This window comes from Eschscholzia californica, unplaced genomic scaffold (assembly GCF_041429995.1).
Source record: "Eschscholzia californica isolate CP2 unplaced genomic scaffold, dmEscCali1.0.p SCAF_2, whole genome shotgun sequence".
NCBI lineage: Eukaryota > Viridiplantae > Streptophyta > Magnoliopsida > Ranunculales > Papaveraceae > Eschscholzia > Eschscholzia californica.
In genome coordinates, this window is record NW_028238309.1 from 55,148,604 (window position 1) to 55,265,663 (window position 117,060).

At 35.8% G+C, this 117,060-nt stretch overlaps 11 protein-coding genes, 1 long non-coding RNA gene and 1 pseudogene across 17 annotated transcripts; 4 read left to right on the forward strand and 9 right to left on the reverse strand.

Annotated features, from left to right (window-relative positions):
- The first annotated feature begins 7,885 nt into the window (after nucleotides 1-7,885).
- LOC147559168 (cyclin-dependent kinase-activating kinase assembly factor-related / CDK-activating kinase assembly factor-like protein) lies at nucleotides 7,886-14,910 on the forward strand. The gene is made up of 6 exons (XM_086660996.1): nucleotides 7,886-8,067; nucleotides 11,986-12,154; nucleotides 12,725-12,798; nucleotides 12,878-12,981; nucleotides 13,780-13,848; nucleotides 14,403-14,910. Exons 2-6 carry the CDS (start codon nucleotides 12,087-12,089, stop codon nucleotides 14,658-14,660), a joined length of 573 nt encoding a protein of 190 aa, XP_086517122.1. The 5' UTR covers nucleotides 7,886-8,067; nucleotides 11,986-12,086; the 3' UTR covers nucleotides 14,661-14,910.
- Nucleotides 10,335-11,171, reverse strand: LOC147559169 (uncharacterized). Its single transcript, XM_086659151.1, has one exon. The coding sequence runs from the start codon at nucleotides 11,169-11,171 to the stop codon at nucleotides 10,335-10,337; it is 837 nt and encodes a 278-aa protein (XP_086515277.1).
- Nucleotides 14,911-16,646: 1,736 nt separating the features above from the next.
- LOC147559170 (uncharacterized) lies at nucleotides 16,647-17,710 on the forward strand. The gene has a single exon (XM_086657754.1). The coding sequence runs from the start codon at nucleotides 16,910-16,912 to the stop codon at nucleotides 17,351-17,353; it is 444 nt and encodes a 147-aa protein (XP_086513880.1). The 5' UTR covers nucleotides 16,647-16,909; the 3' UTR covers nucleotides 17,354-17,710.
- Nucleotides 17,711-24,578: 6,868 nt separating this feature from the next.
- Nucleotides 24,579-26,952, forward strand: LOC147559171 (C-8 sterol isomerase). Its single transcript, XM_086660997.1, has 3 exons — nucleotides 24,579-26,172; nucleotides 26,308-26,457; nucleotides 26,556-26,952. The coding sequence occupies exons 1-3, from the start codon at nucleotides 25,543-25,545 to the stop codon at nucleotides 26,847-26,849; spliced, it is 1,074 nt and encodes a 357-aa protein (XP_086517123.1). The 5' UTR covers nucleotides 24,579-25,542; the 3' UTR covers nucleotides 26,850-26,952.
- Nucleotides 26,953-27,777: 825 nt separating this feature from the next.
- Nucleotides 27,778-31,031, reverse strand: LOC147559172 (flocculation FLO11-like protein). Of its 2 annotated transcripts, XR_015234510.1 has the most exons (3): nucleotides 28,809-31,031; nucleotides 28,148-28,706; nucleotides 27,778-28,103 (listed from the first exon to the last, which is right to left on the reverse strand). XR_015234510.1 is itself a non-coding variant. In XM_086660998.1 (2 exons), exon 1 carries the CDS (start codon nucleotides 30,412-30,414, stop codon nucleotides 29,785-29,787), a length of 630 nt encoding a protein of 209 aa, XP_086517124.1. In that variant the 5' UTR covers nucleotides 30,415-30,562; the 3' UTR covers nucleotides 28,440-28,706; nucleotides 28,809-29,784. The 2 variants fall into 2 exon arrangements, 1 of the variants encoding a protein (XP_086517124.1); XM_086660998.1 differs by lacking the exon at nucleotides 27,778-28,103 and having other exon boundaries at nucleotides 28,440-28,706; nucleotides 28,809-30,562.
- An 8,039-nt stretch (nucleotides 31,032-39,070) lies between these two features.
- On the reverse strand, nucleotides 39,071-42,105 carry LOC147559173 (Pentatricopeptide repeat (PPR) superfamily protein). Of its 2 annotated transcripts, none has more exons than XM_086661000.1 (2): nucleotides 41,259-42,105; nucleotides 39,071-40,988 (listed from the first exon to the last, which is right to left on the reverse strand). In XM_086661000.1, exons 1-2 carry the CDS (start codon nucleotides 41,858-41,860, stop codon nucleotides 39,392-39,394), a joined length of 2,199 nt encoding a protein of 732 aa, XP_086517126.1. In that variant the 5' UTR covers nucleotides 41,861-42,105; the 3' UTR covers nucleotides 39,071-39,391. The 2 variants fall into 2 exon arrangements, with proteins under 2 accessions (XP_086517126.1, XP_086517127.1); XM_086661001.1 differs by having other exon boundaries at nucleotides 39,298-40,988; nucleotides 41,254-41,882.
- A 1,586-nt stretch (nucleotides 42,106-43,691) lies between these two features.
- Nucleotides 43,692-52,836, reverse strand: EDR1 (Protein kinase superfamily protein). The gene is made up of 13 exons (XM_086660999.1): nucleotides 51,896-52,836; nucleotides 49,918-50,340; nucleotides 49,494-49,597; nucleotides 48,149-49,332; nucleotides 47,816-47,856; nucleotides 46,796-46,864; nucleotides 46,611-46,711; nucleotides 45,982-46,060; nucleotides 45,758-45,856; nucleotides 44,948-45,016; nucleotides 44,759-44,808; nucleotides 44,216-44,392; nucleotides 43,692-44,090 (listed from the first exon to the last, which is right to left on the reverse strand). Exons 1-13 carry the CDS (start codon nucleotides 52,310-52,312, stop codon nucleotides 43,955-43,957), a joined length of 2,949 nt encoding a protein of 982 aa, XP_086517125.1. The 5' UTR covers nucleotides 52,313-52,836; the 3' UTR covers nucleotides 43,692-43,954.
- A 12,329-nt stretch (nucleotides 52,837-65,165) lies between these two features.
- LOC147559175 (uncharacterized) lies at nucleotides 65,166-65,969 on the forward strand (annotated as a pseudogene).
- Nucleotides 65,970-68,109: 2,140 nt separating this feature from the next.
- Nucleotides 68,110-72,613, reverse strand: LOC147559176 (uncharacterized). Its single transcript, XM_086661005.1, has 5 exons — nucleotides 72,109-72,613; nucleotides 70,552-70,933; nucleotides 69,744-70,315; nucleotides 69,585-69,651; nucleotides 68,110-68,808 (listed from the first exon to the last, which is right to left on the reverse strand). The coding sequence occupies exons 2-5, from the start codon at nucleotides 70,916-70,918 to the stop codon at nucleotides 68,549-68,551; spliced, it is 1,266 nt and encodes a 421-aa protein (XP_086517131.1). The 5' UTR covers nucleotides 70,919-70,933; nucleotides 72,109-72,613; the 3' UTR covers nucleotides 68,110-68,548.
- A 1,984-nt stretch (nucleotides 72,614-74,597) lies between these two features.
- Nucleotides 74,598-77,071, reverse strand: LOC147559177 (Pre-rRNA-processing protein TSR2, conserved region). Its single transcript, XM_086661006.1, has 4 exons — nucleotides 76,646-77,071; nucleotides 76,384-76,475; nucleotides 75,691-75,805; nucleotides 74,598-74,899 (listed from the first exon to the last, which is right to left on the reverse strand). The coding sequence occupies exons 1-3, from the start codon at nucleotides 76,851-76,853 to the stop codon at nucleotides 75,728-75,730; spliced, it is 378 nt and encodes a 125-aa protein (XP_086517132.1). The 5' UTR covers nucleotides 76,854-77,071; the 3' UTR covers nucleotides 74,598-74,899; nucleotides 75,691-75,727.
- A 7,254-nt stretch (nucleotides 77,072-84,325) lies between these two features.
- Nucleotides 84,326-85,773, reverse strand: LOC147559178 (uncharacterized). The gene is made up of 2 exons (XR_015234513.1): nucleotides 85,638-85,773; nucleotides 84,326-84,559 (listed from the first exon to the last, which is right to left on the reverse strand). It is a non-coding gene; the product is annotated as an uncharacterized LOC147559178 (long non-coding RNA).
- Nucleotides 85,774-89,178: 3,405 nt separating this feature from the next.
- On the reverse strand, nucleotides 89,179-94,303 carry LOC147559179 (uncharacterized). 4 transcript variants are annotated; one of them, XR_015234512.1, is made up of 4 exons: nucleotides 93,336-94,303; nucleotides 92,027-93,129; nucleotides 89,881-89,940; nucleotides 89,179-89,615 (listed from the first exon to the last, which is right to left on the reverse strand). XR_015234512.1 is itself a non-coding variant. In XM_086661003.1 (3 exons), exons 1-2 carry the CDS (start codon nucleotides 93,360-93,362, stop codon nucleotides 92,029-92,031), a joined length of 1,128 nt encoding a protein of 375 aa, XP_086517129.1. In that variant the 5' UTR covers nucleotides 93,363-94,179; the 3' UTR covers nucleotides 89,387-89,615; nucleotides 92,027-92,028. The 4 variants fall into 4 exon arrangements, 2 of the variants coding, with proteins under 2 accessions (XP_086517128.1, XP_086517129.1); XR_015234511.1 differs by having other exon boundaries at nucleotides 92,027-94,272; XM_086661003.1 differs by lacking the exon at nucleotides 89,881-89,940 and having other exon boundaries at nucleotides 89,387-89,615; nucleotides 93,336-94,179.
- Nucleotides 94,304-101,946: 7,643 nt separating this feature from the next.
- Nucleotides 101,947-104,456, reverse strand: LOC147559180 (uncharacterized). The gene has a single exon (XM_086661004.1). The coding sequence runs from the start codon at nucleotides 104,375-104,377 to the stop codon at nucleotides 102,260-102,262; it is 2,118 nt and encodes a 705-aa protein (XP_086517130.1). The 5' UTR covers nucleotides 104,378-104,456; the 3' UTR covers nucleotides 101,947-102,259.
- Nucleotides 104,457-117,060: the final 12,604 nt, after the last annotated feature.

A 117,060-nucleotide genomic window follows, 5' to 3' on the forward strand; every position in this document is an offset into this window, starting at 1 on the left:
AGAAGTCTGATCTCACCTCCTCAGCGAAACCTCCCACCGTATATCCGTTGAGAGGCGTTACTCTCACTCAAAACGGCAATATCCCAGATATACCTATTAAGGGGAATTACAATACCCACATTTACGATGACAACTCTGTGCATTACCGAATTAAAGAGACAGCTCATTATCGGGTAACAGCGAACCCATGACGCTATAAAATAAGCAAGCAGATGAAGACACCGATCATCTGATTCTGGGCAAACACATCGAGCATTAGCTTAATATTATCATCTGGTTATCACCAAACATACCGAATACAACCTACTTTCTTTCTCATAGAGTCTTTCTCTTTGATAGAATATCTCTCTCTCTCTCACATAATCCCGCTTCCTCCCTCTTATTCAAGTATTATCACGGTCATATATTGTACTGGACCTTAGCAAGCACCGTTTACAGAAGGTACATGATCTTATCAAGTATTGTTCAAAGGGAGCAAGACCTTGTTTGCCAAGGTACAGGTTCTTACCAAGTGCAGGATCTTTGAGGAAGCAAACATATACTTTCTTGAGAAAGTACAAGTACAGGACTTATCAAGGGTTTGTCTACTTTATAAAAGGCTCGTCTACTTTAAGGGTTCGCTTATTTTAGAGGGGGCAGACCCTTCCTACACCACCCACGTGATTATCTACAAGGGTTGCCTCATTTTATCTCTCCTAAAGGTCAAACCCTCAACGTATCACCCACGTGATTATAAGATCAGAATCGTAAAGCTTCCCATTTATTTACGATACATGCCCCTGGACAAGGCAAACCTCTCCAGGGTTGTCCCATCCACAAGGAAGACCTCACAATTATTGTCATAATCTCTCTCCAAATAAGTCAACCTATCTGTAGAGATTGAGCTCCGGCCACTCTACGAGCCGTGCCTAAACTCCGACCATTGTCCAACCAACGGTAACATTCCAAGGTTAATATCCACGTATTTATCAATTCTCTTGCAAGCTTACTGACTTGACCGTTGATGGGCCTAAAAATAGGTCTATTCCCGCAAGTATACGGGGTCAAGTTATAGTATTTATAATAAGATTGGGAAATCGTCCCAAGGAATAGGTAGGTAACTTCGGATATTGAATGCGGGTTTAACCCAATAATCAAGATGTCAATAGCTAACTTAGACTAACACACACACACACCCCTCATAAAATTGATGATTGATATATAAGCAATAAGAAAACACATGAAACTAACTAAACTATCTAAGAGAGAGGTAAGAGGATATCTAAGGTTATAAAATCCACCGCATAATTTCACTTTATAAAACAAGCACTTAATTACTTAAATCTCTTTTGTATTTACTCGGGATCCAATATAATGAACTATTTGGATTCCGGATGATATTCTAGATAAAGCAATTTTATAATTACTAATTCTAATTGTCTACCTTATAGAGATTCGGATTGCTAAACTATTATTCATCATCTAAAAAGCATACTCCATCTAACAACTTAACGAAAGTATGAAATATCTAATTATGAGGCATGAGTAATGGAAAGAAAATCCAATCCATATAGATAAACAATCAATAGACATTAAAGCACATCAAAGGATTTAATTAATCAAGAACAAGTATTATAAAGATCCAAAATGGGTTTCATTCACAACCTTAGATTGCTAAATTAACTATACATGGAATCTAGAATAACATTCATTGACATTGTAAAATAAATGAAAATACTAAGAAATTAATGGAAAGAAATCACCAAGAATGCTCAAATTTCATATCCCCATGTATCTCCAATTTGTCCAAGATTTGCTCCATTTATGCTCAAGAATGTTACTCCAAGAAATCCAAGTAATAGCTATTTTATTGCCACCCAAATAAGAAAAAGAAGGAAAAGAATGAAGAAATTAGATGTAGAAAGAAGAGATGAAAGGGGATAAAGATGATGGAAGAATATGGAAGAATATGGAAGAAAGAAGGAGATGACTATTAATTGTAGAAAGAATAGTGGTAGAGAAGAAAGTAGTAGTATTAGTAGAGAAGATAGAAAAAGAATGGGAAAAATGGATTAGGTTGAAGAAAGAAATAGGTAAGAAAAGGTATTAGAGAAGGAGTATGGAGAAATTAGAAGGTTAGAAGTAGAAAGAAAATGTAGAGAATAGATGAAGGTGGTAGAGAAAGTAGAAGAAAAGAATGGGGGATTAGGGTTAGAAGATAGAAAGAGAAGTGGCTTAGAAATTAGATAAGGAAGCCATTGAGAGGGTTTGCAAGTCTAGGTCTTAATGGAGGAGAAAAAGATTTATTTATAGGTGGGTTGATATGTAGGGTTTATTAGGGTTAAAAGGGTAGAATGGGGATAGTTGGGTTTGCTTTTGGGGCAAAGAATGATTCTTATTGGCCAAGAAATTAAAATAGGAAAGCAAGGAGGGGCAAAGTGGTAATTTCGAGTGTTAAAAACATATAAAACCCTAAAGTAATGGGTCTGCCGGCTGGGTTCAACAAGTGGGGAATTCGGATGATTCAATGTAGCCAAACCCATGCTTCTTAAACCGTGACAACTTATTGACCGTTGGATATAACTTGTTGTAGGACTATGGCTAAGATTAAAAGGTTTGTTGTGGGACTATGGGTATAACTTGTCGCGGGTTATAGCGAATCATCCTCTTTATGGTGCATTTCAACGCCTATTAGGAACAACAAACAAAGATGATCCATACTTCTTGTCGCGCCACGTCGTCCACTCTTATCCCACTAACCAGAAAAGCTACCGAAAGTGTCCCACCAGTCAACAATCTTTGACTCTATATTTGACTTCACATAATTCCCTCGTCCGGACTCCGAATTGACTTCCGTTTTCTCCTATGGCCTCGTCTTGGACTTTACTTTTGACCCGTGCACTAATCTTGATCCACTTTCCCAGAATACCCTTGAATCCAAATGACCAAAATACCCTCCGTGTATCTAATTCTCGTTTTTAACCATTTTCGCACCTAACTCCGAAAAGCACACTTAATCAAGAAAACCAACCATTTTATTATAATAAAGACTCGAAACCGACTAACTTGGCTAAATTAAACGACTTAAATGGGACATTTTCATGACCCATCAACCGTCGGAGCCCCCTTAGGCTGACACCATCCCGGTGTCCCAGGGATATAACAGTCACGAGTGTTCTTGTTTATTTTCACAGGTTAAGCCCAAAGACGTCGTCGATGCCCGTAAACAAATGTTAACAGGTGAGCCTTGCAAACACCTTGCATAGCCTTGTAAACACCTTGCAGAGCCTTGCAAACACCTTGCAGAGCCTTGCAAAGTCTTTGCAGAGTCACCAACAACTACATAAACATAATTCATCAAAAAATGAAGACAATAGTAAGTGAAAACAAAATGAAAAGTAATTCCTGAATTAAGTTGACAAGTATTCTTGATAGAAAGTAAAACATAACAAAAATTTATTCAAACATCAAGTTTACAAGTCTTCTTGTTGTGACCACGTGTATGGCACACACTACACTTTATCGACCTCTTCCACTTTGATCCACTGTTTGGTATCCTCTTTTGCCTTGACCTTCCAGGTTTCTTCTTCTCAGTTGGTGGTAAAATAATAGGTTCGTCGGGATGATGACAGGGAAGGTCATAATCAACAACAGGTTCAATAACCTTCTCATATGACAAACGATAATGAGAAGCATGATAGAATTCACTAATGAAGTCATATGTAGGGGTGGGAATCGGTTCGGACGGGCGGGAAACGGACACTAAGTCAACCGGTCCGGGCAGAACGGACATAAGTCTTAAGTGTCCATTCAGACATCCGGACAAAACGGGCGGGCATTTCGGATTTGTCTCTAACAAAGTGTCCGTCCGTGACCGTTTTGATAGTCGGGCAAACCGGGTATCGGTCGGTCGGGCACCGGTTACTAATGAACAAATAAAAAAAAATTATCCGAAATTAAAAATATTTAGTAACTAAATACAACTATCTAAACTCCCACTTTACAATTCCAAAAAGTATATGAAATACAAAATTAAAAGATAATCATTGAAATTTCTCATGGATTACGATCGGTTGTATTCTTCTTCACATGGATTACGATCGGTGCATTGTGGGTTCTACGGTGTATTGTGGGTTCGAGGGTTACTGATGAGATATTGAGATTTTCGAGGAGAAAAAGACTAGAGAAGTAGAGAGGTGAAGATAAGATTAAGAAAAGTGAATTTTAGGGTTATATATTTTTACTCTTGAAATCTAACGGTTGTAGCTAATCCTACAAATCTAAAGGCTTAAAATCAATCATATAGGCGGGCGGGTATAACGGGTAGGATAAACGAACGAGTATGGACGGATTCTGTCGGGCGGACAATATAAGTGGGCGGATTCGGTCGGACCACCGGGTAAGGACCTATGCCCGCGTCCGTCCGCTTAAGATCTTTCGGTCAGGCGGGTACGGACCGATTCGGGGAATGGACGGTCACGGACGCTTCGGACTCGGGCGGTCGTGGGCGGATTCCGGGTTTCCGGACCAAAATCCCACCCCTAGTGTTGATATCTACTTGCGGGCCCCCATGTATGGCCTAACTCCCACTTCTTCCCTCTTGCTATCACCATTGACCCTTTTGTGAGCTTCCACTTTCCATCACCAAAGTGACTGTGGTACCCTTCATCATCTAATACTCCGGTAGAGATTAGGTTATATCGAAGATCTGGTATATGCCTCACATTCTTAAGAATCAATGTACTTCCTGTGCTCGTCTCAATTTTCACTTCTCTAATTCCTACGATTTTTGAGAAACCTAAGTTTCCCATCCTGACTTTCCCAATGTCACCAGTTCTGTAAGAGTTAAAGAAATCCTTACATGGAATAGCATGATACGAAGCACCTGAGTCAACCAACCATGTTGTTTCTGGTTCTGACTCAGTCATACTTAAGCAAGTGTCTCCACAACTTGAGAGTATGATAATGTCATCACCTGAGGCAACTGCCGCAACATTATCTTATTTTTCATCATCCTTTTTATTTTCCTTCTTTGGTTTCCTGCAATCACTCTTGTAATGACCCATTTTTCCACAACCAAAACATCTAACTTCTTTCTTTGGTTTTGATCTTCCCCTTGACTTATCACGGTTATGAGGTTTTCTACTTTTACCTCTCCCCCGTCTTTCTGTAACAAGTGCCTCTGAATGAGACTCGTCTGACGATGATTTCCTTCTTGTTTCTTCATTCAACAAACTACCTGTTACGTAATTCATACGCATTATGCCATCAGGAGCAGAATTGCTAAGAGACACCACCAATGTCTCCCAACTATCTGGTAAAGAATTTAGAAGAAGTAAGGCCTGCAACTCATTATCCAAAACTAACTTCATTGCAGAAAGCTGATTTACTAGACTTTTCATCTCATTCAAGTGTTGAGCAATTGAGGTTCCTTCTTTATATTGTAATTTTCCTAGCTTTCTGAACAAGTAAGCCTTTTTGGCAGCTGTCTTCTGATCATACAATTATTCTAATTTCCTCCATAGACTAAAAGCGGAAGTCTCCGTCGATACATGATGAAAAACACTGGGTTCTACCCATTATCGAATAAATCCAACAACCTTACAATCTAATACCTTCTAGTCTTCTTCATCCATTTTCATCGGTTTTGTACCGTGATTTTCGATGGGTGCAGCTAGGTCTTTGCAGTATAACAAATCTTCCATTTTTGCTTTCCACATCAAGTAGTTTTCTCCATCTAAACTAATCATGCGATTAGTATTCACTTCCATATTTCTGAACAATAAATCCAACCTAAGCTCTGGTACCACTTGTTAGGAAAAATAACCTAATTAACTTGTTCAGGAATATGAAGATAAACGATGTGAATGTAAAAGCAGAGACACCAAGATTATTTAACGTGGCAAAAAACCCCTCCAAACTAGAAGGTAAAAAACCACGGGACCTAGTCCAGAAATCTTCCACTATAATTAAATAATGGGTTACACAACTCTTCACCAAACCTATGGTGGATAAACTGAACAAAGAAACAAAGAAATAAAATCTCTTACTCCTTAGGATTTGAACAAATCCTAGATTACTAAAGGTTGAAGAAGATAACCACAAACTAAATTGCTTCACAAGATTAATAATCTTCTTTTCTTCAAACCAATATTCTACTCTTTCAATCTCTCTTGAAAGAACCGCTTCAGAAATCTCTCTTTCTCTGACTTCCCTTTCATTCCCTTTTATAATGATAAATAGGGAGGTTTACCAATAGAAATAGGAATTCCTTTTTAGGCTTGAAAAAAATAGAAGTTTCTATTTTTTCCCCAAACAAGGAATAAGGGGAATCCTATTCCAACTAGGAGTCCTTTATTATAAGGAGGGACCCCAACAGATCTGTTGTAATATCGCCAGCTTGTTTGACAATATAATTTAGTAATTTTATTCTGGAATAATTGTTTTTCTCAAGCAACAAGATTATATTAATCGGCTGAAAAACTAGAATAAAATTATATCAAATAATGTCAAAAATTCAATCGTCTGTTCATTTACTATTGGAAATGAAATTTAAAAAAAAAATCATAATGAAAATTTTGAAGTGAAATGTGACAACCTTTTCTTAGAGATATATTTTTTCAGTTCGATTAGGTGTGTTTGATTACTGTAGGGAGAAATTAAAATATGGGGTAGACATTTCTTAGAGATTTTTTCTTTTCTTGAGAAATATATTCGTATTCCTCTTATTTGGGTTTGGGGTACAAAAAATTCATAAGGTGAGAAAACTAGATCTTTCCCCAAACACACCCTTCTTTTGATATCATCGGCATAGAGTCGTTGGATGGCGATTCACGTTGAAGTTCTTTCTCTTCTAATCATTTTCTCTCTCCTCTCTCCCATTCTCTCTATATATATATATATATATACATACATATATATATCTCTCCATTCTTCTCTCTCTTTCTCCATTCCTCTATGTCTTTTCTCTTTAAGTTCTGACGAAGGATCAAGAGGAGAACGAAGGCCTCTTCCTTCATCTAGTTTTTAGGACGAGCTTTACCTATATTTGGAGTACAAATCTAGATTAAGTAGTGTCTAGCTCTACCAGATGAAGCTGACCTCTATTTCGCCGGTAGGGGCGGTCCTAGTTGGGGGCACGTGCCTCCACACCAAAGGTGGGTTTCGACAAGAGACCTAATAGGCTTTCAGTGTAGTAAACTCGATAACCAACCCTCGATTCTTTTTTGAGAAATGTAAAATACACTCACCATTTTTGTTAGATATCACATCTTCTTTGACATGAACAAAAATTATCTTTGATTTAGTGTATATAACAAATTGGACTGTCAATTTCTGCAAATCGGGTTTGCAAATAACTCAGAAACTCAATTTGCGAAATGCAAACTCAATATGACATGTTGATCTTGCAAACTTCTTTTTGCATAATGCAAAATCGGTTTTCGGAACACAAACTTAGTTTGAAGTATAAGAAGAACCAGACGGAGAGTACGAATCCGAAGAAAAAAAAAGAATTCGTCAAAGAAGAAGAAAGAAATTGTAGAATTTCTTGAGAGACAAAGGTGTTTTTGTAACCAAAAGAACGCAAAATAACCTAGTCACAATATAAATCCATTTTTGTTGATAGTGTTGACATAAATTCTAAAAATTCTAAAGGTTCCAGGTTCGATGGTGAAATCCATGGTTATTAAATTTGGGTTATTAAAGGTATAAATAATGTAATAAGTTTGTCGGGATTTAGGTCTTCTTCATGTTATTGGATTTTAGGCCTCTTTCATTATTGGTTTAACCTAGGCAGTTATCGTGTTTATCTCATCTTCATGATGTATCAATGCCTTGTAACGACTAACGCAGACCATAGTCGATTTCTCAAAAAAAAAATATAAATCCATTTTCTAAAATTTTATTGGCGCTCCAAAAATCTAGTCTGCTAGTAGTCACAAAGAAATAAATGCCTTTTATTGGTGCTCTCCAAATTTACTTCCTAAGAAAGAAAAAGTAGAGGGGAAAGAGTTGGAAGAAGAGAAAAGGAGAACGAAAACTGCCCCTTCTTCCATGTCCCCATCCCACCTTCCAATATACTCCTAGGTATTTTTCATTTTTCTTAGTCGATAATAATTGTTAACTTAGCTTGGGAGTTTATGGTAAGCTTTGTTCACAGATTTACTTCTACTATTTATCATTGATTGAACTGTTATTTGTTTCATTCATGATTCATCTCTATAGCTTCAGTTTGTGGGAATTGATTGTATTTAACAAACCCAGTAATTGGATTAATGGGTATTGAATCTTGTTGAAAAATATCTAGGTTTGTGTTTTCTTTTGCTTGTTTCTGTACTGGTTTGTCTCTGCTCATTACTTGTTTGTGAAAATGTCCCAGCGATGTGGTTGTGGTTCACCAAAAATTTGAGTCATTTTTTAAGGCTTAGAAGGGTTTTAGATGAGTATTGGTGTGAGAATTTCAAATATTGTGATGGTTTATGTGATAATATTAGTGAATGAGTTGATTGCTTAAAATCCCCCTTCTACCCATTATACATGTTAATGTTGTAAAAGTTTGATTCTCTGTATCCTTTCTTGAGGGATTCAGAGTGATTTATATTGATTAAACTTTTGGTAGTTACAAGACTTAGTCAATTGTATAGATTACATAAACAAAACAATAATTCAAAATTCAAAAATAACAATCGTTGGACTAGTTTAACTGATTCCTAATTTGTTGGATCTGATATCTCTAACAGCCCCCCTCAAGCTAAACGACCAGATCTTTAAGTGAAAGCTTGGAGCATAGGAATTTGTGTCGTGCCTTAACTAATCCCTTGGTGAAAATATCCGCAATTTGGTCTTTAGTTGAAACAAATTCAATACGTAAAGACCCCCGATTTACTCGCTCTCGTACAAAATGATAATCTAGATCAATGTGTTTCGTGCGAGAGTGAAGTATTGGATTATGAGCCATGTATGTGGCACTAATGTTGTCACAGTAAATCGTCGGCGGAAATTTTAGAAAAACTCCAACATCTTTAAGTAAATGTTGAATCCATACAATTTCTGCAGTAGCAAATGCCATTGCCCGATACTCGGCCTCAGTGCTACTTCTTGAAACTGTTGGCTGCTTTTTAGAAGTCCATGAAATTATATGATTTCCTAAGAAAACACAACTGCTCGACACAGATCTTCTAGTGTCCGGGTCGCCGGCCCAATCAGCATCTGAATAACCATTAATATGACTTTCCAAACCATTCAACTGAAAACCAGAGTTTGAGGAATAAAATAAGCCTCTTCCAAGAGTTCCTTTCAAGTACCGTAAGATTCGTTTGACTGCACTAAAATGTATATTGGTCGGAGATTGCATAAATTGGCAAACCTGATTTACCGAATAGGTGATATCAGGCCGTGTTAGACAAATATTGCAATGCTCCAACAAGGGACCAATAGAGTGTAACATCGGTAAATGGTTCTCCATCATTTTGGGACATTTTCTTTCCGCATGAACTCGGTGTCGATACTGGTTTGGATAACGATAAATCACTTTTATTTATCAAGTCCAAGGTGTACCTTGATTGAGTAATAAAAAGACCAGATTCTGTCCTCTTCAATTCCATACCAAGAAAATTGTGTACATCGCCCAAATTCGTCATTGAGAACTCCAGATTCAACCTTGAGATTATCGAAGATAAAATGTTGGAATCTGAGCCGGTAATAAGTATATCGTCCACATACAATAGCAAGATCTTGATCGAAGTAGGAGTTTGATAGATGAATAGAAACCCAATTCTTGGAGATATGATGTAAATCGAGTAAACCAAGCACGAGGAGCTTATTTAAGCCCATAAATTGCTTTATGTAAACGATAAACATGAGTCGGAAAAATTTTATCCACAAAACCAACTGGTTGCTGCATATAAACTTCGGTATCAAGAAAACCATGCAAGAACGCATTTTTGACGTCTAGTTGTTTAATTTGCCAACCTGATGAAATTGCAATACTCAAAATGATGCGGATTGTGACTGGTTTGACAACCGGAGAGAAGGTTTCGTCATAATCCAGTCCATGTTTCTGAGAATAACCTTTTGCCACTAAACGTGCTTTAAAACGATCTACACTCCCATCACTCTTTGTTTTAACTCTATATACCCATTTGTTGCCGATCAAATTCATTCCATTCTTCATAGGAACTAAAGACCATGTCTTGTTTCTCAAGAGAGCATTAAACTCATCTCTCATTGCTGCCAACCACTTAGGATGTTTGTTGGCCTCTGTAAAACAGCTTGGTTCCATTGGCAAAGGTGGAACAGTCGAGAGAAAAGCAGTGGAAATATTGTGGTTAGATGCAAGCAAAGAAGTAATAACCTTAGGTTAGTTGAGAAACCGACAATAAATTTTTGGATATAGTAGGCACATGAAACACATTCTTTAACATAATTGATGAAGAGGGAGAACCAAGTTTTACATCACCAATGTTTGTCACTGGAAGAAGGGTACCATTACCAATTGAGACTTGATCACGGCCATGATATGGACCTCGGTTAATCATATTCGAAGCATCGTTTGTCATGTGGTTAGAGGCTCCCGAGTCGGCATAGTAATTTGGATCAGCCGAGATCTCACTTGGTTGGTACGCAGCGAAAGATTGAGGGACATCATTTGGTTGGTAAGAATGATCATCTCGATGATAGCAATAGTAGGCTGTGTGCCCTGGACGCCCACAGATTTGACAAATAACTTGCTGATTTGGGCTGCCAAGAATGGAGTTCTGGTTCGGTGAAGAGCGATTATGATATGTACCTGACTGGTTTTGATAGATTGGACGACCTCTTCCTCGGCCTCTTGAGTCAGTACGTCCTCCTCGGTATCCACTTCTCGGCACATAAGGTTGACGAGATTGAGGTTTTTGGTTTGAGTACTTAGATTGAATGGGTTGAGTTGATTTTGCCACTAAGGCAGCAGAAACAGATGCATTGGAGAGGGATTGTTGTTGGTTGATTTTCATTTCTTGTGTATAGAGGAAGGGTTGTAATTGACTAAAGGAGGGAAGATTTTCTCTAGTCTCTATGGCAGTAACAAAAGCTGAATACTCATTACCTAGACCTCTAAGGGTATGTAAAACTAGCTCTATATCCGGAACAGGAGCATGAGACGCAGAAATGGCATCGGAAATTTCTTGTATCTTACCAATATATTCAGCCATTGATAAGTTGTTCTTCTGAATGGTTTGAAGCTGGAGTATGAGTTGGGATTTCCTAGCAGTATTCTGAGCACTAAAAGTATCTTGTAAGTAGGTAAACAAGTCTTTAGAAGTTTGGAAGTCTGGAGTCTGGCATAAGATCGATGGAGAGAGGGTGGTGTGAAGCCAACTTATCAAAGTTTGATCTATCCTAGTCCACTGTAGAAAGGCCGGATTAGGGACGTCGAGATCAGTTTCTGGATTACGAATCAAAGAGGGAGTGGAGTAGAAGATGGTTCAACATAGCTAAACAAATCCTGAGATTTCATGATGGGTACAACCTGCTTTTTCCAAGTAAGGAAATTAGTATTATCAAGCTTTATTGAAACTAATGGAACTAGATTTGTGAGGCTAGGGTAGTGGTAGGGTGTTGTGGTGGAGGTGGAGGTGGAGGTGGAGGAGGAGGAGGAGTTAGATACTGAAGCCATTGAAGTCAGTGACGAGAAAGAGAGTTCGAAGTCAAGAAGAAAAACCTAAGCTCGTGATACCATGTAAAAGTTTGATTCTCTGTATCCTTTCTTGAGGGATTCAGAGTGATTTATATTGATTAAACTTTTGGTAGTTACAAGACTTAGTCAATTGTATAGATTACATAAACAAAACAATAATTCAAAATTCAAAAATAACAATCGTTGGACTAGTTTAACTGATTCCTAATTTGTTGGATCTGATATCTCTAACAAATGTAACCTGTATGTTAAAGATTTTTTTTTATATAGATGAGTTAGTTATTCTGAAATTTTCATGGAATCCTGAGGGTCAATGGCATGAGCTGCAGGTACCTGACAGCTATATAAAGCCGATAAAACGACCTTGATGGTGTTTTAATTCAATATTACCATTCTAACTCCGTCCACTGTGATCTACACGGAGGAAGCAATGGTGGTGGTATCCGGGACTAATTCATATGCCAAGGAGATTGCTATTCGGAAGCGAATTGGGAACATGTAACCTCTCTCTCTCTTTCTCTCTCTCACACACACACACGCTCGCGCGCACACAAACACGCTCGCGCGCACACAAACACACACACACACTAGCACCCATTGAATGATGACTTAGCTATTTGATACTAAGATAAACCTAAGATAAGAGACATTAACAAAACCCCGAATGCTCAGGATATACTGAAATGTGTGAAATCGTCCGAAAGACCAAAATTTACATTGTACTTGTCATCGAAGTGACGAAGTCATTTTGCCCGAGCATCAGAAACAAGGACCCATGTCTCGGCATATGTTGTGAATCATCGTATATGGTATTTAAAGATCTATGGCTCATTTATGGTTTGGCAACAATCAGACATTGTGATTTAAAGACAATCATAATAACCTTTTTTTCGTTCGTGTATTAATAATGACATTATCTTGGTAAGCATGATATGATCATTCGATGGCTTATTGGCTTGTAGTACTTTTCTGACTATATTAGCTTAGGGCATATAAAGATATAATCATGTAATAGGATAGTCATTAATATTTGTAGAGTTTATAATTATTGATCTTTGCACATTATAGATTCAATAAGAGAGAAGAGGATTTTCCTTCCCTAAGAGAATACAACGATTATTTGGAAGAGGTGGAGGACATGAGTAAGTCTTTAAGCTTCATCATTTTGGAATGTGAAAACCAAACAGCTCTAAGTTTTGACATATGGGTCACTATGTACAGCATTCAACTTGATTGAGGGTAACGATGTAGCTGCTATTGAAGCAAAAATTTCTATGTACCAGAAAGAAAACGCTGAACAAATAGTCAATGCTCAAGCTCGTAAGGTATGTTAAAGAATCAATGTTACCTGTCAAGTAATTCTTTTCGAGGGTCATCTTAGGTGTCACGTCATTGGTTTTATCCGTCGTTATGGTAATTTCTGTTGTCTCTATTGTTAGCATCTTGCGATTCAAAATTTATGCTACTTTTGCCTTAGGCCAATGAGTACTTTTACGTCCACTCACTTTACGGGTGATTGAAAGTTTGAAACTACAGATCACAGATGTCAAGCAGCCGTTAGGTGTTATACACTATATACAATTACCCATGAAGCTGTTCTTCTGACTTAGGGTGTGGTTTGTTTTTCAGCTGATCTAAGTTCGAATCTGAATCATATTTACGTATTACTTAGTGTCATAAGAGTTTTTCTCTCTAGTAAAATAAGACCTTAAAACAATTTTTCTTCTGAAATTCACACTTATTTTTTAGCTGAAAACACATGGCATTGCAGAAGGAAACTACTTCTAGTATCTAACTCTATCAGTCGATTACAGAGGTAAAAGCTCACAAAACAACTAATTTTACCAAAACTACACAGTTTCATATCTCGGATTAGTAAAAATACAAACACCATATGAATGTGTCAAATTACATCTCACTTTCTTAAACTTTTACTGTAATATATGTTTCGCATCGTCATTCTTGGCGGTATTTCAGAAAAACGAGCTCAATAGAAGTAAAGCTTTTTAGAGGCTTGGCTCCGCATTTGACAACATAGTGATATTATCAAATTATTAGTGTTTTTAAGAAGTTGTGAAACTGGTCTTTATTCTGAATACTCAGATATCAGATGTCATGTTTAGGCAGAAGAACTAGCAGCAGCTCTAGCAGCAAGTAAGGGAGTTGTCCCTCAGGCTGAAGTAACTGATGCGGTAAGATAATATATTATTCTTTGAGTCCAAACTACGCTCCTTCTCATGGATTTATTTTACAGTCTTATCATAGCTCTCATTTCTACGTAACATAAAATTCTATTAAGGATAATCTTTAGATCATTTTGCTGATACTCACGACTTGTTTCTTGTCTATGTGCTTAAATTATATACCCGAATCCTGATAAAGTTGTCCAAGTTCCATCCTTGTTCTTTTCTAGTTCTTTTTTGTACTTAAAATTGGCTCTCCGTCTTAGTGATTGCACCACAGATAACTTTATGTGCTACAAGAATACTTCACCTATAATACTCATTTTTTAGTAATTATTCTAGAAATCCCGTACTTCTTAATATGTCTCAAGGTCAAAACTCGATAGCATCATCAGAAAAAGTTCTGCGTCAATCTGCTTACATGGTTCAAGTCTTTCAAAATTAGAATCCGAATCCTGTTTCTTATCCAAATCAAATTATTACATATTTCTACATGTATGTTTCCAACCGTTATTATGTAATATATATTTATTAGTTCATTAACGAATGGAATTTGGTAATAGGCTATGAACCAGAATTTTCAAGGAGTTGGTGGACAAGGGCAGTATGTGCCAGCAGTAGCTGGGGGTGTAATTGGACAACCAAGACCAACAGGAGCAGCACCACAACCAATTCCATTAGGTATGGGTTTTGATATGAATATTGATGGTGAGGAAATGATGAAGCTCAGAGCAGAGAGAGGCGGAAGGGCAGGAGGATGGACTGCGGAACTCAGCAAGAAAAGAGCAAAAGAAGAAGCCTTTGGTAGCATTTGGATTTGATTTCTTTTTATAACACAAACTGCTACTCGAGTTGCGAACCCATTTCAAGAACTATGAGTCCTCCGAACAATTTTTTTTTTTTTTGCAGAGGACGGTTGACTTCGCAACATTGATACCCTTATCGGATGTAAACATTATTTAGATAATTCATGAACTCCTATTTTACTGAACATCTGAAAGTTTGTGCTTTAATGTTAACACTCTATATTGTATTCATGCAGAAATATACGAGTAAATCAAGTTCCCCTTCTGTTTTCATGTTTAGTTTTAGATATTTTCTTTACTCTACACTTGTTTTACACTCAATTTGAACCTCATAATAGAGAATATTCAAATAGACAATATTTGGTTTTTTCAAGTCATCATGATCTTGCTAGGTCATGAAACATCTTGTCTTGGTAACACCTTTTTTCCGCCACACTTGTTATATATGTTGATTGATATGTGTAGTCAGCATTAGATTAAACACTTGATAACTACCCTAAGGCCTAGGCCCATGATAACCTCATGAATAAATCACCATTATTAATGACTGCTTAGACAGCTTCATAGGGTATTTCCTGCAAAAATATCTTCATACCCGTATGTGAGAATGGGTCTCACAAGGACTACCTGTAGTCCTACAAAACTTCAACCAACAATAGGGCCAAACAAGTGTAGGCAGAGACCTAACTGTGCATAGGCGAAATCAGCCATTGCTCGCCTACTTTACTGTATCGTTTACGTGGATAATAGGACAAGAGTAATTGACAAATTCCCTTCATACTATGTTTTTCTCCTTTGTATTATTTAGATGCGATGAAGTAGAACGTATGGTGAAAATTCAGGTATCATCATTTCGGCAGGACCAATCCTGGTCTGCCCACAATTTTGTATCCTTGGGACTTATTCGCCATGCGACTAAGTTATGTATTTCACAGTCATAGCAAGCCCTCGAAAACGTATTGCAGTTTCAACGTAAGATTGACGGAAAATTTAAGATAAAACTATTTAATTGGCCTTCGTGTACATCGAAATAAATTACAGAGCATAGAAAATGCATATTAAGGTCCGAAATTATTTTTTCCTTTGTTACTCTGACATATGGTAAAGTCGCCACTGAATTTAATTGATACTTCATGACTTGACCACCCCCAAATAAAAAATCATAATTCCATCGAGTAGAGTTATATTAATTGTGATGGAGAATTCAATGCGATAGATGAGAGTCCTTTGTTGAAACGTGGCATGCCGAGGTAGTGCCCCATGTGAAAGACTTGTCAATACAAAATCTGTACATTAAATTTTGAGAACAGACTGTGTCAGTCGCTGTAAGATGTGAACCTTCATGTAACGATGTATAACAACTCTATTAAAGCTTGTGTAATATTGATCTGACGGTGTTACACATTTAATGGGGTTTGTGGTATTGGACATATAATCACTATCAAGTTTTCCTTCAATTTTATATCTAAAAATCAAACAACTCCCATGTGCTAAATCATTGAATTCTCTTCACATTGGATATATAGTCAAAATACATTAAGAACACTAAAATTAAAAACAAATTTAAAAAGAACAAGATGACCAAATATACTCTAAAAACCCAATTTATAATTATTACCCTCAATTCAATCAAACAATCTAGTGGGGTTGAAGAAATAAAGTAGAAAAAGATAGGTAAGGACTAGTGCTAGAAGTGAAGCCAATAGCAAGCAAGATCATTTTAGGATCCAACCATTTAAAGCAAACTAACTGAAAGTAACTGTAAATCTACAAACCTATCTTTTCAGTTTGATACACAAGTTTGAAGAATACAAGTGATATACAAAAATCTTCCTCAAAACCCCACCAAATAATCTAGTTTTGTTTTCCATTGAATTCATAAAGAAATGAAAATCCTGTGGGACCAACCCTAACCTCTCCCTTCCTCCCCCCTTAAACCAACCAACCAACCACTTTGTTGAGAACATGGAGGAAATAATGGCATATATCCATCTATAGGTCTCTCTCTTTCTACATATTAGCTATCAAACAACACCAAATACTATTTGTATTAGAGAATAACATCACAAATCCATCTAACCCATGTGAGGAAACAATAAAAGAAAAAACTTAATTCCCTCAACTGTGACTATAATCAATTCAAGAAATAGAAAAAAAAATACCCTCCCACCTTTCCAATAATCACTTTGTTTCACAGATCTATCCACACTACTTGGCTTTGAGCTTTAAATACCCTCTGACAGAGAGAGTGGGAGAGAGAAAGAATGGAAATTGAATCAGCAAAGTGTGAGTGTTGTGGGTTGAAAGAAGATTGTACCCAAGACTATATAAATGAAGTGAAAGGGAAATTTGAAGGTAAATGGTTATGTGGTTTATGTGCTGAAGCTGTTAGAGATGAAGTCATTAGATCATCATCATCATCATCATCTGGAGGAAAGAAGAAACAACAATCTTCTTGTATCCTAATGGATGATGCTATGAAAGCTCATATGTCATTTTGTCGAAAATTCAAGTCGAATCCTGCAATTCGAGTATCGGATGGGATGAGACAGATGCTTATTAGAAGAAGGTCAGGGGAATTATCAACATCTTCTTCTCCTAATACTACTCCTACTACTACTACTACTACTACTTCAAAGAAGTATATGAGATCTGCAAGTAGTACTTCTCAAGTAAGCAGAGATGGATCATCTTTCCCACTTTACTAGCTAGTTATTAATGATATAATTTGGATCTAATAACTTTTTACTAGTTTTTCTTTTCTTGATTTGAAATAATTTTCAACAACCCTTTAATGTCATGGATGGTTACTTCCTTCCCTTATTTTGTATAGATGATCCATGTCTTAATAGAGGTGAGGTTATAATTTGTGTTTCAACTCATTAAATTTTAGTCCTTTATGATGGACTTGTGTTTTCTTTCTTTCTTTCTCATTCTTGATATCAAGAGGTATCCTCTTACTTTTATTAGATTTAACTTTCTTGGTTGCTTGAAATTTATGAACAAGTACCCAAGTAAATGAAAGAATAAATCCTTGACCAATTGTCTACCAGGATGGAAGTCAACTAAATTGTCCTTAATTTAGGCAAGGGCTACCTAAGGCAGTTTAAATTTTTTTATTTTTTTTTTTGTTGAAAGAAGGCAGTTTCAATTAGTACATGATTTTCTATATAGAGGTATCCCCTCTACTCTTCTGTAGTGGCTTCCCGAATTCACTACATGGCCAATAATATAGTGTGGCAAAACTCGCCAAAACATCTATTTACTATGTAATATGGTTACCTGATATCAGAATTCTCGAAGGTGATCGTATCCAAATGTAAGAATATATGCAATGCACACCTTTCAATTTCTGACCAAAATGAAATATTAAATTATTCCGAAAAGAAAATCACTATGATTACTTGAAATTTTATTTTGAATATTACTTAAAACATTAGTGCCCCAATGACCCAATCTACTATATTAACTTTAGAGTACCAATTAACATTTAATTATTGAAGATACATGCTCTAGCTAGGTAATGTTAAATTAGCTTATGAGTAAGACTATGATAAAACACTAGGCAAAAGAACCACTTGGGATTGATCGGAAATTAAGTTGATTTGATTGAGATTTTGCTTAGGAATGTTTGATGGCCCATTTTGATTTTCAAAACCCTTGAGAATCAAGAAAAGATCTTCACTTTAGCATAAAATACAAGTGAGAAAAGAGTCAGTGGCACCCTCCACTTGGTGAGTACTAAACCACCATTATGAGCTTCCATCATAATTCTTCTGTGTAGATTAAGCATTATCTAACATAATGTACTACTCTAATTTTTATCTCCTGATAGAATACCAACCATTGGATCATTCCAAAATAACCACCCCCCCCCCCTCAAGAAGTATTCACTCATGTCCTTCCTACTACTTTTTTTTCGTCTGAGAGGGCCGACCGTCACCTGCCGCTGCCCACATGAAGAAGAAGATGATGAAATACAATCATTTATTCGACCCGCACTCTCTCGGGCGGATTTGATGATGGATTTTCTTCACTTTCATTTTCTCTTTCACTTCTCTCTCTCCCTTTCGTGTTTCTCTTTTCTTTCGCTTCTCTCTCAATCCCTCACTCACTTTTCACTCGCTTTTCTCTCTCATTCAATTTTCTCTTTTTTACTTCTCTTTCATCTGACACTCTCTCTCTAAATTTTTTTTTCTCCCTTTAACTTATCTCTTTTACCTCTCATGTTTTAATTTTTATCTTTCTCTATGCTTGAGAGTTTTTGGGGTTGGTTCGATCCGAGTGTTAGGTTAATCCCACATTGGTTGTGGAATGGGCAGGGGTGTTTTACTAAGTGTGTGAGGAGCCTTACCTCTTGAGCTAAGCCTTACTTAAAGATCAAGAATTTCCACAACACAGTAGAACAAGAAACAGGAAAATCATTAAAGTGCATTCGTACTGACAATGGCGGAGAATACATCGGGTCGTTTGAAGAGTATTGCAAAACCCATGGTATTCGACATGAACAGACAATTCCCGAAATTCCACAACAAAATGGTGTTGCAGAGTGCATGAATCGCACTATTGTGGAGAGGGTTAGATGTATGCTCTCAGAAGCTAAGCTGCCTAAAAGTTTCTGGGGTGAGGCAATGCGTACTGCATGTTATCTGATCAATTTATCACCTTCAGCACCGTTAGATGGAGATGTAACTGAGAGAGTGCGGGTCGGGGAAGAAGTCAGTTATGAACACCTAAGGATGTTTTGTTGCAAGGGTTTTGTGCATATACCTAAAGATCAAAGAACAAAGTTTGATGATAAAGCCAACCAATGCATCTTTTCAGGGTATGCAGATGAGAAATTCGGATACAGATTATGGGATTCCGTCGATAAGAAGATTATTAGAAGTAGAGATGTGGTCTTTCTTGAAGATCAAATTATTGAGGACTTCGGGAAAATTGAGGAGCATTAGAATCATAGTGCTGATCTCATTGATATAGATCCACCTATCTCTTTTAAAGTTATGCATGATAACAGGTGATGAACAAAATCATGAAGATGATGCTCATGAAAATGTTCCTATGGGTGATGATGTTAAGCAGGGAATGAAAGTTCAACATGAACCCCAGTTGAATTCAGAAGATCGACTAGAGAGAAAGCACAATCTACGAAGTATTCTCCACACGAATATGTGATGGTTACAGATGGTGGAGAATCACAGTGCTATGAAGAAGCCCTAGATATGTACACAAAAAGGAGTGCTTGAAAGCTATGCAAGATGAGATTGAATCCTTGCATAAGAACAAGACTTTTAAGTTGGTTTAAAAGCCTAAGAATAAGAAAAATCTTAAAAATAAGTGGGTGTTCAAAATCAAGACCGAAGAAAGAAATTCACAACCACGGTACAAGGCACGCCTAGTGGTGAAAGGATTTGAGCAGAAGAAGGGTTTTAATTTTGATGAGATTTTCTCCCCGGTAGTGAAGATGTCCTCTATACGGTTAGTATTGGGATTGGCAGCAAGTATGAACCTAGAAATTGAGCAACTAGATGTCAAGACTATTTTAATTCATGGTGACTTGGAGGAATATGTGTATATGGGACAACCAACAGGGTTTGAAGTTAAAGGTAAGGAACACTTGGTCTGTAAGTTAGAGAAGAGTTTATATGGGCTTAAAGAAGCACCAAGACAGTGGTACAAAAAGTTGAAATTCTTAATGAAGGATCAAGGGTATCACAAGACGGCTTCAGATCATTGTGTTTACGTCCATAAATTTCCTGATGGAGATTTGATTATACTTCTTCTTTATGTTGATGATATGTTAATTGTTGGTCAGAATACTAACAAAATTATAAAGAAAGAACTAAACAAGTATTTCAATATGAAAGACTTGGGTCCACCAAAACAAATTCTTGCCATGCATGTCTCTCGTGATAGGAAAGCTGGAAAACTTTGGCTATCACAAGAAAGATACATTGAGAAGGTTCTAGAGAGGTTTCATATGGACAAGACAAAACCAGTGAGTTGTCCATTAGCCAGTTACTTCAAGTTGACTCGTGATCAGTGTCCATCAACTAGAAGTGAGAAAGAAGAAATGAAGAAAATTTCTTATGCTTCAGTTGTAGGAAGCTTGATGTATGCAATGGTTTGTACAAGATTGGATATTGCATTTGCAGTTGGAGTAGTAAGCAGATTTCTTGCTAATCCAGGCAAAGAGCATTGGTTAGCAGTGAAGTGGATTCTAAAGTATCTTAGAGGTACGTCTAAGGCTCGTATATGTTTTGATAATGATAAGCCAGTATTAGTCGGTTACACAGATGCAGACATGGCAGGAGATGTAGACTCCAAAAAGTCCACATCAGGTTACCTATTTACGTTTCCAGGGGGAGCAGTGTCATTGCAATCTAAATTACAAAAGTGTGTAGCCCTATGTACTATATATTGCCATTACAGAATGTTGCAATGAGATGTTATGGATGAAGAGGTTGTTACAAGAACTTGGTATGAAACAGGATAATTATGTTATTCATTGCTACAGTCAAAGTGTCATCCACCTCAGTAAAAATTCTAGTTTCCATTCTAAATCTAAGCATATAAATGTGAGATACCAGTGGATCCAAGATGTTCTTGAAGAAAAGTTGTTGAAGATCGAGAAAATTCATACTGACGACAATGGTTCGGATATGATGACAAAATCATTACCCAAAGGCAAGCATGAGCTATGTAGCAGTGTTGCAGGTTTTGGGGGTGGTAGGTCCCTCTTCATAAGTCCGGAGGGGGAGTTTGTTGGGATCCCTCCTTATAACTAAAGGACTCCTAATTGAAATAGGATTTCCCTTATTCCTTATTTCAGAAAAAAAAATAGAAATTTCTATTTCAAGCCTAAAAAAGAATTCTTATTTCTATTGGTAAACCTCCCTATTTATCATTATAAAATGGAATGAAAGGGAAGAGATTATTCAGACTTCCAAAACAAAGAGAAGTCAGAGAAAGAGACATTTCTGAAGTGGTTCTTTCAAGAGAGATTGAAAGAGAAGAATATTGGTTTGAAGAAAAGAAGATTATTAATCTTGTGACGCAATTTAGTTTGTGGTTATCTTCTTCAGCCTTTCGTAATCTAGGATTTGTTCAAATCCTAAGGAGTAAGAGATTTCTATCTCTTTGTTTCTTTATTCAGTTTATCCACCATAGTTTTGGTGAAGAGTTGTTATCTAAGAGTGTTTTTACACATCTTGAAGAGTTGGTTAATCCCCTATTGCTTTAGAGAAGAATTGTGTAACCCATTATTTAATTATAGTGGAAGATTTCTGAACTAGGTCAAGTGGTTTTTTTACCTTCTATTTTGGAGGGGTTTTTTGCCACGGTAAATAATCTTGGTGTCTCTGTTATTACATTCATGTTTTTTATCTTCATATTCCTGAACAAGTTAATTAGGTTATTTTTTCGAACAAGTGATATCAGAGCTGAGGTTAGATTTATCGTTCAGAAATATGGAAGGAAAACGGTAGTGTGCTTTACACATGATTCAAGTGAATTCGTGTTTTTAAACCAATATTTCCTTCTTCAAATGGTGTTAGTTTTCAACTCATTTTGCTCCTCCCTCTTGAAATAACATGGTCTTGGCTCACTAAACCAGTTCAAACAAGGATTTTTGAGTTTAAGGTCCAAAAATAGGGGGGTAATTAATCATATATCCACTCCTAAATCAATAAATAAAATAAAACCAAAATAAATCGAAAATGTAAAATAAGTCCAAAAATTCACTATTTGGAGGGCCCCATGCATCAATCCTTTAACTTTCTCTCATTTTTGCCCTTTCATAGATATTTTTTAACCATTGGTAAACCAAAGGTTTCTGATGGTTGAGTTAATACAATTGTTCTTTCCATAAATTTTATGAAAGAATATTTATGGTGGACATTTAATGTTAATCTTTATTTCCAAAACTTATATTTTTCTAAAGTAACCTACCAAATCAATGGATATTTACCTAAAATTAGTTTCTCTCTCCCAAAAATGAGTTTCTCTTTCTGTAATTATATGTTCTTTGAGTTCAAGAAAATATATTATTTCCAAAACTGATATTTGTCTAAATTAACCTACCAATTCAATGGATATTTACCTAAAACGAGATGCTCTCTTCCAAAAACGATTTTCTCTCTCTGTAACTCTATGTTCTTTGAACTTCAAGAAAGTATGAATTTGTGATTTGCTTTTTATTTCTACCTCGATCCAATTAGACATCTACAAATTCGTTTGTGAGGTTAAAAAACAAAATATTTTGCTAGCATCTTACTGATTCTTCTAGCATATTTTACATTCTACTAGCATCTGATAATTGAATTTGATAAAGTAGTTTAAAAAGTAAATACTATTTCGTTAACATCTTATTGATTCTAATAGCAATTTTTACATTCTATTAGCATCTGTTGAATGAATATGAATACAGTAGTTTAAAAAGCAAGAATATTTTCCTAGCATCTTATGAATTTGTTACAGTAGGTTAACAAATACTTTTTCTAAAGTAACCTACCAAATCAATGGATATTTACCTAAAATTAGTTTCTCTCTCCCAAAAATGAGTTTCTCTTTCTGTAACTATATGTTCTTTGAGTTCAAGAAAATATATTATTTCCAAAACTGATATTTGTCTAAATTAACTTACCAATTCAATGGATCTCTCCCAAAAACGATTTTCTCTCTCCCAAAAACGATTTTCTCTCTCTGTAACTCTATGTTCTTTGAATTTCAAGAAAGTATGAATTTGTGATTTGCTTTTTATTTCTACCTCGATCCAATTAGACATCTACAAATTCGTTTGTGAGGTTAAAAAGCAAACTATTTTGCTAGCATCTTACTGATTCTACTAGCGTATTTTACATTCTACTAGCATCTGCTGAATGAATTTGATAAAGTAGTTTAAAAAGCAAATACTATTTCGCTAACATCTTATTGATTCTAATAGCAATTTTTACATTCTATTAGCATCTGTTGAATGAATATGAATATAGTAGTTTAAAAAGCAAGAATATTTTGCTAGTATCTTATGAATTTGTTACAGTAGGTTAACAAATACTTTTTAGTTATTTAAAATATATTATGTGAAATTGTTTTTGTTACATTTTCAGTATTTTACTAGCATTTTCTTGATTCTGTTACCATCTGATATGAATTTGTTACAATAGGTCGATTCTAATAAAATTCTATGCTGGTAGAATATTATCGAGTCCAACAACATTTTTAACATTTTATTTTAACGTTTGTTTTTTCTTACTCTTCACTACTGTAGATGATGAATGAAACCAGCAATCGATTCTCTCTCTCTCCCACTCGATGCTTTTGCCTCTTTCACTCGGTTTAATTTGGCATCGATGATGAATGAAATCAAAACCTAGTTCGTATATTAGAAAATGACGATGCTCTCTCTCTCTCTCTCTTCGGTTTGATTTTGACCAATTCTAATATAAATATAAAACAAAGTATTCTGCTAAACGAAAAAGGCAACTATTTTTCCGGAAGGAAAGTTTATTTTTAAGGAAATCATTTAATGAATCTCTAAATATTATGGTATATTTTATTTTAGGTTATTTTTTTTTAACTTAGGATAGGTTAGGTAGTAAAAGAGAATGAGAGGATAGACATGTAATTTACTTTGAGTGGATTTATTTTCTATTTCAGATTATCTTTGGTCTCTAGACTCATTGATCATGCGATTTTGGACTTAAAACACATCCCCCGTTCAAACAAAGAACACGAAAGATTGAGATCTATAGGAAAAAATGGAGGAAGATGTTAGGAGTGGAAAAGAAGTGAAACTGGTTGGGCTCAGTTTTGTTCGAAATGGTATAGCCTTTTCATTAGGTCAACAGGTGCTTGTTATGGAATTCGGGTGGTTACAGTACACAACTTTTCGGAAGTAACTTGGGTGCTACTAGAATCGTTCGCTTATAGCAGCGCCTTCCGAAATATTGTAAGAATATGACTGCTATGGATTTTCTTTAATAAATAACCGTTCAGGAATAAATTGATATCCTGTAAAATATTAGAAGAAGCGAATAAAGATTTTAGGTATATCATCAAGATTTTGGGAGTAAATAACATAGAATCGAAAATCATCTAATGTCTTTCATTGAACCATAACACAATCACTTAGTGATACATACATAATGTCCTTAAACAACAATTCCACTTACAAATCTATGGAAATCTCAATCGAAATTTCTACAACTTCCTGGGATCTTGTTGCTTAGCCAAGTCTACTGTCTATTGCAATAACTTTCTTAGATTCAAAATTTGACTCTGTGATGGTAGATATGCTCATTCTGTTAGCCCTATTTTCGTTGTTTAACACATGATCAGAACCCAAGAACAATTCACAAAATTTCAGCAATAACAAGGGAAATATCAAATATGAGTTATGAAACAATTCTATGTACAAACCAAAATCGATGCATTCACTTTCTTAGATGAAACGCAAGTCACACACTACATACGACACTTTTTATTATTTTTCATTTTGATTATCTTCAGACATGAAGATTATAATTGTATACAAATTACAATAGTCAAAATGGATCTTCAGATCCTGGACTACGTCGTTTCTTCGATTCTTGCTCCATGATTTCACATTACGCAATTAAGAATTTGTCCTTAAATCCTAAAAAACAAAGCCATAGTAATCTCCAAATTGAACTATTTAGGTATTGGTTCATGACCATGTGAAAAAGTCTCTCACAACTTGCCTCCCACCCATAGAATTTAAAATTTCACTGTACCAATTCTACTATGTGACCGTTGGTTTATTTGAATTCAAAACCCTAGATTCTCTCTCTCTCCTCAGAATAAATGTTTCTCCAAGAAAGATAGACTCTAACCAAAGAAACAAGAAAGAGAAGAAAAAGGTAAACTGCCTGTAGTCATGAAAACTTCATCAGCCTTACTATCATCATCTTCATCAAAATCAAGCACCACCACCATGGATGATAGATCTGAAAATCGTGATAGCTGTTACTTCCCAGGATGTCGAAAAGATACAAAATGTAATTGTGAGATCTGTTTAGCAAGTATCAATGCTACCCTTGATCTAATGTCAATGAGTGTTCAGAAAAGTTCATTAACAAAGTTATCTGCTTCAAAACCTATCATCAAAACCCCTATTTCTTTCAATCAATCTATTTTATCAACACCCAAACAGGGTATTCAACAGATTATGGAATCCCCACCTCTCAAATCCACAGCAAAATCAATTCCTTTGGAAAAACCAACCAACAAGAAAAGGAAACATTCTTGGGTTATGGGGGTTTATATTTGGAGATTAATTGTTGGATTTTGTTTGATTTTTGTTGCTGATTCTGGGTTTTCTTGGATGATTTCTGAGCTTTTTCGACCTAGTTTGTCGCCTCAAGCCGTGAGTAATATTGGGAAACAATCTTGGGTTGTTCATGATTTGAATGATAGATTAGGGTTTCTGCAGAAAAAACTTGATGAAATTGTCAAAGGGAAGGTTTCAATCTGCAATTCCAATTACTCTTTATGGGAATTGAACAAGGTATTAGCATTATTCTCTGCAAAGTTTCAATTTTTCTCTCCAATTCTAATATTTTTATAAGCAAATTGAATCATAAAATAGGAAAATAAGAAATCAAATTCTAATTATTTTGATATGAGAAAAAAATTGTTGCAGGAAAGCCCACTGGTAGTTTCAAGATGTAAACTTTATACATCAATGGCTGAAGAAGTAAGTGTTTGGGGATGGCCTTTACAAACTGCTGGATTACTTGCCACTGGATTTTCTTCTCAATCACTCACCATTTTATCTGGAAGAATAACAGAGGTAAGTTAAAATTTAAGATTTTTCTTTTAAAATTCCCACAATTACAACTCTAATTTTTTCCTGATTACCCATTTTCTTGTTCTTCTTTTTTAAACCAGTGGCCTAATGGGAAGGTGGGATTTTCGATTCGAAATGGGAATACTAGTTCATGGGTACTTGGGAAAATGAGTGCATCAGCTGTACAATTAGATCCAAATACTTGGGTTCTTGAATACAAACAAAGCTCAATGTTAGAGAATTCAAGATTGATTTGGACAGCAATGGAGTTCTTGAAAATCAAAATGTCTAGAGTTGTTGGGAAGATTAAGAAGAATATTTTGATCTTGATTGAACTCATTCAGCAATACAGTGATGATTATATAGATGAAGATAGTTTTGTTAGACCAACTTAAATGTAAAATATTTCAATCTCATTTCTTGTGAGAATTTCCCATTCACAGACCTTTCTTCTTTTTTGTGTTTTGGGTTACATGAAATTAGACAACTTTATCTCAACTTGGTTTTTTTTTTTTGTTGAAAGTATCTCAACCTGGTTTGTCTTGCTATTTTTGGTCGTTCTTTGCTTAATATCTTTACAGGGAGGGGATAGAGTTGGGTGGTGTTTTTATTTTCTTGACATTGATTACATCAATATGGAAGAAACACATAAATCAGAAATAAGACATTGCGTCCTCGAAGGTTAGAAGTAGGTTGTGGTCTGAACGCACTCTTCTCCGATGTGGGACTATTCTCACACTCATCCTCACGTGATGTGTAGAGCACGTATAACTTTAAACTTATAACGCAGCCTAGCCCCGATATAATTTTGGGAAGAATTCATGTCTCCGTCATGGTTGCCAGCAAAAAGCCATTGCAGGCTGTAGTTTCTTTTCCCATATTTCTCTCTTCTCCTCTAACCAACACCACCTTTTATGTTGTTCCGCTCCCTCTCCTCCCGCTCTTTCCCTCCTCCCTCTTTATCGAAGATGAAAGTTCCCTCCCCTTGAATCCCAATCTAGTTTAGGAGATCTCCATGAACCAGTATGCTTACGATTTTTAGTGTAAGACTGAAAGATAGAAAAGATACGTGGTGTTGGAATAAAAGGACGACAAAAGAGGAAGTGAAGTAGTGGTAGTTAGAAGTGCGGACGAAAATGAGTGGCCCCCCATAAGAAATTATATTGCTTCCAAAATTTTGACAAACCTTATAATTTTCCTTCAAATTTTGTGTCTCCCAAAGTTTAACTACATCTATAGTTTTTCTTCACAATTTTATACACTCCAAAATTTTCTTGTTTTCCCAAATGGGGGCAGTTGTTGGCTCAGGTGAACAAACAAAAGTTTTAAAGTCTTAAGATTGTCTGTTCTCATAATTCAAGGTACAAGTTCCAAAACTTAACCAGCTCTTGTATCCAAAAACCTAAATCGGAATTTTGTACCATGCAATGAAGTCAATGAACCCAATAAAATCAAAACTATGGTGAAGATCCCCCTATCTCCAAGTGTGGTGGGGATCAACCTGCAGGCTCAACCAAAATTTAAACTCAAACAGCCCGAAACCCAAAGCTCTCTTTCATGTTTCCATTTGCATGGTATCACTCAACCGAGGTTCATCCAACCGACCCCCACCTCTTTCATATTCCTGTAACACTATTGTGCAGGACCATCTAACTGGACCACTTAACGTCGTAACACTATTGTGCTGGACCACCTAACATCCTCTCGCAATCTTCAAACAGAACAACACCCCGTGCAAATTCAAACACTAGTGAGGCCAGTTCCTGTGATGCAACTCTTCCTGCACCAACTTATTCATCGTAAAGCCATCTCAATGTCTACGTACCAAAGATGGCTTGACGATGAAGATATCATGCCGTCTTCTCTATCAGGAACCCATGTAAAACCAAGGAACAAACTGTCGGACTTACAGAATCAAAAGCCACACTTCATAGCCAGACACAGCAAGTACATAACATGGTAATACATTTTGGGCAAGAAACAAATTGAAGAAACATGAACTACTCATTACTAACATTAAGCTTAAACTATTGAAACTACTTGAATTCAAGTTCAACTGAGTAGTACTACTACTACATATAAACTACTTCGACAAAACAAAAGCATAGTTTGGGAGACCATACATCTAATTACTTGCACAAAGTAACTAGTTTATGTTCTCTAACAAAAAACAAGTAAACTAAAATAACCTACTAGAACGAAGGAAACATTCTCCTGAGTAATCTTCTTTCATTGAACTCGCTGGATCAGCACTGTTTCACATATACAAACACATAAATATATTAACAAAGCTCCATCAATGGTTTCCGATTAAAAATAATAATAATTCGGAAAGAAAGAGCAGAAGATGTTACCTGGAGAATAACATAGCTTGAGTAGTGATCTACCAATTCGAAATAACCTGAGAGACAAGTGGACTCTATACTACTAATTCAAATGAAAAACACAACTGATGGGGTTCAAAAGACGAGGAAATGGAAGGTTGGAAGAGACAGATGATTTACCTAAAGATCCCCCCTCCCCACTTTCCCTTTTAAAAAACAAAAAAGGGGGAAGGGGAAGAGAGAGCCTTACAAGATAAGCCAAAAGAGAAGAAGATAATGGTATAGATGAAAAGAAATTGGAACTAAGTAGGTAATCCTGGATTAACTAGGGCAAAGAAGTATAACTGTATGACTTGAGGCTGAAAAGTCAGAAAAGATTAGAACTTGAAGAAAGAAGAGAAAATTTGTAAAACCTAAACTTTATCCTAGAGTATTCACATGTTACATGAAACTATCATAATCTAGACACTGAAACTACACAGAGAAGTGTTAACATCAAGAGGAAGTCCAGTCCTCGCAGGGACGATTACCAAGGTTTTGATGATTTACCAAAGGCAGTCTTCATCAATACAATACTACCCACTTCATAAGTTCATCAACAATGCCTTAATTCAGATCTTAAAACCAATTCAAACACTTCAATTTACCCATCATTTCACTTCATTTCGTCGAGCAGATAGAATTAGCAAAACCCATATCAGAAATCCCCCAATAATTTAACCATTATAATAATCATACTATTGTCAAAAGGAAGGACTACTAGTTAAAACCCAACCCACCAAAATTCAATCCCACTGTTGGCACCAAATCTGAACCTATAATCCAATTTCAGTCCTCTATGTTCTTTTACTACCACCATTACTGTAAACTTGAAGCTTAAAAAGACCACACACTACATATTATTGACTACAAGCTAAGTTATTCTATCAATTTACAGAATTCATCACTAACCCAGAGTTTCTAAAGGAAGAAGCTTTATTTACAGGAGAAGAAACCTCCTAATTACTCATTCATCATTGGTATCTAAATTTAGGATCCTTTTCAGATCCTTGGTAGCAGAGTCGATATTGAGAAACAAATTGTTAGCTGATTTTGATGATTCTCTAGTAGGGGAAGGTGGAGCTGATTTAGCTAATTGATGAATTAAAATCTCAGAAGGTGGAGAAGGTAATTCAAATGAAACACTACGTTTTTGCCTGAGTGAGAATTTAGGTAAAGGTACAGAACTTGGTGGAGGTGAGTTAGAATAAGCAGGACCTGCCCAAAGCTCAGATGAGTAAGAAAAATCATCACTAAAAGATCTATCTTTAATGGAGTTTATAGGAATTGGACTGCTATTTCCACTGTTTTTAGGGTATTCATATTCATCTTCCTTGAAACTAGGTTTAACAGATTGAACTGATTTGGGGGAAATTGAAACTCCTCCATTTTTACATGAAGGAGGAGGACTATCAAAGGAATTGAATGGAGTTGGTAATATACCTGATCCGGAATGAAAAGTTCTGCAATTTATCTGCCTAAACCCTCTTGAGGAGGAAGAAGAAGGAGAACCAAACCTATCTGAATCATGATGAGATCTTCTTTTGCTGTAATACTGGTGTTGATGGTGATGTTGAGCAACAACAAGCGTCTCCATTTCTCAAATGAAAAAGTTCAGATCCAGGATTTAAAACAGTAAAGTTCCTTCCTTTTCACAAAAATCTCCTTCACTTCTTATGATCTGAAGCTTATTGAGCCTAGAAACTCAACTGAAATGTCACTAAAACTGTAAAACCTAGATTAGAAAGACAAGATCCAAAGAGGATGATGGATTCAAATCTCTATCAAAGAAGAAAACCCTAATTGATAGTTTCGCCGTCGACTGAAAGGAGAGTAAGAACTCAAAAAAGAATCACCAAAATGATGAGGAAAACCAGGAGAATCAGTTGGTAAAGATAAATGTTGAAGGCTTATTTTCAAGAGAAGAGAATCTGTGTTTACTCCGACAACCCTAATTTTCTGTTGATTTCTCTCTCACAACACACTCGCCATGAAAGCTAGAAAAGCGAGCTTTGAACGTGAAATCCGGATCTGAAACGACTCATAATCGAATTTAAATATTGAAATGAAGTTCGTGCTTCCTGGTGAGGTGTAAAGATAAACTTGATAAGCTTGAAATTACGAATTCGTCCTACTAATTTTTGTAAATTACAGCTTCTGGACACAACACGCCGAGTGTGTATGTAAAATCTTTAATAGACATAAAGTCGAAATAAGGTCCACTACGCTTGCGGATGGGGCACATAAAGTATAGTCGTGTATCAGTCGGGGAATCTCAATATCTACAATCTTAATTATTATTTTTTATTTTATTTTCAGAAATAGAATATGATCTACGTTATACTACAAAGAATTTTTAGGTTTATAGTCTAAAAAACGGGTCCTAATAGTAGATATAATCCTCTCTAATCCTATAAAGGGTTTTAAAACCAAAAAAATAATATAAATGGATATCTAGTCCATTTGGTCTCATCTAGAGAGTAAACACAAATCTCTAGAATAAATATTATTTCATAATCCCTAATCTAACCTTTCCATATTTTATAACTAATTTATATTCGAAATCTATGCATATCTTTTTCGATATTTATGTCCCATATTTCTCTCCAATCATGTTTCTATTCAAAGTAAGGATATCTTCATTATTATCTCTCATATTTCTCTCCAATCATGTTTCTATTCAAAGTAAGGATATCTTCATTATTAGCTCTCATATTTCTCTCCAATCATGTTTCTATTCAAAGTAAGGATATCTTCATTATTTTTAGTAACGGAAACTCTTTATTTGATCTCTCTAAAACCGATTTAGTTGACAAACCTCCATTAAACTCAGAAAATCTTCTTCTTCTACATTATATTGCTGTCCAAATTCATCATTATCAGGTTTAATACTTTCGAAATCTTTATAAACACCATTGTTAATATCTAATATTTCTTCTAATAACTAAAACCCTAATTATTCCGCTCTATTATAAAACGTATCAGATTTATGCTACATATCTATAGATCTGTTTACTAATTCATTAATTTCGAATGTATGATGTTTATTTTCTCTCTCTAAAATTTTCATAACTGTTTAAGATCTTTATGTTTATTCCTTATTCAATGATTCCTTCAAAGTTAGTATGTTATGTTTGCATCCAGTGATAATATCATATTTCTTTAGATCTATGTTTAATCTTCTGTTGTTTCTGATATTTCGTGAGATCAGATTATCAATTATCAATCGAATGTTTGATGTTTATTTTCTTTCTCTCTCTTAAAATTTCATTTATGTTTTTGATCTTGATGTTTAATCCTTCAACTAGAGTTTGACATTATTGCAATCAATCATCATAGCAGATATCTTTAGATTTGTAGTTTAAGCTTAATGATATTCTCATTTTTTTTGTTCAGATCTGGTTTTCAATCCATACGGATTTATGAAACATTTGTTCTTTCGTACGGTTACTCATAACATAATTTACAGTACATGTACTGTATCGTAAATTACCACAATCTATAGTAAATTATGGGTAATTTACAGAACATTACCCGTGCTTTAACACCAAAACAATACTCATTTCATTAGTAAAAATACTTCGCTTTACTATCAAATCTCGTGTACTTTGCAATAAAGTATATATAATTTGCGTATATCTTCATGTTCTTACCATTATGTATATAATTTACGTACAAGTGCTCATAAATTATGTATTATTTATTTACCATTACGTGTACTTTTCACCAAAAACAGTAGCCTTGATAAGTTTGCCAAACTACTCAAAACCTTTAAATGTTGCCAAAATTTGACAAACATTATATATAATTTACGAAATTGTACATGTAGTTTATAATACAATATATGATTTTTTTTTCTTTAATGTATGTGTATTTATGTGTGTAGATTTGATATACCAGATGAAATTTCAAAGAGAATCATCAAATCAAAGTGAGCCAACGAAACTAATGGAGAGTACATGGACGGGCACCATTTTTTAACCAAAGAAAATTTTGTACTTTTTTTTTTGTAACAGAATGTAAAGGAATTATATGTAATGTAAAAGAAATTATGTGTAATTTATTGAACAAGACCCACATACATTTGATAAATTATGTTGTATATTTGACAAATGATGGTTTCCTCGTCATAAATAATACATAATTTACGTATTTGTTTCATAATTTGTATTCTATGTGTATTTATGTATGAGTAAAAACGAAAACATATGTTGCTTTAATGTTCTCAGAAAAATATACTATTTCCAAAACTGAAAGTTAAGTGAGAGAAAATGATATTTATATGTTTTGTATATTAACCCCCAAATCACGCTAAATTGACCCTAGAAAATATACTATTTCCAAATCTGAAAGTTAAGTGAGAGAAAATTGATTTGAATCGAAAAAAATTTACATGGTAAGAGAGAGAAAATTGATTTGGTTACGATTTTTGTTTTGAATTGATTTTGGAAATAGATTTGCTTTCCAAAACGGTTAGAATATAGATAAGAATCAATTTCGGATTTATAGTTAGTTGCTTTAAATCCCCTAAATCACGCCCACATTAGAAACATTCCAAATTCACCCTGGAAAATTAAAAATCCCGTGATTTTTGTAGGAGGGACATGGACGGTAGTTCTCTCATAAAGAATGGGTTATTATGTCCATAATGTAAAAGGACTAAATATCCATGTTTTGGGAAGATTGGATCATAAACCTTTTTTGAATATTATTTTGGTCTATATACCCACGGACCCTACTACAAATGAAAGAAGCTCAAAACCCAACAACATAAAAAAGATACATAAAGCCCCATCAAATTCATTATTATTTATTTTTGTAGAGTTAAACCAAAATTTTCATTCTCTGTAGGAACTAAATTTAATATATTTTACATGGATTTGAGAGTTTTGACTCCTTTGAGTACAAAATGAGACTTACAAAAGTAAATTACATACGAAACTTGTAAAAGTAAATTACAACATGAAGCTTAAAGGAGTACAACTTCGCAACAATAAAATGAAAAGACCCTAATGGTCACAAAATGAAAAAATCCTAAAGATCACAGATGAGAGGACCATCAAGGTCTTAAACTTTATTATATTGTTTTTGTGAATATGTCAGGAATCAAATATTTACATTCTTATTCCTATACAAACCAAACACCTAATTAGGAATATGTCAGGAATCAAATTCCCATTCCTGGTCAGACCAAACATCAAACTACAGTAATCTGATTCTCAGGAATCACGTTACGGGAATGTGATTTCCAGGAATCACATTCTATTTTCGCGCGCCAAACATTACCTAATGGTCACAAAATGGAAAAATCCTAAAGATCACAAATGAGAGGATCATCAAGGTCTTAAACTTTATTATACTTTTTATTATACTTAAATATATGTAAGAGCGATGAACCACATAGGTCATAGAGGTTGTTCACTTATGTTATCGTCTTGATTTAAATAAATTGTTGTCATCTTGAGATGTTGTCCAATTGTCTTTTTGGTGTTCGTTCTTTTTTTCATCATTGTTTTGTAATGTTAAAGTCACTATTAATATTCTCTTTCTCAATAATCTCCTATTTGAGATTTACTCCCAAATCTGATTTAGACTCCTCTTTTGATTTGATAATCCATAATGGCTAGTTTGAACAAAAGAAGTTAATACCATAATGAAACAACTTCATCATCCCTCTACTCCATATTTTTTCACTCCAAATTGCTGATTAAAGAAATAAAAACTAACACAGTTGACATCTCCTTGGAAAAGGAAATCCGGCAAAGAAAATCCTCCCTTTACCGGAGAAACTTAGATCTCCGAAGAGAAGAACAATTTGAACAAATTTATTATCTATATCTTTAATCCAAGTTCAACAACCATAGATTCCACTCTGTAGGAATCGAACCTATGACCTTCAAATCTTTTTAAAATTTATGTCAATACTTTCGACCACTTGGGCAATCAAGTGTTGACCTAAAATCTTAATTACCAAAAGTTGCATTTTTCAATCTACGACATTCTAGTTTTATACTATGGGATACTTATTGGCTCCCATAAAAGTTTATTTTTTAATTGTTTTACCACTAAGTAGAAATATTACACTTCACTCAAATCTGTGTTAAATATCTTAAATATTTTACATTATCTTAAACAGTAAAAATTGAGATCCGGTTGCAGCGGCACACGATTAACTGAAAATGTTTAACGAATTTTGACAGATTTTAGACATTAAGATTTTAAAAATGGCGTGCCCTAATCAGCCCGATAATCTCAAGAGGCATAAATTACAATGCATGTCTGGGATGACCCTGTTTGGGACTACGCACGCGGTCACCCGAGCTGATACCTACTAGTAAATAGAGATGAGATAGCAATGAAAGAGTAACTTGGTAAAAAATGTGGCGACTTTACGACAAAGAATGGGAGAGAAAAAGAATAAACTATTTCATTGAAGTTCTATAGTCCGTTTCAAGTGTATTGTTCGTAAACGTACTAAGATAGGCATTAGGAATCCATGATTGGACATCAAAAAAGTGAGTTTTATGAGTGGTTTATGTCCACCCTCTATTTTATGGGAGGGCCCTTCGCCGGAACCCTTGCTTGAATGTGCAGTGATAAAAACCGAAAAGAAAGGGCAACCACAGCTGCAGATCCTACTCTGGAGACAGAAAACCCCACATTTATAGCAGGTCGGATTCCAGAATTGAATAGATCGACGGATAAGAATATTTGTCCATCTGTAATGGAAATTACATTGGTAGGAATATAAGCCGAGGAAATAAGTCTTTTGAATATTCCTTGAGTTCAAGGAGACATTATCAATCATGTAAAAGTCTAAAATCGAACAAAGATAGAAAAGCCGGCTACCGGAATCGAACCGATGACCATCACATTACAAATGCGAGGCTCTAACCTCTGAACTAAGCGGGTTTGGCTTCTTCCTATACCTATGAATTCCATTGGACCCATAAATGAAACATTGGAAGAATCTTTTGGGTCTTCCAACATTATAGGTTGATTGTTTCGCTCCTATATCTTCCAAAAGGGAAAAAGGTCTCTGAGTCGGTGGATCCTTCTTGTTCATGTTTAGTCCCCTTCGTTTCAGAAATTTTTTCTATTTCTACATCTGTTTCTTCCTCACTTCCCCCCTTTCTTCCGTTTCTGAGGTTTCTTTCCTTCTTTCTCGAGAAGAGATGGGAAACATGCTCAATATCATTTGATTGAATAGTTGATTCAGCTCCTTTTTGTTTGGAGAAACCCTCCACTTCAATTGGTCTTTTTTCACGAAAAGCAGACATGAGATAACAAATCCAGTGTTTCACTAAGATTTCGAATAACTGCCCCGAATTCAAGTTGAGAAGCGACCTAATACATATGAATAGCATATGTAACGAAAATTTGTCTGAGTTTTTGAGAACCATTTGGACCGAGTAGTGATTCAAATGGTTCTCAAAAGGCCAAACGTATCCGATTAGAATTCACTGATACCTCCTTCTCGGTTCCTTCTTCCATAGCCCGAGCTCGGAGAAGGAAGAGATAAGAGGGCCCTATGGAGAATGTGGTCAGAAATCCATAATAGAGTCCGACCACAACGACCGAATTGGTTAAAATTTTAATTATAAAAAAGATGAAGAATAAAACGGAATCCTTCTTTCGTTATCATCTCTCCCCTCTCCCTCTCTCCTATCTCTTTAAAATTGTCTATATTCCTACGATTTTATAATGCAATAAACTTAAGATATTTGAAAGCAAACAACATTGTATTTTCAAGCTAAATTGAAATTTCTCGGGTTTGGTCGGATTTCTTTGATCAAGTTAATTACAAATAGTTGGGTTTTTTTAGAAGGGTGTGGTTTAAGGATATTTTTGTGTTTCCCATGTTTAGAAACACTGTACCTAGGACTTTTTTTCCCAAAAACATCGACCTAAACTTTTCATAGAAATTAAAAATACGACCAATTCTACTTATAATATAACTAGGTACAAAAGAAAAAAAAAAGATGGAGTTGAGTAGAGGAAAGAGAAAGTGAAAATGAAAATGATGATGAGAGAGAATATGTAGTTGAGTGAGAAAGGAGAGAGGATCAACAAAGGAAAAAGAATTGAAAAAAAATATATATAATTTTTTTTTTGTTGAAGTGGAGATATGGATGGAGTAGCTAGAAAGATCAAAGACGACGTTGTGATTAATGATAAGATAAAAAATGTTACTTGAAAAATAACACTAATGGAGCTTAAACAGAATCATAAAAAGGAAAAATCATTTGGATATTTCTCATAAATTAAGACCGCAGTCGAATTCTCAAAAAAAAAAAAGTAATTAAGGGACCAGGCATGAAACCGATTACAAATTAGGGGGTTTGAAATAACCCTAATTAGTAATGAGGGTGTAAGCCTAATCTCCCCAAAAATATCCAAAAGAAAAGGATATTTTGGTAATTTGAGATGAAGATATTTATGAGGAAGAAAAGGCAAAGGGCATGATAGACCTTTATTTCTTCATGAATAAAGACAAAAGATAAGGCCTTCTTCTTCACTCTGAGTTTCTGACACTATTGGCGTGGGTTTTTCATTTACCATCATGTATTTGCCTTACACGTGTAAGTTTCTGAACTGTTTGAGGCTTTCAACTACGAATATTGGTCCCGTAGCGTAACGGCTAGATTATTAGGGTTACGGTTCTGGTATTGATATTCCCGGACACAGAACCAAACTATCTGGTTCCAGTTTAAAGCTAGTATTTTTTCTTGAAAAGCCCGACTACGATCTACAATATTCGTACAAGGCATTGACACTTCATGAAGATGATAAACACGATAACTGTCTAAATTCAACTATTAATGAAAGAGGTCTAAAACTCAAAATGTTTCGTTCGTTATTTCAACGTAGGGCTATCTAGTTTACACTTAACCGATCCAAGAGTCACATAGTGGATAGGAGGGGTAGATTAAACGGTCAATGATCTGGGGTGATTAAGATTTGGGCGTATAACCAACAATTAAGTGTACCTCCTGGGGAATAAACACAAAAATATTTGTTCACTGCATATATATACACCAAACGAATTCCGTCAACAAATATGTACTAACAACACTTTTACAACATTCGTCGCAAAAATATTAAAGTTGTAAGCAGTCATTTAGTTCATTTGAAGTTCATATTACATACTCAAAGTTCGATAGGTTTTCAGAAACCAGATGTACCACCCAACATTTGAAAAGTAACGTTGTTTTATCCTGGGAGACAAACAGTAGATCTGTTGATACAGGTAACAGGGTGCTAATTTCCTCAAAGTTCTAATCTCTCTCTCATCTTTTCTTCTTTTAAGTTTTTTTTAGTTTATTAATTGTTGTTGATGTTTCATAATGCAAGAATTCTAAAATTATCCACTATAGCTTTCATTTTGCGTGATTATGCAGGAAATACAATTGTCGAGAATCAGTTTTGTTTTTCATTAGAATTTCGAGAGAAATAGACTTATCCTTCATCAAAATAGTAGATATACCAGAAAATTGAACGACATGGCCAAATCGGCATCTCTCCCGTACTATTAGAGGGTGACTCAATCAATGTTATCAAGTTCATAAATAAATAAAAATTTATAAATTAAATATTACAACCTATTAACAGGACATTTTATTGCTTCAAAAAGAAAAAGAGACCCATAATATTAAAACTTTGTCTTTCTTAAATTTGAAGTTATAAAATTCTAATATTTAGTTATATAAATGATTATGGTCACTTGGATGATGGATTCCTCACTTTATTACATTCATCAAATCCCTAACTTTAATGGGATTATTTGTTGTCGTCAGAATCATTTCTTTTTCTTTTCTTGACTTGCTTTACTTAAATTTATAAAATCATTGATTCTATAACTTAACCTAATGTCAACAGTTGGTAGCCCAAGTGGTTCCAAGGTGTTAACATAAATTCCAGAAATCCCTGGAGGTCTCAGGTTCGAATCCCAGAGAAGGTGGAATCTTTGGTTATTTGATTTGAGATTATTAGGGTGTAAATAATGTAGTTGGGCTTTAGGCCATTGTCATGTTGGGCTATAGGCCCGGTTCTTGTTTCAGTTTGAGTTGGCAGTTATTGAGCATATCACATCTTTGATGTATCAATGCCAAATGTAACGACATACGTTGATCGTAGTCGACTTCCAAAAAAAAATAAAATAAGTTAACCTAATGTGTTTAATGATTAGTTTATCAAATGAAAAACATAACAAGTATTTTACATAGGGGATAAGCGGCTATCACAATCGATTCTCAAATATCTTAGTTTTGATTTGTTTAAACAATATAACATTGAGACTATTCTCCTGACATATTCTGGCCGAATTCGCCCAGAGTATGTGTCTGGTCATGATCTAGAGACAAAGTACCTCTCAAATCATGAATGAACACATATACCAGTCAGGCCGCGATGTGCCCCTACATCATCACATTTCCTAAACAACTATGACACAGGTGGTCATCAAGCTTTTCCTCTCAGATGATGAACTTTCAAGTAGTTGTTGTCATAAACTGATATATCAAGTCACTAATAATTTTTTGTCGTTCGAATCTTACTATTTCATAAATAAAAAGTCACCAATAATCTTTACAAGAGCAGGTACCATCTTTATAATGGTGAAATCTAGTCCTATCTCTCACAACTATCTCAATTTCAAACACCTTAGAAACCAACTTAATAAAATTATGGCAATCCTCACAAACCCTAAGATTCTTCACAATTCTAATAAATGACCCTTTCCTTGTATTTAAGAGACCATAACATAAAGCCAATTTCTCACTATGCCAAAGAACTACTTCTTTCTTTTCTTCTTCTTCTAAATCAACCAACACACTTCCTGTTGAATTTGGAGCATAACCCACTAATTTTAACTTGCTTACAACCTCATCTAACTTCTCATAAATTTCATTAACTTGTTTATGAGTCCTATCAAACATAAGAAATTCATGAATCTCACCATTCAACTCTATCCTACTATATCCTTTTTCTTTGGAAATCCCTTGATTTTTCATGAACTTTCTTACCTCTCCAACATCTTCCCATCTCCTTGCCTTCGCATAAATATTTGATAATAGAACATGGGCCCCATCGTGATCCCGGTCCAACTCGAAAAGCCTTTTGGCAGCAAACTCGCCCAATTCGATCTCATTGTGTACTCTACAAGCTGATAACAAAGCTCCCCATACAATAACATTAGGAGGAAATGGCATTGACTCGATAAGTTCGACGGCTTCTCTGAGGAGATTGGCACGACCGAAGAGATCAACCATGCAACCATAATGCTCTTGTTTGGGTGCAATCTTGTATTCATTCATCATCGAGGCAAATGTTTTACGACCCATATCAACTAATCCTGCATGACTACATGCATATAAAACACCTACAAATGTGATGGCGTTTGGTTCTATTTTTTCAAGTTTCATCTGATTAAAAAACCCTAATGCATTTTCAACATCTCCATGCATCGCAAATCCATTGATCATGCTTGTCCAAGAGATCACATTTCTTCTAGTCATTCTAGCAAAGACAGTTCTAGCTTCATCTAAGCTTCCACATTTTGCATACATGTCGATAAGAGCATTGTTTACAGACATAACATCGGCAAACCCATGGTTTTTAATGAAGATATGAACCCATTTGGCTTGATCTAATGCACCGAGTTGGGAACAAGCCGAGATAACACTCAACATTGTGACTTGATCAGGTTTTAGACCAGAGACTTGCATTTCTTTGAACAACTTAAGAGCTTCCTGAGGCCAATCACTCTCTGCATAACCGGAAATCATAGCACTCCAACAAACCAAGTCTTTTTCAACAATTTGATTGAAAATTGATCTAGCAGCTTCAATCTTCCCAAGCTTCGAATATCCAGTGATCATGGTGGTTGAGGCAATTAAGTTCTTCGGTCTCATCTTATCGTACAAATGCTGAGCCAAATCCAATGACCCGCAGTTTAAATACATAGTGAGAAGAGTACTGAGCAAATGAGAGTCCATTGAAATATTATTTTCAATAATGTAGTCATGGATCGCTTTGCCAGGGCCTAATTTTCCAACTCGACTGCAGGCTGAAACAATTGTAGCTAAAACAACTCGATCAGGTTCCACGTCCGATCTCCTCATCTCCTCAAACATTGACAGGGCTTCATCGTAAAGTTCACTTTGGTAATAACTGTTCATACAAGTAAAAAAAACCATTAGTTCGTAGTTTTCTGGCCCAGGGTAGGCATCTGGTTTGGGCACGGTAACATTGTTGTAGATGTTATTAAACTTTCATTCATTCAAATTGAATTGAAATTGAAAACATAAGACCAGTGCCAATTTTTCGAACAGTCACAAAACAGTATCAAAATTGACTCCAATTAAGCCCTTCTGAATATACAAAACACAGGAAAATGTCCAAGAGCATTAACTATGAATTGATTTAAAGCTAATACCTTACCCATCGATCATAACGCTCCAAGTTACCAAATCTCTGTGAAGCATTTTATCAAACAGTTGTCGTGATTCAAAAATACGTCCACAAGCAGAATAAACTCTAACTAAACCCGTTTGAATAAATGGGTCAAAATCAAAACCCAATTTTGATGAAAGTCCATGAATCTCCATTCCTTCTTTCAATGCAGAAACCCTAGCAGAAGCTTTTAGAAGAGAAGGAAAGCTAAATCTGTCAACTACAATTCCAATTCTTCTCATCTTTTGATAAACAAAAAATGTTTTTTCTGGTTCTAGACTTCTTGAAAACTCCTTTAAAGCTCGATTACAGATATGGGTATCAGGTTCTGGTATTTGATTGAAAACAGAGAGAGCATAATCGAGGCTGGAAGAGAGAGAAAAAGAGGAGATGAGGAGTTTGAGGAGGAGAGAGGTGGAGTTGTCAAGACCAGTTCGGAGGATTTGAGTGTGGATTTGTTTGAGTTGGCGAAGATTTTTTGCGGAGGTGAAGGCGGAGAAGAGGTGGTTCTGGTGGCGGTGGTGGTAAATCGTGGGTGGTGGGTTTTGGCGGGAAGGGAGTGTTAGAAGGGTTTGGTTCAAAGACGCCATTGGATCACTCTACCCGGGAAACAAAATGTTCGTTTAAAAGAGGGCGTTCGTTAGAAGGGACAAGGGGTGGGAAACAGACCGGATGGTAGTCCGCGGTCACTTACTCTTCCGGTCCGGGCGGACTCAATTTGTCCGTTCAGATATCGGGAGAAATCGGGCGGCACTTGACAAAGTTTAGTTGTCCGTTGCCTGTCTGTACCCGCCTAAATTGCCAGACAATTCAGTTACTAGACCCGTTAGACTCGGGCATAATGTTTATTTTAGTTTTGTTTGAGTGCTAATAAAAGATACACATTAAGATTCCACCCCAGCAAAGTCCATGAACGTAGCCCAACCAAGAGTGGTCTATCCCTCAACTCTTTTATAAGAAACCCCATAGTCCAAAGTTGTAAGCTCTTTGAAATGAAAGAGATACATAGCTTTATAAATAAGAAACGTGGTCTTTATATGCAAATACGTGTAAGTGTGTAGTGTAATGCTAATTATATTGATTAATTATAACTATTCATATAGGATTAAAATGTCTAAGTAAGGCGAAAATATCAATTGGGCGGTATTATCGGTCGGACTCGGACAGAAGGGCGGTTAGAGCCTTTTTTCCGTGCCCACCCGATTAAATTTGGCGGTCCAGATGGATAGTGTCTGTCTCAGACACAGAGCGCCCATGGACACATCGGGCTCGGCCCGTTCGTGGGTGAACCCGGGCTAGCGGGCCTTATTTTCCCTAGAATGGACACCCTTCCTCTTCCACCAATGTGAATTCCACCAATGTGAAATTGCTTTACATATTTTGCATTACAAAAATTCTAAATAGTTGCTCTAAATTAGCATCACATGCACCAAACTTTAGCTACTCAAAACAAAATCAAGGAGAATTCTTAAAATCTTTGAAATTTTGGACGATTTTTGTTAATGAATGTCGATAAGCCCTAATCATTTAAAATTATCCAATTTTCATCCCTTTATACACCCTAATATTCGATATAGGGGTTTTGACTGATAAGATCGTGGAAGAAACTGATGTAGCAAAAATAAAGGAAAAAAATGGTAAAAACTGCCAAAATCCTAGTTGTCAATTTTTGAATCACCCGAAATCCAGACTATATATATAAAATAGTATTCCGCTCAAGACCTATCGCTTATGCTAGGGGTTGACCACTTTTATGGTCAAGTTCTATCATTTAGGGCCTTCAATACGGTCTTTTTATACTATTTTGTTTGACTCTTTTCGTTACTTTTTTGTTTTTCTAAGATCGTACAATTTCATTTCTTTAAAGTTTATTTAGAATACTATACATAAAAGGTTCTAAATCTTTAATGAACTTTCTGATATGCTCGTCATTGACAAACTTGCCAAAAAAAGATTCAGATTATCTTTTTAGTTCAGAGAAAAATCAATTTATTCAAACTGAATAGACCAACTAGTCCAATTCATTTTAGGAAACAAGAAATTAGTCGAATACTCAGTTTTACATTTGTTTTTAAGTTAAAAAGATAAGTTATACTTTATTTTTTCAACAAAAAAAAAAGTTATCCTTAATTTAGTTAAAAACCCAAAATAAGTATTTTGTTCTGTTAAAACCCCCAAATACTTGTATTTTGCTTAGTTAAAAACGACCTATTGTAAGTTGTTGCAGGCCTTTTGCAAGTTTGTAAAAACCTCCTGCAGGCTATTGCAAATTCCAGAAAAATCTAGAGAACTGAAAACTAGAAAAACGATTGAGTGATACTTCTTCACCAAAACAAAAATTTATACGAAGTTTAAACCAAAATTCCTGAAATAAAAAATCTCTTCTCCATGCAACTCAGCCTTCCCCGTTATACAATGCTATAACAAATACACCTTCACATTATATAACCTTCATTCACTTTCCCAGAATTTCAATCGAAAAATTTGCACTCAAAACACAACCTTGCACTTTTTAGTAAAACCACAGGTTCATGATAACTTAACTTTTCTATATATTATCCCCACAATTTCGTTTTTCAGGGACTAGTTCTGGTTTGGTATAAACTCCTATACAAAATCATCATTTTTGTTCTTTGTCAAAACGCATTCAACGCCTTAATTGCGAAATTTATTTTTATTACTTCTCAAGGTGTTGAATGCACCGGTATCTCTTGGTGCAGATGTAGGTTTTGCTGATCTTGACTTGAAGGGATTACAAGCTGCTGTAGGGGCTCCAGAGCAACTGCGAGCTGAGCAAAGGATGGGCGTAAATTCTGATCACTGCAAAATAATAGACCCAACAGTATTACTTGGAGTTACTGACGTATAAGATTTGTGAAGTCGTGACAACTTTTTGTTCTTCATTTGGAGATAAAGAAAAGACAGATTAAAGATTATCGACTTACGTTTGCCAGCATTCCCAGATTATCCTTGCAACCAAAGGATCAAGTTCTTTTGGTATTTCGAGCCTACGATTCTGAAAACCTACAGCACCCACCACCTGCATTGGATTCATTCCACTCCAAGGCATTCTTAGTGTTGCTAGCTCCCATAAAATGACCCCAAAGCTATAAACGTCACACCTGCAAGTAATATCAGATTACTATTTTAAGCTCTCAGAGTTGTCATAATTCCAAGTTGTCAATGTACTCAAAAAGAAGTTTGGTTAATTTTTCCTTATTGCCGGAATCTGACTTAAATGGACCGCAAACCAGTCTGAGGCGGCCACTTTAACGAGTCAGCCGCACGAGTCAGGAATTCAAAATGAAAAAGAAAGCGAAGAGTCTAAATCTAGCTTGAGCGACCTCAGATTTCACATCTGAGTTCAGAAAAGAACAACCACTACCGAAGTGTCCATACAGATAACAAGCTCATGAGAAAGTCACAAAAATATAGTAATTCCACTTCCACCAGCAACAACGATAAAGACTAAGAGTTCAGTGACTTACTTTTCATTAGATTGTTCGTTTCGCAGAACTTCTGGAGCCATCCACTCGGGCTGTAAAAAAATCCAAAAAAATAGTAAAGTCAGAACAAGATAGAACATAGATTTCAGACTAATGGTCACGACTTCAATGTAGCTTTAGATCTCTGTGAAAACATAAACCAAGAGCTTCAGCTAAATTTGTACTTCTTACCGTTCCAGCAGTAGATTTGGATGACAAAAAGGTATTATGCTTCAAGCGTGATAACCCAAAATCACAGACCTGCATAGTTTGAAATTAGAGTTAGTACATGCTGCAGTTGCGGAGTATGGGAGATCACTGGTTTGCAAAAGCTTCCATTAGGGTGATAAGCGAAATAACATCTCTAAACAGCCAACAGCAAATGTTTTAACTTGTTCTCTCAAGAGTCGAGAGTAAAGAATACAGAAGAATGGATGTTTTTTTAATGATATCGTGGGAGTTGCTGATGATATCACAAATTCATCAAACAATCATTAGAAAATTGCATTATTGAGTTTCTAACAGTTATTTATGCTGGATTCTATCATTGCCCTTATGTAATCTTTCTCTTTTTTGTTGGCCTTCGGGTTTTCTATCTCTTCCTTTCTTCAACTAAATCAAATTATTCCAAAAAAAAAACAGTTATTTATGCTCTAATATAAGTTTCCTCATGGATCTTTTTTTTTTGAGAAAAGTTACCTCGTGAATCTTAGACATGCCATATAAATTTAGGATAAGTAATCAGTCATTCAACCATGTCAGATGCAGAAACATAAAACAAAATAAAAAGGGAATAAAAATGTGTGCATAAGTGAAGAACTTAGAAGCAACAGCCAACATGTACAGGTATGGGTGTAAAAGATGACGTGTACACTAGCCTGTACTAACTTCTGCTTGTTTATTTCCAACAAATGTCGTACTTTACTAACAAGTTTCGTGAAATAATCTGAGAAGAAAAACTTATTTTGTCTAGGGCTAGTAGTGGAAATTCAAGTTTCACACCTTAACATTCCAATTGTTATCAACTAATAGATTAGGTGACTTCAGATCACGGTGAACAACAGTCGGCTTGCTAGTATGTAAGCAATTCATACCCTTTGCCTGCAGGAAAGAGGAGACATGTATGTCAGACAGAAGAGGTGGATATCCAAAGCAGAGCACCGAAAGAAACAGAAATCTACATAAGCACATAAGTATAAGAGGTAGGTACAGAGTTGATTCCTCACCACATCAAGAGCCATCTTTATCCTTTGCTTCTCATCAATTTGACAATTAGGACGATGGAGAAGCCTGTATAAGCTCCCTCTGAAAAAAAGTAGTGGTTATATTAATTATTAAAATCACAATTCGTGGAAAAGTCAAAAGCCCAAAAAGCAATTAAAGTCATCTGCAGATTTTTCAACCAGTGTTCTTGATTTAATTTGTTCTCATGGATGTTTTGCGTTGAATCTCGAAACAGTATGATAAGAAAATTATTGTTTATGATGTTATCCTAGCCAACAAAGTGCCTCAGCAATATAATAACAGCTCAAACTCTCACATGAACGACCTTTGTGTTCAAGGATTATCTCATATGGAAAATGTCTACCAATTTACTACAAAGACTACCATTTCAAAAATAAAGTCTGCGAAACTTTCAACCTTGTAAATCTGTTATCCTGATATCGCTTATCATGTGGTGAAGCAGCGGTTCCTTGTATCTTAACTTTCGAGGTTGAATTCCCAAAAATATGGATATTCTTAGTTTCACAGAAATACCAATTTCACGTTTTAACCTAATAGAAAGTAAAGAAAATAAAAGAAGAAGCGAACAATAGTCTACACTGCAAAAGAATGAGAACTAGGACCTGTATACCTTGGAAGAAACTCAGTGACGATAGACAGGTTGGGGGGACGAGTTACAGCACCCAAGAAACGAACAACATTTGGATGACGCAACCTACGCATTATTCGAACCTGACATTTAACAACAAACAAAATGATGCTTAAGCAACGAAACAACTGCAGAACAGAATTAGAAGTGGAATAATTTTCACTTACTTCACTTCGGAATTCATCCAAAGCATCACCTGAGAAATCCTGGTCTAGGAACTTTTTAACAGCTACCTCCTAGAATTTAAAGATCCACCAAACAACATCAGAACAGTTATTTACCAGTCAGAAGTTTTTCTTTCATTTTAAAATGAATTCAAATAAAGTTTGTTTTGTTGCTATTATCGGTAGAATAACTATTTCATTTCACCGTAACATTTTTTTGACATTGGACTCCAAGAGTCATAACATTACATGGCATTGATACATCATGAATATACTATGGAATACATCATGAATTGAATGACCACTATAACCGCCATCATTAAGACATCTTGGGCCCTAATGACATGGGATAAGACATCCTTAATTACATGGGATAAATATTGATGATAAACTGCTTCCGCCGAGATACAATCCCAGGACCTCATGGGCTTAACAGGGGTGTCTAGTCAGTGCGCCAAAGCGTGGTGGACATTTCAACATGACATTAATAGTTGATTTGACTAACCTTTATGTATACTCCAAAAAAAATGTCAATACCTGTCTCAACCCAAACTTTACTTGGGGCAACATATTGCAATCGTAAGAAATAAAATTGATTTACCTTATTTAATCAATCTTGAATCTTCTCATGGGGTTAACGAAATGCTTCCGAACTTTTAGAGTATATTGTAATTTGTATATAAATAAATGACGTGTAATTTTCTACAATCACATATTCACATCTACATTCTTTTACGGTTGTTTAACCAGATGGGACTAAATTCTTTTTTGGTAGACCAGGATTATGACATGCTTTTATACGTCCTTTAGTTTTACCAAATTTCTAACAGATTCCACAATATTTCCGTCCTTCACACAAAATTTCCATGATTTTTTAGTTACTTGCACACTTACTGCAAATTTTCCATGATTACAGTTCCCAAGTGTACGGAAATTTATATCCAAACCAAAAATTGATACCTTGCTAGGGCCTAGGAAGTAATTCAATCGCCAGATAATAACTTTAAAAAGATCAGAGCTTACCCTGCCATTCCAATCGGCATGATATACCTCTCCATATGAGCCTATTCACAGAAACCGGAAGAAGTTAATCATCTAAGACTTGATACAAATATTGTGTCAAGAAATAACTCCTTTAAAAACTATAATATAGTAACTACCGTTCTTATCCTAAGAACAAAAAAAAAAAAGACAAAGCCTTATCCATAGTTGTAGCTGAAGGCTTATACCCCGTTAATGAGCAGCAAATCGAAGTTGAGGGTAAAAGTAAGAAAAGGTTCTTCCAGGTTGCAGAAAAAAAATCTTGAACAAGCGAGCAGTTTTTGACAAACAAGAAAAACATTCTATCTGTATTACCTAGTCCAATCCTCTCCGCAATATCAAGGTCTTCCCATGGGATTTCCCATTCAGCCACATCTTCTAGCATTGGATCTAGCGTATTTAGACCAGCATCAAATGGTGATGTTGAATCCTCCAGATGCCCTTTAGCGTTCATAAATCTGTCGAGAGTGCTCTTCCTTCGGTCATTCCTGCCCATAATATTCTTTCCGCGTTCCTTTTCATCACCTTCAATGTTGTTCTGGAAAACCTTTCCATCTCTACGACAATTTTCTTTAGGATTCACGTTATGAGACTGAGCCAATATGTGAGGACCATCTATCTTATTACTATCTTTGTCAGAAGGCAACCTACTGTCTTTCATCAATGGAAATACTGATTGTCCATCACCGAAGGAATGCTCTTTTCCATCACTTGTGCTGGCAGGATAAGAAGTATCATAGGCATCAACGGCATTCCCATTGGGAACTCGAGGATATACTTTTCTTGAAGTGGCAGTGCTTGGTGAAGCTAAAGATGATGGATTATAGTCTTTAGCTTCTCTGTTTCTAAGGATATGTCCCTCCGCAAACTCATACTGCTTGGTCTGAGGGACCTCATTCAGAGTAGGTCGATTTTTCCACATCAACGGCAAAGGAGATCTTCCAGGAACTAAAGCATCATTATCTTTGTGCTTTTGAAAATCATTAACATTTTTCTCTGTTGACCTGCTTTGCATGTAAGTGTTGGTAGATTTCCTCATATGAAGCGGGTTCAAATCTGCAAAGAGGCTGTTAGAGTCCTCAACCGTAGTCACGGGAGATTGACTCACATTAAGGTAATCCTTCACACTTCCACCAGGACCCCAATTTGTTCCCTTATACTGAGAAGAAGTTCCAACTGCTGAAGATGAAATTGAACTGTCACCAACGCTAATAGGCGGCAATGCATTACTAGAACTAGAGGAAGAGGGCCCTAAATCTATCCTTCCAGTACCAGACATTCTAGCATACGGACTGTTGTCAACAACAAAGTTCCCATTACCATCTTTATATTTGGCATTTATATTTTCACGTCGCGAGAGATCAAACTCCGAATCATTCACTGAGCTGAGGGATTTATTTAATCGTGGATTATAAGCATTGAAGGAAGCATCATTTATGCTGAGAATGTCAGCCGGTATAAGCGTCCCAGGTTCTGCCATGAGATCAACCAAGAATTCCCTAAAGTAGAAAGAGTAAATTAATTCCACAAAATAAAGACGAGTAACTCCTTAGATGGAGTATGCACTCAGAAAAATATAACTTCATGGACTATAGAGTTGGAAACAATAAAATATTGGAAATCAGTCATCCGCTGCAAGAACAAGTGTGTCATGTCTTACCCTTCATTGCCCAACTTTATTATGTTCACCGCAGCATCGTCAATACCAGTATAATGGCTTCCTTTAACTAGTCTACAAGGTACTCCAACTGCATCAGCTAATACCTGTATTAAGGGTGAACACAAGAAGATCAAGTACTAGCGAGTATCAGAAGGGAGAATATAGAAAAAAGCATGGATCACATAATCTCTGGTTCTTTGGCGCTCGGACCACATCAACACAAAGAACCATAAGATCTGCGTGTTAACGCAATTTAAATAAAATATATGGTCCATTTTAGGATATACCTAATCTGGTAGTTTATAAGTAACCAATTTGACTTAATATTAAGTACTTGTCCTGATGACTAAATCATCTTGCAAATATAGTTCTGAATGGATGTTACATGGACCATATTCGTAGATGACGAGATAAATTTACTCACTTTGAAAAGAAGAGCACGATGACGAGATAGACCGATATTGAGGGACCCAATAGGAAATATGTTTGTATGAAGATCTGAACGTAACTCAGTAGTTTTATCTCTCCACCTAGCCAGTATGATAGTAGCATCCGCTACAGACCCACCCATGTGCTCTGTAACAACGTCAGCAAGCCTTTGCACCAGAAGAGCAACATCAGTAGTGGGGCAACCTAATGCTATACAGTGTGCAACTTGATCCAACTCCTGAAGGGCGCGATCAATTGCTCGATTAACAACAACAACTTCAAAGCCGGGATCCTTAAGGTTGGTTTGCACATCTGTGAGTGAAGGCATTTTCCCTTGGCTTGCAGAACCCACAGCGAGATCATATATGTCATAGAAACCATTGACCACTTTGTCCTCATAATCGAGAACATTATAATCCTGGCAAGGCAATCAGCCCAACAGAAGCAAACCCATCATGAAAGAATGAAGGCAGAAATTGATAGAGCATATTCTTTGCTAGCAAGACTAAACAGCAATGCAGTCAAAAGGCATAGATTTACCCTCTTGGGGAAACCAACAGATGCTTAAATGCTATGGGCTAGGCGCGTGGAGTTTGCATCTTATGTCTATAAAGTAGAATAAAACAAAACTGATTTAGGAATTGTCAACAAAAATACTAGAGGTAAAGAAAATGAAGTTTTTGTTTACCAGGGTTCTACACATGCTTAGAGAAAAGCCTTCTGAGAACTAAATGTGTTTGTTTAAGAGAAAATTTGGATTTTCAGCAAAAGGAGACCAAAGACACGATAAATAGAAGAAATATCATGTTTCTATTGTTTGTATAGAAGTGAGACAACAATGGAAACAGGGGTGTCTGGTTATTCATTTTTTTGTTTTAAACATAAGTGTCAGGTTAATGTTATTCATGAATACATTACCAGCCTGAGAGAGATTGTTTCCAGAAAGACCAGGAGAAACAAAAAATAAAAACGAAAAAAGCTATATAAAAATGGGAAGGAAAAAAATCAGAGGGAAGTTAAAATAACAGAAAATCGATATCTGGAAAGCTTAAAGCGGCCAAGTAGGAAAAGACTATATTTGAAAACCCTTATGAAACTGATATGGACAAATTTTTATGTCATACAACTCCATAATAGTACTAAGTATCACTGCAGTAGAGATTAGTAAATGCAAACTTTCTAGTTGCTACATTTGTATTTCCGGTATGTATTACCAAATGATTTATTTATCTCTCTGACTGTATTTCATGACAGGAACGTCGTCATTTAGCACCACTTGGAAACATTTTCATCAATATCATTTTTTATCAAAAAAAAAGTTGATGCTACTCTAGATGACCTTAATCCTTCATAACACTCTCGCATCGCTTATAAAATTCTCCGTCAACTCACAACCATAGGCAAAATAACAAAAACTTTTCTTATTACCAACTCTATCGTACCTAATCTTCCAACTGAAACTAAGTATGAAACCAAGTTAATCCGCTACAAATACCCAAAAGCACTAACAAGTGCTCCAGTTTCTAAAATTTCTATTTCCCCATGAACACCATAAAAATGACCTGTCTCAGTATTAAAATTAAATTCTTTTTCATTTCACTCAAAATATCAGTCTAATTAGTTCTTTTCTTTTTCTTATATCAGTATAACTAGACTCATTAATGAGCCTAGACTCCAATTTTCTGTCAATCAGTCATTTCAGTAAGCAAAATTTATCAACTTGGATGAACTAATTCTGGATAAATGAGCATTTTCGTTATTGGGATGAAAACATTTAGCCCAATCAAGGTCGAATTTAGAGTAAATTTCATAAATTATAAACTTGATTTGAAGCGGAATAGCAAAGTAAATTGTTAAATTGCCCCTTAAAACCTAATAAGACCTCATAGTCTATATCAAAATCATGAACAGTTGAAACTAACAGAAAGTGGAGAAGAATAATTCATTCAAGAACCTAAATTCAGTAAACTCACCCAATACCGTCGCGACAAAGATTCAGCAGCAGAATCTTCCGCTATACGTGAATCATCCAGTTGACGTCCTAAACTCAATAAAGTCGCTTCACGGATCTGATCATTATCACGATCGTCTCGAGAGTTCGAGTTTGAAGCGCTAATAGCTAGGGCTAACTGAACTTGAAATTCTTCCTCGGATGAAAAGTAATCGGACCGAGCAGTGGTAACGGCAGCAGAATCAGAAGTTGAAGAGACAATTGCCGGAGTTGAAGATGAGGTTGCGGGACTGATCGGAGATGGAGCTGAAGTTGTACGGTGGTGGTGTTGATCTGACTCAATAGAAGGAGAAGATGATGATGAAGAAGAAGATATTTCGTTGGAGCGATTAGGATCGTGATTACTACCGAAGTGAAGTTTCTTGAAAATGTTTTTCATGGTTGGAAAAATATTCCCATCAATTTTCTCTCTCTACTTTCTTATTGGCTTCTTCTCTCCCTCTCTCTCTCTCTCTATATCTATCTTCTTCATTACTTCTTTTAGAAGTCAGTCTAGAGACTCGAGAAGAAGACTAGAAGAGGAGGGAAATTGATAGTTGGAGTACTATTCATGTTAGGTGGTGTTTGTTTTCTACTTCGACTACTCACTCAAATGAATGAAAAATTAGGTTTACAAAAAAAAAAAGAAACATTTAAATTGGAAAGAGTCAATTCAATCTTATAGGTGAGACCGTGAGACGAGGGTATTATGACCTATTTCTACCAGACACGAATAATTTCATCAAATGCGTAATCTCAATTTTTGAAGATGATGAATTTGGGAGGTATTATCTTGGTCATTTAAGAGGGTTTTGAAAATAAATTCGAAAGATATATTCTTACAAAAAAAAAAATATCTTCCTCTCTTATTAAATAGAACTCATATATAGTTTTGAAGAAAAACAAACAATACATCAGCGTGTTAGATATCTTTAAAATCTATTTTCAATTATAAATACACAATCTAAGCACATTATTGGAGCATGACAGAGAGAATTAACGATTGATCCCCGCGCAATGGTTTGGGAGGAAATGAAGGACGCAGTTTTGAAAGGCTTAGAAGATCTTAAGAACAACACCCTTTGCAAGGAAATTGAGGTAGAAATAGAGAAGATTGTCAAGGATGTGAAAGGCATATCCTACCATTGGAGTAGAGAGGATAAATGGGCTAAATTTCGTTCTTTCTTAGATCCTATTGTTGCTTGGGAAGCTCTGATAGCAAAATGGTGTTGTTTTCTAAGGCCAGCAAAAGCCTATTCTGTAAGCTCAAACCCAAGCTAAACTTAATTTTTTTACATTTCTTTCTTTTGTAGTAATTCAAGTTGTTCAAACGGATAACCTTTTTTTGTTGAAAGATTCAAAAGAATAACCTAAGCATAGTTTTGATGCTTAGGTTATTCTTTTGAATCTTTCAATGTTTTAATTCAGATATTGCTAATGCGATTTTTAGTACTAACTTGCAGGGCCACAAAGATGATGAAGCGAAATGGCCTTTAACTAAATCGGGCAACTACACCATCAGTTCAATGTATTATCATTTAAGAACTACAGGTAATCACAATAATACTGATAGGGTGGATTGGAATTTCATATGGCATATCAATACAACTCCGAGAATCAAATTATTCCTGTGGAAATGCTGTACTAATAGCTTTTACCCGTTCGAGGTAAAATCGGTAAACTTATAGGCCAAAATTATTCTTGTCCTTACTGTGCTGAAACGGAATCTCATTCTCATGCTTTACTACATTGTCCATTTGTTAGAACGATATGGTTTTACTATAATATCAGAACAGATGCAGTTACAGATGTCAAAAAATGGATACTATCGTGGAAAGACTTAGACGAAGAAATGTCAAGCTTATATGCTAAAATTATATGGTTCCTTTGGAAAACGAGATGTGAGAAATGCTTCTCAAACCAGACTCCTACTCCAATGAACATAATCGCACGAATCAAAGCCACACCCACAAAAACTATGAAAGCTATAACAACAACTATGAATAAGAAAAAACAAAGAGATAAAGCGAAATTAATGTAGATGCTTCTTTCACTATCTTTTCAGAATCTGCAGGTATAGGTTGTATTATTCATGACGATAAAGAGAAATTCATTATGGCACTCTCAAAGCTATGCAATGGGCTATAGATTTAAAATTTCAGCACATCCACATTGAAAGCGACAATATGAACGTGATCAACCACATCCTGAATAGCAAAAACCAGGTGCAATGGCAGTCAAGAGAGCACATAGATGAGACCTCAGATCTCAAAAGCTCGCTCGCCGGCATCAAATTCTCTTTCACACCAAGACAAATCAACAAACAGGCAAATGCTCTTGCCAAATGGAGTCGGAAGAACAATCGTAGACGTATTTGGACTGATGTTTTACAGTTACAGAGCATTTTTTAGCTCTTTGTGTTTCCTTCAACAAAAAAAACTAAGCATAGTTTCATTAACAAAAGAAAATTGCTTACCCAGAGTAAACAATCTTTTTTCAACAACTCTACCGTATTTAACATTGGTAATTTTGTAGGATCGGGCCCTCCTACTTGTTGATAATGTGCGACGTCAGTGAACCAAAATGACACGAGCACGTCCCGATAATATACGGATGAAACAAAATTTCAGCAACATCTCTTCTATAAATTGGATCGATCGTACTTGTAAATTTTGTCACAAGAAACAACCACTATCTAGACATACAATATAAACAGGACGATGTCCAAAAAAAATATAAAACGACGGAAGCTATTAAGGTGTCTTGCAAGTGCAGACATTTAATACATATAATAATACTAGGTGCTAAATACATACATGTTCGAGTTTGGTTTGTCTAAAATTACATAATTTGGAAAACTAAAATAATCAATAAGCAAATAACAAAAAAAACTACGTGACTTCTAAAACTTCGTTAGAAAAGATCACCTGTTGAAATTTTTCAAGACAAAACTTCACACAAAAATGGAAGATAATTATCTTAGAAATTGTATAAGTATTCATATATTGAGAGAGAATTGGCTGAAAAAATTGATTCTGATTTTCGATAATCATTAATGTTTGTTCTTTCAAAGATTGTAGTACAAATCAAATAAAATAGGTTTTTGTTGTTTAATTAATCATAAGGAAGAATCATTATGATGGTCCGTGAGCAATTTTTATGTTTTCGAGTATTTTGCATATTTTTTAGTATTTCTTATATCTTTTGTTCAAGTGGTCACTCTTTTTATTTTTTATCCGTATTCAAGTTGTTTTCTTATACATAGTGAATTTGATTTAAATAAACACAATCACCCATACAAATGTTGGTTCGATTTTGCTTATTCTTATACGATGATCTTAATTTAGTCAGTTATTTTCCTTTCTAATTTTACTCTTCTAAATTTTGGTTTATTATATTTTACAAAACATGTTATCGAGACAGGTACCGAATTAGACAGGTACCGAATTAGACACATACCATAATTTCGTACATGTAGATATAAGACAAAGGAGAAAACTACAATGCATCTCAATCTCACCAGGTATTAGTTTCTTTTCAGAACGAATTTAAAATTTAAGCAGAAAACTATTAGAAATAACCCCAAGTTTTAGTTTTGCAAGTAGTTGATGCATCCTTACTAAAACATAAATTCATAGTAATTTTTTTACACAAAAAATCAGCTAACTTTAAGTTAGAGGCCAGCCCCTCCGATGCTAAAATCCTGATTCCGCCTCTAGATTTTGGTGGAAATATTAGTCAACACGTAAATGAAAATATTTACATTAGTGTGAAAATTTTACAAATCCATAGAAATGATAGATATACGATGCAATTGTAATATAACAAGATTATTAAACTATAATGAAACATAAAAATGATGTATATAACGAATTAACATAATCTATTTGTTTGAGTGGGTATTAACAATTACACAGTTACGTCTGTGGGTAAATTAATAACTTTTTGACAATAAAACAAACAAGATAACATGCTTACTGAAAATAGTTAACAAACTCTGCTAGTTTGAGAATGTATTGTCACTACACAGTTACATCATGGTGTTACTAAGATAAAGTCAATTTAGCCTGTTAAGTCAGGGTAAGTCATTCAAATAGATATCTATTATAATAAAACAGACGGTCTGTTACATAAGGGATAAGTCTGGTCGTCCGTTTCTCTATCAATCTATGTTATTTAGTTTTCTATGTTAATCTTTCACAAGTGAATAAATCATTTTTTTTGAAGGGTCGACTGTTTGATTAATACATAAAATTCAGTATATATAACTTTTTTTATTGATATTGTGTATTCTCCATAAGTTTACTGAAATTTTTTAATTTTAAATATAATTGTGATAAATGATAAATCTCTCTCTCTCTCCCTCTCTTTGTACATGTATCTCTTTCTCTATCAATCTATGTTATTTCTTTTTTCTATGTTAATCTTTTGCAAGTGAAAAAATCATTTATTTGAAGTCTTGTTTTCAATCTTTATGTATCGTTTCTCCTAGATTTGAAGAGCATATCTTTTGAATAGTTAATTGTTATTCTTTTTCCTGATTTTACGATTTGAATTTACTATTTTACTTTTCAATTTTTTTGAGATGAGTAAGTTGTTGGTAGTGTTATGATATTTTAACTAGACTTTACAAATGCGTAATTAGTTGGTAGTGTTATGATATTTTAACTAGACTTTACAAATTATGTAAACCAGAAGGTACCCACCCATCTATCTTTATAGTGATTCTTTAATGAGATTTTCTTTGTTATAAATTTTTTCTTCATTTTCTTCTTTAAATATCATTAAAATATAACTTTTCATCGATTCTTTGAACAACTCGAATAACCTCTTGTAAAAGTAAAATCAATTCTTACCTCACTAGATAACTTGTAAACTTCTGTGAAATTTTGTCCTGTTTTTAACATCAATTATCGATTTTAGACACTTTTGGTTTAAAAACTATTAACTTATATTAAATCTTTTGTTCCAGATTTTCGCGTTCGTTAATGTTCTTTTTGTTTCTTATTGTTTGTAAATGGTAATATACTTCGTTTTCGTGTTTATCGGTCCAAAAGTATTAACTTTTTGTTATCTGTCAGACGTAAACGTTCGGGCCCTAGGCGCACGGGTTATAACTAGTATATAAACATTAGGTAATCCATCTTTTTCTCCAATTCAATCTTCCGAGATCTCTCTGATCATAGTAGTTTCTGAAGAAGATGGAACTAGAACGAAGTTCAACGCCGTACCTCCCCGAAGATATCATAATTACCATCTTAACAATGTTCCTAGTCAAATCCATCCACGGATTTAAGTCAGTTTCTAAGGTCTGGTGCTCTCTCATCTCTAACCCTTATTTTGTTAAACTTCACTTAATCATGCTATTGAACAAGACAAATTTATGCTCATTATCACCCACCGTTACAGATTATAGACCATAGATTATAATTCATTAGCATCTAATTTATATATTCAAACACATGATTACTCGTCCATCTCTCTACTACCAAAATTTATGTTTTTGGGTTCTTGTAATGGTTTAGTTTCATTTTTTGGTAATAAAATTTACCTTTGTAATGTTGTTTAACTTGTATACTATATTATCGTCTTGTTTCTTTCAACAATGAATGATAATATCCTTCTGAAATTTTTTCAGAGATAAACAGTTAATATTTTAACTAAAATTCCTTAAATGAAAAACAGAAGGTTAGTACTCTGTTTTTTAAATTTCAGATACAAAAAATAAAATAAGAAAGAGGATAAAGAACAAAAATTATATTAGTTAGAACCGAGGCGAGTGATCTCTTTCCTTAAGACAATAATTCGCCCTGTTTATTGTACCAACAGTATAGGCGATTTGTCTCCCAGGATACAACGGATTACCTTTTCGGATCGGAGGTACTTGGATCTGAAAACTCTTTCGAACGTCAGTAAGTATTGAAAACTCTTGAATGCCTTAAACTCTCTTAATTCGAAGTGAATCTTGAAGTCTGGTTTCATGGCTTATTTTAAGGTGAGAGGTGACTGTTTGTTAACAGTCACATTTGGAAGGAAAAGTCACAACCCTCACATTTGGGGGGAAAAGTCACAACCTTCTTGAAGAAAGGAGGTACTGATCCACGGGTTTAATCTGGTCCGTCGGATTGCCTTTGGTATTTAAATAAAAATAAAGTGCAAAGTGCGTGCGGGCACCTCTAAAGCGCCCAATGCGCCCTAAACGCCCATTCGCCGACGCGCGTGCGCGACGCAAATCGTTGGACCTTTATTTCATTCATACTATAGTATGGGAGAGCAGCTTATTATAAACCCTACATATTCCTTTAACTTACCCGATATGGGACTTTCCTTAAATATTTCACATATTTCCATATTTAAACCAAAACTTCGAAAATTAATATCTTATTCATACGGAATCGGTTTTGAGCAAACCAAAGCTTGAAATTCAAGCCCTCGACGAGATGAACGCAACGGTACATTATTTGAATTGTTTCGACAAAGGGAACCTTCTCAAAAGGGCAAAAAACGCTCCTGCTGGAAAGTCGATTCCAACATGGAACCCATCTACTGATGAATTGAAATCACTACCCAAGACGCCATATTTAAATGAAAATAAAGAGGAGAAATTGAAATATATAAAAACTACTATAAGTTGGTTCGGTTTCGGTTATGATTGCAAGCTAGATGATTACAAGATTTTGGGAATTGTAAGACGGGTCGACAATGGTTTTAGCTATGTCATGCTTTATTCTTTACGCTCTAATTCGTGGAAAGTCCTGGCCAATATTCCTTACAAAATCATTGGTGAAAACCTGGTGTCCTTATTAATGGAGCTCTTCATTGGAAAACATCAGCCCATTTTGTCGGGAGATGGAGTATAGATACCTATAATGCTATACTTTGTTTTAATTAGTAGATGAGACATTCATGGAAGTGTCTATACCAAAACAATTGAGTGAGAAATTCTCGAATAGAGGCGTAAATATTGGTGTTTTAGGTGATTGTCTTTGTATATTTGATACTACTTTGAAGGTTCATACTCAAGTATGGGTAATGAAGGAGCATGGGGTGAGTGAGTCTTGGTGATGTAGTATTGGCTAAAGATTATATGGATATAATGTTGTACCATCAAAATCTATAACGAAGCCGATAAAGTGTTTCAAAAATGGTGATGTAGTATTGGCGAAAGATTATATGGATATACCCATAATTTTATATGATCCAAAACAGAAAAAAGCTCCGGTAAACTAAGGGCAATCTCAGACCCGTTTTGAAGCAGTGGCCTGTGTTAGTAGTTTAGTTTCGCTAAATTCTGGAATTTTTTTGAAGCAAGAATTAAACAATGTGACCCAATGGAAGCTATGAAGAAACTTACCGAGATAAATCTACAAAGACCTATGTAATTCTTTTTCCTTACTCTTGTATTGCTTTTGTTCGGGCATATCTTATGCCCAAAATTAAGTGTGTCATCTCACATTTTACCTAACACCAAAAAAATGAATTTATGTAATAAAGATTAGTTTTCTTTCCCACAAGTTAAAAGTAGTTTTTAATCAATCATTTTTGTACGTGTCAAACTGTGGTTAAATCTAAAAACAAAGAAACAAGGAAAAATAAAAGAAACACAACAAAGGTCATCAGAGAACATAACTTGGTGGATGATGGAAACTAAGTGGAACAATCAACAAATGAAAAGAACTCTAGCCCTAGAAGGCGTCGACAACATAAACTATGGTCTAAAACCCAACTATATTATTTATACCCTAATAATTCCAAATTCAATAACCCAAAGATTCTGCCTCCTGAGGTCGAACCCGAGGCCTCTAGGGGCTTTTGGAGTATATGTCAACACTTTAATCACTTGGGCAACCAAGTGTTGACGGTTTATTGGCTTTTCAATCTAGGGTGATATAACTCAATCTAGGGTTAGCAAGTAATACTCTCTAGTAAAATCGTGCTTTCAGAGAGAAATCGTGGTTTAAGAGAAAGAGGGAAATCGTGGTTTTGAGAGAGAGAAAGAGGGATTTTTTTAAAAAATAAGAATTATTAATTCTTTTGACCAACAAAGTTAATTTGGTCTTTTCACTGAAACAAAAAATTACACAATTGCCACAGGGAACTGAAGCCTATAAAACTTTAATGAATCTTTTTTAACCAAAGCAAAATTTTTTATAAGGAATTTTGACCAAATTTTCTTTTAAATATTGTGTTTTTAACCAAACAAAATATAACATGTAGAAATAGAATTAAACGCGACTAACACGATTAAAATTTCTCATACGAAACAAATTTGGGTTAGTAGGGTGTTTGATTTTTGCACTTACTAAGTGATTTTAACTAATACGTGCGGGCGGACAATTTTAGTCCGTTTGGTTTTCACTTAGTTAGTGAATATCACTTATAAGTAGGGTCAAAGTAAGTGGAAAAAAGTAACCTCTAGCTTGGAGCTTATTTTTTTGCACTTACTTTCTAAGTGACTAAGTGCTAAAATAGACAAATAAGACTTAACACAAGATTTAAAATTACAAATGCCTAAAATCCTATATAGCTAAATTTTAGACAAAATCGTATGATGCGAAAGTAGGGGGAATCTCGTAGAAGTGAATTTTAGAGAGTCAAAAAGAGACTTTTTTTTTTGTTGAACCAGAGTCAAAAAGAGACTTTTTTTTTTGTTGAACCAGAGTCAAAAAGAGACTTTTTTTTTGTTGAACCAGAGTCAAAAAGAGACTTAGTAAGAGAAAAAGAAATTATGGACACTGAAACATTTAAACAAAAGGCATGCCTATTAATAACCTAAAATCCTAAAGCTTTAATCATTACGGGAAATTTAGCGATACCCTCCCCACAAAACATTCTAAAGAGACAACACTTTTCAGAGAGAGAAAATTTTCAAAGGTAAGGTCCATAAGTTTTTCTTATTATTCATTGTTTATGGAGTTTATTGTTTGATGGTTATTTGTTTGTATTCAGTGTAATTTTGTTTACACTAAATAAATTATGTCATTGGTTAATATAATATTGTTTTTGCCATTTGTTACACATTCTTCATGCCTTTTCATTGGTTAATATACAAATAAATTTGGTTCACAAAAAAATAATACGTTTTTTTGCTATTCGTTCTTGTTGGAGTGTTATACTTTTTTACATTATTAGATGACTAATGCAATCTTTTATGGCACAAAAAAAGTTCATTACAAACTTTAGTAAACAAAATATATGCTTCCGCCGTTAATAGTTTAGTGTAATCCATCTCAAACTTGTTTATTAACTATTAGTTATATGCAAGGATAACCTAAACAATTCATATTTTTATAGCGCTTATAAGTGATGAAAAACAAACGACATTACACTTATAAGTGATAGAAAACAAACGACATTGCATTTATTAAGTGATAACCTACAAGATCATCACCAAAATCCCGGCGAATCGCCTCATCAGTTTGGTTCATAAAAAATAATACGTTTTTTTGCTATACCGCCCCATCAGTCTGCTTAACACCACCTACAAGATCATCACCAAAATCCTGGCGAACCGCCTCAAAAGGACTCTTCCTGATATCATATCGCCTTTCCATCAGCTTATGTCTTGGGGAGACAAATTACAGATAATATCATCATTAGTCAGGAATTGTCTCACTACTTCAATACTACTCGTGGTTCTAAAAGTTTCCTTGGTCTCAAATTGGACATGTCTAAAGCTTTTGACCGGATTGAGTGGCCTTACCTTGAGAGAATCATGTCTCACCTAGGTTTTGATAGCCACTGGATTCATCTTCTCCACTCTTGTATTACCACTTCTTCCATGGCGGTTCTCATTAATGGTCGTCCTGGCTCACCTTAAATATTACGAGAGGCATTCGTCAGGGGGACCCCCTATCTCCTTTCCTTTTCACCTTATAGCCATGGAAGGCCTTAGTAGACTCCTTGAAAACAATGACCATCCGAACCAATTTATAGGCTTCTCGATCCCTAAGTCAAACCTTACTATCGAACATCTCCTTTTTGCGGAAGACTGTATCATATTTGGTCAGAACTCTTTAGATAACATGACCAACCTGAAAAATATCCTCGACTCTTTCAATACGGCGTCCGTTCAGACTATCAATTACACTAAATCGACCATATTTTTTCTAAGAACACTCATCCGAAGTTTAAAAGAATGATTATCCGAAATCTGAAAGTGCACCAATCCTCTTCCCTTGACAAGTATCTCGGCACTCGCCTCTTCATTGAAGTCAATAAAAAACAAGTCTTCTCTTCCCTGGTTGTGCAAATCCAAAACAAACTCTCCAAGTGGCAGACTAACCTTCTTTCCCAAGCTGGTTGCTCCGTTGTTATATCAACAATAGCAGCGACCGTTCCTCGATACCAAATGCAATGCTTCGTCATCCCGAAAGGCATAAGTAACCGCATTGAGGTCCTTCAATGGTCTTTCTGGTGGGGAAAATCCAAACCCATACACACCATCAATTGGTCCACCATCTGCCTCCCCCGTTGTCTAGGCGGACTCGGTTTCAGACTTCTCTCTCTTGATGATCAAGTCTTCCTCAGTAAACTTGTTTGGAGGACGCTTAAAAACCCTGACACTCCTTGGGCTCGTATCCTCAAAGCTAAATATTTTCTCAAGGATGTCAAACCCAACTCAGCTAAACCTAACCACTCTTGGCTTTGGAAGTCTTTTGTTAAACACTTTGACTTGGTCTTCAGCCTGATTTTTTGGGATGCTAATAAAGGTACCAATATTGATATTTGGTCTGACTACTGGATCCCGAATCACCCCCTCCCATTGCTAACGATAGGAACTGCCCTTATACCATCATGGCTCAACTTATAAATAACAACATGTGGAATATGAATGTTATATCTCAATACTTTAATATTGATATATGTAATGTTATCCTTAGTATCAATCTGCAGGAACTCTAGGGAGATTCAATGAGATGGACCCTGACCAATTCAGGCAATTTCACAGTACGATCTATGTATCAATACTTGAGAACTCATAACTACTCATATGAAACGATCAATTGGAAATTTATATGGGGTATTAACACTACTCTTATAATCAAACTATTCTTATGGAAATGTTGCACTAATAGCCTACCAGTCCGAGACAAAATCGGAAAATATATCGGTGATATCTATAACTGTACTTACTGTGATCAGACCGAAACTACTTTGCATGTTTTACTTCACTGCTACTATGCTCGCTCTATCTGGTTCCACTTTAATATTGGGACAGAGAACATTACCAATCCAATAGAATGGATCGTTCAATGGAAGGATATGGAAACGGAAAAGGTAACTTTGCTTGCAAAAATCTTATGGTTTATATGGAAAGCTAGATGTGACAAATCTTTCTCCTCGAAGGATCAATCTCCAATGCAGATTATAAATAGAATCTCGGGAACCATGACAAGCTCTGCCACAAAAACATCCCCTACAGGCACCAACAACAAAATCATGTGGATACCACATGAAGCCCCATACATCGAAATCAATGTCGATGCTTCCTTCACAACCTTAGATCCAACATGCATCGGATGCATCATGTACGATGACCAGGTAGTTTTCATACCAACGCTAGCAGACACCACCAGAGGCCAAAATGCAGAAAAATGTGACTGTCAGGCTATTTTATGGGCCCTTCAGTGGGCCGCGGATATCAAAATTCGACATATTCACATTGAAAGTGACAACCAGAACTTAATCCGATTCCTTCACAATAATACCTCGTCGATTCAATGGCAATCAGAGAAACATATGGACAACATCTCCAGGATCCACAACGAGTTCGACAGAGTCCAATCTTCTCCTACATCCCGAGGCTCAATAACGAGAAAGCAGACAAAAAGAGGACGAACCGTTGCAAACGCACCTGGCACTCCTTTTAGGACCTTCCTTTTGTTCACGTTTCCTATTCCTTCTTGCTTGTTTTGTTCAATTTTTTTGTTGAGAGATTAAGTGATAACACTTGGTAAGTGAACTTATAAGTGTTAAAAATCAACACTTATAAGTATCTTGTGAACATCATCGAACACTGCTCTTTCTCTAGTATTCAACTTATTTTACTCTCTTCAACTTGTCACTGTCTTCAAAACACAACATGAAATTCTCGCCATGGAATTCACAAACCTCTCGCTCTATCAGATTAGAGGTGAGATAATGAAGAGTAAAGATAACCGTAGGTACTAAAGGGAACCTGTCTTATTAGCAAAAGATGGACATATTGTTTAGAGTAATGGTCCCACCAAAAGAACCAAATTGAAAAAAGAAAGTGTTGTGAAGGTGCTCCATATTTCTTTAGAAGGATCCCGGCACCTTCCTCTATTGTTTTTCATGGACAAGTAATTTTGTCCAATTTTTTTCTTTGTTGGAAATTGGTCCAATTTCTTGTACATCACAAAGATTACTTAATCCTACAAGAGTGATATATTCTCGTTTCAACAAAAAAAAAAAAGAGTGATATATACTCCAACAAACTTGAAGTTTGTGGGTAAAAAATGTTAACATCTGAGTCTACATGGCGGATAGAAATGAAAATCAAACACGACCGAAGATCCACGATTACTATTTTCATTATGTCAGGCTGGACAAATCTTTTTGTATAATAGGATTTTTGGGCAGTCTCGGGTCGACTACCAAATGACAATTTTATCCAAACTCATCTAAGTGATTATAGACGCGTATTACCCACCTCAGACTTTGGGCGTCCGTTGGCTTGTACGTACTGGAGCAAACGTGATGCGTCCATGGGTTTGTACAAACTAGAACCAACACGATGGTTGATTGTAGACGGGTACTACCCACCTCAGACTTCTGACGTCCATGGGCTTATACCGATGAGAGGGAACGTGATAGGTATCAGTCCAGGCTTTACTAGGGCCCGGGCCCCTGTAAGTGTCAGCATCTCTCTAATCTCTATAGACTATAGGTATCAATCAAACGAAGCTTGTCTCTCTGCAATTTTGTACCTCTCTAATTCCCAAACTGTCCTTCCCGTTTTCTTCTCTTCTTCTTTTTAAATGGTCACATCTTCTCTTCTGCTTCAAACCAGATAAAATCTAGCCAAGATTTATGGTAGATTCCTCTTAATCTTCTCTTTAATTTTTCAAAGAGAACAATTTTTTTTGGATAGATTTTCAGATAATTCAGTTATTAGAAAGGTTCGAATTACTTAAAGATTCGTTTTTTTATCTTCTTCTTCTTTTGAAGAGGAACAAGAAAAGGTAATTAAAGGGATAAGCCAACCAATCGTTTTTGGTTTGATTCTATCGTTACATAAACCATTAATCCTATCTGGGTTTTGATTCTTATTCGAAGTTTGATCATTTTATCTATTCGGGTATCTTCAATTTTTCTTCAAATCAGAAAATTTTTGATCTCTTTTTTTTTTACCCTCAAGCAAAAAACCATGAAGGTTCATCCAATCTCAAGAAGAAGAAATATCACCTTTAATTACAACATCAATTCAAGTCTTACAGAATCACAGAGATTAATGGGTAGACAGAAAAAACTTCATCGTCTTCCTCATATATTTGCTAGGGTATTAGAACTCCCTTTTCAATCTGATGCAGATGTTTTGGTTGAAGAAACCCCTAATTGTTTTCGATTCATTGTAATCACAGATGAATTTGTGGATAATGATGTTAGAGCATATTCAATTGAGATTCATCCTGGTATTACAAAGATTGTAATTGGGGAAAACAACAACAATAATAATGTTATTCAATTGTCTTTGAGTGATCTTGAGCTTGATTTATGGAGGTTTAGACTTCCTCCATCAACAAGACCTGAACTTGCTAGTGCTGTTTATGTTAATGGTGAACTTATTGTAACAGTTCCTAAAATTTTGAATATCTTCTAAGAATTCAAATGAAGAAGAAGAAGAGGAAGAAGCTTGAGGAGATGGAAATGGTGGGAATCTTAAGAGAGGTAGATTGGGGTTCTTTATCTTCTTGTACAGTAATTATCATCTTTATAAATTGGCAGGTTCATTAGGGATCTTGTTTAATGAAATGAAACCTCTGTTTTTATCATCTAGTATTGAAAAAATATCTGATAATTGCAGTTGATTACATTGATTCTAATTTTTTAGTTCTTTTTGCCTATTGATGGGTTTTGAATCAAATTAGGGCATCAATTTGACTATTTATTTTAGAAGGTTTAGATCATTTTGATGGAGTTCTTCATTGATTTTGTTTTATTTGTTTTCAGCATAAAGAGAGATGGAGAGAAATAGGGATTAAAGTTTGTATGCAAGAAAACCATAGATTTGATATTTGATAAGAAAGGAGTAACTCTATTGATTTATATCTATGAAGTCTATTCCCATGCTAGTGCTAATATAGGTTTAAGTTGTAAACCTATATTCATATATTGCTCTTTGCTCACAGTTCTACCAAAAGGGCTTATAGGTTAGCTCAATTAATTGACATTCGGCAATTTAATCGTGTTATCACGGGCTAGGTCGCTTCTTACACTCTTACCCGTTCCAAAAAGATGATTCTATTGATACAACTTTTCAGTATTCCTTTTTGTATCTGATGCTCCTATCGTCCTATACTCCGTATTCAAAGAGGACACTGAAATACCCTTCTTAGATGTTCCGAGTCACTTCAATAGGTATAATGTGAAATTGTGTATGTACAACTAGTGTGGACTTGCACACGATTGTGATATGACCATAAAGTACTACTTTAGGTTGATGGATTTTTCGTATAATGTAACAATAGTTGGTGCACAAGTAAGAAATTCATAAGTAGTAGCATTTTTACTAATATACGCTTAACTTGCATATTTCGCCAAGTTCTAAGTTTTTTTTGCTACATAATTCTTCAGATAATAGATTATTTGTTCTTATGGAAAGAGACTAGATTATTTGATGAATTATTGTTCTCTTGTTCAAATATATGTTAATGGTTAAAATAATATGTGGTGTTTTTCTTTTATAATCTCATGCATGAAGCATGATCTTTAAGTTTTTGACAGCATATCTTTCACACAAGGATTCTCATAGGACCAACATTCATGGGGAATAATGGCAGCCCTACTGATATTTTTTACATCTTTTGTGTAAATAAAAAGTGTTCTTCAATCAATGACGAAATAAAATATTTCAATCCCATCCAATTGATCCTATGTTGGTTTAAATTTCAATAAAACGTGCTCCGTTCCCAACCTGCTCATTGCTCAGCTCTTCAAGTACACGCCCCTCCCCAACACCAAAATCCAAATGGTATGGGAACGGAAATACATATGACCGTCGAGGGAACACATCTCAAATTTGGTAGTAATAGCAAACATGCGGCCTCAAATATGAGTCTCACCAACCCGAAACAAATCTCGTTTTCTTTCTCGAGAAAGTGGCATCTTGTCTCTCTTCCTCTAATACAAATTCTAGAGAGAAGAAACTAACGAACCTGATTAAGCAGAACAGTTTGGTGTGACAAAAGTTATTAATAAAGTTCGTATTCATGGACCTTGTAAAAGTAGTATTTTCCATTACTTTATAGGATGGTTTGGTCAAGAAAACTTTCAATCTAGTCATCTCAAACAAATGAGTGGTTGAAACCTGCTTCTCATGATGCAATGATGCCCCATTTACAAAGTGATAGATGTAACACTTGGTAAGCATAATCCTGAAAGGATGTTGACGAGAAGAACCACTCACACCTTGGAGATGGGATCCCCAAAAGTTAATAGGGAGGGAACATTTTCTTCCCCACTAAAAATGACTACAACTTTGGAAATGAACAGTCCAGATCGAGGTACCGATTGTCTTTGGGTGCTCGGATATGGACATTTCGTGTCGGATAATGTCAAAGTTCAAATCTTTTTTATCGGGGAATGTTGCGTCTCTTGAGAGAAAACCTAATTATAACGTAAAAGAAGTCATAGATGTTGCGTAATCGGGGCATCTAGCCCATCTCCGCATGTGCACATATGAGAGGTACCTCGTCTAAAGGGTTGGTTTAGAATCATTCCTCCTCAACCCACCACCTACACCACTCATGTAGCAGGTGTAAAAATCATATATATGAGAGAGCACAACATTTCACAAATATAAGAATATAAGGCGTGCCACCTACAAAAACTGTAAGAATTAAGATAACCATGTTTTATCGATCCAAAAATAGCAATGCACAAAAGTATACTGATTCGCAAACTTGTAAGCACCCATCCAAAAACAAACCAAACCGAACTCAACATGTCAACTATCAATAATCAAAATTCTCATTTCGACATATTTTTTGTTTCATATATAAAGTATGGCTTCAAAAGCGTCAAAAGAACTAATCAACAATGACCAAAAAGGTATAAAATAAAATAAAACTGGATAGTAACCTCCTTGAACTTGGCTGTATAAAAAGAGAACCTATGTATTCTAGACACTAGTTTTCGCAGCAATCTTAAATGTATGAGCACTTCATGCAGTTCTCGCAGAAGCTCTGCAGACATATGCAACAAGCAATGCAAAATGTTTCAATATTAGTGTTCGATATGCACATAAAGGATAACTTACTGAAATTTCTCTTAAAACTCTTCTGGATCCTTTGGCAGCTTTATCCATATCATCCAAGTTTCAGAACCTCGTCATTTTTCTCGTTCACTCTGGTCTGTTCAGTTCACTGAGACAATTGTTGCCATCATTTTCTTACGTCGAAGATATTTCGCTTATTAAATTAAACCTCTCAGTGACGAGCTGTTGATACAAATCTAGGAGACGCTCTTTTTGTGGGTTAAGCTTTCCCTCTACAAGTTTGTATTCATCATCTTCCGAGTTTTTCAACTCATCGAGAACCTTTTCAATCTTGTCCTCAAGTTTTGCTATCCTGTTATGGGGTTCAGAAGTAAAAGTTGAACGTCGCCGAGATTTTTTCTGCATACCGTTCGACTCATCACGTCTCGTGCAACCTGTAGAGGTTTGGTTGTTAGATACTTTCAGAACCAAGCAAGGTTCAGTTGTTTCAAAGTTTACATTCATCGTGTTTTCTGCTCTTAAAATTTGTGAAACGAAAATGCATTTTTGACGAATTTCCACAAAAACAAAGTATTTACACATTTGTCGTATTTATGGTCAGTCGACCAACATCATTTCACAAAATACTAAAAGCATGATAAATAAAAAAAAATTGTAGTAACATATGAGCTTATGCAGTTGGTCACGGGACTAAGAACTGGCTCGGTCTAGGTCAATATTACCAAATACTCTACCCCCTGCATATAGCGTACTGGATCTCTAGTAATCCGAATATCGCCTACCAAATATTTGACCCTAAATCACTCAATTTTTCCATAAAAATCTACTGAATCTACTAGTTGAGTAGCTCAGTTAACTAGGTGATTTTTTAGTTAACTAGTTACAACTTGAAGTTTTATGGATACGGAATATTTGAGAATAAAAGTGTACGGATTCTATAAGAATGTTAGGAAATATAATGTAGGAAAATAGTCCAAATCTCCACCCTAAATATAGAGTAAAAGTGTACAGAAGCATTCATATTCCATTTCCAGGTAACACTAGTGTTCGGGTCAAGCCTCAAGCTGGCTGAGTAACTCATGAGACACGGCTGTAAACTCAGTTCAACATCTATATATTTCTTTAAAAAATTATATTCCAGATCCAATAATTTATTTTATGGTATATACTATTTCCTAATAACAGGATACGGTGAAGAAAACAAACTTACCAGCAGAAACTTCGGAGATTTTATCTTCCACCTTCAGTATCTTGCCAAGAAAAGTTCCATCTTTAAGCTGCAGTAAATATCATATGAAGCGTTTAGGAAACTAAAAATTGCAAAAGGATGACTTGGACCAGAAATATAACGGCGCCTAATTATTTTTACCTTCTCCAACGAAGAATTAATACGATCCATCAAGCTCTTTGCTCTTTCTTTTTGTGAACCATCCAAGATGCATGCCCCTAAATTTAGAATCATCTCAATATCATCTTTAGAATCAAGAGATTTACAGGTCTGAAATAGCTTTTCTATATGAGGAATAAGATCTCTTCTAGAATCACAACGTCGACAGTAATATTCAGCATCTAGACCACTACTTCCTCCTGTTGTCCCAGCGGTGCAAGATCGGACAGCGCAGTCCAAGTGAGCAACATGTCCGCATACAAAATCAGAGTTCTCACTTGACCTCGCTTGACATCTAATAAAAGTATATCCTCCATAAGAATCGTCAATAGGCTTGCAACACAAGATACAACAACAATCACGACAGAAACTACTTTCACTACAGCAGATATCACAATCCATGACTGGCAATTGGTAGCTCCTTGCTTGTAGAACACTGCAATCCTCATTTTCAATCTTACAATTCCTAGTCTCAGTCTTCAATTCAGATTCAGAACGAACGGGTATATCTTTCTTAGGATGAATCTTAGATCCAGTAGTCTCGTGACTCTCATCTAGATATCCAATAACAGAAGTTAATTACTAGGCAAAACAGAAACAAGTTATTGCATTAAACTCGACTAGAGAAGATAATCGGACACTTGACTAAGTAAAAACGAAAGAAAAAGGGTCTACAAAAAAAAATTACCAATAAAATGGAAAATAAATCAAACAAAAAGACCCAAAGTTGAATTTGAAGAATGTTTTGAGTTTATAAGGAAACAAAAGAACAGTGGTAAATAAACCAGACCTTTTGGTGAAGAGAGATGACTTTTTGCAGGTATCAACCAACTGAAAGAAGCAAAGAAGGCATCAACATCAGTACCAGGGAATTCCTCCATAATATATTTCCGCACTGCGACCTTGCTTCGAAAAACATACTTCGCCTGTGATTTCTTTTGTAGACGATTAGGAGGATATAGATATCTATCTTGCATATAGCCAGTACTGTTTACCCTCGTTCCAACCTTCCATAACCAGTTATCACCATGATTGGGCCAATTTATCGGAGCATAAGGCAAGCCTTCACCTGATTCACAAAGTCCTACCGGATGCAAAACCAGATCATTTACGTTCTCCGGGGGATCAAACACCATCATTTGGCTTTCTGAGTCCATCAATACACAGGGGATCTGTAACAAGCACACTTGTTAATTTCAACAAAAGACCAAAGCCACAAGGCACATAACATGTACATAATTTTCGGTATACCCACTTAGTTTTCAACCGAAAAAAAGTACAGTTATATAGCCGTGTTCAAGTCTTATAATTTGGACGATAAAATTAATAACCCAGCTTGCGACTGCTAGAAATGAAATCAACAATTGTACTCCTTTACATGGTTCTAACCAATAGTAGACTCTATTCTCCATCCTCTGAATCTTAGACCCGCACCTTCTAGCTCATTCTTATAGAATAACACGCTTACTAATCGAATAAGCTCCACTACATGACTCCTCCCGATATTCACATCATTGTACGCTGTAATTTGTATCCCATTGTTCACTTAAACATCAATTATAATCGGCATGGATCAAGCATCTATGTAATTGTGATGCCACAAGCCTTAGCAGTTGTAGATATTGTCCCCGCTTTGACCACCTCACACAGGTACAGGGTTTTGTTCTTCGCGAGGGCTCCACGAGCACCCTGAACAGGCCTCGACACTTACTAAGCTTGAGGGTACACTTATAGGCCAGGCTCCGGACATTCTCGTGAACGATGTGAGACTATCACGATCCCCCCACCCTCAACGAAGAGCCGTCCTCGGCTCTGATACCTCTTGTGACTCCCCAAGCCTTAGTAGTTGTCGATACTTTCCTCACTTAGACCACCTCACACAGGTATGGGGTTTTGTTCTTGGGGAAGGACTCAGCACTTACTAAGCTCGATATTCAACCCAATTCTACTTGTGGTCTCTCTATAAAGACTAAAAAAATTTTTGGATTATAGTTGTGCTACTCCCATGGGCGGGCATGAGCAGGTTGCTCAAGTTGCGGGTAAGTCATGTTTGCCCTATTTTGTATCTAGGTTCCATTGGTAGCCCATAGAACCCAATGAAACTGTACAAAATTCACTCATGTTTCTACAAATTCACTCCTTGGATTCATTGGGTTGTCTAAAAATACCATCTTGAAAGTATTTAACTAGTTAGACAGGAAGGGAGAATTGAGAGAAAATGGTTATAGCAAAAAATACAAGTAATTATGAAATAATAATACTAAATTTTCACATTCACTTATTGAACATTTAGACAGTTTCTTTGTGTAGAATAAGAGTAATTAGAGAAAAAAAAAAGATATATTACCAGTACTGATTCGTTCTTCCGAAATGAAAGATTAGGGAAATGGAAAAAGAAAGATGAAGTCCGGTGGATACGACAATGAATTCGAATGAAGTTAGCATGGCCCTGTATAAACCCTAATTATTTTGAACTTATTTCTAATGATTTGGAAGAACATAGACTCATAAGGATCATGACCCCCCCCCCCCCCCCTGTCCTGACCAACTCACTCCTTTTGACCCCCAATATTTCGACCCATAACAAATTTGGCCCCCAAACTAACCATTCTGTCAAATTATTTAACCTATTATTTTGCCTTTCTTTTTTTACCCTTTTATTTGTTTCGTATTTTATTTCTGTAGAAAGGAGAGCGAAATGACGGAGAACATAGGTCCCCCTCCTATTCTTTAAAATCAACTCTCATCCTTCTTGTAACGAAGGAAGAGATCCATTCTCTTCCCCACCCCCGCGCCTCACTCCCTCACATTTTGTTTTCTTCTCTAATCCCCTCCCTTTAAACCCTCGAACCAAGGTAGCTTTACGAATCTTCATGTGAGATTTATCTACAAAATGCTCAGACACTAATATCTATGTCAAACCTTTCAAATTGTGACATAGAAAGAGAATTGTAGAGGCCTACTAACCCTCTTTGTCAAGGAGTTTGTTTTCATATCTGATAGGTAAGGAAAAAACGAAAAAAAAAAGGAGGGTTAAATGAGACAAATAGAGAAAATAAAAAACAAAGGGTACAATACGAGATATTAAAGTTAAACTGGTATTTAAACAAGAAAGAATAATGTTAACGGACAAAGAGAAAATTAAAAGGAAAGGTTAAACAAGAAAGAATAATGTTAACTGATAGATTGATTACCACGAACTCCAAATAGAATATGATTACTAGAAATCGCTGATGCTAGAAAATGGTAAATCATGTTCATTGCCAAAATAATCTCTTTGATATACTAAGTCAAAAATTTAATTTTAGTTTAACTGTACGTGGTTTAGCAGTTTTTTTACGACAATAATTGTGTGCAGAGGAAAAGGTAAGTTTGTTCTATTTCTTTAATTTCGATATTTTTGAAGGATACTGTGTTCAGAGATCGTGGAAATTTATCATGTTACATTGATTTTTAGGGTTAATCTTTCTTTGGGCCCGTATGTGTAACTCATTTCTTTCTTGTTTCCACCAATTTGACCCGTTTAGCTTCCAAACTAGCCATTCTAAGCTATTATAGTTAATTTCTTTTTTCTTTATTACTTTCCATTTTACCCTTCCCAAGGATCAAAAAGTAATTGTTACGACGAAGAACAAACAACCAAGAAAAACAGTAAAGAAAATAAAGGTGGGTGATTTGGGGAAATAAGAAAAGTATTCGGGGTGCAAAGACTTTCTAAAATATTAGTCAACTTTAATTGACTCATTTTGTATTATTGTTAGGGGGAAACCATCTCCTTCTCTCTCTTTAAACATCTAACCGCTTTCCGGCAAAAAATCACCGGAAAAACGACACTGGTTCTTTCTTTCTTTAAACATCTAACCGTTTTCCGACGAAAAAGTTGCTAGAAAAAGACATTGGTTTGAAGTTCTCCCACAACCAGTCAACATTAACTGGTTTGAGAAAACTCCAAACCAGTGACTGGTTGGGGATTCCACCCACTAGTTCATACTCCCAAACCTGGACTAGTTTGGGGATCCCCCAAATCATTAGCCGGGAAATCAGCTTTCCAAAAAGAGAGTGAACAGGGAGGAGTAGAGAGAAGAGGGAGGAGTAGAGAGAGAAATGGAGAGAGAGAAATGGAGTAGAGATAAGAAAGATAAACGTATGTTGTAGTTTTATTGGAAAGAGAGAAGAAGAAGAAAAGGAAAAAATGGTGGTGGCCGAATTAGAGGTGGTGACTGGAATTAGTGGTGGTAGCCGGAGTAAGTGATAAGAGACAAGGTAGAAGATGACTTGTTTTCCTTTAAAATTTTGCACACCGGAAAATTCGTCAAAATTCACATCTTTCTTTTAAAATTTTCTATCCCGGATAATTTTTTTATTTCCCCAAATCACTCACCAAAATAAATAATCACACAGAACACAAAAGACTTTCGTGGTTCGGTTCATTGAACCAAAATGACGACCAATGGCGCGATGATTTTCACTATGAATGGAGAACAAGTTACAAAGGTATGTCTAGAGTTTTAGTTTATATGTCTCACTGGAAACACTAATTCCACCGTCTCACAACCTCTTTTTCTAATTCCAAAAGATACTTGGGTACCCATTATAAATAGAAGCCCTACCTTGCAGTCAACGGACATAAGCTATGCTTCGGCAGGCCTGAAGCTCAGCCCTACAGATAAGCCAAACGGGTCCCCCAAAAATTTCTGAAAACGGTTTTACGGGTCGCAAACTGGATTAGATATCGACCCATATTCAAGACACTTTCAACAGTAACTGGTTGAATTATATCTTGATTGCAGTTGAATTAAGATAACTTGTATTGTCCATGAAATTTAAAGCAATATCTAAAGATTAGAAAACTCTTCTTCAGGAAACTTTATATTAATAAAATTACAAGAAATCACTGAATCATATATATATGTTTACACAAAATTACAGTTATGTAAATTTGGATGGCTTTACAAAAACAACACAAACCACACAGAAGAACAAACTGTATGCCTTCGGTTTTCCATTTCGCACATGGTCAACTGACTTATTAAAACTCGACATCGGGTGGTTCAAAATCATAATCTACTACAGAGGATGCATCGACAAAAAAAAAAAGAGGATGCATCGACAAGGCCTCGTTTTCCCTCAATGATTACCTGATATTAAGCAAAGAAAACAAATCAATTTCATATTCCATGTATTTCTTTATTGTTGAAAGCAAAGAAAACAAATCAATTTCATATTCCATGCTAATAAGATGAAATGATCATTTCTTTCTTTGAGTTTGTCAGAGTAAACCAATGACTTTAACATCGGCACAAGGTGTTAGATACAATGAGTAGATAATGGGCCAGTGCAAGGATACAACCAGACACATCCACACACACATACGTTTTGTACATGCATATACGTATATATGTGTAGATATTTGCTTGTGTTAGTTATACTTTTGGATCAACATACACAAAATGACGTATGCCGTACCCACTACAGTGACTGCTAGTATCTGCAAGTATCTGCAAGAGTATCCAAGTTACTAACATGAGCAGCATTCGAGTACTTACACGGCAAAATACTAAAAAGGGTGATTCATCTCACATAGGAATGAAGTATGATTGAACAAAACATCTTTTCTTTAAGTTGGTCTAGCAGTTTTGTTACGAAGAAAGGACGAATAAGTTCAAGTTGGAGATCTGAAAAAGCTTTGTTCTTATGAAGAACGATGGTGATTACTGAGTCTATATTTGAATTTATAATGATAGCAAATGGATAATCAAGGGCTAGAGATTGTAGACCATTATTGACTATAGAAATGAAAAATGTGTCATGATATATTGCTTCTACTTTCGTAAATGAAAAATGTTTTATATTCCTTCGGCAAAATCTTCATTACAAGTGAGTCGTGACTTTCGTTTCTTTAGTGTCACAATAAAAAAGAATAGCTAACCTGTCTGTGTCGAGTCACAACTTCTGCCTCTACTAATTTATTTCCTTAGTTTTTCAACTGACTCATAGTTTCCTTGTAAACATTCTTCATAAATGATCATCAATTCTTCTGCTACCTACAAATAAATAGAACATTGTATGATTTAGAGCAATATAGGCTTAACTTACTACAGATCGGTTTGATATCAATATGTGAGACATCACAAAACTAATTTTCCCCAAATAAGAACCTCAAGAGATGAATTAGCTGTTTTTCAAAGATTGAATTGAGATAGTTAAACAGCCGGTAGCTTTAATAGCTCGAACTTGTTTATGTGTTTTATTAATTCGAATCTAATGGGTGCTCTTATTATACTTTATAGACATTAGGTTGGTAAACGCAATTTGGATTTCTCGTGCCCCTTACGGAATCCATACTGCACCTTTTGATCAATATATTACCAATTTCTATGAAAAATCAATTGGATTGAGATCAAATTTTCAGATCACATGCTTAGTTAGGTACAATAAAGGGGAAGAAATTCAATGTTTTTGTAATCAATCCCACATCGGTGGTGAGACAGAGTGTGGTGCTCCTCTTAAGAGATTAAGCACTATTCCGCATTTTAAAACGTGATGCTCAGAAGAGCCAAAAGCGGAAAATTACACTAGCGGCCTGGAAGGCTGGTTTTGAAAGGCTTAAAGAAGATTATACCTCTTCAATGCTGCCATCGTCAATTTCGGTATTGAAAGAAAGCAGCATTCTCTCATCAAGCATGTGTTCAAGATCATCCTCATGTAATGGAACTAAAACCACAAAAAAAATCAGGAAAAATTGTTGATTACAAATTTCATTTTATAAGATTAGGCAAAAAAAAAGAAACTTTCAAAACTAGAAAAATCAAATTAATCCCCAATATCATAAGGTAAAATTAGGGCAAAAATTCGATTACATCATCGTTTAATAATAATAATACCTTTGGATTGGGAGAACCAAGAGAAAATATCGGTGGCTAATTGCTTTGATTTCTGAATTGAATCTTTCCCACCCCACTCGTTTTTAATGGCGAGTTGAAGAGCAGTCCATCTAACTAGAAGAAGAGAAATACCTTCAATGAATATAGATAATGATTCAGGTCTCATTTGCTGAGAAGTTACATGGCGTCCATTATAATTGGATTCCATGAAGCTTCTCTGCTACTTTCTCTCTCTCTAGAATTTCCTCCTATCTCTCTTGATTTTGACTCTTCGCCGAGTTTCTAGAGAGAGAAAGTGGAATTTAGAGAGAGAGAGAGAAAGAAAGATAAGATGGAAAGGGAAAAGGTCAGCAGAGGATGAAGGGGAGAAAAAAAGAGAGAGAAATTGTTATAAGTAGTCGGAGAGGGAATGAATGGCGCCAAATGGGAGGATCAAATTTAAACGAGGCTCCAACTTTGTCTCTTTGTGTGGATATGAATTGGATATGAGAATCCCCCGGACTTGCCTGAATCCCGATCAGGCTGATCTGGCTGGACAAGATTTAGAGAGAGAAAGTTTAATTTCTGACCCGAAGTCGAAAGAAAGGTGAACGTTCAATCAGAGTTCATACAAATTTACCTAACTACCCTCTTATCCTTATAAATTGAATAGCAAAGTTATGTAGGTTTCTAAGGGGTTTTAAATATGTAATCGGCTAACCTCTATGCCTTTAAATATGTAATCCTTTAACCTCTATGCCTCGAGTGCTCGACCAACTCTACACCAAACAAAAAAACGGTAAAACATAACCTAAACGGGCGGGCTCAAATTTTCGCTAGAGGGTGAAACAGTTTCGATGCACTTAAGCTCCTTCGACATTAAACCATATTTAGGGCATTGATCGATGTTTTTCACGCAAAAAATTAAATATCGTAAAGGCCACGGCTTTGGGGAATAAAGAAAATTCTCCGGGGAATAAAGACTAAGGGAGCATATTTACTTTTAACCCAAAAATTTACAAAGTTGTATCTTGCCCCCTAATCTTCATCTTCATCTTCCATTAAGTTTATCTTCTTCTTCTTCTTCTTCTCTCTAAAAACCCTAATCCAAGAAACTCAATAATAGTACTACAAATCAAAATTCCTAATAAATTAAGAGAAGAAGATTGAGGAATTAGGGTTACAAATTGAGTTTTAGAAGTAATATTCATACACCTTCAAAAATCTAATTAGTTTGAAACCTACAAAGTGATGTTATATCAAAATTGGGTGAGTTGATTGACAATGATTTAGTATCCATTCCAACACGAATTTGATGGAAGAAGAACCCCGTTGGTCTCTAAATTCCTCAATCTTCTTCTCTTGATTTATTCGGGATTCTGATTTGTAGTACTACTATTAGGTTTCTTGGATTAGGGTTACAAATTGAGATTTAGAAGAAATATTCATACACCTTCAAAAATCCAATTAGTTTGAAACCTACAAAGTGATGTTATATCAAAATTGGGTGAGTTGATTGACAATGATTTAGTATCCATTCCAACACGAATTTGATGGAGGAAGAACCCCGTTGGTCTTTAAATTCCTCAATCTTCTTCTCTTGATTTATTCGGGATTCTGATTTGTAGTACTACTATTAGGTTTCTTGGATTAGGGTTTTTAGAGAGAAGAAGAAGATAAACTTAGTGAAAGATGAAGATTAGGGGGGCAAGATACAACTTTGTAAATTTTCGGTCTAAAATGTAAATATGCTCCTTTAGTCTTTATTCCCCAGAGAATTTTCTTTATTCCCCAAAGCCGCGACCATCGTAAAAGCTCTTTGAATAACATGCATCAACGCCCATGGCTTCAAAATACATAATAGTGAATGCCCTATAGCGGTTACAAGTAATTTTATTACACCTCTAACGTTTGTGTCTTCATATCAATCGATATAAATAAGGGTTCTCTATTAGTTCCTACCAGAAAACTAATATAAAGAGTTTGGAGAAAAAGTAAAAAATACTTTTTCGTATAAAATGTCGAGGTTGGGGAGTGATAGAGTTATGGAGATTTTGTACTTTGTTGTCTTTGCAACACTTTTTATTAGTGGGGGAGTGGCAACGAAAGAAGTTGACGACGTATCTACTCCAGCACTAGCACCATTTCCATCACAATGTAGAATTAGTCCAGGGAGCGCTGGAACGTTAGCAGGACATTTGCTAGCAAAATCTTTGCCAGATAAAAACGAACCTCAAGATGTCGAAGCTTGTCAAGAAATAGTATTGGCTGGAAAATTTTGTTTGGAGGCAACAATTTCTCATTTTAACCTCCGGAAGTATATTGATATCTCTCGTCAATGGACAACGAATGCGTGGGAACGTTGCCAATCGATCTCTTTGAGTCCAATAGCTAGCGAACAATATTAGTTTCTTGATCGCTTTTAAGATGATTTAATGTATGTCAATATAGGCCGAGTATTTGCTTTTTTGTCTTAATTGGTTAAACCACCGCATACAAATAATGCTGACATTTCTTTTAAAATAGTGTGAATTTGTCCTTTCTAAATGCCTTTTCTCCAAAATTTTAAATTTATTTTTTGTCAAATATATGCTTACATATATCAAATATAAGGGGCTTTAACAGATTGAGCGAAAATGAGATCTTAAATATAAATAATAATTTCTAAATACGTAAATACGATCAAATATATGTAAATAATAGGAGTGACAAAAATTGTCAACAGAGTAATAAGAAGAATGAGAAATGGAATTTATGTAATTTTCTTTGAACCAAACCCACATTTTATCATATTGGTTCATCCTACCAATGGTTTTCCTTAATATGGCCTAATGATGTAAATGCATGGGCCAGAACTTCAATGGAGGTAAAGTTAATTTCTCATATTGAGAATTTATGAATTGAAAAAATATGAAACAATCTTGAAATAAGTTGTCTAAATGTAAAATAAGCTTGAATTCTTAACTACATTCAACTAGTACACTTGAGCAGGAGGCTAGGCGTACTAAAGCGAGTCTAACGTGCGAGTCACAACGGTTGTGACACGGCTCTTGATGGGTCGTGTCTAGTTCAGCGAGCAGGGCCGTCCTAGTTTGCAACAACCCTCAAGGCAAGACGTTATAAGCGGCCGGGATATGCTCGTTAATGCCCCATGTGTCTTTGTGTATTCGCTATGAATTGATGAGAAAGGATACACTCTGAAAATAGAAAGAGCTATACTCGTACACGAAAGGATTAGAAAATTTACTTTATTTATGTGTACTGAAACATATAGTCGAACACAATAAACATTTATGCGAGTTTATCTAGTTAGATGCAATAGAGACACATTGTTTCCAGGTATTTTCTGCCCATTCAAGCAAGGATGCTTTATCTTTAGGCTCTTCAAGATTGATAGAAGCATCCCAACAAAACTTAGTTTTCTCGACAAGTTCATCGCACGCCTCAACATCGGAGATGAAGTCTTTACTGGGCAATGTTTTTGTTATCATATGTCCTGCCAAATTTCCAGCAGTTGATGGACTAGTTATACATTTATCTGGAAATGGTGCTTCCTCAGGTATTTCATCTAGTAATTCTTTTCTAGCCATTCCAGGTGAAATCGAAATCATGGAGTAGACAATAAAACACAATACGACGAGTAATCCATTGCCCAACCTCGCCATTTGTTCTTTAGATATGTATATTTTGTACTTTCAATTTTTTTTCTTTTGCAGTAGATACCAGAAATATCATTCTTACTTATAGAACTACGGTTCGGAAAATTTCTTTTCAGTTACACATTATTTTTGTTTCCGCTCCGTCGATTTAATTGAGAAGTAACGAAAGATACAGTTAGATAATATTAAAAAAGAAAATTAATTCAAGAATTAACTACTAATTAATGTTTCTTAAATAACTACTAATTGGTATCCACCAACATTAATGTTTTAATTGCAAATATTGTTACAACAAAATTACAACACTTGTTACTAAATTTATTTTTATCACGAACATGATTTCTACTAATTTTTGTTTGATGTTTTTGTAATTTCAATTTTTTTTAAATAACCTAAACTACACCAATATAAGTTGTGTTGCAAGATTTAGTACAAGTGTATGAATTTTATCAGATAAACGGTAAAGATTGAGTGAGAAGTCTTTACAAGATTATAGCAAATACTCCATAAAGCAAGAGTTGGTGAATGGGGGTGGCGGGTATAAACCTACCACGCCCAGAAACACCACGATAATGTGTACCACGTACCGGTACACATACTACGTACCAGAATGATTCGCGTACCTGGTGACATTGGACCTAAACCTAACTGCCATATTATTGAAAGAAATAGGGGTATTTAGCGATACCCCCTCATCCCTAATGTCCAATTAGGGATGCCCCCTTTTTTAATTGGATATTAGGGATGCCCCTTTTTTTACACTTAAAAGTACTTAATTACCCTTATCTTCATTTGTTTTCTTCAATTTCTTATATATCTTTGGTGTTATGCTTACCAACAAGTTTTTGTTTCTCATATTTATTTTTCTCTTATCCATCATTTTCTAATTTCCCAACAACATTTATCGAAAATTTAAAATTGATAAATCACAACAATTCGAAATAAAAATCGTAAATTGTAATAATTTTTTTTTAACTTACTAATTTTTTAATGTATACGAGTTATAATTAATAAAAAGAACGATAGATATCAAGAAGTCTTCTTCAAATTAGTTACATATATCAATTTTAACGTAAAATGAAAAAACAAATGTGAAGTTAAATCTTTTTCTTAGAATTTACAATTTTTATTTCGAATTGGTTTAATTTATTAATTTTAATTTTTCGAAAATGTTGTTTGTAAATTATAAAAAGATGGATAAAAGAAAAAAAAAACTATGAGAAACGAAAATAAGTTGGTAAGGATAACATTAAAGAGGTATAAGAAATTGAAGAAAAAAAAAAAATAATAAGGATAAGGGTAATTTTGTACTTTTAAGTGCAAAAAAGGGGGCATCCCTAATATCTAATTAAAAAAGGGGGCATCCCTAATTAGACATTAGGGATGAGGGGGTATCGCTAAATACCCCAAAGAAATATTAGTGTTCATGCATGTGAAGAATTGCTCCAAAATCCTTCAATCTCACATCTTCAACCAGTGCCTTAATGGTTCTAGTTTTCGCATCATAACTAATAATATCATCGCCACTGCACCACAATACTAATTCCTTTGTAACAACTCATAGTCATCATGTTACATGTCGAAAATGTCGTGAGACCAACTCATTTGAACGCCCTTTGCTCATCTTCTTGAGGACCGCACATCCGCAAATCTCTCTGAGTTGATCCTATAATGCGAAATCAAAATGATCTTATCTTGTGAATACGACACGAATCTCATCATTGTGAAATAAGGTGGTGAGAGAAGCACCCAACCTCTCCTTTTCCAGCAAACTAAATTACGCAGTTTTATCATTATTTGTTCTGAAATGAACCCATGTATTCGCGAAAGTACACCCGTTTCCCACAATATGGTTTCTATACTCCTCCACTTAGACCGTCACCCGGGTGTGATGTAGAGAGATTTTCAGAAATATATTAGAACAATCTATATTAATTTGGAAGCTATAAAGTCTAATAATAGTATATTATTTCAGTGTCTAGTGTTGTTGTAGAATGTATTTTTTTTTGTTTAGAAGTTGTTTATGTGTTCAGGAAAACTTTACTACTTTGCAAGCAAGTTCCTCTATGAAGTCTTATTCAATCAATTAGTTCAAGATCCTGGCTGACCACGTAACTCGTCTGGCTGGGTCGGCCAGTTGTGTCGGACCAAGTATCACAATTGTATACTAATTGAGGTATTAGATTATTGTGAAAAGCAATATAATCAAGAGAAATATTTTTATAATTTTATACGTTTAACAAACATTCATTGACTTTATTTATGTGTGCTATTGCTAGCCGACACGAGATAAAAAGCAAATACAATATCTCTTTACTGAGACGCAATCGATACACATGCGTTCCAGTAGTTGTCTGCCCATTGAAGAAAACTTTTCAGGTCTGTACGTCGTTCTAGTCGAATAGCAGCATCCCAACAGAACCTAGAAGCTTTGACGAGATCTTTGCACGCGTCAATATCATAAACATTGTCTTTCTTCGGCAGTGCTTTCCTTAAAATATGTTCTGCCAAAGTTCCTGCTGTCGATGGACTAATTCTACATTTGGTTGGGAAAGGTTCTCGTATTTCTATTTTATCTAATTCTTTTCTTGCCGTTCCCGGTGTGATTAAATTAGATGCATAGACAACAAAACAGAATAGCACCAACATAATGTTAATTCCCAACCTAGCCATTTTAAAGATGTATGTTATTTCTTTTCCTCCTGATGGATACTAACTAGAAGATATCTGTTATATATAGATATGAAGATATGTGAAGATGCATGAATATTAAATGAGAAATAACAATAGTTTCGTAGGTTATATATTAAACTAAAAACTCCTACTTATTGTTTCTTTAATAAAGAGTAACGATAGGCGTTTGAATTGCGATGTTTCAATTTAATGTGAGTTTGAGATATAGTTCGGTATTTCAGTTAGGTCGGCCCGGTAGAAAACAGGAAAAAATTTCGAAGTACAAAATTTTAAAAAGAAGTTGTGAGTTTTGTCAGATTTCCAGGGGCAACAAAATTTCATCTTCTTCCTTACATCTCCCATCTTCATCATTCCGGTTATTACTACCTTTGGCCACTCCCTCTCTCCCCCCCCCACTCTGTCTCACCTTCTCCCACTCTCTCCTGGATGTTCGGGCGAAGGGGTTCCTTCCACCGAAAGCTGACCACTGGTAGCGCCAACTAATCTGATTCCCTTGAATCGCGTTACGAGAATGTGATTCCCATGAATCCCATTTCATTTCCGGGCGCAAACATGGTCTAAGTTTTATCACTAGTAGCACATTTGTTTTCCATTTCAATACTACTACAGGCTAGAATTTCAAGGACTCGGACTTTTTATTGGATTTAATAAAACCAAGATCTTTCACGATCTTATTGACCACATCAATGCAATATTTCAAAGTGGCAGAATAATTTTGTCTCAAGTTGGGCGCACCGTGGTCATCTTGGCTATACGGTGGTCGTTCCCCGATACCAAATGCAATATTTTGCTATCCCAAAAATCATATGCAAGCGCACAACAACTTCTCAGACGTCGTTCAGGTGGGGAAAATAAAAAAGCATATGCACAAAAGTCTGGTCCAAAATGTGTCTCCTCAAGCAATTGGGAGGTCTAGGACTACACAATCAACCTCTGCTTAGTAATTGGCCTGGCGTCTCCAAAACTGAGCCAGAATTTTATGCATCTTTTGTTCCTTACTTCCCATTTAGTTAGCGCCTTAACTAAGTCATTCTATTTTGGATACACCTTCACTACAAGAATGAAGACTATTTTCGACGGCAAAAGACTGTCAAAATTCGTCGGAAATAGTGATGTAGCAGTTACATTTTCTGTTAAACGCCAGTCGTCGAAAAAAAACTATTTCCCATGACACTAGTGATATATGCTATCAGAAATAGTCTTGGAATAATGGCGCCAAATCATACTATTTCCGACGGCATATATCATTAGTGCCGCCGTAAAAAAAAATTCTATTTCCGCAAACTATAATAAACCTGCAACAGTACATCAAAAAATAAGATAGAAACCTGCAAGTAAAGAAACTCTATTGATCCAAAAACTAAAATAACCAAAACTCTATGAACATGTAACGAACATTATGAAGAAAAAGAAACTACATTAGACTAAGATCTATACAAAAATAACCCTCCATAAGAAGTACGTCATAAGAAGTCAAGTAAACAACAAGGAGCTAGTTACAATTCAATACCAAAAACTCTGTGCATGTATAGGTCTGCTTAAACAACCTTCAAGACTATGTGGCATCTCTCCATCATTCAATCTGAAAATTTATCAATATAAACAAATAATCACTGCAAGAGTTGTAAGCGACTAACATGATTTAGAGCGCTTCCTAACCGAAGTTTTCGGTTACATCACAAAATCTGAACTCTATGTATGAGATATTTACTTATAATAAACCTATAAGTAAATATTTCAATCCAAATGAAAACTAGTATGTCGTCGGTGGAGGAGATAATATTAGAGATATTATGCAAAAATAGGTCTAAAGACGGGAGTACATTTACTTATAACAACTGATAATTTTTTTGAAAATTTGAATGAATATATAAATAAAAAATATTTACACGGTTTAAGATAGTACTGAATGGTAAAATGTTACAACATCCAAACCTCCCAAATAAATACCATATCAGTGTAGGTAACACTCTTATACTCCTTGAGGTTCCTAGACCAAAAGAAAACTGTTCCTTTGATGTCCTCTATGTCTAACTTTCTATTTGTGTTCGCCTCCTTGAAGATTTTGTTATTCCTATCTAACCAAATGTACCAAACTATTGCTATTGGGACTAGGCTCCATATAATTTTTATGATCCTTTTTCATCTTGAGACCTTCCCATTGTTCTAACGCGTCCCCTATGCTTCTTGGCTTACACCAACTTACCTTTAAGCTGGATAGGAAGTAATTCCATAGATATGATCTATGGACTCTTTTTATTTCTTACATAGTATACATCTATTAGCCAAGTGCATGCCTCTTTTCTTTAGAAAATCCAAGGTCGGGATTTTTTGTATGACCAGCACCCGTAACGTAAAGCTTACTCTTGGGAGAATTGGTTTCTTCCATATCAGTTTAATTAGTTTTGGGCTAAGAAGCTGATCTCCTTGGATTTGTATTCGATGGAAGTTACGTACACTATTAGCTTGATAATGTTGAGTTGAGTGTACTCAAATTACAAACTCTCGCTCCCTTTAGATGTCTAACCATTAGAATTGCAGTTGCGGAAAATGTGTGTGAGAGAGAGAGAAAGGTTCTAACTTTCTATGTTGTTTACTGGATCAGCAAAAGTATAGTCCTTCCAAAAGAGTGTAATAACGGATGAAATCAGTTTTCATACCTTAGTGTAATAACGGCAGCCATCAGGTCGTTTAGTTACAAGCAAAAGCTTCAGATCAGGGTGATATAGTTTAGTTAGCACCACATTATCATCATAAGGGTCACCACCTCTAGTTAAGAACGAGAATTCTTCCTCCCTTATGATGCAGGCGCATAGGCGTGTGGGCCCACGTCCACGCGTGCCCACACCCTATTAAGTCATAATAGTAGTTTAGTTAGTAGAAGAGAAGTTACTTTAATTTGATATTTCTTTATTTTAAAGTTTCTATGTTTGAGTAGTTTATTATTTTAGGAATCCTAGTTTGAGTCTATCTAGGAAGGTTTATTATCTTATAAAAGGGGATCTATTCTATGTTATTATTCACCTTGAAGAGAAAAACAATTGAGTTATTAAGAATTTAAGTTTAGTTTATCGTTTCTTACAGTTTTCTTTAATTGTTCCTAGTTTATTTTATTGTTCTTTAATTATTCCGCTGCGTCTACATCAAGTGGTATTCAGAGCCAAATTTTTTTTTTTAACCAATCACAATGGTTAATCCTACCGTTCCTACTCCAACAATTAAAGAGAAGACACCAACTTTTGCCTCCGAATGGGACAACATCAACAAGAAGTTATCCTCGGTTACAAAATTGGAAGAAGCTTTCGAAAATTACAAGAAGGAAACTATGGAAAAATTCGAAAATCACAAGAAAGAAACTATGGAAAAATTCGATAAAGTCAATGATTCGATCATGAAGCTATCTAAACAACTCGAAGGCATATGTAAGTCTCCCTCTTTTACCACTACTCCTTCTTCTACTACTTCCATTCAAGCATCATTATCACTTCCAACCACAACACCAACTTCAAATTCCATACTTTGACAACCTAACACGACCCCAATCCCGATTCACATCACCCCTACATCACCACTATCACCGGTTTTCCCACTCACTTACATAAACCCCACAACACCACCATATTCTCCTCCACCATATCCACCACCACCACCTCCGTACTCTTGTTATACAACACCACCATATTCAACAACGTATTTACCAACAACCCACATCACCTTCACCGACTCATTAAACCCTGTCATAGGTTTTCTACACCCTACAACCACCGAACCTCCACAACCGTATTCATCCCCTTCTTCCAGCACCAACACATATAATGGCTACCAATCAAACTCTTATACTTCCCCCACTTCTACCGCCAACTTTCATGGCTACCAATCCAACTATCATAATTTCCCCACTTCCACCAACACCTATAATGGATACCAAAGTACGAACCACCCCCACCTTCCTCCACCACCAACTTCAAGGGCTCTCAATCCAACTCTTTGCAAAACCATCGTTATTTAGACTACAACCTGAATTCTACAGGCCCTCCTAGTTTCTCCACTACTAATTTTTCAATCCCAACTACAAGCACCACCCAAATTCCAATTCCTCCCAACAACTATCACCTCACAATCATACCTAACACCACAGTCTTCCTACCCAATCAACAAATTCCACAACAACTTAACCAACCGTTTCTTGATCCCATCCCAACCTTGGAGATTGAAACCCAACAACCCACTCAACTGTATCCAGCTCCCACAATAACTTCCCTGGTTCAACCAAGCCGTACCCAACCCACCTACTACCGACCCATTGACAACCACCCCTCTCACTGAACCCGCGAATCCGAAATTCTCTTTCACAAGATCCTTTCATAAAAACTGAACTATCACCCGCCCACAAGCCAAACCGCGATTCCCCAACCATCAAAGCTAACTACCCCGTCTCCTCTGTTGAATGACACTGCTACGGTATTAGGCAACACGTTTGAAACTGATATGAATTCTTTGACACACATTGATGATGTTGGTGAAGCCCAGAACTCCTCTTTACTCCCTAGTCCAGTTGCTTTCAATCATGATGATAACTTACCATCCGAAGTACAAAAGTTATTCATCGTCGATGAGAGTGTTTCTGTTGAGTTTTCTCATGGAATTGATTCTGCTTTTGTTATTGGTGCGTTTGATCGTGGTTATGTTAGTCCAATTTCTCTTTGTGATGATTCTCAAGGACATGCATACTTTTCTTACCTACACCAAATTCAACATAAAGCAGCTACTCATAACAAGATGAAAGGCTTGGTTGAGTACTCTACAATATTACAAGCGGATACTCATAACAATACTCGGATTATGGCAAGTTCTGAAAATTTTCATACTTATACTTGGGAACCTGGTGATTCGTTTGTTTTTATTCATTATCTACAATTCGGTCGAAACTTCGATTTGGTATTTCATGTTGTTCTTAACAGAAACAAGGTTGAATACATATTGGATTGGAAGATAATTTTCTTCATTGATTTTCCGCGAACGAGGAAGTTAGTATTTGCAATCTTCGTCAGCCACTTCAAAGATGATGGGAGATGTCGAAATTTATTGGATGCTTATTCACTATTCTTGCTTTGGAGTGAATCTTTGTACCCTCTGATTCAGATTATAGTTGGTACTTTGGTCCAGATTTGTCTTCTACGCATTTTCAGCAAATTTCGTGAAAAGTGGGAATTAAGGATAGGTATGGCGAGGTTCATCATATGCGGGTGCATCAAAAGGTTTTCTTCATTGAAAAGGTTCGGGACGAACCTTCTGGGGAACAGGGTGCTGATGCAGGTGCATAGGCGTGTGGGCCCACGTCCACGCATGCCCACACCCTATTAAGTCATAATAGTAGTTTAGTTAGTAGAAGAGAAGTTACTTTAATTTGATATTTATTTATTTTAAAGTTTCTATGTTTGAGTAGTTTATTATTTTAGGAATCCTAGTTTGAGTCTATCTAGGAAGGTTTATTATCTTATAAAAGGGGATCTAGTCTATGTTATTATTCACCTTGAAGAGAAAAACAATTGAGTTATTAAGAATTTAAGTTTAGTTTATCGTTTCTTACAGTTTTCTTTAATTGTTCCTAGTTTATTTTATTGTTCTTTAATTATTCCGCTGCGTCTACATCACCTTATCTGTAAGAAAACCCAAACACAAATCAGTTAACAAAAGAGCCATTTAAATAAGAGACCACTTTTGGTGAGAAGCCAACCCAAGTGAAATATAGTTGCCTGCGAAATACCAAAGTGAAATTTTGAGGTTTTTTAATCGAAGGGAAGACAGTTCCTTACAGAAATAAAGGTATATATAACATCTCAAATTGAAGTCTAGGGTAAAAGGTTACCTGCTTAAGAAGGTCCACATTGAGTTCAGACTAATGAAGAAGCATATTTGCACTTGGATTTCGAAAAAACATAAATTCACATTCGCCATAAGCTCTTAGTGTTACAAAAGCCTGTGCCGTCTTGCTTTGGCATCAAAACACCTGCTCGAATTGTCGACATTACTTTGCTTCAATATATCAGCTAACATATAGCCAAGTTCGTCATCACCAACCTCAGATAAAGATAGTCAACAACTCACTCATGAAAGCATACCCACAATTAGAACATGATAGGTGACTTTAACACTTCTAAATAATCTTTTTAGGACTAAAAACATATTCAAAGATCTGGGTTGCATCCGAAACTTTATTTTAGAACTTTGTGAATTTAAACCCAGATATGGAAAGCACCAAGATCCGAGTTCTTTTCATATTAAGACATTGACAAGAAAACAACGAAACATGTATATTTAATGATTTCTAAAAATGAATTGGATCTGAATCTTGAACCAAATGGAAGCATGACTGTTCTCGTCATAAATTAATTGAGAATACCAAAAGTAAATAAAACTCAATGATTATTTGATCATTTACTTTGCCGATAAAAGCTAAAGTCCTGCCTACTCTTGCTATTCCGACAGCAACATTAGCAGGAGCTTTCTTAAACGCTGGTGCTTCAGCAAGTGAATCTCCACCAACAGTTGGAACAAAGCCTATCCGAATCTCGCCGAAGCAAACTATAAGTTCTTTACTATCTCCATTTTCTCCATCAATTGAGCTTCAGCTACACCTTTTCAGAAAAAACAGCTTTTAAGCTTCATTATGAATTGAAACACATATTAAACTAGCTGATTGTAAGGAAACTACAATCCCCAATTATAAACCTAAATTGTAGTTTACGCGTCCTAATAATGGGTCTCCAAGATCTTTTACTATCTGAAAGTGGGATCTAAAACCAAAGTCCATAAAAGCATGAACTGATTGAGGTAGGTTGTTGTAAACAGGTGAAAGACATATGCAGGTTTAGATCATTAAAAGAAGTTGTGATCATTAACCTTGGTTGCACCGTCAGTGTCAAGCATCAATTGTAACTGACCACGTGAATGGAGCATTCCCTGTTAAAAATGCCTCGTAGAATTAAATAGCTTCAGTTGATAGTTGTTTAACAAAACAAAAGATTTTAACAAACTAGAAATGCATAAAAGAACTTGTGAGAAAATCTATAAGAAATGACATTGTTCTTCCAAAAAATTACAAACATAATAATAGGGTTTTATATCCGTGTTTGTCAAGTGAAAACATCATTTGAGTCGACAACAAAAGAACTGGGCGAGCATTAGATGTTATCATGTCAAATTATAATAATTAATAGGAGAAAAAGAACAAACTTAGAGAGGTTCAGTTTTCTAAAAGCTTTCCCTTTGCAGAGGAATAACTCTGACATTGTCTATTGAGAACCTTCTTACAAAATCCTAAGCTATTAACTTTGTATGACCAGTACTCCAATCATCAACTATGACTATCTGTTACTAATATCGCCCACTTATAAAAATACAAGCAGCTGTTGTATATCAAAGTATACCCAGCTGAATGGTAAATTAACAATGGTGTTCATTATCTATAAAATATAATTGATTGTCATGCACAAACAGCATAGTTCACACAAAAGGCAGGTAAACAAGAATATTATTACAGAGTATCTAATATTTATAGTGATTTCTATTGGAATTCTCTAGGTCGTCCACCCAAGTCCCAACATCGATCTTTCTCGTACATTCACTCGCTTACAATAATTCCTAGAACTCAGATTTTCTTAACACCAACGACTGGGAACAAAGAATTTTCAAAACAAATTCAATTTTAATTCGGTTCCGACTACAGGCGCCTGGCAAAATTTCTATACGCGCCCCTCTCTACTTGCAAAATATGTATGGTTCTGGAAAAGGTACCCTGGGTGCCCCGCAACACAAAATCGATCCTTCTCATCGATTTTAGGTTGATTTTGAGAGATTGTAGAGTGATTTGCAAGTATGAATCGGCTTCCTCAAAAATGTAAATTTTGAGTGGTCTCGGACTCGGACATTATTGTAAAACCGACAGTTGATGCACAATATTTCTAATGTTATTGTAAATTTCAAAAACTATGTAGTCAATGTATTTGTGGCAGCAAAACAAAATAAACTAAAACGCTAGATATTATCGTAACGAGGTCCATAATTATGAAGCCACAAACTCATCATGAACATACGGCAAAGAAGTGAAGGACCTCTTAGAGTTTTTAGAATTTAGATTCTGAATCAAACCAAGTTTGACATAAAACAATGAAATCGAGTCTATGGATGTAAAGATGTTAGCAGCAAGTGAACTTGATGACCTTCAAGTCCAAGTTTGACATAAAACAAACATTTTGAAATGAAACTAAGTCGGCCAGAATATCTAGAAAAAAATCTCAGTATTCTTGTTTTTATACACTAGAAGGCATATGGAGAAGGATAGCCCCCAATCAATCAGAAAGTAAGACACGAACACTACAAATTGTCGACTTATTCACCACAGGTATGAAGGATGGAGTCACAAGTGATCTGCAAACCGAGCTAGCCACTTAGGTGGATTGTACAATTGTGAACCTGTTTCGGCAGATGGACAAGAGACTTTTGAAAACGGTTGAATGAGAAGAGCAGTGGTATGAGAATTCAATTTTGTTCTATTACCAAGAGATCGATTCTATTTGCTATGAAGATCAGCAGAGAAGAGAACAGTGGAAAGGAAAAGAAGAAACCTGAGAGCCTTGTAAATTTTTTGGTTCCTCTATTAAATATTATTTAACTTTTCCAAAAAAAAAAAGGAAGAAACCTAAAAGTTGCTAGATCTGCACCAAAACCAAAATCATCGAACAGATTGCACCCAACAACAAAAATAAGTTAAAAAGTACTTGATGAAAGAAGAAGAGTAATTTGGCCTCTATTATGTTCGTCTTAATTATTGAATTTGGTGGATCTTAACCATCTTCAATTCATGGTGTTCGGTTGGTGCTGGCATGTTTACATTCAGATATTTGAAGTCAGAGTTCGCATAAAAGCTAAACACTCTAGACTAAATAGTATATTAACTTCAACTTTATAAGAACAACAAAGCCAAATACTAATAAACGAGTAATACAGTAAGCTTCACTGAAAAAGTCTATGGAGGAGCTTGACTTACAATCAATCCTTGATTCCATCAATTCCTGTAGTAGCGGACAAGTTTAGGTTCTTGAGCTGCTCCACTGAAAGCAAATTTACAAGCAAGGAAATAACGGCATCGTTAGGGGAAAATTCTCTTTCACGCATCTTTGAAAGCAATTGCATTGCCTCATCAACGTTACGCTTTTTAAGCAAACACAAAATGATGGTATTATAAGTGATGCAATCAGGTAAGCAACCCTCCCCTTCCATTTCACTAATCAGTTTGTAAGCCTCTGACAACATCCCTTTCTTGCAATGGCAATTAACCATTGTATTATATGTTACAATGTCAGGCACTAATCCTTTGTTTAAGATTTTATCAAATAATTTTTCTGCATTTTCATATTTTTCAGCCTTGACCAACCCATCAATTAACATATTATAAATTTCAAGATTAACTTTAGAGCCACTACCCTCCATTAACTGAAACATTTCAACTGCCGTGTCAATATCTAGGTTCTTACAAAGGCCATTAAACAATGAGCCAATTGTAACTAGATCTGGAGTTAGCCCGCATGTTTGCATCTCAATAAACAACTCTTTTGCAGTTCCAAATCTTCCACCCTTGCCATGTCCAGCGATAAGTATAGTGTACGTGTATTCATCGGGTTTACATCCCTTCTGTTTCATTTTCTCTAAAAGTTGCATAGCTTCGTCTAACCTGCAACTTTTACAGTAACCATCTATCAAAGTATTGTAGGCGACCTCATCGGGTTCCAATCTTGTATCTACCATTGAATCAAACAATTTCACTGCCTCCTCCAATTGACTTGTCAAACACAATCCCTTAATCATTGCATTATATGTAACTAAATTAGGTACTACACCCAATTTAGCCATTAAATGAAATAACTCCCAAGCATCTTTCATCATTCCTTCTTTACAGATGGAATCTACTAAGATATTGAACGTCACTACATCGGGTGAAATCCCATGTTCCACCATTTGATCGAAATATGTTCTTGTTTTCTTCCATTCTCCACATTGGCAAAGACCATGAATTAATGAATTATAAGTAATTGTGTCAGCCATAACTCCTTGACTATGCATCTGGTCAAAGAGACTAACTGCTTCACTTGACTGTCCACACTGGCAAAGACCATGAATTAATGAATTATAAGTCACCACATTCGCTGTAACTCCTCGACTACACATCTTGTTAAAGAGACTAAGTGCTTCACTTAACTGTCCAGATTGGCAAAAACCATGGATTAGTGAACTATAAGTCACCACGTCCGCTTTAATTCCTCTATTATGCATCTGGTCAAAGAGACTAACTGCTTCACTGGACTGTCCAGATTGGCAAAGACCATGGATTAGTGAACTATAAGTCACCACATCCGCGATAATTCCCCGACTAGGCATCTCGTCAAAAAATTTAATTGCCTCACTGAATTGCCTTAATTTGCAAAGGGCATCTATTATCACATTGTACGTAACAACATTAGGAGACAAATTCCATATCTTTACCATCTTGGTTTGGAACTCAATAGCAAGACCCACTTCGCCAACTCTACAAAGGCCAGTTATAAGAGTTCCACAAGTAACAATATCGGGTTGAATCCCAGAGTCAGTCATTTTATCAAACACTTCAAGGGCAGTACTAATCTTTTTCTGTATGCACACCCCTTTAATAAGTGTATTGTAAGTGATCAAATCAGGCTCATAACCACTCTTTAGACATTGTCCCATAACACAGAATGCGTAGTTTACTTGCCCTAATTGACAGAAACAGTTAATCAAAATAGTAAATGTGAATAAATCAATTTGGATTCCAACCAAAATCATCTTTTTATAGAGGGTAAACACATCTGAGTAGGATCTAGTTTTGGAAACTGAACTTAATATTTGATTAAAGGTAAAAGTAGAAGGAATTGGGTTAATGGAAACCAATCTATCAAAGTAAACCAGAGCATTATCAAGATTCTTAATGTTCCCAGACTTACATTGATCTTTAACGAAACTTTCGAAATGAGTAGGAATTGTTTTGGCTGAAGAATAATAATAATTTCTCAGAATATTTTTTGGTTTTAGAATCAAAGTGAGAGGATGATTGGAGGAAGAAATTATAACAAGTCTTTTGAAGAGGGCTTTCATTTTCTTCTTTCCCAAGAATCATACTTGTCTAATTAATCGCTTCCCCACCCCCTCCCTTTAAATCTCTTAATGGGTCCTTCCCCTTTTACCCCTTTAATCTGTTACTGGGTCCTTTCCATTTTACCCTTTTGACTGAAAACAAAATTGGCTTTTGGACAATGACTAATTTTAAAAAGAGAGGAAAATTATAAGGGCCAAAACTCGGGTAAAAAATATCAAATGAAGTCCAACCCGGAATAATAATGCAAAAAAACCCAAAAGTTGAAATTACAAAATATTTTTGAAAATTTATGAACTAAACACAGTTTGCTCTCAACAATTTTGTAAATGTATGAACAAGTTTGTTTTTGTTCATACATTGCAGCACTTTGCGACAGTTTAACAACACCTTGCAACACTTTACGACAACTTGTGACACCTTTGCAACACTTTGCGACAACTTTACAAAAAATATTGAGTTTTTAGCCAAACAAAATACAAATATAATTACATTTTGGGTTTTTAACCAGAAAAGATATAACTTGTCTTTTTAACTTAAAAAATATAAAAATAAGTCTTCAGCCAAAATTCTAGAAAAAAAAAATGTACTTCGTGTATAAAAGTCCTGGTGGTCAAGTGTATTATTCATATTGTGGTAATGGCGATTGAGAACAACATTTCCTTTTTAGTTATTTTTTTAAATCTCTATAAAAAATTGAGAAACTTGGTCAAAACTTCCTAAAAAAATTGGTCTTTGATTAAAAAGGAGTTATCAACTTTTTATAGGCTTCAACTCCCTGTGACAATTTTGTAAATTATCTAACATAGGGAAAAGACAATACTAACCTTGTTGAAAAGCATGCAAACCAGATTGCAAAGCTTTGCAAGGTAAACCAAATTGCAAGGTAGTGCAAACCAGTTTGCAAAGCTCTACAAACCAGATTGCAAAGTGTGTGAAACTTTGCAAAGTCATTGCAAGGCAAATCAGATTGCACAGCAGTGCAAACAGAATTGCAAAAATCTACAAACCAGATTGCAAATCTCTGCAAACAAGATTGCAAGGCAATGCAAACCAGTTTGCAGAGCTTCGCAAACTCAACATAAACCCTAGAAAAATAGTTACTAAGAAGTAAGATTATACATTGAAATAATAACAGATTCTCCTTCCATTATTGCCTATAAGTCCAATTATGAAAAAAACAATGTATAAACAATAACAAAATTGTCCCATAATTGATTAATTTGTACTTTCTCTCTCTAGAATTCTTTCCCCAAAACTAATTGAAAACCATAAAATAAACTTCAAACACCAAATACAGAGATTCAAAAAGTTAAACCTAAACTAAATTGATGATTTGATAGACAAAATTTGATAGAAACCCTAGATTCAAAAATCGGCTAGCTCTCACTTTCACTCGTTTTTTTTTACTCTAAGCTTAGAAAGTTTGGAAAATTCTAAATCTTAGGCTTTCTTGACAATTGTCAAAAAGACAAAGGTTATTTAAGGTATAAAAAATGAGGGAGTTTTAAAATTGTCCTTGAAGCCTATTTTCATAGTATTTAACACGATCAAACAAGATATGACATCATCATATTTTTTTAGAGAGCGCAGACATTATCTTGGTTTTGAGCTGAGTATTAGTTGTTTTTTCAACTTTAAAATTTTATAGCAACTTTGTCCTTTCTAACAAGTATATTACTGTTAAACAAAATAAATATCTAAATAGCACATTAAATATATATTCCCCAAAAAAAATTAAGAATATAGATATCTCTATGTCATAAATGCGTGTACTTAATAAATTTAAGAAATGTCCATATTATTTATGCGTACGTCCTGGATTCGAAACTAAGGTGATTGCTAAGACATTATCGCAGTGTAACAAAGCGGGAGGAGATAATGAACAATGTAAATCCTGAAGTAAATAACAAATCTAGACAACTTCAGCAGCAGATTGGGCCAATGCTCGATACTCTTCTCCTGTAGAACAACGAGAAACTGTTAGTTGCTTCTTGGCTGACCAACTAATAGGATTTACTGCAAGATAAATGATAAATTCCCCCATAGATCGACTGTCAAAAGGGTTACCAACCAAATCAACATTAGAATAAGCTTCAAGCAAATGTGGATGACTTAGAAAGTCGAAGACCATGAGAAATAGTACCCTTTAGGTATCACATAATTCTTTTAGCTGAATTAAGATGAACATCAGTGGGCTTGTGCATAAACTGGCACACTTGACTAACAACAAAGTTGATATCTGGTTATGTTCAAGTGAGGTATTGAAGGGTACCAACCATGCTTTTGTAACTAATTAATGGGATCATTGAGAGGAACGCAATCAATGGATAGCAGTCTCTTCTTAGCAGCAATAGGAGTTGAACAAGGTTTTACACCTCTTAAGCTGAGTTTTCTGTAGGAGATCCAAAATATACTTAAATTGGGGAAAAAGTAATCCCATGTTTATCTCTATGAGCCTCCGACCTAGGAAGTAATGCAAAGGTCCAATGTCTTTCATGGAGAATTTTGTGCTTGAGTGTAAAATAAGTTGTTGACAGAGAGTGGATGATGAACCAGTGATCAAAATATCATCAACATAAACCAACATATAAACAAAGTTAATGACATTTCTGTATACAAATAGATAAGAATCAACATTGGACTTCTGAAATCCCAAGCTAAGTTGTAATAGTCCCACATCGCTCGCGAGAGTGTCTTGAGACTGAGCTATAGGTGTACGCTCAAGTTTATAATTAGTACGTACCGAGACCTTTTTGGGTGGGCTCGTGGTGCTTTCCCCAAAAACAAAACTCCGTACTTGTGTGAGATGGTTAAAGTGAGGACAATATAGACAATTGCTAAGGCTTAGGGCTTCACAGAGTGGTTTCAGAACTGATGACGGCTCTTCGCTGAGGGTGGGAGATTGTAATAGTCCCACATCGCTCGCGACAGTGTCCTGAGACTGAGGTATAGGTGTGCCCTCAAGCTTAGTAAGTACCGAGGCCTTTTAGGTAGCCTTGTGGTGCCTTTGCCAAGAATAAAACCTTGTACCTTTGTGAGGTGGTTAAAGCGGGGACAATACGGACAACTGCTAAGGCTTGGGGCGTCACATAAGTAGAGCGTCATCTAATTCTTCATACCAAGCTCTTAGAGCTTGCTTTAAACCATATATATGGATTTATAAGGTTTGCACACATAGTGAGGATGAACAACCAGATGGTTGGGACATATAAACAGTCTCCTTCAAAGTTTCATGAAGAAATGCATTTCCTCTCTCCACTTAGGTGTCGTTTGACAACACACAAATAAGTAACTTTTTTACTCATTTAAAAAAAAAGTTAAAAAGTTAGTTTGTTAATGCAAAAACGTTTTGACTTTACTCAAGTTAAAATTTGCCTTCCATTTTAAGTTCAAAATTTTTGCTTTTGACTTCAAAGTTACTTGACTATTTTTTTCTTGTTTACTTCTGCTCCACCACAACGCAAATTTGCACCACCTCCACCACCACCATGAAGGGAATTATACCCTTATACTAGTGTTTATAGCGGATAACGACATCTAATGTCTAACACTAGTATCCCAAGATCATCATGCAAAACTAGTAATTAACCAATAAGAAGATAGTAGATTACCTTAATCGCTATTTCCTTCGAACTAGTTGTATAGATTAAAGAAGACCAAGAGCTTCAAACGTAGCTCCTCTACTTGGGACCCCGAATAGTGTATTTAATCTCCCTCCTTGAAAGCTCGCTAGCACTCCAATGGTGGTTTGATAATAAGAAGACCTTCTTCTTGCTTGACTAGAAGATAGCTTGGGAGTTAGCTCACTTTCTCCTCTCTACTTGATATGGTAGAGTAAGAAAGCTTAGAGAGAAATTCCACACCTTATTCTCTGTCCTAAGAGTGTTTATATAGAACCCTAATAAGAATCCACCTCCTTTTAGGTTTCCTAAAACACCCTTTAGAATAAGATTTAGGGAAATAGTCGAAAATAACAACTAGTTGATATTTTCTCAATTCCCTAAGGAGATGACGTCCAAACCCAGCCAAAATTGGCAGATTTAATGTTCATAACATAAGGAAACGTCCCTCCAAAAATCAGCCCAATCCGAGCCCTAAAAGTGCCCGAATCGACTTAGACCCAAAACCCTTATTTCGGGCCTTTTTGCTATCTTTTGCCCAAATTCTATTTAGGCCTGTGAGATATGTTTATGGGACATTCCCAATGTTATATCACACTCCCACTAGTCATATCATCCGATTAAATACCCATTCTTATGTGTAACCCGATGTAGGATCCGATCGAAGTTAGCCGCGAATTACTTCGTAATTCGACGATCGTAGTTGGTTTCTAGCTAAACGCTACGACCCCTAAATCAATCGGACTTGATGATCTTCTTCGTCAATTGTCCTAGCCGACATATTGCTCGCATTGTCATCTTGGTCGAAGGACATCTCCTTCAACTCCTTCACACCACACCTCCACCACCACCACACCTCCACCACCACCACCATCACCATCACCAAGCCTCCACCACCACCACAACCACCGCCACCACCGCCACCACCATCACCAAGCCTCCACCACTGCCACCACCATCACCAAGCTTCCACCACCACCGCTACCACCATTACCATCACCATATCTCCACCACCACAACCACCACACTTCCACCACAACAACCACCACATTTCCACCTCCACCACACCATAACCACCACCCTACCTCAAACACCACCAGTTTACCTCCACCACCGCACCATAACTACCACAAAACCTCAAAAACCACCATCGTACTTTCATATACACCGCCATACGCCCACACCTTAACTACCGACACCATACCTCCACTACCACCACTATCATACTTCCACTATCACCACCACCACACCACCAGCACCACCATCACCAAGCCTACATCACCATTACCACCATCACCGCGTCTCCACCGCCACCATCGCCATGTCTCCACCACCATTACCACCATCGCCACGTCTCCACCACCACTACCACCATCACCATGTCTCCACTACCTCCACCATCACCTTCACCAACGCAGCCACCGCGTTTCCAGCATCATCACCACACAATAACCACCACAACACCTCAAACACCACCAATGTACCTCCACCACCACTACCACACCATAGTAACGAAGACACCTCAAACACCACCACCATACTTCCATCTCCCCCGCCACACCTCAACCACAAACACTATACCTCCACCATCACTACTTCCCCCACCACCATCACTACTTCCACCACCACCACCATCATACCTCCATCATCGTCATATTCTCACCACCATATCTTCATCAGCACTACCACCTTACCAACACAACCACCACCATATTTCCACATCCACCACATCTCAACCACCACCATTGTATTTGCATTACCACCACAACTCAGCCTCCTTGATGACCATCTATCCAAAGGTCCAATACCACTACCACTTCAATCACTATTGCCACCGCAACCACCGCAACCACCACCACCTTTGCCACAATAGTCATTATGAAATCCTTCAAAGAAACTTTAAAATAAATTATCTCTATGAAAGAAGAAAAAAAGAAATAGAAAAAGTAAACTATGTTGTCAAACTAACCTTTTTACTTTTGTACTTATCACTAATTATTTTGCTAGATATACTTTTAATATTTTTTAACTTTATTCAACCAAAAGTACTTAAACTATAAGAAAAAGTACTTTAGCTTGACTGAAGCACGATGTAGTTGGTGGGAGGGGGTTGAGATAAAAGAATAGGAGAAATTGGGTGTTGGTGGCAAGTACCATGGAATTATGTTTGAAAATGGTGGCCAATACGCGGACAACCGTTTTTCTTATATGGACAACTATCTTATGTGGACAACGCAAAAAAGTTAAATTTTTATATAAACATCAGTTTCTAAGGGGACAACTCTTTATTATTTTCACTCAAGTCCTCTTAGAATCAGATGTATTATTTGATGACCTCTCTCTTTCTCCATAAACCCTAGGTTAATTTAGTCTTCATCTCTTCAATTACTTGTTCTTCATCATCACCCAAATTTCTAGAGAGAGAAACTCCTTGGAGAAGCATTGGTGGTTATGGCATCAAATAAAGGCAAGGGAGTTGTTGTAGAATCTCCCCAAAGACAAAGGTTAGAACCCTAAAACTCTAAAACCAACCATTAAGAAGAAGATGGTACTGATGGCAGAGAAAATTAGAGAAGATGTGGAAGACGAAGATGGATATGTTGGTTCCGACTCTGAAAACGATGGTGAAGAGGTAGATGAATCTGGTAATTCGGGTTGTGCAAAAATATGGCATAACAGAATATCACTTGCGACGAAAATCTAGCATAATCAGAAAACTTGTCAGATTTTCGTCACAACTTAGCTTCTGTTATGCAATATTTTCGTCGATTTTCTCCGAAAATACGGCATAACAGAAGCTAAGTTGCTACGAAAATCTGGAAAATTGTCCGATTTTGTCAGATTTTCGTCGCAAGTTATGTTCTGTTTTACCTTATCAATGTCATTAATGCCTACTATAGAAACGCCCGGAAAAACTTGTTCAGGTGCAGATTGAGGGATTTTGTCTTCTTCATCCATCTAAGGTTTGATAAAAAAAAATGGTAGAAACTACAGTTTACTTTTAGTAGAAGTGAAGAAAGAATAATAAGACTAAGAAATTTTGTCTTCTTCACCCATCTAGGGTTTGATAAAAAAAAGTGGTAGATACTACAGTTTACTTTTAGTAGAAGTGAAGAAAGAAGAATAAGACTAAGAAAAAGGAATAAGATGAAGAAGAAGAAGACAGTTTAGGTTTTCAATCTTTAACTATTATTTTTGTTAGTAGTACACAAGTTACTAATTATTAGTATTTAAGACTTTATGGAGTCGTCCCCTTATTAAATCAAAGTCAACTAAGTCAAGCATAGTTGACTCGCATCGGGCCCGAAAATAGTTGTCCATATAAGAAAAAGGGTTGTCCGCATATTGGCCACCTTGAAAATTCCTGACTTAGCCCTTGTCTGCATTGGGTGATGGTTATGAGGAGGATTAACAGTAAGGGTGGATTAAGTAATGGTAGGTGATGGCTGTGGTAAATGGTTTGGATGAAGTAGTGGCGTTGGGGATGGCTGTAATGGTGAAGACTGTAAAGAAGGGCAAGGGATAGTAGGAGTCTAGGATAGGAGTTTGAAGAGGCAACTCGATACCATAATGACAAACTGAATTCCCATATGTGGCCTTATGATAATGTACATCTCATACATTTAAATCTGACACAACACATCTGTTACTAATTGTAAATTTCAAAAACTATATAGTCAATGTATTTGTGGTAGCAAAACAAAATAAACTAAAACGCTAGATATTATCATAACGAGGTCCGTAGTTCTGAAGCCACAAACTCATCATGAAAATATGGCGAAGAAATGAAAGACCTCTTAGAGTTTTTAGATTCTGAAATCAAACCAAGTTTGACATAAAAGAACGATATCAAGTCTATGGATGTAAAGATGTTAGTAGCATGAAAACTTGATGACCTTGAAGTCCAAGTTCGACATAAAACAAACATTCTGAAATAAAACTAAGTCAGCCAGTTCTTGTTGTTGTATACTAGAAGGCATATGGGGAAAGATAGCCACCAATCAATCAGAAAGTAAGACACGAACACTACAAATTAACGACTTATTCACCACAGGTATGAAAGATGGAGTCAAAATTGATCTCCAAACCGAACTAGTCAGTTAGGTAGATTGTACAATAGTGAACCTGTTTGGACAGATGGACAAGAGACTTTTGAAAACTGTTGAATGAGAAGAGCAGTGGTAAGAGACTTCAATTTTGTTTTCTTAATCAGAGCAAATTTTCCGAATAAACCACGTTGTAGTAGCCAATACAGAGTTACAAGACAAAATGGTCTTATCAAGATTCTGCCAAGACTTAATCTATTCTATTACCAAGAGATAGATTCTATTTGCATGAAGATCAGCAGAGAAGAGAACAGTGAAAGGAAAAGAAGAAACCTGGAAGTTGCTAGATCTGCACCAACTTTATAAGAACAACAAAACCAAATACTAATAAACGAGGAATACAGTAAGCTTCACTGAAAAAGTATATGGAGGACCTTGACTTGCAATCATTCCTTGATTCCATCAATTCTTGGAGTAGAGGACAATTTTAGGTTCTTGAGCTGGTCCACTGAAAGCAAATTTACAAGCAAGGAAATAACGGCATCGTTAGGGGAAAATTCTCTTTCACGCATCTTCGAAAGCAATTGCATTGCCTCATCAACGTTACGCTTTTTAAGCAAACACAAAATGATGGTATTATAAGTGATGCAATCAGGTAAGCAACCCTTCCGTTCCATTTCACTAATCAATTTGTAAGCCTCGGACAACATCCCGTTCTTGCAATGGCAATTAACCATTGTATTATATGTTACAATGTCAGGCACTAATCCTTTGTTTAAGATTTTATCAAATAATTTTTCTGCATTTTCATATTTTTCCGCCTTGACCAACCCATCAATTAACATACTATAAATTTCAATATCAACTTCAGAGCCACTACCCTCCATTAACTGAAACATTTCTATTGCCGTGTCAATATCTAGGTTCTTACAGAGGCCATTAAACAATGAGCCAATTGTAACTAGATCTGGAGTTAGCCCGCATGTTTGCATCTCAATAAACAACTCTTTTGCAGTTCCAAATCTTCCACCCTTGCCATGTCCAGCGATAAGTATAGTGTACGTGTATTCATCGGGTTTACATCCCTTCTGTTTCATTTTCTCTAAAAGTTGCATAGCTTCGTCTAACCTGCAACTTTTACAGTAACCATCTATCAAAGTATTGTAGGCGACCTCATCGGGTTCCAATCTTGTATCTACCATTGAATCAAACAATTTCACTGCCTCCTCCAGTTGACTTGTCAAACACAATCCCTTAATCATTGCATTATATGTAACTAAATTAGGTACTACACCCAATTTAGCCATTAAATGAAATAACTCCCAAGCATCTTTCATCATTCCTTCTTTACAGATGGAATCTACTAAGATATTGAACGTCACTACGTTGGGTGAAATCCCATGTTCCACCATTTGATCGAAATATGTTCTTGTTTTCTTCCATTCTCCACATTGGCAAAATCCATAAATTAGAGAATTATAAGTAATTGTGTCAGCCATAACTCCTTGACTATGCATCTGGTCAAAGAGACTAACTGCTTCACTTAACTGTCCACACTGGCAAAGACCATGAATTAATGAATTATAAGTCACCACATTCGCCATAATTCCTCGACTAGACATTTCTTCAACGAGACTAAGTGCTTCACTTAACTGTCCAGATTGGCAAAAACCATGGATTAGTGAATTATAAGTCACCACGTCCGCTTTAATTCCTCTATTATGCATCTGGTCAAAGAGACTAACTGCTTCACTGGACTGTCCAGATTGGCAAAGACCATGGATTAGTGAACTATAAGTCACCACATCCGCGATAATTCCCCGACTAGGCATCTCGTCAAAAATTTTAATTGCCTCACTGAATTGGCTTAATTTGCAAAGGGCATCTATTATCACATTGTACGTAACAACATTAGGAGACAAATTCCATATCTTTACCATCTTGGTTTGGAACTCAATAGCAAGACCCACTTCGCCAACTCTACAAAGGCCAGTTATAAGAGTTCCACAAGTAACAATATCGGGTTGAATCCCAGAGTCAGTCATTTTATCAAACACTTCAAGGGCAGTACTAATCTTTTTCTGTATGCACAGCCCTTTAATAAGTGTATTGTAAGTGATCAAATCAGGCTCATAACCACTCTTTAGACATTGTCCCATAACACAGAATGCGTAGTTTACTTGTCCTAATTGACAGAAACAGTTAATCAAAATAGTAAATGTGAACAAATCAATTTGGATTCCAACCAAAATCATCTTTTTATAGAGGGTAAAGACATCTGAGTAGGATCTAGTTTTGGAAACTGAACTCAATATTTGATTGAAGGTAGAGGTAGAAGGAATTGGATTGATGGAAACCAATCTATCAAAGTAAACCAGAGCATTATCAATATTCTTAATGTTCCCAGACTTGCATTGATCTCTAACGAAACTTTCGAAATGGGTAGAAATTGTTTTGGCTGAAGAATAATAATAATTTCTCAGAATATTTTTTGGTTTTAGAGTCAAAGTGAGAGGATGATTGGAGGAAGAAATTATAACAAGTCTTTTGAAGAGGACTTTCATTTTCTTCTTTCCCAGTAAATCATAAACAGTTCATATTTGTATCATTGTATATAAGCTAGTTTCCTTTTCCTAGTCCATCAAATTTGTGTAATTGATCGTTTGGCCCCTTTTTTCTCAAAATTTCATCTTATATCTATAAATGGATCCTTTCCCATTTTAACCTTTTGTCTTTAAACGAGGTTCGCCTGATAAAAAAGAAAAATTGTACTTCGAGTATAAAAGTCTCTGGTGAACAAGTGTTTTAGTTATTCTTGATAATGGCGATTGAGAACAACATTTATGTTTTAGCTATTCTTCTGAATCTGTATAAAAATAATAAATGCTTTGAAGGGCCGTTTTAAGAGTTGAAATATGAACATATCATCAACGAGGAAACGATCTTTTTTGGGAATTCATTTACGTTTGAAGTTTGCAAATTTGAGATTTCAAGTTCATAGATGTGATATCAAGTTCATAGTATTTAACATGGTCAAACAAGATATGATATCATCATATTTTTTAGATAGCTCGCACGTTTTACGGTGAGTATTCGTTGCTTTCTCGATTTTAAAGTTTTATAGGAACTTTATCCTTTTCTAACAAGTATATTACTTCAAAACAAAGTAAATCTAAATAACTCATTAATATATATTTCAAAAAGGATTGAGGATACAGATATGGCAATATGATAAATGCGTGTACTTCATAATTTTAAGAAATGTCCATATTATTTATGGGTATGTATTGGTCAATGACCGAAAGAAAGTTATAAAAGCAACTATTTTGCATAGACAAACGTACATTAGTTCATTTTAAGCGATCAGATAACTAATTTTGTCCGCTAGGTACTGGGATAGCAGTGATCAAGAGGCATTTCTCCCAGGCATTTGTTGCCCATTCACGTAGAATTCCATTATCATTAGGTTGTTCAAGATTAGCAATTGCGGTGTCCCAACAAAACTCTCCAGCAATTACGATTTCTTGACAAGCATCAACATCTTCATTATTGTCTTTACTTGGCAAAGATGTGTCTATCAAATGTGTTGCCACATTTTCGGCAGCCGCTTGACTAATTATACATTTTGATGGAAATGGTGCTGATGCTGGTGTATCGACATCGCGTACCTCTCTTCTAGCCATCCCCGATCTAACAAATATTGCTGCAAAGACAACAAAGTACAAAAGTACCATCTTTTTGTCAGTACCCAATCTTGACATTTTATAGTTTATTATTAATTTCCCAATTCTTTTTATTTGTTTTGCAATAGAAACTAAAGGTGGAACACCCTTTTATAGGAATATGAAGACATTGGCCTGAATTAAAGGTGTAATAAGTTTCCGTCTAACAGCAGTAGTCATGCATTCAGTTTCAGTTGGTTTGCAAAATTTATGGGCATTGATACATGTGATTGGAATAGTTTAATGTAACAGATTAATGAAAAACAAATAGATTAGATTAGTTAAATTTATGAGATTAATGAAAGACAAATAGGTTAACTCCTAGCTAGTTCAAAATTGACATAAGCATTTATCATTATAGCAGTATAGGTAAGGCGTTTATGAGTGTTGAAAGTGTTTTCAACATGGGTCGATATCTGACCTGGTTCGAGACAACCTCAACATGAAATTTTGAATCCGTTTTCCACAGTTGATATCTGAGGCATGGTTTGTATGCGAGACAGGGATTATGTTAAGGCGGTTACATAATGTTAGCTGTGAGCCTGTGAGGCTGTGGATCGGTGGACGGTGGTATTAGGGTTTTAGTGGTTATATAAACTAAAACCCTAGTTGTTAGAATATATAGTTAGTACAACATTGTTCAATTGCTTAAATTTTCTTTTGGACTACTCCTTATAAAGATCTTATGTAATAGCTATGAGGATCAATACAATTTCTCTTTTCTTATATGGTGTCAGAGCCTGATATATCTTTCTTGGGAGGAGTTAATCGATTATAGTCTTCCGCTTTGCCGGCGGCGGTAGTCCCATTAATGGCTACCGTCCGCCTGACTTTCGTCGGTTGTTAGTTTGGAATAGTCAAAATCGCTGCACCGTTGTTTGTCATGGAGTAGGTCTCACCAACCGAATCACGTAAATCTTTCTGTGTCCTACGTGACTGGTTGCCTTCATATTACTTTTCTTGAATTACTTGATTTCGTCGCAACAATGAGAGTATACACCAAGGCTATGTTAGGCGGCATGAAAAAAGAATACAATTTGTATAAGTAGCAACCCTCTTACATGTATCATCGTAATTGCATTACTTTTTTACATACTTTGGTTCTTGTTATGTTATGACATATGTACAATTCAATTGATTTTTTAAACGAGCAAACAACTAAACATTCCCCGGGATGAGGTGAAGCACCTGTTGGAATTGAACAGATTTTGTATTACTTTTCTACATTCTTTGGTTTTTGTCCTTGTCTTCTTATTTTCCTCCTCCTCCTCCTCTTCCCCCTCCTCCTTATATTTCTTCTTCTTCTGCTCCTCCTCACTCTTCCATATCTCTCCTTCTCCCTATTTCTCCCTCTCCCTTTATCTCTCTATCCTCACTCCCTCACTTCCTCATCTTAACGAAAGGTCGTTAACCATTTCCATTAATTCCTGCAGGCAAAGGGGAATTTTTGGTGGCAAGAGAAAGGAATAGAGAGAGAGAGAGAGAGAGAGAGAGAGAGAGAGAGAGAGAGATGAAGAGAGACGGGAGGAGAAAGAAGATGGATAGAGAGAATAATAAACCCAATGTTAATGTAGAAGACAGTGTACAAAAGGTGTAATAATAAAATAGTAGAGATGGTTAAAAGATTGTGGGTGCCTAACAAGATCAGTGGGTGCCTAGAAATAAAAAGTGTGCGCATATAGCTTGGCGGGTGGTTAAGAAGTTAGTTATCAGTTAAGAAGAGTTTGTTACTGTAGCAAACCTTTTCTCTCTAAGTTTTATAAATAGAGAATAAACACTTGTATTTTGAACTAATTGATTGAAGGAGATGTCCTTCGACCAAAGATGCAATGCAAACAATTTGTCCTATAGGACAATTGATGAAGAAGATCAGCAAGTCCGGACGATTTAGGGGGCGTAGTGTTTAGCTAGAAATTAACTACGATTGTCGAATTTCAAAGTAATTCGCGGCTAACTTCGACCGGATCCTACATCGGGTTACACCAAAGAATGTCGATTTTATCGGATATATGATTAGTGGGATGAGACATATAATCATGGGAGAGTCGCATAAACATGTCTCATAGGCCTAAAAGAAGTTTAGGCAAAGATAACACAAAAGGTCCAAAAGAAGGGTACTTGGGTCGGGCACCAAAAGAGGTGATTTGGGGCCCAAAAGGGCACGGCCAAGCTTGGCCCTGTGGCCCTATAGAGGCCAGTCAGATCTGCCCAAGATGTGCTTAAAGTGGTCGGCCAATAATGAGAAAAAGAGAAAATAGAAACTACTTTCTATTTTCGACTATATTCTTAATCTTATTCAAAAGGGACTTTTAAGAAACCTAGATAATCAGGGTTGGACTCTAACTAGGATTCTATATAATGTCTCTTAGAGTTTTGAATAAGGTGTGGAATTTCTGAAGAAACTTTCAACCTCTACAACATCAAGTAGAGAAAGAAAGAGAGATAATTTCTAAGCTATCTAACTAGTCTTAAAGAAGAAGTGTTATTCTAATCAAACCACCATTGATGTTCTAGCTAGAAACAAGGTGGGAGATCAAGTTGATCATTCGGGTGCCTTGAGTAGAGGAGCAACAATTGGAGCTCTTGGTCTTCACGTTCGATTAGAAATGTTCGAGGGAAAATTTAGCGATTAAGGTAATCTCTAACTCTTAGTTAATTATTAGCTTATGCATGAGATCCTGAGAAATACTAGTGTTAGACATTAGAGAGGAACTAATGTCTGAGATTCCGTTAGTAACACTAGGTGACACCATAACCCAACATTGATTTCACCAATAAAATCGTTTTAGTTCAATTTCTCCATCTGTCTGATTATCATCATCTTGATTATTTGATCACCATTGATTGATTCACCATTATCACTGGTTATTACTCATTTCAACATGGTATCGGAGCAACTAATGGTTTCTTTCAAAAGGAAGCCTATGATGCTCAATTTGGTTTCTTTTAAGAAAATTATGAGTATGAAGAGGCATTAGTGGTTTCAGTGGTTGAAACAAAGGAATCTCTCTCAGAAACTTGGCTAGTTGATACTGGAGCAACTAGCCATATGACTTATGATTCTAATACTATTCAAAATAAGAGAACTTACTGAGGCTCCAACTCAATTCTGGTAGGAAGTGGCAATTGTATTCCTATTTCAAATACATGTGACACTAAACTAACTACAACTCTTTATGTCTTTGATCTTAAAAATGTGTCAGTAGTTCCTATTATCAAAAGAAACCTACATTCCATTTTTAAATCCACAAGAGACAATCAGTGCCTGGTACAGTCCTATCCACGGGGTTACAAAGTTATGGTTATTTGGTCTGATCAAATATTCAATGAAGGACCAATGGAAAATGACCTATATCATATTACTTTTCAAATTCTCTTGAAGCACATGTATCAGAGGTTGTCTCCTATTCTTTTATCTGGCACAATAGATTAGGACATACCTCTGATTTAACTCTCTATTTATTAGCTAGAAACAAAGCTATAACATTGGATTTCAAACCTCAGAATGGTCTATGTCACTTTTGTCAACTATGAAAAAGCAAATCCTTACCATTTTCTCATTCTGAAAGTTAAACTTCAACAACTCTATGTTTGATTCATTCAGACATTCCGGGTCCAACACCAGTATCAACAACAAGAGGAGAAAGATATTACATCCTATTTCTTGATGATTACAGCAGGCAGTTGTGGATTTATGCTATTAAGACAAGATCTAATGGTCTTTTATGCTTTAAGCATTTTAAAGCTGCCTCTGAGAATTTATTAAACACAACAATCAAGTTTTTTCAGTCTGATGGAGCTCCTGATTTAGCAAAAAGGGATTTCAAATTGTTTCTTGATCAATGTGGTATTCTATTTAGAAGCTCTTATCCTTATACCCCCAACATAATGGCAAAGCTGAAAGGAGAAATAGACAAATCACAAAAGTAGGGAATGTTCTTTTATTTCAATCTCATCTTCCCAAGGAGTACTCGTATGAAGCTTTCTCTTCTCTTGTCTTTGGTTGCTTATGTTATCCCTTTTTGGGATATACTAGGCCAAATAAACTTAGCCCCAAGTCTTCTTCTTGTGTTTTTATATGCTATAATTTACACCATAAGGGTTATCAGTGCCTTGACATTGAAAGTGGCAAAGTCATAGTCTCTAGACATGTGGTTTTTTATGAAACTGTGTTTCCCTTCTCATCCATGTCAGCAACACCACCTTATGCTTCGTCTCACATATTGGTGCTACCACGTAATATTGACTTTGGGTCTATTCCCTCTCCTCTGCCACATTCCCAACCTATTCACAGTACTTTCCTATGTCCGAGCAACCTAGTACATTTCTTCCTCCTATAAAGGTTGTTCCTTCTACAAAGTTTGTCCATCATATGAGAACTAGACTTTAAGTTGGTATTACAAAACCCAAGAAAGTTCCTGATCATATAGCTCATTACAGTAGCTGCCATCCTCTCCCTCTTGCATATGTTGCTTTACTTAATCAACCATCAGAACCTGCTTCTAACAAACAGACGGCTAAAGATCCAAATTGGTAAGGCAATGCAAGAAGAATATGAAGCTTTACTGAGTAATAATACTTGGGTTTTGATTCCGATTACACCATCTATGAATATATTTGGGTGTAAATGGGTGTTTCGAATTAAACACAAGGCAGATGGATCTGTTGAAAGGTACAAGGCAACTCTGGTTTCCAAAGGATTTCACCAACTGGATGGTCTTGATTACTCAGAGACTTTTAGCCAGTTGTCAAAGCTACTACTATTAGAATTGTTTTGACTATAACCACTTCAAATAACTTGGATATTCTTCAGCTGGATGTTTCTAATGCTTTTCTCCATGGTCTCTTAGATGAAGAAGTATTCATGTCTCAACCTCTTGGATTTTTATATGTTAATTATCCTTCTTATGTGTGCAAGCTTCAGAGAAGCTTATATGGCCTCAAGCAAGCACCTAGAGCTTGGTTCAATAGATTTACATCTTTTTTTCTTCACTTCGGGTTTCAAGAAGAGCTCTCATGATCACTCTATGTGAAAACTCATGACTCTTCCACTGTCATTCTATTGCTCTATGTAGATGACATTGTTCTTACTGGTACCCATTCTCAGGAACTTGCTCTTCTTATTACTATCCTGAAGTCAGAATTTCCCATGAAGGAGTTTGGGCATTTAAAATTTTTATTGGGGATTGAAGTTTCAAGAAACTTATCAAATGAGCTACTTCTAACTTGGAGAAAATATGCTCTAGAGTTATTACAGAAGGCAAATCTCTCGGATTCTAATCAAAATAACCATTTTAGGGGGCAATCGTAACTCCAAATATAATGGTGAGCTTTTATTAGATCCAACTTTCTACATAACTTTAGTTGGAGGTCTTATATATCATTTGGGGTTAATTATGCTGCTCAATTCATGCAAGGCCCCAACTCTCTTCATCTTCAAATTGTAAGAAAATTCTGAGATATGTCAAGGGAACTATTGCCTGTGGGATCTCGATTACATAAGGAAAGTTGCCCAAATTGGTGGATTATTCAGACTCGGATTGGGTTGGATGTCCTGATACACGACACTCCACAACTGACTATTGCATTGTGTTAGGAAATTCTCTTGTTTCTTGGTGTTCAAAGAAGCAACCCACTGTTGCTAAGTCCTCGACTGAAGCAGAATACAAAGCTCTATCCATTACTGTTGCTGAGACGCAATGAATCTCTTTTCTTCTAACTGAGCTTTCTATTCCCATCTCTCGTCCTTTTGTTATCTACTGTGACAATCTTGGACCCAAGAACATCGTTGCCGACCCAATTTGTCACGCCAGAACAAAGCATATAGAAGTTGGTTACCATTTTATTCGAGATTTGTAACATCTGGTTCACTTCTAATCCAACATATTCCCACTACTGAGCAGCCTGTTGATCTTCTCAATAAGGGTTTGTCAAGGGTTCTTGGTGTCTCTCTTCGTGACAAACTTCTGGTTCTTTCAGCTCCTTCAGTTTGAGGGGTGGTGTTAATGTAATAGACAATGTACAAAAGGTGTAATAATAAAATAGCGGAGATGGTTAAAAGATTGTGGGTGCCTAACAAAATCAGTGGGTGCCTACAAATAAGAAGTGGGTGCATATAGCTTGGTTGGTGGTTAAAAGTTAGGTATCAGTTAAGAAGAGTTTGTGGCTCTAACAAACTCTCTCTCTAAGTTCTATAAATAGAGAATGACCACTTGTATTTTGAACTGACTGATTTCATCAATAAAATTGTTTTAGTTCGATTTTTCTCTCTCTCTCTCTGATTATCATCATCTTGATTATTTGATTACCATTGATTGATTCACCATTATCACTAGTTATTACTCATTTCAACACCCAATCATCCATTAGGTCTGTTATTACCCTCTTCCTACTGGAATGGAATTGTTTGTGCATTTCCTCCATCCAATCTTTATTCTAGAATGTGAAACTATAGCTAAGATGAACATAATTATTAAGCTATAACGGTTGTGATATTTTTGTTACTTTGTTGAAGTTGGAAGGGTTCTTCTAACATGGGCCCTTAGGGCAAGTACAAAGTTGATAAGGGGACTTCCTAGTACAATCCCTAGTGTACTCCTAAAAGAACAAGGAGTATTTTAGTCTTTTCTCACTCTGAAAAGACCAAATAACCCTTGTCTTGTTAGACAATTCAGCTATGAAGTATGTCTGCGAGTACATGAAGGAGTTCCGCAATCATTTTTGGGGCAAGTAAGATGTTCTTTGTACTTTTATCTAATCAAAAGTCAACTCCCCTCACTATTTCTTTAGAGATTTTATAGGGCCCCTCATTTTTGTTAAAAGGCCCCTCGTTTAAAAGCGCCCCAAACCTCTCATTTTGGTTAGAAGGGCCCCTCTAGAAAAAAAAACACTCTCCCTTCTCTTGTTTGACCTAACCGTAAAGTTAACGTCGTTAGGTCAAAATTATTCAAACCAAGAAAAAGTCCCTTGACTGATCAAAATCCCCACCCCTCTTTCATCTTCCTCATAACCTTTGTTTCATCTTCTTATTCTTCTTCTTCTTCAGTTTATCTCCTCTCTCTCTCTCTCTCTCTCTCTGAAAAGACTATCACCTATATCACTACCACCATTTTCATCTTCATCTCACCCTCATTCTCTCTCGGGTTCTCTCTCGTTCTCTCTCTTGTTCTCTCTTTCTTTCTCTCCTTTTTCATCTTCATCTCTTCCTCTTTCATCTTCCTCATAACCATAGGTTCAGTTTTTTTCAATTTTTTGAAACTACATTGTTTGAATACTTGAATTTACTGGTTAGTAACACAAGGAAGAAGATTTGCGGACCTTATTTGGAAGCATTTCATTTGGAAGCGGGTGAAAATCAAGAGAGGAAGAAAACCCCAAGTGAGCTTTCCGGTCGCACCAGGCCGCAAAGGTACTGGTGGCAAATACGATGGACTCGAGTCGTAAATGTTGCATAATTCGGCCTGAGCCCACAAAAAATTAGGCCAGTATAGCACCAGTAGCTACTGGACCAATTTTTTATAGGTTCGGGCCGAATTATGTGACATTTTACGGTGGGCTCAGACCGGATTATGCAACATTTACGGCTCGATCAATATTCGGTAGCTCAGCATAATCTTAATTTTTGCGCCTAGTCTTGGTTGCTTTGTCAATTTTAAAGTTTTATAGCAACTTCATCCTTTTCCAGCGCGTATGTTATTGCAAAACAAAGTAAATATATACTTCAAAAAAGACTAAGAATATGGAGATACGTCAAATATTATAGATGCCAGTACTTACTAATTTTAAGAAATGTCAATAACTTTTACGTGTGTGTACTGGTCAATGTGCCAAATAAATCTAAAAGAAACAATTATTATGCGAATACAAACGTACATTAGCTCGTTTAAAGCGATCTGATAACTAATTTTGTTCGTTAGCTACTGGGGTATCAGTGATCGATAGACATCTCTCCCAAGTATTTGTTGCCCATTCACGTAAAATGCCATTGTCGTTTGGTTGTTCAAGAGTAGTAATTGCTGCGTCCCAACAAAACTCTCCAGCATTTACGATTTCTTGACAAGCTTCAACATCTTTATTATTATCTTTACTTGGCAAAGATGTGTCTATCAAATGCGTTGCCACATTTTCAGCAGCCTCCTGACTAATTATACATTTTGATGGAAATGGTGCTGATGCTGGGGTATAGACATCGTCTATAGCCAAGCCCAATCTACTAAAAATTGTTCCAAAGACAACAAAGTACAAAAGTACGATCTTTCTGTCAGTACCCAATCTCGACATTTTATAGTAGTTTATTTTTAACTCCCAAATCTTTCTATTTGTTTTGCAATAGAAACTACACAGAGAACACCCTTTTATAGAGATGTGAAGACATGGGTCTTAATTAAAGGTGTGATAAATTTCTGTGTAACAGTAGTAGGCATGCTTTCAGCTTCAATTGATTTGCAAAATTTATGGGAGTCAGATGCATGGGATTAGTGTAATTTATGAGATTTATGTGAGACAAATAGGTTACCTCCTAGCGGGTTTAAACATTTATCGTAGGATGTTTTTGAGCGTAATATACACCAGTGCCTAACAGGGTTATGTTAGGCCCCGTGAAAAAGGAATACAATTTGCAGGGGTATAGCCATCCTATTTAGTAATTTGTTGTAATTACATTGCTTTTCTGTATTGTTAAATTGGTTTGCGATTATATAATGAGATACGGTATACGTAAAATTAGATTTTTTTCTTAAACGATCAAACAAATTGTAAACATTGATGGGGGGTCGAATTAAACATCTGTTGGAATTTGAGTAGATTTTTGATCGGTTATAATCTTCAAACTCAGGATTAAAATGCGCCCCTACGTTTGTCTAGTGGAGCTCTTTAAGTTTAGAGCGAATAGTTAAATTAATAGAAGACTGCTCCAGTATGGAACTTTTACAGGTAAACATGCTATGTTGACTTCATAGAAGTTGAGATTACAAGTGAGAGGTAGCTTTCGTTTTTTTGTCTTGAACCCTATTGTTAGAGTCTGTCGTCGCCTCTTGCAGGGTTTCGTTCCTAATTACCTAAATGTCTCTTGAAGAAGGTGATGAGGTATTGAGGTAGCTCTCCTTTATGTAGAGTGTGGCTTGGTTTGAGGATATCCTAGGGAAGAGTTAACCTTTACGCAAAGGACATTTTTTGCATATTTGGTTGGGGTTAAATTTCGACTAAAGATTTCTTAAACGATCGAATTTCATGTCGTCGAGGGATTAAATTTCGACTAAAGATTTGCACAAAAAAGATTCCATATGACTGAGATATTAATATTTGAAGCTTGAGTTATAACATGAGAGCTGGGAGCTAATTATAGTTAGTCCCACATCTAGTACTAAAACAAAATTATGAAGGATTATAAGCAATTACTCACTTATACTTGGGCATTAGCTAAGACTTAGCTATAGTGCTTTGCGTGTACTGCGTGGATGTTTAGGGGTGCTCGCACGCAATTTGGACTTTGCACCCTTGCTAGTAGCGTGAGAGCCTATCTTTTTTAGTAATGATGCAATCCGACGGACTTATAACTCGGACTGAAAAATACATTTTGAAGTAACAAATATATAGAGAAAGAATCAAGACAAACTCATGCTTACTGGAGTTCTCCCGATTTCCAATTAAAAAGAACCTTCAGATCAGGAAGGTAAGACAATTGTATCCTGAGAGGCAAATCACATTACTGTTGGTTCAAAATACAGTGCGACTATTGTATTAAGGAAAGAACCACCAACTCGCCTATGTCCTTCATTAACTTTTACTATTTGTTTATTTAATCTGTTAGATTATAATTTTTTTTGGTTTATCATTGTTCTGAAACTCAGAACAGTAAGGTAATAATCAGAACTATGACTTTATATGGGAATAACAGAGAAGAGTGACCTGTGTTCTCGACCCTGTGGCGTGTTCTTCTCCTTCTCCTCCTTTATATGGAAACCACTTCATATAACCTATTGACATAATTGGATGATAAAACGAGTCTCAGTCCACTACGGACGTCAGAATTTGAATCTTACAACTTCAAAACAGAATAACAACCATACAGTTATTAAGCTATAGTTTACTATTATTAAACATTGCTTAAGAATAGACTATATATTGGTCATTGGTTGAAAGTGTACACACTTGGCATTGACTTTTGTATTTGTGGATGATTAATTCTCTAATTTATCCTACAATTGTGGCAATTACTAGCCTATATATATATTATTATCAATTTAATTTATACATCTCCTGATCAAGCCTTTCTTCTCTGGGCATTATATCATAGCTAGAAAGAATAAGAAGAGAGAAAGAAAGGGGAGATTTAGAGAGAGAGAGAGAGAGAGATGGGAGTAGCAGCAGAGAAGAGTAGTTCATCAAGGAGGATGATGATGGTGGTAGTAATGTTGGTGGTGATGACAATGTGTGTAGAGAAAGCAGAAGGAATTTGCTTTTGGGAGTGCAGAGATAACTGCAAAGTTAGTGGACCTCCTTGTTGGATGCCTTGCATGGATGAATGCAGGAAACATCTCTTATATGCAGCTCGTACGTATATACTACATATATCCTTTTTCTTTCGTTTTTGAAGCATATAAGTAATATTATGATAGAGAGGTTCGAAATTTAGGGGCCTTGAATTTTGTCAACTACGACTATGGGTTGCAGTGGTTACAAAGTTGGTTTCAACCCTTGAAGTCCTGGGTTCTGGACACAAAGTCATACCCCTTAAAATATACCCGCAATTACAAAGAAAAAAACATTATACTTGAGATATGACAAAACAAGAGAGGTCTAATGATAATAAGTATTCTATGTCACCTACAAAAGACACGTATGACACTTGAAATATAACAAATATGTTTGAGATAATAGTCTTTTTTTTTGGAATTTGACTTCGATGAACGATAGTCATTACAATGGCGTAGATACATCAAAGATGTGATAACCATGGTAACTGCCAAATTAAACAAGAATAGAACTAAAGCCCAACTAAACTATGACCTAAAGACCAACTAACTATGGTCTAAAGCTCATCTACATTATTAATGCCCAATAATCCCAAATTCAATAATCCAGAGATTTGAGATAATAGTCTTGACCATTTAAATAAAATGTAATTTACCAAAATATAAAATCTATATAGGTATTTTCCACTTATGGAAACCTTAAAGAAATGGGTCTAAAACCCAACTAAATTACGGATTTAAAGCCCATGAAACTACACTATTTATACCTAATAATACAAGTTCAATAAACCATAAATTTCCCCTAATTCGCTAGAAATCGAACCTGAGACCTTGTTTAGGGGTACATCTCTTACCAGGTACGAACTGAGCTATCAGTCGGTGGATGTTCAGAAACTTAACAACATTAAGACCCATATAAAATTCGATAAACTTCTCTATAATGATTTATCAAGTTAAAGGAAAAAGGCCAAAAGGGTTGAGATTTTTCAATATAGAGACATTATAAATTGAGATATTCTGGTAAATTTGGGGGTTTTATATTTTTCAACAGCA

What these genes read in the sequence shown, in the direction of transcription:
- LOC147559172 (XM_086660998.1), bottom strand. Translation starts at nt 30,414, where the DNA reads ATGGAGACGCTTGTTGTTGCTCAACATCACCATCAACACCAGTATTAC.
- LOC147559179 (XM_086661002.1), bottom strand. Translation starts at nt 94,146, where the DNA reads ATGAAAGCCCTCTTCAAAAGACTTGTTATAATTTCTTCCTCCAATCAT.
- LOC147559169 (XM_086659151.1), bottom strand. Translation starts at nt 11,171, where the DNA reads ATGGCTGAATATATTGGTAAGATACAAGAAATTTCCGATGCCATTTCT.
- LOC147559173 (XM_086661000.1), bottom strand. Translation starts at nt 41,860, where the DNA reads ATGGCGTCTTTGAACCAAACCCTTCTAACACTCCCTTCCCGCCAAAAC. An exon ending in TGGAGCGTTATGATCGATGG is followed by an intron (nt 40,989 to 41,258) that starts GTAAGGTATTAG and finishes TTGTATGAACAG; the next exon opens with TTATTACCAAAGTGAACTTT.
- LOC147559171 (XM_086660997.1), top strand. Translation starts at nt 25,543, where the DNA reads ATGAAAACTTCATCAGCCTTACTATCATCATCTTCATCAAAATCAAGC. An exon ending in CTTTATGGGAATTGAACAAG is followed by an intron (nt 26,173 to 26,307) that starts GTATTAGCATTA and finishes AAATTGTTGCAG; the next exon opens with GAAAGCCCACTGGTAGTTTC. An exon ending in TATCTGGAAGAATAACAGAG is followed by an intron (nt 26,458 to 26,555) that starts GTAAGTTAAAAT and finishes TTTTTAAACCAG; the next exon opens with TGGCCTAATGGGAAGGTGGG.
- LOC147559176 (XM_086661005.1), bottom strand. Translation starts at nt 70,918, where the DNA reads ATGGACTCAGAAAGCCAAATGATGGTGTTTGATCCCCCGGAGAACGTA. An exon ending in TCATCTCTCTTCACCAAAAG is followed by an intron (nt 70,316 to 70,551) that starts GTCTGGTTTATT and finishes TTGGATATCTAG; the next exon opens with ATGAGAGTCACGAGACTACT. An exon ending in AATCTCCGAAGTTTCTGCTG is followed by an intron (nt 68,809 to 69,584) that starts GTAAGTTTGTTT and finishes AAACCTCTACAG; the next exon opens with GTTGCACGAGACGTGATGAG.
- LOC147559170 (XM_086657754.1), top strand. Translation starts at nt 16,910, where the DNA reads ATGGAAATTGAATCAGCAAAGTGTGAGTGTTGTGGGTTGAAAGAAGAT.
- LOC147559177 (XM_086661006.1), bottom strand. Translation starts at nt 76,853, where the DNA reads ATGGAATCCAATTATAATGGACGCCATGTAACTTCTCAGCAAATGAGA. An exon ending in TTGGTTCTCCCAATCCAAAG is followed by an intron (nt 76,476 to 76,645) that starts GTATTATTATTA and finishes TTGTGGTTTTAG; the next exon opens with TTCCATTACATGAGGATGAT. An exon ending in ACGATGGCAGCATTGAAGAG is followed by an intron (nt 75,806 to 76,383) that starts GTATAATCTTCT and finishes ATTTATTTGTAG; the next exon opens with GTAGCAGAAGAATTGATGAT.
- EDR1 (XM_086660999.1), bottom strand. Translation starts at nt 52,312, where the DNA reads ATGAAAAACATTTTCAAGAAACTTCACTTCGGTAGTAATCACGATCCT. An exon ending in GTCACTGAGTTTCTTCCAAG is followed by an intron (nt 46,061 to 46,610) that starts GTATACAGGTCC and finishes ACTTTTTTTCAG; the next exon opens with AGGGAGCTTATACAGGCTTC. An exon ending in CCAAATCTACTGCTGGAACG is followed by an intron (nt 44,809 to 44,947) that starts GTAAGAAGTACA and finishes ATTTTTTTACAG; the next exon opens with CCCGAGTGGATGGCTCCAGA.
- LOC147559168 (XM_086660996.1), top strand. Translation starts at nt 12,087, where the DNA reads ATGGTGGTGGTATCCGGGACTAATTCATATGCCAAGGAGATTGCTATT. An exon ending in GGAAGAGGTGGAGGACATGA is followed by an intron (nt 12,799 to 12,877) that starts GTAAGTCTTTAA and finishes CACTATGTACAG; the next exon opens with CATTCAACTTGATTGAGGGT. An exon ending in TCAATGCTCAAGCTCGTAAG is followed by an intron (nt 12,982 to 13,779) that starts GTATGTTAAAGA and finishes TGTCATGTTTAG; the next exon opens with GCAGAAGAACTAGCAGCAGC.
- LOC147559180 (XM_086661004.1), bottom strand. Translation starts at nt 104,377, where the DNA reads ATGAAAGTCCTCTTCAAAAGACTTGTTATAATTTCTTCCTCCAATCAT.